General features: G+C 41.9%; 2 protein-coding genes across 6 annotated transcripts; both read left to right on the forward strand.

Moving 5' to 3' along the window:
• Positions 1-13,254: 13,254 nt before the first annotated feature.
• On the forward strand, positions 13,255-78,540 carry BAZ1A (bromodomain adjacent to zinc finger domain 1A). 5 transcript variants are annotated; one of them, XM_082318494.1, is made up of 28 exons: positions 13,255-13,415; positions 14,110-14,264; positions 21,585-21,863; positions 33,676-33,819; positions 40,008-40,109; positions 41,357-41,444; positions 43,347-43,481; positions 44,155-44,257; positions 46,960-47,126; positions 47,954-48,049; positions 49,932-50,070; positions 50,526-50,672; positions 53,601-53,696; positions 53,825-54,049; positions 54,699-54,864; positions 55,132-55,245; positions 56,433-56,557; positions 57,026-57,634; positions 60,413-60,576; positions 60,755-60,909; positions 63,088-63,236; positions 68,476-68,556; positions 71,230-71,477; positions 71,591-71,817; positions 73,079-73,563; positions 74,654-74,799; positions 76,869-76,956; positions 77,509-78,540. In XM_082318494.1, the coding sequence occupies exons 2-28, from the start codon at positions 14,152-14,154 to the stop codon at positions 77,697-77,699; spliced, it is 4,782 nt and encodes a 1,593-aa protein (XP_082174620.1). In that variant the 5' UTR covers positions 13,255-13,415; positions 14,110-14,151; the 3' UTR covers positions 77,700-78,540. The 5 variants fall into 5 exon arrangements, with proteins under 5 accessions (XP_082174620.1, XP_082174622.1, XP_082174623.1 ...); XM_082318495.1 differs by lacking the exon at positions 13,255-13,415 and adding an exon at positions 13,670-13,695; XM_082318496.1 differs by lacking the exon at positions 68,476-68,556.
• A 13,719-nt stretch (positions 78,541-92,259) lies between these two features.
• CFL2 (cofilin 2) lies at positions 92,260-95,702 on the forward strand. Its single transcript, XM_082316742.1, has 4 exons — positions 92,260-92,367; positions 93,872-94,179; positions 94,293-94,369; positions 94,461-95,702. Exons 1-4 carry the CDS (start codon positions 92,365-92,367, stop codon positions 94,571-94,573), a joined length of 501 nt encoding a protein of 166 aa, XP_082172868.1. The 5' UTR covers positions 92,260-92,364; the 3' UTR covers positions 94,574-95,702.
• Positions 95,703-118,967: the final 23,265 nt, after the last annotated feature.

The following is a 118,967-nucleotide window of genomic DNA, read 5'->3' on the forward strand; positions in this document are numbered from 1 at the left end:
GATGTACGCTACTGCTGTAAAACCGGGTATGACAGTCCAACGCTGAGCTGTGTTTCTGATTGATAAGGATGCACTTAAAGCAATACTAGCAATTTATTTTTCCTAATGATCTAAATTATTCTGGAACTAGAAATTCTAGGAAACTGTAAGATGTTCAAAGATATAAAAAAAAAAACCAACCCAACAAGCTGAAAAGGGCATCATTAACAGAAATGTTATAAATCTAGTATTTTTTAAATAGGGCGGTGAAAAGCAACGTGAAATTCACCTTGTACAAATAACATTTCTGTACCACTTTCCTTGCAGAGTGTCAGAATAGGGAGTCTGCTGAATCATTTCGTGTATAATCTTTTTCATATCTTTTCATGAGGCAAAGTTCACACAAAGCGATAAGGAGATGGAGCAAATTAGGAGAAGGTGAGTGCTGAAATGATGAAGAGTACTTTCAAACAGGTGTCTGTGTTGCCTTTTAATTTTTTGGCTGTCACGTTTTCATCGCTGTTGCTGCCTGACCTTCCAAAATACGGTACTGACAAAAATCCTTCTGTGAAACAGGGTTTCATGCACCTGCGGAAACAGAGGACAGGATGTGATAATCACTTGTGCCAGTGGAGCAGCTTTAAACCTGCTGAAATCAGCATCTCTTTCAGGTGTCCCTGTTCTGTTCCCTTCTCAGTCAAACCTGGAACAGACGAGCCTGCATTTGGAGAACCTTAGCCGTCAGTTCATTTTGCTAAGCAAGCCCTGCAAGTTTATGGTGTCTCTAGATAAGGTTTTTTATGTGTCACTTACAACACTTTAAATGACTATGAACCTATCTCTGCACCATTTAGGCTGCTTACTGTACTGGCAACCAAACTAGTTTAGTTTGAGGGTGTGAAGTCCTCTTTTCCTTATAACTGGCATCACCTATCTCGTAGAGGCACATTGAGTGTTCCTCCCACTAAACATCTGATTGTCATAAAAGGGGAAAATAACATTTTCTTCCTGGCTTTAGAAGTTATTATTAGAGTCTTTGAATTAGCGTGTCTATCAGGAAGACAAAGGGGTAGTACCAGCTCTAGCCCTTCCTCTAAAGTCTTTGTAAATAAACAGACAGTAAGCAATTTCTTGTTCCCAAACCCTGTGCTTGGCCCTCAGGCCCATTCAAAGCCCCGAAGGGCTCTTTCTCTCTCTTTTCTTTCTTGTTCCTTCTCACACAGGGTAATACCCAGTCAGCCCCAGGATTTGTAGCTAGTTGTAAAAGGGCAAAGGTTTTACATGACTCTAGGCAACAGGAACACAAAAACGAAATTTCCGTCCCCTTGCTCTAGGCAACTGCTAGACAGAGGGTTGGGGTTTTGTTTTGGGGTTGGGCTTTTTTTTTTTTTTGCTCCTGGAGGCAGTGCTGTTGCTTTTAATTCATTCACGTCAACCTGGGAAAATCGCATGTACTGCGTGGACTACTTCTTGCTCAGGCCTTCAGATTCAACCCATTGCTTTGGATAGCTGCTACCTCAGTATTTCCAGTGTTATCACTGCACAAAGACACATATCTCGGAGCACCCTCCAGTTAGCCTGAAAGAAGAACCAGTAGGGCAGCCAGCTGTATAAATCAAGTATATGACTGTCAACAGGTTAAAGCCTTTTGATGTTGATTATTAACAGTTTTCAACATTGTAAAATGTTGACTCTTTTTTATTACTCCACAAATTCTCATTACTTCCTCACCAGACAGAAGCTTGAGAGTGTGCTTGTATAAAACAAGCAACAGGAACTCTACAATGGTATCTGGGCTGATTCACTAGAGACCAAGGAAAAGCAAAGATGCCCAAACCCTATCAGTTGACATTAAAAAAATAATAGTTTCTCAATGCTGATGCTATCCTATCTCCAAAGATGAACTAAAAAAAAAAAAAAAAAAAAAAGGAAAAAAAGGAAAAGTACAGTGAACATTTTGTTTAACTGTCTTGGTGTTTGTTTTGTTGTTTAAAGAATTAATGATCTGCTCCTAGCCCAGGGGGAGCGTTCTTGAGACAGAGAGGCACTGCGGCGCGGGTACATGCTGCCCATGCCACTTGTTTCTTTGCCTGTGTTCTAGGAGCCTGAGTTCAGAAGCAGGGAAGTGTAGGCTGTCTCAGTGGGGCTATGCCCTGCAGAGCTGTTCCTGGAGAAGTGAAAATAGTTACGGCCGGGGCAGTTAAGCTGGCTCTAGACCTGTTTTGAACTTTTGGAGTAGTGCCAAGGACCTGGCTCAACTGATAGATTTTGTTTTCAAGTTGCGTAAGCGCAAGTAACCTGCAAGGCTTGATTACTTTTTTAGTACAATGGTTAAGTTCAGATAGGATTATTTAAATAGCAGCTACAATAGGACCCATGTAAGCATTTTTCACTTTAATTGCCCTCCCAGGTGCTGCATCCTTGCTTGTAGGCCTTTGGGTTCTGATCTTACAGCTGCTCAAGTGTTTTGACAGACGGAACACCACTGAATCATTAAAGATCCTGCCCACAATGGGTTTGTGTGTGTGTGTGTGTTCACCTACTCCTTCAGAAAAACTGCAGATCATATCAATCCATATTATTTTTATTAGGGAAAAATAATCAGGTTTCATAGTGAACTAAAGAGTAATTTTAGTATGATTGAACTTACGGGGGTAATGTTCCCTCCTTCTGGGTACTTTTTCATCTTACTGCTCAGTCTACCTTTAACATCATTAGAAGTTCAATTACACTAATGAGCTTTTCCTCTCATAGATCTTTTGCAAAGGGCTTGGAACATACTCGTATGGGGAAAATACTTATGTCGTGAAATACATGACTGTCACTATCTAAAAGGAATTAATAAATTACATTTAAGTATAAAGAAAATAGCGTGTAAGTCAGCTGATAGGGCCAGATTTTCAGCTTTACTAATACTATAGGAGAAAAGCATATTATATCACATATTTCAGACACTTCAAGGCAAATCTCCCGTTGGTGGGACAAGCATATACTTACACCAATCATCTGATACAGAATTAGGCAAAGTTCCTACGCAGGCAAACTCCAGACAAAAGGAACTTAATTCCAAATAATGCTAAAACTAGTCTATGCATAAAGCTTGCGCTGGCTCATCTAGATCACTTTTTATGCCTACTTAGCTAAATACCTTTAAAACCCTGTGTTAATGTGCTAATACAATGTTTACACCTTGTTTCTCAGTGTGTCCACCTGACGGTTCCCACCACAGCAGCTAAACCGATGCCAAAATAACTCTAGTTAAACTAGTTCACGGTCTGGTCTGCATGCAAAGCTCACGATACATCTAAGAGTAGGATTTAGGAGTAGACTGTGTTACAAAAGAGAATCAGGAAAGTTCCCTCCTGCATTCCCTAACACTGTGAAACCGTAACAATTTACAGGGGCTTTTATCCTTCCCTAAATCCTTATGAATCGATAGGTTATAAAATAAAGGGACAGGGAGACAGACTTAATTTTACAAAAAAGGATGGTCACATGCACATGGTCTATACACCGTGGAAACATGAAAGAGTAGTTATATAGATTAATTCTGGTTTAACTGAAGAAACAAAGTCCAAATTATTCCCAGCAGCATTTTGTTGTTTGACTCCCACTGGAACTGGTTACATTTTATGACACTCAGCAGAAGGACCTCTTAATTTCTGAGAGGTTTTATCTACATCGCGCATCAGTGCTGAGTGCTGGACGTGATCTGGCTGGTGTACGGTGAACAGCACAGCTCACGGCGCCGAACCGAGTGCTGCTTCTTCACCGTCGGCTAACGGGGCGGCCAAAGCCGGCGGCCGTAACCCACCTGCTTCAAAGCTTCCACATGGCTTGGAGCCAAAAGACGCTTCTTACCCAATTTGGGCAAAGGCCTAAAAGGTCAACAGGGACGTGGGCCTCGTCGGGCAGGGGGCGGCCTGCTTCACAGCGGGCCGCTGTGCTCGGCTGTTGCCCAGCCCGCCATGTGAGGGAGGTGACAGTGCCCCTGCACTCGGCACTGGTGAGGCCGCACCTCCAGTACTGTGTTCAGTTTTGGGCCCCTCACTACAAGAAGGACATCGAGGTGCTGGAGCGTGTCCAGAGGAGGGCAATGAAATTGGTGAAGGGTCTGGAGCACAAGTCTCATGAGGAGCGGCTGAGGGAGCTGGGGTTGTTTAGTCTGGAGAAGAGGAGGCTGAGGGGAGACCTTATTGCTCTCCACAACTACCTGAAAGGAGGTTGTAGTGAGGTGGGGGTTGGTCTCTTCTCCCTAGTAACAAGTGATAGAATGAGAGGAAATGGCCTCAAGCTGCGCCAGGGGAGGTTTAGGTTGGATAGTAGGAAAAACTTCTTCACCGAGAGGGTGGTCAAGCATTGGAACAGGCTGCCCAGGGAAGTGGTTGAGTCTCCATCCCTGGAGGTATTTAAAGAACGGATAGATAAGGTGCTTGAAGACATGGTATAGATGGACTTGGCATTGCTAGGTTGACGGTTGGACTTGATCTTAAGGGTCTTTTCCAACCTTGACGATTCTATGATTCTGTGTGGAGACGCGTGCCGGCCGTGCGGAGGAGGTCGAGGTGACGGACTCTGCGGCCTTGCCGCGGCAGCCGCAGCCCTGAGCCTTCCTCCTCGGGCAGCCCGCCTAGGGAGCCGCGACTTCCAGCCTCCCGCGCAGCCCCTGGGAGACGGGTCGGACGAACCGCCAGGGCTTCCCCTAAAACACCCCCTCCCGCCGACGCTCGCCTCCTCGGCCTGCTCGGGTTAAGCTTTAACCAGCCGCCTTATCTACAGGTGAGCGCGCAGGCGCTCCGCCGCCCTGAGGCTGCCCCAGACGAGCGGCTTGCGAGGGGCTTCGTGGCAGGGCCGCCATCGCCCACGCAGAGACCCCGCAGCGCGGCGCCCGCCGCCCGGGACCCCCGCCCGCCACCGCCGCCGCCAGGGGGCGCCTGCCTCCGGTCGCGGCCCCGGCCCCGGCCCCGGCGCCGGCGCCAGGCCCGGGCCGCGGCCTGCAGCGCCCGTGGGCGGGTCGCTGACACGGCTGGCGCCCGGGGGACGAAGAGCCTCCGGCAGCGGCCTGCCCCGGCAGCCTGGCCTCCTCCCTGCCGCCTGCCGCCCGGACACGCGCGGCACTGGCGGCTTGCGGGGCTCGAGGCCCTGTGGCGGGTGGATGTCCCTGTCCTGACACCAGCGCCGAACCGCTGGTGGCTTAGGCAGGCGTGAAGCGGTGAGGAGGGGCAGGAGAACAGCCAGATGTCCAGCCCTTCCTCAGGGAAGCCGGGAGCCGCACGTGGAAGCTCCCTCCGTCACGTGGGCACTGCGGCGGTGCCCTGGCTGTTAAAAACCGGCTGGCGTAGAAGCGGCTCTGGCCTCCTCCACACTCATCAGAAAACGTGTGGTTCTCAAAAGTGGTTTTTTTTCCAGATCCCACAGTTAGCGCCAAACTCTGTCCAAATCCCACTGACGGGCCAACCTGCGGAGCTGGTGCCCGCCGGGGTGGCAGTGTCGGCCTAACGCTATGGTACAAATTGACGGCAGCGAATAAAAATTCTCTGGCAGCATTTACTCACTAACACAGTCGGACCGAGCTTTACCCGCCGGCACATCGCTGCTTCTGTTTGCTTCTGCAAAGTCATTTGGAAAGTCACAACTTTTTGCAACCAGGTTTTAGGTGAACGTTAGGCAGAATCGGTATGCGTTGGCCTCAGAGATGGGCTGTAGTCACAGGCTGTTGTGGAACTCATCGAGAATCTGACCATCGGCGCAGACCCGAGCTGTGTCTCCGGGCTTACCTTTCCCTTTCCTCCTCCTGATTTTTACGACAAATTGTCCTCCTGCCAGGAGATTCCTTTAGACTGTGTGAATGAAGTATTATTTGGGGGGGGAAAGTGTTTTATTTCAACTTATGTCAGCTGTGAAACATTTTTATCCAAGCATGTGCGCATGCAATATGCACAAGTATTAGATAATGCTGAGGTTGTAACTCCTTTTGCTGCTAAACACTCAGTTGCACAACAGGCAAGAAATGGAGAATTGAGGTCATGCATATGCCTTGCACAGTTAAAAAACAATCAATGAAGCAGGAAATTCTCTCACTGAACTTTAGTTTTGCCACAGAGGCACAACACACCCACTCACAGACATAAGAAAACAAAAATCAAGGTAGTTCAGGGAAGTGATGGGAAGGCATGGGCATTTTTAAACCGGATCTGACCTTTTAAACCTTTCTGCTTGGTACTGACTTTAGTGGGGGTACTTACTGAGGTAAGGTATAAAAGAACAGTCTTGCACACTCTCTCCTTTTTCTCATTATTAGCTGCATTTCTGTCACTGGACCTCAGATGAGTCAGTGGCACTGAGTGTAACTGAAAGCTTTTTTTAAAGGAGGGGTCTAACCCGCTGTATCCATTAGGGACTAGGCAGAGCTGTAGGCGACCTTTTGTTTTGCCCTAATGGAGGCTTGCAGTTAAAAGTAACTTTCTGACTTCTGGGCAGCAACGGGATGGTCAGTATGCTGTGGGTGTTACTATCTCTGTAAACCTGGATTTACATATAATTTTTTATGACACTGTTATTATGATAACTAGGGTGCAAACTTTTTTTAAAAGTATTTTAGCCTGAGATATTTATACCAATTCAACCTTAGACATAGGTACATTTAGAGATGCATAACGATAAATTGCATCACTAGAAAGTGTTCCTATAGAACAATAAATTGTGGATATATGCGTTTTTACAACATTATATCTATGTCCACACTGTGGGGTTGTACTGAATGAGGTCTCAGGTACTATAATTTCCATCTGTGAAGGTGGTTTTAGGATTGTAAAGTCTCGCCTTTGCTTTTTGTTTAGGAACTTCTTGGATGACTGGAAATTACAATGGAAATGATTTTCAGTTCTTTATTCACACGTTACTGAATCTTTAACAATTTCATTCTATCAACTGTTGCGCTAAATTGGTACCAGTAACAAAAAGGTTTACATTTTCTTCCTTGTTCTGAATGCTTAGCAACTGTATGGTAACAATCCTACTAACTTGCCAGCTGTCCTAAGTCTTCCAAAGCCAGCAAGACCAAAGCACGCACTGGATTTATCACCTTTTAAGTTGTTTTTCCTTTAGTTCTGCTCTACATGCATGCTTTCTATAAACCAAACACATTTACGAGTGGCTGACTTTTCAGAAATGTAGATGTTCCATCAGTACCTCACTTTCTCTTGGGTGTGAGGCCCCAACATGGGCATCACGGGAGAGCGGTGTCCACCTCATACATGCCTGTCCCTGGATCTGTGGGAGGAAGGAGAGTGATCGCGTAGGCTGTGCCTCAGGAGCTCTCCTTTCAGAGGATCTCCCTTGAGTATAGCATTCCCCTAAGGAATATATTCTGTGGCCGTGATGTGGCATGGTGGGCTCCCCGCCGGCTTTAGGACTCGGCACACCAGGCTTGGATCACTCTGCCAGCACCCTGTTGATATAAGCAGCTATGGAAAAGCAGTGTCCTGCAAAAGCATGAAATCAAAACGGCAGCTTATTTTGCACCCAGGGCAAGCTACCACTTTACTCCAGCCCTCGTCTACCTGGGCTGAAGTGGTGGCCAGGGCCTGAGCACGTGCAGGAGCATCATGGTGGGGGTGTTCCACCTGCACACACCATGACTCACCCACGTGTTGTCAAGTGGGGAGACATCCAGAGTCCCTGTCGAGCCAGCTGCTGGCTTCTTCAACTCTGCTCTTATTTGGCATCTACCGTTGGAATAGTGCCTAGGTAATTAATCTCTTTGCCTTATCCTTCCTAAAACCCTCTATGAAAGATGAGTAGCAGGACAGAAGAAAATAAGGTGGGGCCCAAAGGCATCTTATATTAAATGGATAAGTAAGAATACTAGTCACAGTTGTCAGTCATCACATTTGTTGAATGAACGGCTCTATGAAAATCCAACATGGTCTGTATTGCAGCAGAATTCTATGTCTCAGGTTGGCTCATCACTGTAATCTTTGACTAAATAACCCAGATCAGCCACTGGGCCAACTTCTCTTCATGTGCTCCTCAACAGAAACTGCACTGCATGGGATCTCTTTCAATGTACAAGCGGGTTTGTCTAATCCCAGTATTACTGGGAAAAAAAAAAAAAAAAAAAGAGTTGGGACTGTATAGTCATATAACAAAATCATAAACTAACATCCTTGAAATTATTGGTTCTAGTCATCAACTGGACAGAGAGGTGTTCAATAGAAGTAATTCAAATAAGAGGAATGTAAACTTAGTAAATGGTATGTTACTATTATGCAGTTTGAGACTTCTCAATCTTAAATTTGACTGCATAAAGAATATCTTACCGATTCAGATCCAGGTTTCAAGCAGGCTGATGCGGGATATTTAAATCTATTGTAAAACACCATACATCACTCCAGTAGTGACAACGTGCATATGTAGCAAAAGATAGCAAATTCACCCATCATTCATTCAAAATCATTCATCAGTCATCACTCACTCTAAATATTGGTTAGCAATGAGAAATTCAGCATATTTTAGTGTCAGAAAATTACAGTAGTGTCAACACTCTGTATCCTGTGCACTGCAACTGTAAGAAAGAAAATGCAGTACCAATCCTCTCAGAATTGAAGCTGGTTTCAGAGACACTATTAGGAAATGAATAGTGGTTTCACAACATCATTTTATCGTTTTGTAATCAGGTTACAGGCCAATCATACATGGTCATCACTGCAAAGTAGATGAGGTCAGAGTTCCTCCCCACTAGTATAAGGTTATCAGCGTAAATACCTTTAACAGCCTTTTCTGAGAGGGAAAACATAGGATATGATTAAAGTAAACTTTGAAGGAACATATCTCTTTATTTCTGGAGTTGCATGGAAATTAAACACGCAATATCCATTAAAAGCAGTGAGAACTGTATGTCTAAATCCTATTAAACTGTGAAAAAAACGAAGATGGAGGAATGCCTTTCTGTAGAATAACTCTGATGACACAAGAAACACCTCGGTGCTCCACGAGGGCTTTGTTGAGGGATAGGCCCTGCTGTACTGGCTGTTACTTAACCTTAGCAATAAGCGAAGCAGGCTCCGGCTGTGACTTGCTGCCCTCTACGATAGCCACAGACCCAGAGGTGCTGCCTGCATTTGCCACTGTGCAATGCCTGGGTTAAGGCTATTAAGAAACTACCAAAAAATGTGACTATACCAAAAATTCACTGACCACAAGGATTGGTTCTTTACCTTTATTTGTGACTCGTGTGAAAGCAACAAGTGTTGAACACGTCCAGCAGCTGCAGAATAAGGAACCTCCTATCCTTGTGATTACAGAACTGCTTTAAAACCGTGTTGAAATACAACTGAGCTAGAATGAAAGAAAAATGAAATGTGTTGTGAAAAATCATCTGCGTATCTCTTCCTTTTTTTTTTTTTTGGACTGAAGTATGTTATTTATAAGTGAGCATGTTATTAAAAACTGAGCATAGCGCTTTACAGCCAGTAAAAGACAATAGACCAAATGTTGCTGTTACCCACAGCTGGAGTGGATTGATAAAACCAGCACATTGTCTTTGCTCACATAGTTTAAAGTCTAAATAAAGATATATGATCAAAAGAGTGAATTGGCTCAGCAAGGTGGCAGAGAAAGGGCAAAAGGTTAAAAAAAGCTATTTTGGTAAGTTATAAAATGCATAATCGGATAAATAAGGTGTTTTTGCTGGGTGCTGTAAGCTTTAAAAAAGTGATCTATGGTTTGTTTTCTTTACGGAAATGAAGGATTTTCAAAACAGCATTTGGAAAGTAAAAGGGGTGATACTATCCCTCAAAAATCTACTCAGTGCATTAAAGAAAGTCGATGCTTACATACATACTTCTCCTTTTTTACATGCTCCAGTCAACTGAGAAAATGGTAGATTATTGATATTATATCCTTGGACTGAACAACTCGCTAGCAATCTGTCACTTACACAAATAAGTGCATTTTTCACATTCGTCTTTTCAACCATATGTTTTTTACAAAAATTAGAGTTGAGAACCTAGCATGCATTCAAAGTCCAGGGAAGTTCTTTATGAAGAAATCCAATGATTTTTTTTTTTTTTCTCTGACTTCAGCCAAACCCTGAGAGAAATAAGTGGCAACTTTGGGGGGAAAATAAAAAGAACAAAAAACCAAGCGAGCAAATGGCTAAACATAGTCTACAGAAAAAACTCTCCCGATTGCATGATAATACAGGTAAAACTGAGTAAAATTTTTGCTTTTGCATGGTTCCAAGTATAAGATTTGGCTAAGGCTAAACATTAGTTATTCCAATAGAAAGTAAGTTAGGTGTGAATTTAAAGTGGCAGTGCTCTAATAAAATAATTCCATGTGCTCTACTTGTTCCAGAATAACAATAGTCACGTGTTGAATTATTTGGTAATGGATACAGCTGAATAGATATTTTGGAATATCTGAATAGATATTTCGGAGTATCTTTGTGTAAAGCAGTTCTTGGTGGTTTAAAGAAGAAATAGGATAGGACAAGGAAAGAAATCTGTGATAAAGCCGGGAGCAAATGAAAAGGAATAAAAAATTTACAAATCGTGGGGAGCTTTGAAGGAGCAGCTGGGGGGCTGCCCCGAGCCTGGGCCGACACTGTCCCTAGGAAATTGTTCTACCCTTGTAAAGCATGGAGACCAAGTGTTTTACAAGATTTTATGTTCCCAATGCATCCCAAAGTTCTGTGAATGAGAACTGCAACCTCCCTGGCTAGGGAACTCCATTTAGTATGGCTCTTAGTGTATAAGTCATCTTTTAAAAAGAAAGCATCTTCTTTTTTGCCGCTTTGTGGCAAAATCCACATCAACAACCCCACTGAATGTCATCAATAATCCCATTCTTGTATCTTGAATGAAACCTATACTTTCAGTGATGTGTTAAAAAACCCAAATATTATTGCAAAAATTAAACACAGTGTAAAAATGCAATAAATATTCCCATGGAAGGAAAGCAACCGTTTTCTGATTTCTCAGAATTAACTTCCATTGAATTCTCAATGCCCACTTAGTAGACATTAGCTGGTAGCATAAAAAATCTTTCTAGTTCCTGCTGAGCTTATTGGGAGCAGAATCAGAGCCTGGGTTCGTGGATTTTAAAGAACAGAGCTGGATTCAGAGGTGAAAACTAAATGAACTGCTCCTCTGTATCCTAAGAACATGAAAACACGGTGCAACCCTATTACTCAGTGAGGATCTGTTCACTGGAAAATCACCGAGGGAATAATGAGGGGGGAAGAACAAGAGGAGGAGGAAAAGGTGAGAAGAAAAGAGAAAGAGGGCAAGAGAGAGCAAAAAGGAAAAGGGAATGTGCTTTTGATGTCACAGTTCTATCAACTCATGCATTTTTCATGGGTACCAACTAGTGCTAAAATAATGCTGTGCTGACAATCCGAGCATGAAAAAAATCAGCCAAGTTCCCAAACGTCATGATACTGGCTTAAAATTAATGAGATTCACAAAAATTTGAAACTCCAAGCTTTTCTTTCCCTTCTAATTTATAAGCCTTTTGGGTTTGCATATCCAAGCTTTTCTCTCAAACTCGAGGTTTAGAAATGTACTTATTTTTAAGGAGACCTGAGGTTCCAGTTCAATCACATCTGCTGAAGAGCCAGAGCTTAAAACAAAGCTAAGTGTTGCAAAATCTCACTGTAATCATCAGAGCTGGCAACACTAAATGTCATACCCACGGCATACTGTACAGTTTTGATGCAAAATGAACTAAAAATTACCGGATGTTAGATACAAGTGCATTAACTCAAGTTGCGTTTGTGCCCTTTGCTAGAAAGTCATTAAAAACTGGAAGTGAAGCCAGCTGGCAAATGAAAATAAACTGGTAGGACTCAGGAGTTGACCTGTTTTGTAGCTCAAGCTTCATATTTTGTAAACTTAACTGGAAGAAGCGAGCGTCAACATTTCTCAGTGCTTTTGCTTAAAACCTGATCACTTTTTAAACAAAGTAATTCATGGACTGGATGTTAACATTCTTTTAGGTTTTAGTTGCCTTTACTTCCAGAGGCGAAGAAAACAACCTATGTGCAGGTGCAGGAGACAGCACGGGACCTTTATTTGCAGGAACAGCATATTTTAAGTAGTAAACTTAAAACTATTTAGATATCAGCCTTCAGGTATTATTCACCTCGGCAGTTCTATGGAGTTTCTACAATTATTCTGTAGATTTTTCATGTAAGCGCTGGACCTTGCGATGATGAACTACCGTGGCTGTGGACTTTCTGTGTTTTTATGTATTCAAACTGGCTAGCACTCTTAAAAACACAAATGAACACCCCGGATTTAATTACCAAGGGCACTGTAAATGCACGAGTGTAAAAAAAAAAAAAGTGGTGAAAAATTAATACACTGGTAAAACCATGTAGTGACATTTTCGGTAAACTGGAAAAAAATGAGGCAATGTAAAGGGGCAACACGTACAACTCTTACGCTCATCTTAATTATATATAATCTCACTTTCAGCAAAATACACGCGTACGCCGCTGTGCGCTCTGACAGCAGTGCGCTCCTTGGCTTTGGGGCTGTAACTGGGAGAGAAACGGCGGCGGAATTGCACTGTCAAACGCCGAAACCGCCGTGGATCAGCCGGGGGGACAGCGCTGCGGGGGCCGGGGGGACAGCCCTGCGGGGGCCGGGGGGACAGCGCTGCGGGAGCACAGGGGACAGCGCTGCGGGGGCCGGGAGGGATAGCCCTGCGGGGGCGGGGGGACAGCCCTCGGGGGGCCGGGGGGGACAGCGCTGCGGGAGCGGAGGGGACGGCGCTGCGGGAGACGCGCCTACTCCCGCTCGCAGGGCAGGTACTGAGGACAGTGGATCGCTCCGGCACCGGGCGGCTGGTGGTCTGCGGTCTCCCGGGGGCTGGTGGTCTCCTGCCGGGGGCTGGTGGTCTCCCAGCTGCCCGGCGGCTCCGCGGCGCCGGTTTCGGAAGCGCTGGTAATGCGGGTGGCAGGAGGCGCGGGCGGGCAGCGCCGCACGCCGCAGGCTCGGCCGCCCCTCCGTACCGTGCCGTGCCGTGCCGTGCCGTGCCGCCCGCTGCCCGGCCCGGCCCGGCCGGCAGCACCGCAGGGAAAGAGCCGCCTTCCCCCCCGCCGCCAGCCGGCCTGGGCCCACCCCCCCGCACCGGAGATCTCCGGCTGATAATTCAAAAATGGAGGATGCGCCCTCTGAGCCATTAATTAATAATGTAGCTCGCTGTCTTCCTGTGTGACACACGCTGGAAGGCACCGAGCGGCCAATAAAGATGTAGGGGAGAGCAGGGGAAGGCTCCTCCCCGCAGCTCTTCCTGATTGAGGGCTTGAAGAAGTAGATCAAAAACTTCCCAGGAGCCGGGGGGGGCAGAGGAAAGGGGAGAAACGCGGCGAGGGGGACCGCGCTCCGCACCGGCCGAGCAGCGAGGGCAGCCTGCGGCCGCACCAGGTGGGCGGGAGGGGAGGGAGCCCCCCGCAGCCGCAGGCCGGAGGGCGGGCAGCCCCCCGTGCCGCGGCCGCGCCGTCCCGCGGCGGCGGAGCCCGGCCGGGCCGGGCCGGGCCGGGGGGAGGCGCGGGGCCGGGAGGGCGAGGACCCCCCTTAGGCAGCGTCCCGGCAGGGAGGGAAGGAGGGAGATAAGCGGCCGGCGCTGCCCCTCCTGGGTGTTTGGGTTGCGGGGAGGAGGCGGCGGCGGGGGAGTGGAAGTTGGTGTCCGGCCCGGCGTGTGTGGGTCAGAGGCGGGGAAGGGGGTGACCCGGGGGCAGGGGAGCCGGAGGAGACAAAGCGCGGCGGCGGCGGCGGCCGGGGTATCCCCGAGCCGAGCACGTTGCGCGGCCGGGGCGGGGGGCGCCGCCTCCGCCCGCCGCTCGGCGTCATGGCCCCATTGTGAGGCGGAGGGAGGCGGAGGCGGGAGGAAGGATCCGCCGCTCGCTCCCCGCGCAGTCCCAGGCAGGCAGCGGCGTGTCAGGCACACAAAAGGCCGCCGCGCCGCCGCCGGCGCCTTCTCCCGCTCCTTCTCCGGCTCCCCCGGGGGGAGGGACACGCCGGGCCCGCTCCCTCCTCCCCGGGCCGGGGGGCGCCGCTGCCCGCACTCGCTCACCCCCTCCGTATTTGTCTCCCCCCCCCTTCTTCCCTCCCCTCGAAGCGGGTCCCGGGGCAGGAAGAGAGCGCGGAGCGGAGCGGGGCGATGCCGCTGCTGCACCGAAAGCCCTTCGTGAGGGAGAAGCCCCCCGCCGACCTTCGGCCGGACGAGCGCGTTTTCTACTGCAGGGTCACTAACGAGATCTTCAGGGACTACGAGTAAGAGACACCCCCGTGTCTGTGTCCGTCCGTGTGTCCGTCCGTCCTGCCCCCTCCCCCCCGGCGGCCGCGGGCCGGGAGCGGTTTAACCCCCGAACGGCTGACACCTGGGCGGGCGGGGAGGGGAGGGGATTCCCCGGCAGCGCCGCGGGGAGCCCTGCCGGGGGGGGGGGGGGCGGGCGAGGGGGGGCGCGGCTGGCGCCGAGCCCCTGCCCTCCCGAGGGGTGGGGGGAGAGGGCGGATCTCCCGCCCGGGGCAGGGGAATCCCTGCCCCTCCTCGGCGGGGTATCCCGCGGCCCCCTCCCCTCGCGAGGAAGGGGGGGAGCCGGCGCCTTCCTCACCCCCCGCCCCGCTCCTTCCGCGGTGTGGCCCCGGCCCCGGCCCCCGCCGGGGAAGTGAAAGTTCAGCGTGTGGGAGGCGGCGGGCGGTAACGAGCGTCTGCCGGGCCCGGGCTCCCCCCCTCCCCTCCGCCCCCGCCGGCAGCCGCGTGTCGGCGGCGGACGGCGCTAGGCCGCCCCGCGGAAGGGGCCGCGCCGGGCGCGGGTTCGGCCGGGGCAGCGGGGCCGGCCGCCCTATTGTTGTGGTAGCGGGCGGCCGGGGGGGCGCCGCCTGCGGAGCCCGCTGGGCTCGGCCCGGGCTGGGCTCCCCGGCCGGCTCCCGCCGCGGTTAACCCCTCGTCGTTGCCGGCCCTCCGCCGGGCCGGGGTGCCGGAGCCGCCGCGCCGCCCGGGGCCGCGCTCGCCCCGCCTCCGCGGGGAGCCGCCGGCTGACCCGGTTGGAAATGGCTGGCGGGCCCTGCCGCCCGGCGGCCCGGCCGCGGGGCCGCTGCACCTGTCCGGTGGGCGCCGGTCCCGCCGCCGCAGCCCTCCCTCCCGGCCGGGGGCTGAGCCCGGCCTGAAAGCGAGCGGGCGCAACTGTCCCCTCGGGATCGCCCCTCGCGCGAGGGTGTTCTCCCTCCTTCCTCCCTTCCCTTTTTCTTTCTGTTTTTCCCCTCTCCGCGTGTAAAAAGACGGATGGAAATTGTGCAATTGTCGCTGGCCGTCGAAGGTGCATTGCACGGATGGTCCCGAGCTTGCTGCCGCTTACTTTACCGCTTGTAAGAACAATGGCCAGAAAGTATTTAGCGAGACGGTTTTCAAAAGCTGATAAACGTATGTGTTTTCACCCCCCCGTCTGATCCAGCGCCCTCCCCGCCTACAAAAAGGCCCCCGCATCCAAACTCTTCATTTTTTTTTTTTTTTGAAGACGTGCAGACTAATGAGATTAAATCTGAAATACTTTTCGTTTGCAGCATATGAAATTAGAGCACACCTAAATCTTTTTCATGTTTAGACTTGTTTTTCTTACTCAAATACACTTCACCTAATAAAATTTTAAAGAAGTTGGATTAGGTAACTTTGGAGGGTAATGCCTTGCTGTTTCTTGGACCGTGTACTCGGGGTGGGAAAGGGGGATGTTGAATATTTTGTTGGAAGTTTTGTAAGGAGTGTTTTCATTATAGGGCGTATAAGAACCTGATAAGCAAGAGCTGACATCTTCTAGTTCTGTAGGAGTTAAGTCCCCCTCCCCCAGCTTCCAATATTTTGAAAGCTGCTTTTCTGGTTACAATTATTATTATCACATAATTAGATGACTGTCATGTATTTGTTGACACTGGACTGAAATATGTTTCAGGTGCGTGTAGTTTTGCTAAAATTTCAGCATGAAAAGTATCCTTTTAAAACATCTTTCTGCTCTCAGAGGGCTTGGGGAATATTTTAAGTACTCTGACAGGCTTATTTACACTGCAAGGATGTTGTCACTAAGAAAAAGTACGAAAGACCAAATTCTGTATTTAACCAAAGCTCACGAATTAAGGGATAAATTTAGACTTGTGATAAATTTAGACACAGGTGATCCCTAGAAATGTCAAGGGGTGGTTAGCTCAGAGGTCAGGGCTTAGAATATGGTATTCGGGAAAACTGCAGAAAACTCTGCTATGCTTGTTTTTTGTGTATCTGGGGTGGGGTTTTTTTGGTTTGGTGGTTTGTTTTTTGTGTTTTTTTGTTTTTTGGTTGGTTTTTTTTTTTTTTTTTTAAATTCTCTTCTGGCTTTTTTGTTAGGTTGGGTAAAATTGGTGCTTTGGATTGAAAAGTTTAGTATTTTCTACTTAGCCAAGTGTCCTGGCACAGATGAGTAAGTTTAGATTAATGTTAGTTGTTTGTGGCATAATCTACAGGAGAACATAGGGTCATCTTTCAGCAAGTTTTAAAGATGCTGATCCTTGGCTCTTCTGGTTGCAGAGTGGTGCTTCAAATAGCTAATGTCTTCTGAAAACAACATTTCCCATTTCTTTGCCTAAGCAAAGGCAATTAGATTAGTAGGGAAAGGGAGGGCCCACTTTTTAAAAACTGTATTAGCTTTTTCATGAAAGAAGACCATTGTCTAAATCAGGCTTCTCTGAATCCACTTTTGCAATAGCAACTTGAATTTTTTGAGGGGAGAATTTAAAAATTACAGAGTTTGACTAGATGAAGCAGGCTGTATAGATACGTATGGTAACCTGAATTCACCCCCTTCATCAACTGTATGAACACTTTTAATTACTACAAAAGGTTAAGACTTATTTTCTTGTTTGTTTTTTGTTGTGTGGTTCGTTGGTTTTTTTGTTGGTGGTGTTTTTGTTGGTTTTTTTTTTTTTTTTACAGAGCACAAACTTAGTGTTGAAAAGCTTCTTTCATGCCCATGGCAGCTTTAGTAGAGATGAATACAAATCATACATTGGTATTACTCTTCTCTATATAAGAAATCATTATGCTACTACAAGGAGAATTTGGCAAGACTGGTATTTTGTGAAATGACTTTCCCGTTAAGAATGTATTTCCTTTTTCATGTGAAATACCATCGCATAATTTTGTAATCCTTTAAAAGGGGGTGCAGTGAGGTGGCAGTGTTTGATTGTATTTATCAGGAGTAACAGGAACTGGTGGAACTGATGGTCTTCAGGCTTGGTTGTCATCCTGGTTAGAGGGACAGACCAACAAAAGAGTCTCTGAAGCCATAGTAGTAGCTGGAAAAGCAAGTAGGGGGATGCATGAGAAACACATTAAACCAGTGGGATGTTACCACCAGTCTTTGATACCTTGTCTGTGAAAGTTAATAGCTGATATAGATGTGCGGTGAAAGCTACTATTAAAGTATGGGAAGTCTTGCTTGTGAAGACAACCTGAAAGAGAAAATGGTGAGTAGTATAGATACAGTGGTAGGAATGTTCCTCTTTCTAAAACACGGAGGGGAAAGAGCAGTTTTGCATCTTCAAAACTTGCTGAAACTTCTTATAGATTGGCCCGTGGAATTCTTGGTTACAGTCAAAAAGAGATCTGTTCAAAAGGCTTTTTTAAAGTGTCCTTAGTTAAATTAGGTGGATTTTTCTGGTCTGTTGAAGAGAAACTCGTAACTTGAAATATATTCCTTAATGCGTAATTAACCTGTAAATATTAAGGAATAAATGTCTCTCGGGTTTTTTTTTTGTGTGTTTCTTTTGTGCATTATTTTTTAATATGTATTATTGACCACTTACGCAGACAAGGCAGAGCAAAAGAACGCTTTTGTGATCCAGAATGGCAGAGTTGGTCTTCTGTGATTACCCTCCTACCATAGACTAAATAGATTATATATTAGAGGCTCATAGGGGCTTTGGGATTAAAAATAACAACTATTACAAATTAGCCACTCCGTAGATTTATTTTTTTTTCCTCGCTCTTAAATGTCACTTATTTAACATGACTTTCTTATATTTTACATTCTCCGATACATAATTCTTATGTTTAAAAAAAGAACACCTGCTCCTCCAACTTGTTTTTAATACATGCTAAGAAAATGAAAGAAAGTAAATGGTTTGAAACAAGCAGGTTCTTGAAACACACTGAAAATACAGTAGATCTTGGACTCAATGGGAATACTTGGTTAGTTCAAACAAAAGGCATCTGTCATTTCTAGGCTGGATTTTTATATCCATTGCAAGTGCAGTCAGCACCGAGATTGCAAGTAATTTATTTCTAGCTTCTGTTAATGAACTGCCTCCTATCAAATACCTACCAAGTAGCAGTATTAAACTACTTCTCAATGATTTGCTGATAATTTTGCTGTTTACCTTGCCTTGCATGGAAAACTAGCTGTATAATGTAAATGAAAAAAGACATCCAGCTGAGAAGTCAGCATTAATTACTACTACAAAGACAACTGAGCTTTTAGTCCCTGCTCCTCGAATAGCTGAGCTGACGTGGACACCTTCACCAGGGTGCTGCAGTCCCGTCTGACTTTGCAGGCAGATGGGACCATGCAAGTGAGCTTTGTGGACAGGCTTTGTATGAACTTCCTTCTCCATCTTGTCAAGAGTTACAGAGATCTTGAACCACTGAGGAAGCCCCAAAGACGGTAATACCCTAGATGAAGATGTAGATAAGGCTTCAGATGTGACATAGCAGCAGATGCACTCGCTGTTGTGAATTTAAGTCGAATGTAGAATATGATCAAGTGCATTATTACCCTTTACTTAAAGAGAAAGGGTATCACTGCTGCTGCTACCATTCTCGTGGTCCGGTAGCTGTTGTGTCTGCTCTTTGTAAGTCTTTTTGTGATAACTGCCGTGCACCAGAGAGAGAGAGACAGGGACAGAAAGAGTACTACAAATAACATCTACTGCTATACTGTTGGGGTTTTGTTTTCTCCTCTCTCTCAAACCGAGTTAAAGTGAGATCATTAAAACATTGCAATAAAACTGTGTTAACAGACTAAGCCACAGATGGTTTTGATGTGCTATAGGTAATGACTAGCTAAAGACAAACAATGCTTTAAAATCTGACTGTAATTTTTTTTCACATAATTTTTTTTTCTTCCCCGTAAGTTCATGGGGGAAAAATCCACACAAAACAAAAGAGGAAATGAGGGAGAATGAAACTAGATACACAAACTACTCTTGTATGCAAATGGAAAAATGTTTTCCTCAAATATGTTTCAGTTAAAGTAATCTTAGCATTTTGCACTTGTAATAATCATGGATTAAAAATATTTAGAGAGGGAGTTGTTGGTTGGGTTTTTTTTTTAGTCGTTCCCCCCCCCCCCCCCCGTTAAGTTCAATGCTGTTGCTTTAAATAGCACGACTGCCCGGTGTCCCCTCACAAAGAATAACAGCAGCTCTTAAAGGGACATTGTCAGCGTCACCCTCAGTCTCTCCCTCCATCTCTGCTCTCTTTCTCTCCCCCTTCCCTTTTACTTTCCTAATTTTTGAAAATTCTGGTACATTTTTTAGTAACTCTTAGGGTAGTTTTCTCTTTCCTGGCTAAAGATAATTATCAAGAACTTCTTTGGTGAGTGAGACACAAAAATATGTGTAGATACACACAGCTGCATGAAGATTTGAGTAAATGTTTCTTTATCCATTGAAGTCAGTAAGAGTACTAAAAATTATTGTGAATCTAATACACAAGTATTGAAATGTAGGGCAGAAAGAGACCTGAAGAGATCATGTTTTATCTATTCCATCACCTTAAAAAAAAAAAAAGTCTAACCTGTTCTTTAAAATGTTTAAGTAACTATTCTATGCCTTAAAGATACTGATTCACCATGGTTGACAGCAAAAAAAGAATATTCTGTCCTTTGCACAGAGAATGACTGACAGCCATCCATTCTTCATATATCAAAGAATAATTTCTTCCATTCTCTTTCCTTTGTTCTTCTCCTTTTCTTGTTTTAGAGTAAGCAAACCCAAATTACTCCTTATTACTTACTAGTGTTAGACCCATGTACCGTCAAATATATTAAGTAGATGGAGGTGATATAAAAATCTGAAATTTTGTAGCCATTAAATATTATTCAGATAATGTATCTCTTCCTTTTCTGTCCTTTTCCCCTTCTCGCAGCTGATGTTCTTCCTAAAGCATCTTTCTCTCGCTCAGAGGAATCCTGTGCTCATACAGAAAGGATTATCTAAGCCAGGGCCCTCCATTGTCCTCAATCTGGAATTTCCATTTTCATTTACAAAATGTTATGGTTCATCTGTCCATCTGCAGTGAGCATCGTCATCTGCATCAGTCTAACTGATGCATGTTTGCCAGCTTGAGTTTGCAGGGAGCACGCAAGAAAAAAGTCAAAGTGTGAACTGTCCAATTCTCTAACCCCATTGCTAGAAATTATTTGAACAGTTCTCCCCTTTTAACAATGGGAACACTGCGCAGCATAATTTTTATTTTTTTTTTTTTTAAGGAATGAAACTTCAGTATAGGTATCTTGTGTAGCATGCAGTGTTCTGAAAGTACCGTGAGTCTGCCTTGAAATAGCTACGTTGAACTGATACAAGGCAAAACAAAATTCAGTTTGTCATGTTGTGTGTTGCATACTTATCAATACTAGTCTGTTAAGATATTTAGAGGAAGGCAAATAAAAATCATTGTCTGAACTGGGGCATGTTGAAAGATTGCTCTGCTGTCCAATCACTAATCCATAATATATGGTATGTTTTAACATGGTTTTATGAATAGCTACATCATCTACTTCATCTAGAAAGTGTTTTAACAAACTGCTGTTTTTCTGATACCTGTCAAAAATTGACATATACTGACTAATGAAAGCTCTTCTTTCTTGATTCTGATATAATAACTAGTAAGCAAGCAATAACAACAGCAATGTAATTTTAGCATTAATTGGAAATACAGGGAAGGAGGAGAATCAGCATTTGTTAATGGAACAAGGGAGGAGAAGAATCTGTAGGAAAAAATAGTTCAATGCTTTTTCTAAGAGCAATGCAAACAGTGAAGGAATAAAAACTATTTAGAGAACTACTTGACATTAATTTTTTACCTCTCCCATCTTTTCATTTGTGAGCTAGGGCACTCAAAATCTGAAACTTATTCAAGTTTCAACATGTTTCTGTGATCTTAAGGTTATTTTATGTTTGTACAGTTTTAGACCCTCCTCTTGCAAATATGTGTGGAAATGTGGGGGATGTGAGGAGGATATGACACCTATTAAACTCAGTGTGATTATTTTTATGCATAGGACTTCTTATACCTGAATATTTGTTTGCAGCACTTCTAGGTCTTGATGGTGTTACTGTAGTCTGTAGTGAGAGGAGACTTTGATTTCACAATAGCAATTTACCATGCCATGGCTAAAAAGTGGTAAATAACCCTTGATTATCTACAACCTGTACCAGGAGTAGAGCTGCCTTTGCATTTCAGGCTTGTAAAAGAAATTAGCTGTTGTATTAATAGTGAGCCAGTTGAAAATGTTAGTCAGAACTTAACCGTTTTCTTTCTCTCTCCCCCACCCTCTGTCTTTTCAGTGATTTTTTTGAACGCACCATTCTGTGCAACAGCCTTGTGTGGAGCTGTGCTGTCACAGGTAAACCAGGACTCACATATCAGGAAGCACTGGAATCGGAGAAGAAAGCCAGACATAATCTTCAAAGTTTTCCAGAGGCACTCATCATTCCAGTTCTCTACTTGGCCACCCTTACCCATCGCTCCCGACTTCATGAGATCTGCGATGAAATCTTTGCTTATGTCAAGGATCGGTATTTTGTTGGTGAAACAGTGGAAGTAGTTAGAAACAATGGTGCAAGGTAAGTATATTTAAAAATAAGTACGCGTTTCTTTTTGTTTGGTATGGGTGGTTTTTGTGTGCGCTTTTTTTAAAGCCAAAAATAAGGATAATAAACTCCATCGAGCACACCTGAAGTGAGGTGTGATTGTTTAAGCTAGTGATACTGTCACAGCTCCTTCCTACTTTAATTAAGAGTACGATTGTATTGCTGGGCTTGGTATCTCTTTCCTTAGCTTAGAAGGAGGCAGGACAGCTCTCTCAGGTCTTGACACTGCAGTTGTTTGGTCCCCGTGGTGGATTTGCAAAGGACTGTCAGTCCCCTGGTGTGAGAAAGGTGGGTTTTTTGTAGAATGAGATTTAATGAGAAACTAGGGGAAGCTATGACTTAAAAATCATGAAAGTTTGGATGAAATCATCCAGAACATAATTAATCATGTGATGTTTTGTGTACTCAGAATGGCAGAACTATTGAAAGCTTAAACAATTGATGAAAGTTGGATTTTTGCTTTTTAGTTAGTGGCGAAAATTGCGATTGCGTTCTCAGAGAAGTTGGGAATTAATCATAAAATGTTTGTAATAGGTGGTTATCTGGGATTTAGTGCAATGGGTTTTTTCCCCACTCAGTGTTACGTTTACTCTTTTACTGATGTATATATTGCAAGCGTTTTTATTGTTGTCTTAGACTGATTAAAAACTTGGAATAATTTTGAGCTTCAGATGCTTTCTTTCTCATATAATTGGTACATATGCCCTGTAGTATAAATCAGTTGTTTTACAACATGTAGCTAGCTTGAGTCTTTAAAGAAGCTTCTGGGAGAGGACTAGAAAAGGTCCAAGTTCTGTCTAAATGAGTTTGCAGTTTCACCTAACTGAGGTTCAAAATGAGAAAGACTTAAAGCATGCTCAGCTTGGAAACCCTTTATGGGTTCAGCTGTTGCTGGGTTTTTTTGCTGTTTGTTTGTGGGGTTGTTTTGTTCTGCTTTTTTCAGGAGGAAGGTGCCAGCTTACACTGCAGAGTAGACAAGGCACAACCTATTGGCTTTTGTGGGTAGCCTGACGTCTCAGCACGTAATCTGACATATACTGGGTGGTAGGAACGGGCTGGTTCAAAATGGTCATTGGAGAACATAATTATTCTCTATGAGCTTTTTAGTGACTGATCCAGATCTTATTTAAGGCAAACTTTGTACTACACCAGGAAGAAAAATCTGTTCATGTGCTGCAGGAGATCAGTTGTAAGGAAATTTGTATGGGTGTGTACATAAGGTCAGTGTTTAATAGCAAAGCTTTCCATCTCTTCCCTGCTCTATTCCTTTGAACCAGTGAAGTCTCGGTCTGAAAAGCCTGGACAAGAACTTCAGTAGCATTGCTGCTTTCTGTACAGAAAACCTATATCCAAAGTTTGTTTTTCTTTCTCTTCTTTATATTTGTCTAATGACTAGACCCAGATTACCACTAGTATTACAGTCATTTTGCTTGGAGAATAAGGTTTTTTCTTCTTTTTTTTTAACTAGAAACCTGAATATTATGAACTGTCAGTGTAGTTCCGCTGTTGGTTTTCATTTGCTCAATGAAATGCCTTTGTTTTCAATCTTTGACGATGCTGTCAATTTCCAAATTAATAGCAAAAGGAATGCTTTAGAAGAACAAACTTTTTTCCCCAAGAACAACCCTCCTGTCTTCCTCTTACTTTTGTAAACTCTTCACTAAAATATTTATGCATGTGCGTCTTAGCTTTTCAAAGCTTAAATGAAAAGTAGGCTTATATGCAATATATACAAGTCTGTCTTGTTTCTTTATCTTTTGACATTCAGAATCATTTTCACATTTCTTCTTAGACCATCATAAATCAGTTTTTAAGTTTGCCCTAACAAAATTGTTTCTACTTACCATGTAAGCTGAATTCTGTTCAGATAAAGTTGTGATATGGTTCTATCTCATAAAGATAGCACTATCATTTTTTTTTTACCAGCCTTTAATTCAGTCTTCTCGGTTATTCAAAATTGTGTTGAGATACATATCTAACAATTTTGTGTTTATGTTCCACTTTCACAGATCAATGTATTAATAGGATATAAGCTAAATTTCTTAAGCCTTTCGGGTGGACTAGATAGCATTCAAAATACTGAAGATTGAGATAAAATCTATTTCCATTGAAAATTAACCTGCTAGAGATTTTATGTTTTAAAACTACATAAGTATAAATTTGTGTCTGGTGAAATGAAGCATGAAAAATTCGCCTTAGCTGATTGCATGCCACTGATATTCTACACAAATGTACAGCAGAGAGCTAGTTCAGACCTTTAATACTAAATCCAGGAAACAGTGCAAATAACATGGTAATGCAGAGGGATTTTTATGCTTAGAGATACGTAATTAAAGAATACAAAGTGGGAGGAGGTGAGGTATAGTTATTCTTCTGCCCAATTAACAGTTGACTTTGACCTATATTCTGAAGTACTACATTGGGAATTAAGTATACCAGCTCACGTTATTTACAAGTAACAGGGCTGTTCAACAGAGCAGTTTGCGTGTGTTTGTCCTGTGCAGCTACGTCTTTGTGATCTTTTCTAGCAAAAATGGTCAGAGTCCATCTATAGTGTAATAGCATCCTGTGAGACCACCAGAATTTGGCAGATTGTGAAAACCCAGTTGTGTTGTGGTGTTGTAAACTCTTCCGTTGCAATTATGTATGACGTTTTTTGTAGTGTCAGCAGGATCATTTGTTACCTGAGCTCCATGCATCATTTAATGTGAAGCCTACAACATAGCGCATGTGTAACCAGGGGTTGCTCAAGCAATTTAAGTATTGATATTTTATAGCTCCTAACTTTGCACATGTAATGTTCTTGTAGGATAGATTGCTTTGATGCAGCTTTCTAGATTTTGAAGAAAGTAAATGGGAGGGAACCCAAACACTAGAAGGGTTAGCATTTTGGCTTAATGCAAATATTTTTATCTTGAGCATATTAAGTAGTTTATAGTACTGTAAGCAATGGACAGGTGATCTGGAAATAGTAAGAGGACAAGTGCTTTGTGCGGAGGCTAGGCAGAAGATTTTTGGGGTTTTTTTGTTTGTTTTTTTTTTTGGTTTGTTTTTTTGTGTGGTTTTTTTTTTTTTTGAGACTGATGATCCTTATATCCAGCCTGTGTGTTCTGGTTGTTGCAGAATCTGATGCCCCATTGCTTTTTCTGATCTTATGTCCTTACCAGGCTGTTCTGGTTTCTAGCCTTTTGTTGTGCTGCTCAGTTTTGAATTGGCTGCTTCCGCCTTGTTGCTGAGGTCTGGTAGGAGGAACTTGGAGAGTTTGGGAGATATTCTGTCTTCCTGTTGTTTTGGTGTGTCTGGTGTTTTAACAGCCCTTATCAACCAGAAAGAAATTGCAGAGAAAGCCCCCCGGTCCTGTGATGTGGCTTGTTCAGGCAGTCTCTGAAAATGACGCGTGCAATTTGGTAATCTAGTAGAAGCAACAAGGAGATGATTCTGCTTGTTCTTTAACTCCTTCAGATGATGTATTGATTAAAAACAGCCAGCTTTTTCGGTTTGTATGTGTCCAGCTTTTCTGGCTAAACTGGGGCTGACTTTTCTCCAAAGTGGCAGCTGTGCTATGCTTTAAAACATGAGGTGACTGGGTTCCCGGTTAAAGAACCGTAGGAGTTGTGTAACAACGTGTTCCTAGTACTGCCTTCATAAAAGACAAAATTATTATTTGAAACGTCAGTCAGAAACATCATATAATATAGACAAAAAACTTAATCTCAAATTAAGTTTAAGTTTGTCTGAGCTGCCAAGGAATTGAAAACAGCTAACACTAAGTACTGTTATTTAGAATGTCAAATTGCTGTTTATGGAAAGTAATTTATTGAAACAGGCATGGAAATTATTCAAGATTTTGTTGGGGGGAGGGAAATTAGAGCAATATTTCATGTTAACCATGGTCAGTTAAGATGTAAAAAAAGCACTAATGTTTTAGCTCACACTTTATTGAAGCAGAGGAAAAATGTTGACCCCATCACTGTAATTGCTTCCTATATTTGCCTTTGAGAACTGAAGGTTTAAGACCCATATGACACTAGTTGGCCTTTTGTTTTTCCACAAGGAATGGCATCTCTTGCAGTAATCTGTCCATTTGTTGCTGTCGTAGTACCATGTTGCATTATTGGTACCTAAAACTTGTGAAATTGATTTTCAGTATCTTGGCATCTGAAGCCAGTTACCTGGAAGTTGGAACTATGTGGTGTGGAAGGCCTACCTGAAATAACCTCAGTGAATGCCTCAGCCACACCAAATGAAACCTACAACTGTGTAACTCACTCAGCTGTAGGACCTCTTCCTTTCTCCTTGAGGTCAGCAGTGTGCTTTTCTTTATTATTTTGATTTGTCAGAGGAGAAACTAGATTTAAAGCGTGTGGAAACAACCAGTTGTGATTTCTCATCAATTTTCTGAGACTGGACACTATCACAAGAAATAATGGCTGTCTTTATTAGGGTATACAAGTTACCAGGGCGATAATTAGTTAATTAATCTGTAAGCTTGCAGTCTGACTTGAGCAGTGAAGAGATCTGAGGTTTTAGGTTGGACAACTGTACTAGCTCTTCAGCTCCCCCCTCCCCCACCCTTAAAAATAGCTTATGTGACGATGCCTTCCCTTCCCCACGGAGGGTGGAGGACAACCAGTTGTTGTCCAACAATTAGTACGGAACTTAATTAAAAAGTCAACTACCTGCAGACTAAAATAGATTGCTTAAAGGTAGTGTATAGGAAGGAAGAAATCATACAGAACATGGCAGTTATAAAAAAGGAATGTCTTTTTTTCATTGAGTTTGACCACTAGATGACACCACTGCAAAAGAATACTCGCCTGATGTCTGTGAGCAGGCAACACCAGAATGCTTTAAGAAAACGTAGTGTTTTTAAAACGAATCTATTTACAGAAGTAGTAGATGAAGTTCCCTGTTAGGAAGATTGCTGCATCTGATCGTCCGTTAGGTAGAGGTTAACATCCTTTCTCTGCTCTGAATGATCTGATGTTGACCATTGCCAAGCTGTAGGAAACGCAGATAATCATGGAGCAACCTTGTCTGTAAGTGAAACTTCTTTTTTTAACTCATCAATTGTTTGGCTGGTGTCCCAGTGCTTTAGGACTGTTCATAGTGGATTAACCACTGCATTAGGCCAATTAAAAGATTTGCATACTGTTGTCATCTCTGTAAGTCTTAAAGTCTTAACTGGGGCACAGGAAGCATATTGCTGGACATGACTATGCCTAGCTGATATGGAGTTGGGATGGTAGAAGATAATCCTTGTAAGAGATAAGATTATAGCTAATTTTCCAACTTTTTCATTCAAACTGGCAACAATGTATTACTCGGTTATGTATACATAGTTGTCTTCTGAAAATTAGGATAAGTTAATATAAGACCACTAGGTAGTAAAAGGCAAAGTGTCTTCCATGTTTAGACTTTAATGAGTTACAGTGAATTTAAATTATTTTCTAGTCCACCAACAAATTTTCCCTCTTGATGTCTAGGCTTCAAAGCTGTCTAGATGCAGAGGCACTGGAGCTAATGTCTACAGAATCAGAAAGTTACAGTGTGTTTTTGTAGTGGTAAGGCATAAATAAAGCATAAATTCTTGCATGCAAAGGAAGTTTCCTACTTTATTTTGAACGGTGAATTTGAATTCCAGTAGCAAAGTTAGTGTGGTGCTCATGAAACAGCATAGCTGACAGTGCTGGGGAGCAGCTTACCTGTTCACAGAGCAAGTACAGTTTGCATTCTTCCAGCACTGCTGTTTAAGGATCAGTCAACTCCTGGCCTGGAAAAAACACATTTAAGGAATTCACTTTCCACTGCCCTTAAGTTCTTTAGGATATATTTGTATTTGTTGACTAATAAATATATTTGTATTTGACTAAGAGAAGCTATGAGATGATGACATCTGGGAGAGAACCTGCAACTCCTTTCTTATAGATTGTTGAACAGCCGTTAGAACTATTTTTGGGCACTGCCAGTCTCTGTTAGCTCTCATTTCTGTGCACACTCTCTACTTTTATAACTATAAATTTAAAGGTACGGGGTTTGGTTTGTTTTATGATTTTTGTTGGGTTTTGTTTTTTTTTTTTAATCAGTACAATACTAGGAACAGAAGGCTGGGCAGTCAAAACAATGCATATACTAGTGTTACTGTTAGTTAGTGCTGTCCTAATTCCACAGGAGACAACCGATGCAGCTACTATGTATATGGGATTCTCTTGTCCTAAGCAAAAACATGATTCTTACTGGTTTCTTTGAAGCATAGAATCCTAGCTATAACTTGACAGACAAATGAAGAATGCTAAAACTCAAAATCAGCAGCTCTTACTGTACTTCAGGAAGCCATTATGTGCATAAAACTTGTCTCCTTGTTGTGTGCTTTTGTTTTGTGTGTGCATTAAACTGTACCAGTTAGCTTAGTAAAAGATGTCGCTTATTCCTTCAGATCTTGTCTCGCTTTTATCTCTGTAACTACTTTCAAGTATATGAGAACTGTTAGGACAAAGGTATGAGTTACTGCACTTATCTGACATTTACTTCTTAAAAACTTACTAAAAGCTGACAAAACAGAATGAGGCTATACCTTTTTGGTACTTCTTGGTACTTGCTACTATAGCTTCTTGTATTACTCTTTTGGGGTTTTCTGTATTCAACTAACTTTACATACTATTAGAAAAGGTATGCTTTTTTAATTTTGGCATCTGAAAAACTGCTTTCATTTGGTTGTCTGTTTTAAGAAGTGAATTTCCTTTTGCTTCTGACTCAGTGATCATGGTTTTCTTTATGCTAAAAGTTGGCCTCAAAGTATTGCAATATTCCCCCATCGCCCCATTTGAAACAGCCTTCTACATCCAAGGGATGTTTTTTGTCTGCTTATTGTAAAGCATACGAGAAAGCACATTTATGACTCCCTGGGTCTTCAAGGGATCTTGTTTTTTGACTTGAGATGAGGACGTAGCAGAGTGCCAGGCTATTATTTCTATCACAGTAGTTAGCGCGAGCCAGATCAAAAGCTGTTGCGCAGAATGCTCAATTGACAGGCAATGAGAAGTGGTCTCTCACAGCTTTTAACTCCAGCCTCGGTTGGATGTACAGGCCTACTTAGCACTGGGGAAGAACTTCTCTGAGTAAGTGAAAGTGCAGATAATGGCAGGGTCAAGGTTTCTGCCTGACATCCTGTGATGGCTGGTTTTGGCCCGTTACATAGTGGAGTGCAGCTTCTCTTTCGCTTCTTCAAGTTGTCCTGCTGCTTCAGCAGAGGTAGATGGAGATACCTGCTTGTCCTGCAACTCATGATAGCTTGTGTACATGTCTTTGAGTTGCTGAGCTGAATGAAAGAGAAATTTGGCAAGTAAGTTATATTTACCCTTTATTCTGGGTGTTCCTGAATCACTCTCATCTTGGACTACTTGTGAATTTGAAGCACGTACCATGTCTTGCCCAACTACCTTATCAGGCGTGTGGTTTCCCTGGAACAGATTTTCCTACTATCCCAGTGTTTGCTTGCCTAGATGTCACTTTTCAGTTAGGAAGGATAAACTGAAATCACTGAGCTCTTCAAGAAATTACAGTGTCTCAGGGCCTCTAAATGAGGGAGGTCTTACTACTACTTCTTCCTCTGCTTTTGTCTGTGGCCAGTATTTGCCTCTTGCACATGCTCTAGTTCTCATCAGATCCTTCAGTGAGCTGCCTGAAGTAGCTGATAACGACACAAACTCGCCGAGCTCTTCACGTTGGGTTAGGTGTTTGGGGTTTTTTGGTTTAGTTTTTTTTGTTTGTTTGGTTGGTTGGTTTTTTTTGGTCAGGTAATTGGATTCAATTTACTAGCAAGCAATAAATGATACTAAGTGCTAGAGCTACAAAAAGTAAGCACCGCACCAAGTATGTGGCTGGAAGGAGGAATGGCAAGGGAAGATTTCCCCCTTTGGCGGTGTTGAACTGTTAAGGCATCTCTGCATCTCGTGGAGCAGCAGCCTGAGGCTTTTGTTTGCTTTTGTACACCTTCAGCCTGCCACTTCCTTACCGTTCTTCTGGGAGTGACAAGGTTCAGTCTGACCTTAAAGTTTTCTGCCAGTTGTGTTAAGCTGCTCTTCAAAGCACAGCCCAGAATCGTTCTTCTAAAGAGTCTGATGGAATTGGGTTTCTGGAGAAACGATGTCCTGCGCCAGTCTCCAGTCAGTGTCTCTTGCCCTTAGACTGCTGGAGTCAGTTATGTTCTTTCACCTGTGCAGCTGACCAGCCCTACCCAGAATTCATGGAAATCCGTGGAAGGTCACAGGTTTTTTCATTTGAGAGGGAAGGAGATGTGCATTGGTATCTTAAAAAAAAAAAAAAAAAAAAAAAAAAATTACATTGGTGATATCTTCTCTGGCTTTGTGTTTAAAACTTTTGGGCTCCTGTGTTGTTCTCTTTCTTCAAAAAAACCCCATGTTTAATCATAGAGGCCAAACACTTCTTGGAACCTTTCCCGTAACATAAGAGACCTGAAAGAGCTTGGTTTCTGAGTGTAGCAAAAAATAAAGCTGTGAGCATAAAGGCCGTGCTTGGGACAGGTCAGAGGACCTGTACCCTGTTGTTGATAGCAGCCTGTAGCGCAGAAAGAGCTATGCAGAACTGTTTGAGTGTAGGGCAATCCTTTTGCAGGTTTACTCTTCTAGCTTTTGGCTGTCAGTGTCTGAGCTAGAGTTGCTGGGACTATTGGGTGAAAGTTCATGATGGCGCTATTCTCAATTTTTCTGATTCTTTTCTGAATACCTTTGGGATTTACTTAGTGTGGCTGTAAGCCTTCTCACAATACTTACTGCTATTTGAGGAAAGTGCTTTCTGACTGAGGGGGATATTAGGGTACGTATTTATTTATCTACTTTAATGCTGCCGTCTTTTTAGATTGAGGTGCCCCCAGTTCTTATTTTATGGGAAGTAGTGAGTGAGTGTGGTTTGACTTGAACATAAGCTCTGTAAAGATCATAAGATCTCCTTTTCAGAAAGTATTTCAAGTAGTATGCTTCATTTGAGTGTCTTGCTTCAGCTTTCAGCTCTGCTGTTTTATGTGCCTTATGATATAACATAAGAGTTGTAACAAGTGAACTCAGGGATTGATTCGGTTATTGAGAAGAGCAGACCTTCGTTCGCACTGGAAGCAGAGGGTATTTGTCTCTCTTAGCCCAGGGAATTGACTGCTACTAGCCATGACTTGACTGTAGCAAGGCTAAAAAAAGTCTTAATTCGTAGATTATTATTTCTTTAATGCGAGAAGGAATGGTTGCATCTCTTTCTTTAATCTCCTGTCTATCGGTAACCATTAAATTTCATTGGATTATGCTTTTATTGAGCCAGGTAATGTGTGTTTCGCTTGATTCCTTCCCCAAAGATTTCTGGTAATGGTTTGAATGAAGGTGCAGAGGATGGAGAATCACGTGCTTTCTGTGATAGCTTACTCCATTAGTCATTCTCCCTGTTTAATAATAAAAAGGGGGGGGGGGGGGGGGAGGCAGCTGCATTGGGGATTTTGCTACTTACTGAATCAAGTGTATAGAATATATAATTTCCATTCTTACAGAAGAAGATATGATGCCCTGTAAATGACAGGGCTATCTGATGGATAAGCAGGTAAATTGTTGGTAAAATACTCGGTGACTAAATATTCAGGTCTTCTTCTCCAGGAGGATTGATTCGTGTGTGTGTGTTTTAGCCTCTTTGTCCTTTCATGGCATCGAGTAGCGTAGGTTGCGATTTAGCTTTCATGTGGCTGTTTTCCTGTGACTGCAAATTTAGTGTATATGCGCTCCCTCTAGTGGTCTTCAAATAATAAACAAATTAGAAAAAGTGTCCGTAGCCTTAAGCAATGGTGCTTTTGATTATTTTCCATTAGAAATTCATTTAAAAGAGTTTTTTAATTGAATTGAACTCTCTAGTTCACTTTCTAGGAAATGTATTTTATAATCTGCAACAAAAATGATTCTACTAAGAAGTCTTTTTTAGCAGGTTATCTTTGTTGGATTTAAAAACCCAGCCTAGTAATACGCATTCTGCCATGCAGTCAGCTCCATATTATTTAGCATGAAGGGGAGGCTGTGATGTTCTGAGTATTGGAAAACCAAGATACTGTAATGATAGACTTTTCTCTTAGGACTCAGCTGGAGTCTGGTGCTGGGCCAGACCTTAATAAGCCTCATTGGACTTGGACTTACTTTGTGAACAGCCACTGGGCTCTGTCTCCATTACATACTTTGGTGCTCTTGGTTCTTTACACGGAGTCTATTTAGATTTGCACAGTTAATTAGCTCGGGCTCCACTCGCCAGGGAAACATGTCTTCCAGCCCCAGAGCAGCCAGCTTGGGAAATGGGACCGGCTGCATTCCAACGGCAGCGTGCCTGCGGTCAGTGAGTCCAGCGGACTCAGGCTGCCTCTGCATGCAGGCAGCTCTGGTGTCCCCGTGGATAATTAAGCATTGGTCATATTGTTGTCTTTAGGAATATATAAGGATGTTAATAGGTTGGGGTTTTTTTAAATTATTTTTTTTAAATAACACATCCCGTTGGAGCATCCTGGAGTTTTTTCCCTGTTGGAGAGAGGCTTGGGGAGGACACATACAGGCACTGTGTTACTGGTCCTAGCTAAATTCACAAGTGAATATGATCTAGGATATTTTCATATTTTCAACTTTTCTCCCTTTTCCCCCGTTTTTTTCCCCCCTCAGTGTGTGCAGACTTTGGATAGTACTGTCTGCTTGCAGAAAGAGGTGTTTAAGAAATATTTTGACATTGTCTCCTTTTTGCCAGTGTTCAGCTCAGATAGAAGAACACTTAGAATTTCTGTCATAGATTTGTTGGTGTTTTTTTGTTTGTTTGTCACTTAGGCATGATGCCACGCTAATTCAAGCCCTGTGCTTTATGTATTCTCCATTTTATTCATTTCAAGAGATGGTGTTTGGTGCCCAGAGAAGAGAAGTATTATGTGTTCTTTCTCCCCCCACCCTTTGAGCTTTTAGTGGTAGTATGTGACAGCGTCCGTTGACTGCAGTAGTTAATTTTCATGAAGCAGACAAGGCTTTAGGAGATTAAACTAAAAAATATGAACCATGGAATTCCAGAAAGGGGTGAAAGTTAGTGGTTAAGAACCAGCTATAATACAGTTACCCAGCATGAAGTGTTGATTAATTATACTTTTAATATGTAGTTAATTCTGCCTTTTATAACTAGCATTCAGGATGGCGAAGGGATAGACTTGTTTTGTCAGTTGTGTGCATGCCAGATGGAGTCTTAATATGTGTCAGCAGATAAATGGGCCATTATTAAGATTAGATGCATAATGATCATTTCAGCCTTGTTTATTTAGGTCATCGACAGCAGCAGCAGATGATCTCTTATAAGTAAAAATACTTCGCGATCTGAAAATCTTTTCCTTTTCTTAGACTGCTATAAAAATAAATGTAAAAGGTTTGGTGTCTAGTTTTAAAGCAATACATGAAGTTTAACTTTTAGTTTACTTAAGTGAGAACTGAAAAAAAAAATTCACAACCCCAAATAATTCTACCAGTGACTTGGTTTGATATCCTGAGTAGTGAAGCTGATAGCTGTGTAAGCAGATGAATTTGTTCATTTATTAGATGGAACGCATGAAATTAATATTTTACCTAGTATTTCAGTGCAGTGCTCTTAGGCATTTACTTTTTTAGTAGACAATACAATGTTCAGTCATATATGTGTTCTTAAAATAACATCTGCTACAACTTTAGACTCCTTGCAGTAGTGAAAGACTTTGACGGTAATGAATGTCTGTTTTTTATTTCAGGTTGCAGTGTAAGATTTTGGAAGTCATAGCTCCAGCCCATCACAATGGAATGGCGAACGGCCACGCCAGCAGCACTGATGGAGACACAATTGTCATCAGCGACAGTGATGACTCAGAAACGCACAATAGCTCTGCACAAAATGGGTAAATGATACTTTTACTGTATAAAGCATTTGGGCTGGGTAGCAGACATGGCAGGGTCTGACCGAATATTCACAGGTGCCAGTTATGCTATGTGTAGTCAGTCCATCAGAGAACGGGTGCGTTATGAGAAATGGAGTACTTACAGAATAATCATTGTTAATCTGTTTGGAATGACAGTGTTTCTGATGAGAGATGGTGGAAGAGCCAGGTATGCCTATCACTAGTCCTCTCTGTGCTGCAGAACCTGTGCTGCTATAGCTTGGAAAATGCCGTCATGTTCTGCATTTCTACAGTCTGGTACTACTTAGCATGATGTATTATTTCACTTCCATCGTGGGGTTCAGAGTTGAGATTGCTTTATAATAAGAGGACGTGCTCTTACTGGAACTCTCTGAGTCTTTCCAGAGACTTAATGTGTTTGTGTCCAAAATATAAAAATGTACAAAGCTTTCTTCATCGTGCATGTGTCCATATAAATATACACCATTGCATTTCATGGGTTTGATTATGATTTTAGGTGCAGTGAAACAGTGTGTATCTTGTCTTAAGGAACTGCCTATAGGCTGGAGTAGCTTAATAACATGGAATAAGAGCTTCTTGGCTATAATTGTGGTGTTTAATTTGGAGTATCCCTTTACTGACCAGTAATTGAGCTGATATATGCAGCTTATCCTAGCAGTATAATGAGAAGAAAGATTTCTGTGCTTCACAAGCACAATGTTGATGAAAGAAGAGGGTTTGAAGTGGGCCCCAATCTTGTATCTAGCAACATGCAGGCTTTGCATGAACTGTCATTGACTTTGAGATGTCACGTGGATGCAGAAGTTATTCTCACTGATTGCTGCATGAGGACTTCCATGTCCTGACATGCCTTGAATATGTAGGGTGGGGCTCCTCACTTGGCTAAGAGAACAATATGGGATAAATAATTTTTAAAATTCTCTGCTGTCTCTTGAAGGCAGTGTCCAAGTTGTTCATGAAGTGGTCCTACATCTTTGAGAAAATAAATGCATTTTCTGTGTTCCACAAGGCATATGGCATTTGAAAGGAGGTATTCTTGGAATAATGCAAGCGTGCACAGAGCTGACTGTGGGATTGATCCCTTTATATTGCTGTCACTTCCATGCATGCAGAGCTGGTAGTAAGACTGAGTCTTACACACTCAGTCAGTCTGTGGTTCTCCCCAGCTGATTACTTACTTTGACAATGCAGAGAAGGGAGGGAAAATAATTTCTTTCTCTTAGAAAGAGAAATCTTGTGAGAATATACAAATTTTTGAAGCACTGTTCTGTGGCATACCTAACTAATGTTTATGCTACGAGCTTAAATTGCATACCTCTTACAGTTTTAAAATTCTTACTAGAAGTTTTAAGTGAGTCTTTTTGTAACGAATGCAAGAGTGTAGTAACACTCCAATTAGTTTCCGGATATATTCCGGGTATATGCAAACTTGGGAAGTATTATTTGCTGTACCTGTAAAACCTATCTGAAAGTAGACCATTGTTGTCAATTTTTGTATACTGACATCTAAGATTTTTTTATACCCTTATTTATAACAATAAGAAATCCCACTGAACTGCATGACATCGTTTTGCAGCCCTGATCATTCAGGGACTATATTTTGCTGTTTTTGGAGAAACTTGGATGTGGAGAATATGGATGTTGTTTGCCTTGGGACCAGTGTCAAGTCAACCACAGTTCTGCCTCCGTCTGCACACAAATCTCCAGGTTTTGAGACCCAGCCTTCGTGCAAAGCTGCAGTGCCATTAAACAATGGTACAGCAGATGCTTGGTGTGTTTGTGAGAGAGGGGGAGGGGAGCACAGCACAGATTGATGGGCCATCTGCAAATATTTTTCCTAAAGAATCTGTAAGGCTAGAGAATCTTAACTGAAAATAGATGTCATTAGAGATCCCAACCTTTTTCTGACCCCACTTCTGTCTGCGTGGGGCAGAAATAGCCACGCGTTCTGTACAAGTGTTCCTGCTGACCTTTTTTATTGTGTTCTGCAGTAAAAGCTGAGGTTGTACAGGGAGAAAGAGGCCAGGATGCTCTCACTCCTGCACTCCCTCAGAAAAACAGGCTGCCTTGTAAGGCCTGGGTTGCAAAGCAAAAGGTAGCAATCTCCTTAGATCTTAAACTGTTGATGCTATGCCCTGGGACTCTGGTACTGTAGGATAGGGGTCATCACGGAATAGGAGTGTTCATGCTAGATTCAGGGGTAAGGTTGAACTCTTGCATTCGCTTTAGCACTCAGCAGCAGACTGGAGATTTAGGGGCTTGTACTGCCAAATATATACAATACTAGCTGCAACTTAATTCATGGCATTCCTCCTGCCAGGACTATGATTAATGTGAAACATCAACCACACCAGAAATACTAGAAGAAAAATTTCTTCTTGGCTTGCTGGCTGGTTTGTGGCAGTAAACTTGGGTGTTCATTCAATTTGAAGTGAAGCATCATCTTTATTTTGGGGAAGGGTTAATTGTTTCTGCAAATTTTGTGATGCAAGCAGAGGTAACAAAGGTTTTGGAAATAATGCAAGTGGGACCTTACCATGCAGATTTTTTTATCACCTTCAGCCTAGTTTTCTGCCTCTGATTGGAGAAGAAATTATGAACAGGATATTTCAGAAAGTGCGATCATAGGTTGTCATTAAAGCTATACAATGTCTTCAGTAGAACAAATCTTTCCTCATCTTTAATTCTTATCTTTCCTCTTTCCTTTCTTTGTCTTTCATCCCTCCATCCCCTGAATCTAAGAATAATGATGGTAGGTCTTAGTCCACTTTGTATTGTAAGGAAAGACCAAAGTACTGGATCAAAGGCAGCTTAAAATCTTCATCAAAAGGTTCAAAATGAGGATTTTGTTGCAAAGTGCTGTTGTCTTGTCCTTAGGGTGGTATAACCAGCATGCTGTTATCAGTCTTCAGGTTGCTGTATTTCCATGTTGAAGTTTTAGTGAGATTCCAGAAAATATTTGCAGTTCCAAATGGGCAGTTGTAATTGTTTGGTATAAAGTAGCTTGGCAACTGCAACCTTCAAAGGTGCGCAGAGGCCAGCTTTTCTATCGGGGTCGGTACACTGACAGATGACCTCTATGTAAGGCTTGCACTGGAGCATAAGGAGACCATAAATGATTGTGTTATTTAGCAAGCATTCTTCAAGGGAGCTTTTCACATTCCCAAACGTAGTCAGAGAAGAAAAGCCACTGCCTCTTTTTGGAAAAGGAGGACAGCATTCATTTTAGATGCATCCCTGATCCTGTAACCCTCAGTATTTTTCTGTGCAATCTTTCTGGTTCTGTTAATACCGCAAGATATAGGTAGCTCCAGCAAGACTCAGACCAGATAATATAGATAGTCATATCCCGGACAAGGTCTCAGAAATTTCTTGGTAAAGCTACCTTAAGACCATGCTGTCTGAATATAATACAGCAGGACTGTAAGCAGCAATTTATATCTAGGTCATGTGGTCACCGTGCCAAAGCAATTGAAGAGCTGATGAGATGATTATATGTCGGTGGTTCAGAGTAACCTCGTTCAAAAAACGCAAGACTCTGCCAGGTGCTAGGCACGTTTACTTGAGTGCAGTAGAAACTAATATAATATGGGTGAGTCAGTTCCAATTTTCACCTAGTAAGTTACAGTATGTTCTGATATTCTTTCCTCTGGATCGGGAGGTCTGTCAGAGCTGTCCTGTGAAGACTTGCTGTAGGGGATCTCTGCTGCGAAATGGGTCTAACCTTTGCTAACTCTTATGTGTTTTATATAACGCTTTATAAAGTAAAATACAACAAAAAATAATATTATGACTTTTATGCCAAAGTGACTAGATTACCTATGTAATTTTAAAACTTTCTACATGTACTGAATGACCTTTTCCTTCCTCTTACTGCACTGAGCGAAATTTTGACTTTAAGTTTGGATTTATGGAGGAGGATTTCAGGAATATGTTAACTTCTTAGGGTAATCATTGGAAACTCAGAAGCTAAGCAGAAAAAACTTAGTGTGTTCAGAAATTAGGTTGGAGCTATTATATATGATGCACTGAAGGTGAGAGAAGGATTTACTCAAACTAAAAAGTAAAAGTTAACGATACAAGAGTTAACCATTCGATTACTCTTTGGCCCGTGCTTTTGATTACAGACAGTATCAGAGCTGAGAATCTATTCAAAATGTATAAATAAGTTAATATACTTTTGGTATAACATTGGCACTCCGATGCTTTTTATTTTGTATCTGAACATTATCTGTTTGGGTCCTTCTTTAGCTTGTTAGACTAAAGGGCTGGAAACACAGGGGTGTATGGTGAGGGAACAAGTTTGTATTTGATACTATCCAGAAATTCCTAAAATTCCTGGCAACAGCCTTCATTACTTTAGCTTTCCTGTCTTGAGACTGAAGATGATCATGGAAGACCAAGTCACGGTATGACCAAAATATGAAGCCTCTTTAAACAAACTTAAGATTACAGGCAGAGATGTTAAAATCTTGCCAGTGGGTATAATGAATTACTTTGTTTATACAGTTTATCTCTGTTTTGCTAATACGAATAGGTGGGTGTTTTTTTTAATTATCTTTCTTAAATTGGAGTTGGTCTGAGTGACTCACCTTGAGACTTTAACTTGGATAGCATCGTGCAAGGCAGACAGTGTGTATCATAGTGCTTATCTGTAGGTCCAATAGATGTGTTGCTGTTTCTAAGTCTAAATCTTCTTTTCTGTCCCTTAATTTGTTTTTAACTACGTTGATCATTTAATCATCGTAAACTATTTTTCTTCAGAAATTTGCAAATGATTCTCATCTAAAACGGCACTAACTGTGGATAAGTACTGTTTCTTTTACACTTCATTTGTATGAATTAATGTATTTATTATTAGGCATCTGAATGTTGCATTTTTTTGGACTTCTGTTGCACAGAGTTAGTGGGGAAAAAATAAGGATTGGAGCAAATTTCATATTCAACAACCTTGCAAAGTACAGTTCACTACATCTTGTGTGTATTCTTCATAGGGGTAAAGAATAGCAAGTGATATATTGATTTATTTTGTTTTGTCACAGACTCCACCTTCAAGCATTTTGTAAATGCCAGAAGGACCGACAATGATGATGAAATGCATAGCTGTAAATCTTCTAGTTCATCCACATAACTTCTTCACCTTTCCTTACTGATGAAATAAGATGATGGTTGAATTCTTCCTGATAAAGCAATACGACTTTTGATTACAAATTATCACCCTAGGAGGAGTTAGTTCTGTTGTTTAATAGCAAAATGTAATATTGTTTAAAGAAAATTTCAGTAGTTTAACTCTGTTCATGAAGTCTGTCCATAAATACACCACACTATGTAAAGTATATTGTCTATGGAAAAACCTTCTCTTTTTTTTTTAAAGGAGTGAATTTTGTTTTGGTTGCACACCAGACCTGGGTCGTTATTCTCCTAGGAAGAGGTGTAAAGAAACAGTTACTGTTATGTTAAAACTGAAGAAATATTTTCCCTGGGGGAAAAAAAAAAATCTAGTTCTCTGTAGCTTATAGCTGTAAAAGCGAAGTACATTGGGGAGAGGGGGGGGAAACATGTAACTCAATAAGCATTTATTTTAAAGCGTAGATGCATTGCCTTATGATTCCTGTTATTTTCAGAATGTTGTTGGTGAGGGTGGTTTTTTCTAAATTGGTATTTCAGAAAAATATTCTGCCTGGTTTTTATTCATTTTAAGATGTGATCTGTAGCTCTATGGATACTATTTTTATTCATTTTATTTAACTCTTTCTTTTGAACTCCTTCATCATATTTTTCTCTTTTTTTCCTGCCTTCCTGTTGCCATCGCGAGTACCGAGAGTATTAAGGAGACGACTTTCTGAGGGATAGGGATGTATCGTTACTTGTCTCCCCCTTTGTTCTTCCTTCCCTTCTCATGTCCCAGATGGGACATTTCTGCTAAGAAAACCAACATTCCTGATCCCTTCTCCTGTTCCTTGCAGGATCTGGCTTTGATGCAGATCTAAACCTAGTGGCAGAAAAGTTGGCAGAAGTGACTAGGTCCTCTTTGGTACCAGTGAATGTGGCTGGGTATTTTCAAGAGGTCCACTGTGTATGCATATAGATATATTAGTTGTGTACGATATAAGACTGATGTTTTGTGATTGTAGTTAACTTTTAATTTTTTTTTTTTTTTTTTTTAGGGAGAAGAGAGCCATAATTGATCCTTCTTTGTTCAAATACAAAGTCCAACCTATTAAAAAAGAACTATATGAAGCTGTTATCGTTAAAGCATCTCAACTAAGGTAAAAATTAGTATATGGAAGTTAAAATTGTACTTTATAACCATCTGAGTTGTGTAAGTCACTGTAAGATGTTCTTGATATAAAATGGCATTTTAAAATAATATGTTAGAACTACTAATTAGAGGCACTGGAACAAAACACTGTGTTTCACAGGCTTTCTGTAGGAAGGGTTCCAAGCTTTACTAGTATTAACACAGATACCAACTCCTTACAAGTCTCTGTGCTTTTGTTGGCACACAGACGAGACCTGCTGTTGCTTCCGATACATGTGCCTACTGCTGTGACTGATGGAGTAGGTGGAAAAAAAAGTTTGAGAACCCTGTGCTATAATATTGATGGACTATTGGCATTGTGAGCGCTCTCTCTACGTTGGTAGCATTACTGATTTGAAATGTTGGAGCGGACATTGGCAGTCAGACTACCTTACTGCTTTAAAATAAAAGCTGCAAAGAGGTTTTTGCTTCTTAAATAACATAACTTTGTCTTGAATTTAGTTAGAACATTTTTTTAGAGTAGATTGTGCATCAAAACTTGAGAAACTGGATACTTTGGAAAAAAAACTTCAGTGGTTTCAAGTCATTTAGTCCAGCATGAATCGAGATTAGTTGTTTCATTACCTACTCTTGTGTAGTTGGTTTTCTCCTTCCCACGAAGTACTGTGGGTTCCCTGGGATGCCAAGAAGCATTTAGGGCGCACACTGTCCTGTAGTGAGGAGTGCCACAGCCTGACCAAGCAGTGCCCAAATTCACCCCTCTCACTTGTTGGCTTGAGACTTCTGTCTTACCTCCCCGTTTGAGAGATGTGAATGCTCTTTCCTGCTGTCCTTGTTTGCTTGTTTGTTTTCATCCCCTTCTGAAACAATTGGACTTTAGTTTTATTTGGGGAAAAGCTACTGTGATAGAAAGGAATGTTTGGAGGATCTAGTGGGGATGAATAGGCTGTGGAGTTTGTACATCTGTATAAAAGAGGACATACCAGGATCTTCAAAACAAAAATTAGAGATGCATAAAGCAACTGTTTAAGTATTACTTGAGTTTTGTTTTGTTCATAAGGAAATTTTTAATTGAATTGGGGTTGCAAAGAACAACTGTTAGTTGCAATAGTAAGGGTGCAATTTATAACTAAGAAAATGAGAAAAAGGTCAATTATATGATCTGTTACATGTGTTCTTGCACATATTGTCAGCTGTACTTCAACAATAATTAAAGATATTAGTTGATAATGCTACCTTTCTTTCCTAATACAGCCGGAGGAAACATCTCTTTTCTCGTGACAGACTTAAACTTTTTCTGAAACAACACTGTGAACCACATGACGGAGTCATTAAAATGAAGGTAAATAAGAAGGAATAATTTGTGGGATAGATTATTGACCTTACTTAGTCTTTTTTTTTTTTTTTTTTTTGCTCTTCCCTATTAGCTGTTCAGAGCTTCTTTTTTAAACTACATCAAGTTTAGCTTTTTGAAAGTACAATATATTGAGTTAGTATTTGACTTTTCCAAAATAAAAAGATGAATACTGCAACTTTTTCTGTAAAAACAGGTTTTTGTTAACTTTTGCTTGTGAACAAGATGGTAGTTTTTCTGCACATGAAGCAGAATTTAATTCTCTAATTTCTTCTTTAGCTACCAGTTTAGAAAAGTCCCCAAAATAAAAATGGGAGGTTTTACCTAGAAAAATGTTATTTATTAAAACATACTATATTTTTGCTTGGTCTAACACATGAGTTGTTTTCATTCTTCAAGGTAGGCAGCTGGTATTTCTAAGTCAAATAAAAATTAACTATTTCTGTTTTGGTACAGTAAGCTAATACTATTCTATTGTAATGCTTTTAGCTGGAAAATATTTTATTGTAGATTGAATTCGATCTCCAGTTCTTCGGTGAGACAGAAGTACCAAAGAGTTCAGGTGGCTGGAATGGGCTTTTGATGAGGCCTTGGATGTTGAAGGTGTTAAGATGCATATTTTTGTCATCTTGTGTGGAGATACATGGTGATACCTAGTACAAGTTCAGACTGAAGTTCACACCTTAGTCTGTGCAGGATGACTCTGAGAACTTCTGTTTCCTTGTGCTGAAGGAATTGAGCAGCTTTTCCCACACTTAGCAAATTCCAATTGTGATTGCAGCAATTTCCCTTGCCTTGCTTGCTGTGCGGCAGGAGATCCTGGACTCTTTCACTGTGTATTGCAGCCTTCACCCTGAAATCCTTATGTTCATCTTGTTTTTAGAAAGTAGCATGTTTGTTTATTCTGTCTTGTATTTTGTGTGTGTGTTTAAGAGGAATGCTCCTACAGCTGTAGGAGCTGTAGCAGCTACATGCTGTATAACTGCTTGTTCTGCACAGGAAAGCTCTAGGATGAGAGCATCAATGAGAATCTTGCCTCTGAAAGTTGTGGAAAATAACAAAAGCAACTAATTTCTAAATAAGTTTGTAACTTTAAAGTCTGTCTCTTTTAAAGAAATGGAAATAGAAGAAAATAGAGCTGAAAGGGATAAATCGCCCCCTTCTTTGGGCTTGTTAGTGATCATGTTGTCCTTGATGTGATACGGTGTGCTGGGTCTAGTGATCTATTAGCGATGCTTTCTGGTGCCTCAGGAGAATTGTTATATTCTGTGTATGTGTGCATTTCTTATCTTCTTTTTGTTTGGGCTTTTTGTGGAGTGTCTCCTTGTTCCCTTGCTGATTGCCTTGCATTTCAGCAGTTATGTGAACGTGTCCTATTTGGAGTGTCTCCTTTGTATCCTCATCCATATCACTTGATAAGGGCAGACTTCCTGAAGTCACCAGGTTGAGAAAGCAGACTTGAAAGAAACTTTGACAATTCAGAATGAGAGACTTTCGCCTCCTTCAGGAATATTTAAGTACGATGGAGAATTATGTGATTCTTCAGTAAATTAATTTTCTGGCTTTTTCTGTCAAAAGTCATTCTCAACACATTTCGCTAATTTGCTAGGAAGACTGTGTCCAGCTGTGTTTGCTAAAAGGCATCTAAAGAAATAAAATCTTACCAAGTGAGGCCAAATTGTATTTTCAAATGTGTGCTGCTTACATTATTATCCCCTTAGTGGATTAACTCTACAGTTATCCTATTTCAGAGTTTTATTTCTTATCCTAAGCTGACCAGTTGTGAATCTAGTTACTTTTATTGTCTTTTTTGTGAATTAATGATTCAATAATTCATTATGAAAAGGTAAGAATTTCACAATGATATCTGTTTTCATCTTTCTTACTAAGGCAACATCAATTGCAAAATATAAACTAGCAGAACAAAATTTCTCCTACTTCTTTCCTGATGCCCCACCCACATTTATCTTCAGTCCAGCAAGCAGACGACGAGGTAGACCTCCAAAGAGGGCATCTACTAGTCTTGTAAGTAATAACATTTTTAATTCCAGATGAAGACATATCAGCGTTGTCTTTAAGTTCTTCCATTTTCTCTGACCTTTCAGAACAGTTGGAATGCAAGGTTGACGTTGGGCTTTTTTTCTTTGAGGATGAATTGGGATATATTACATAAGCAGTCTACTTTAATAGCAATTTATAGTTAAGCTGGTAAAAGGGACCGTACTTGATATGTTATCTTCTTATTTTTATCGTTATTATTTCTGTGATCCCACCACGAAACTAGCTTTTCAGTGTGTTGTAAAGGTGCACAGAATACTTGTCCCTTCTGGGAATGATTAATAAATAATTTGCTCAAAAACCTTAATTTGTACTCTTAGATACAATTATGTCACTTGCCCTCAGATACAGTTATGTCACTTGCCTGTATTTAAACACAGTGAAGCCTAGTGCTCTAAACTACTTTATTTAAAAAGAAAGCTGGAAGAAAAAGGTTTGGGTTCCCCCTCCATCTGCCCCCTCCCCCCTTAACTATTAGGCAAGATCTCCGAGTACTTACTATGTTTGTGGGAACCTCTTACAGCCTGTTTTTATTCTTGTTTTAGAGAACTGTTGAAAAATTGGGAGTATCTGTTACTGGTCATTTCACTGTAGATATTATGTTCTTTTTTTTCCACTCCCCCTCCAAATTCTCTATCAGGAGGACAAGATTACTGCTAAACAAAATACCCAAGGAAACAAGAGTAAAGTAGCAAGGGAAAAGACAAGGTTCCAGAAGCAAAAAGAAGATATGCAGGCCATGGGTAAGTTGAGGTTTAGTCCTATGACTAGTAGAACCAGTTTTTGCAGGTCTGAGAGCAGGCCATAATTAGAGTATTTTGGGGGTTGTACCTTTCAAAAGGGAAATGTAATAAGAGTGCACTGCCACAGCACTGTTGCAAAGTGCTCCTTTCAGGGGTTAGAATGGTTGTTTCCCAAATTATTTATTTATTTGTTAATTTTACTAAACTGGGGAAATGTAGGAAGCTTGCGGTCCAGCTGTGTTGATTTCTAGCTCAGATAAACAGAGCAAAATAAATTTTTGCAGAAGTTTGGATTCTGAACCCATGTATAAATTTTACCAGCTGAAGGTATATCAAAACATGAACATTGAACACAAATCAATCTATTGTATGAGGAAAATCTGTAAATGGAAAAACTACCTCAAAATTTAAAAGAACTGCAATGCTTTTTAAACCTGTAATAATCCTTAAGGAAATCTTTAATGTTTCTGAAGATGTCTGTGCATAGATATTTAAGGTATGTCTAAATGTTTTGCAAGATTACTTACAGTATGCTTACAAATTTTTCTAATTAAAAAAGCACAAATCGCTTAAGAAATTTTTATTTCTGACTGATTTGAATTGTTTTGGCTTCGTTTTGACCTGTTTCTGGTCTATTTAAACTTGATTTCAAAGGAAGTTAGAGAACCCACATACCTTTTGTATGGGTTTAACTAGGTAAACTGGTGTGGCTTCTTGAGGAGACAAAGCTCAGACAAGGAGATGTTCTCCTGGATTGTAAGCACTGTTGTCCTTCCTAAGGAAAGGCTTTCGTCTGTGGAAATATTTCAGTGAACGTCTGGTTTCTGCCTCTCATTTCCATTATCATAGAATGTTTTAGGATGGCAGGGACATCTGGAAATTATCTAGTCCAACATCTGCTTAAATAACTGCAAAGTTGTCTGAGGCTGCTCAGGGCCTTTTCTTCATGGGAGATGGGGACACTAGGGTTTAATGAGCTCCACTAAACTTATGTGTCCACTTTTCTGCACAACTAGCATCTATTTGTTTATGTGCTGGAAATAACAGCACAGAAAAAGGTAATACCTGATCAGCATCAAAGCTGCTTCCTTTCTTGTGTGGCATTAACTACAGCTGCTAGAAGGCCAGTTGAGACACATTCTGGCTTAATTTTATCTTTGTGTTATCCTATTGCACCCCAAAACGCAATGCCCTTGAAACATATTGTTTCAAACAATGAAAGAGCAATCAGCCTTGAAATAAGTTGTATAACATGGAGATCCATATGTATTCTTTGTATTTTTTGCCACCTCACTGGAAAGCTGTTACAGCATGTTGATATTCAGACTTCGTAAATGCTTTCTGTTCTTTGTTGAGGACACAAAATGATAATAAATGCATCAAATAAGTAATAATAATAATAATGAAAAAAAACCTGTGGTGTCACACTTGTTCTGTGTGTTCATTTTTGGCCCAAAGTTGGCCTATGATTATAAACTTTTTTTTTAAAGATGCAGTTCTTTAATTTGAAACTGGCAACACGTTATATTGGTTGTTTGAAAAGTATGATCCCATCCATACAATAAGCTCAAAAGTACACTTTCAAATATACTATATTAATGTAATTGAATATTAATCTAAACATTTTACCTGTAAATAATGTTTAATTGGAATGGCAATTACTGACATTCTTGAAGTCTCTTACAAAGAGCTGCTATAGTACTTTACTGATGATGTGAAAAGGTAGAAAATACCAAGTACCTTGAAAAATTGACCACCTCAGTATGTAGAAGACTATGGGGGATCAGCTTCACTGCTTTTGTTTGCGTTGTGAAAGCCATTGCTGATATGTGTAGTAGCTATCTCTAAAAGCAATCTAGCCCACTTTCAGAATTTTATAGGAAAATGTAATCAAAATCTTTTTTTGAGTGCCAGCCGCTTGGTAATAGAAGTAAGGATCTTTTTTCACTTTCTTCACTTGTGATTCCAGCTTTCTTGTTTATTCAATTAAAATGGTAAGCCCCCTGACCCCCTTCTATTTGTTAGCCTGTGCGTGGGTTGACAGACGTTGTCTGTCCAGAGAAAGTGGAAATTTGTATCCTGCTGTTCTTCTGCAGGCAACTACAAAGAAATCTGGATCTCCTCAGGCAATAACTTTTATTGCCAATGGAAGTTCAGCTTAAACTGTATAACAGAAGTAAAGCTTGTACAAAAACCGATGAAATACTAAGCAGGTTTCAAATATATTGACTTTTCAGTAATTCAGTAATAATTAAGTATTTAAAGATCACTTATTTAGAGGTTTTTACAGTCACAAATATTTCATGGTTATATGCCACACCTAGTTGTGACATGCTTTTATTAAGCAGTCATTACTAAATATGTTGCTGTAATTATATGCAGTTGGAATCAGTTCTCATCTTTATGTCACTTGATAGAAACCAATAAACTTCTGTATACTCATAAAAACAGAGAAATCTGACTTTATTACAGTGATGACAACCTTGTAAAACATGTATAATACTTAGGCTTAAAATTCTGATTCTCTAAAGAACTTTCAAGTGATTGAATTTCTGGTTGGCATAGAAACAATTCAGTCTTCATAACAATATCTTTTTCATATGGTAATTATTATAAGATCAGTCTATTTAGCAGTGTTAAGTAAAATTAACATTTTATAAAAGAAGAAACAACTTTTGGTTTGGTTTTTTTTTTCTTTATAGCTTTTGAAAAAGCTAAATTAAAACGAGAGAAGGCAAATGCTATAGAAGCTAAGAAAAAGGAGAAAGAAGATAAGGAAAAGAAGAGAGAAGAATTAAAGAAGATTGTGGAAGAAGAAAGGATGAAGAAGAAAGAAGAGAAAGAGAGACTTAAAATAGAAAAGGAAAAAGTAATGCATTTGCAGTATATGTGTTTCATATAGGAACAGTATTATGGCTTTCTAGTTTCCTTGTTTCTTAGTTGCTATCTGCTTCAAGTTACTTTCTATTAACTTTTCAGTTCATAGAAATGCACTTTAGAAGAATAGGCAGTTATATGGTATCATTATGGATTTGTATTTCTGGATAACATTCTCCTATATTATGATTTCAGTTGTCAAAAAGTTCACTTTGAACTTACTTCTGAAGAAATGTGGTGGGAGGTTTTTTTGCCAACAATGCGTGACAGTATTTGATTTGATGGTTGTCTTGTCCTTAAGTGTTAACGACACTGTACTGCATCAGATTCACAGCATATTAAATGGTTGTGGGTTTCCTTGTGTCTTCTCTTTGGATGGAAATTGCTAAATAACTTTTTGTCACTTTGAATATGAAGAAAGTATTTATTCCACTATATTTTACCACAGCCACATCCACGATCTATTTCAATGGTCTTTTTTTGTGGCAACTTTCATAAATACTCTTTAGTTATTTTTTCCTCAGCCACTTCCATTTAAAAACAAAACCAGCCAAACATCACCCCCCCGCCCCCCAACAAAACCCCATGTCTAATCTGACAAAGTATCACCACAGTTTACTTCTAAATGTTTTTGCCAATATCTTCTTATACAAAATAAAAATTATTAGATTATTTCATTCTAAATAAATAAATGTTTTAGTTTTATTTTTCAGTGTGATTGAAATAGTAAGTGGTGCAGTTCTAGAACATATAATAGGATGATCTGACCATATCTTATATATAATTGTGACTTTTTTTTTTTTTTTTTTTTTTTTTTAGGAAAGAGAGAAGCTGCGTGAAGAAAAAAGAAAATACGTGGAATACCTGAAACAGTGGAGTAAGCCTAGAGAAGATATGGAGTGTGATGATCTTAAGGTATGATTTGAATTTGGAATAGCTCAAGTTCGTACTTGACAGGGTCCCCAAGCTAGATTTCCCTAATGCAGAGGCAGACCTAGATCTGATATGAATGCTAGGGGTTGTGAATCACTTGCAGTCATGTAATATTTCCCAGTGGTGATGCTAATAAGATTGTCTGCATCTGCATTTTCACCCTCCAGAAAAGCTTTACAGGCTGTTCTCAGTCTTAACATGGAACAGATGTACTTTTCAAGCGCTGGTCTTACTGAGTGGAGGGTATTGAGAATGCCTGACTTCTCTGTTAAATATGCAACATGAGCTCACCTAGAATAAACCTGAGTTACTTAGAAGATTTGAGTAATGAAGAAAACAAATTTTTAGCTGCAAAAGGTAGAAAGGACATTAGCTTGTTACTCCCTGTGGCATTCTTTTGATTTAAACTCTAGCAGTATCCTTGCTTAATGAGCATTTTTCTGGATGATCCTGGAAACCTATGGAAAGTAACAAGAATTTACCTCCCAAAGAACTTAATGTTCTAAACAAGAATATAGTGTGGCCGTACGTAATGGAAGATTGTCTAGTGTTACGCATTTATGTACACTTTAATATGATTAATTTTGGCAGGGGATAGCAAAAGGAGACAAAATTGTCAGAAACACAAGGACAGGGGTTTACTTGAGATGCACAGGGAAACATGATAGAAGTGCAAAGAGGACAAGTGGGAACAGAGGAGAGGTTTAAATGAATTTAAATGATAGCACCGGTTGGGAGGAATATGAGAATTGAATATATTTGCAAGGAAAGCTGTATAGGCCCTTGAAGATGAGAGTGAAAACTCTTAGCTGTGTATAGAAAGGGAGAAGAAACTGAAGAAAGGGAAAAGCAAAACAGTGCTGCTATGTTTCAGTTGGAAAAGAAAAAGGGAGGGGTGGGAAAGTAGTATCATCACTACAGTGAAAATTGGCAAGAATATGAATAAAGACGAGTTTACGTGAGGAAGCAAGAAGAAAGATCCACCCATAGACTGCTTTTCAAAAAATTCCTTTCTCAGAAAATGCATGAAATACCTTACTGTGTTCTTCTGAAAGCATAGTATTTAGCATTCTTCTCATTAATGTTTATGAACTACCACCTTTGTGGAAGGGAGCCATCCTTCTGGAAATTGTTTGACTCTGCTAGGAAACATTAAGTGAAGACAACTCTTGAAGAGTTACATCAAGATATTAATTTGAAAGTCGAACTTAGTGTTAGACACTGTCCTCTGTGATTTGGAGGTGGTGTCTCTGTTAAGTGGTCTTGCTACATGGCTACATCAGCTCCCTTAAAATGTTTTCAGCTATCATAACTGCCTTACCACTGCAAAATCCCAAATACCAGAACACTAAGTCATTAGACATGATCTTGCATATCCTAGTATTAGATGGGTGTGTTTTTATGTGAATGTGTTGGGGTTTTGTTTGCTTGTCTTTGCAAGCAATAATGAGTAACTTTAAGAATATGTTTATTTTTGCTTGTCTGGACAGTTCCAGCAAACTTAAATTCAAAACTCTTGTGAAATAATACAGGATTAAAGGAAAAATTTTGACAGCCAGTATTCTTAACTTGTAGTGGATTTGAGTTCCTTTAAACAAAGATACAAAATCAGTCAACTTCATGAACATGAATAAACTTTTATCTCAAAAAATTGACGTCCGAGTTGCATGCTTTTCGGTTTTTACAGTTAGTACCTCTACAGATGTTACCATGATAATTGACTACGTGTCTTGCAGAACTATTTTCAGTAAAATGTAAAGAAATCCAACAGATACACTCCTTAGAATCATACTGTTTGATTTTAATCACTTGTGTACTCTGCAGAAACCAAATACAATATTAAGTTGTCCCATTTGGATTGCAGGAACTTCCTGTTCCAGTGCCGGTGAAGACGAGACTTCCTCCTGAGATCTTTGGTGATGCTCTGATGGTTTTGGAGTTTTTATATGCTTTTGGGGAACTTTTTGATCTTCAAGATGAATTTCCTGAAGGAGTGACTTTAGGCAAGTTGTCGTTTATGTGGCAAGGTGCCCCAATTTTGTGGTGTCCCTTCTCCTACCAAACAACCAAACATCTTAAGCGCACCCAAGTACCAGCGCTACAGAATTTTCTGTGCAGCTTTAATATGTCAGTGCTTACACGTGCTTATCAATCCTGTTTTCTCTTCACAGTCAACTTCTGCAGTGTTTATAAAACCAAAATTAATTTCAATGTAGAAGCTGTTAATCTACTTATTAAAATGTCTACTTGTACTTTACTCTTACAGTTATATATTAAGAAAATAATGTTGTTTTGTCAGCACTCTTTCTGACACCATCACTTAGGAATATTTGCAGTAAATTATGGAAAAGTAACTTGATTATCATACCTGAAGGAAAAAAAAATGTTTTAATTCTTCAGTACATAATAGTTTTCCAACTTTGCGGCAAAAGTGACGCTTCTTAAACTTTATTCACAGAAGTTTTAGAGGAAGCTCTTGTAGGAAATGACACTGAAGGCCCACTATGTGAATTGCTGTTTTTCTTCCTGACTGCCATCTTTCAGGCAATGGCCGAAGAGGAAGAGGAAGTGGCCAAAGATCAAATAGCTGATGCTGAGACCAAAGGTCAGATCCTTAATTTTACTGCTGAAAAACTGAAATTCTACTGGAATTAACTTTAAACTGCATGATTTATGGCATTCCTTTGTTTAACCGCGTCTTATTATGCATGGATATTGTGTGTAAATGAACTTGTTTTTTCTCTTTTATCTGAAATTAAAGCTTTAAACTGGGCACAGAGGGTAGGGCCTTGGGGGGGAATAGAGAAAAAGCAAGCTCATTGTTACTACGATTGTATCCAGCAAAGCATAATAAGCTTTTAACAGCACTGCTTATGTTTTGGAGGTGGGGGAAACTTATCTTCACCTTCCTCCTCTTCCTTCAGCACTGTTAGATTTTTCTCCTGAGGGTCAGGAAACAAGGCATTTACCTAAATCTTCTCAAAGGTCTTTATCTGTAGCTATGAAAAAGGAAAATCTGAACCTAACTAGATTAAAAACTAAAACTCCCCAGCACAACTATAATGGAGAACTCAATATTCATTGTCCTTTGGTACTTAGAAGTATGCATCCACAACTCCGAGATACTACCATGTCTGTATTTTTCCAGCAAAGGATCTCGCAGTCACTCTGCCTTTGGTCTTCACTCTAAGGCTGAAGTTGCCTACGTTTTTCAGAGGCGTTTGGTATACCCTAACCACTGATCAGGACTGCAGGCTTTGTTCCAAATTTATGTGGTCAGGGACGTTATATATGTTTTTTGTCTGTAGCAAACTGTTCTGTGTTCAGGCAGCTCAGTGATTTTGTCCACGGTCTGTGAATGCTTTAAGTCTCATTCTGCAGAGCAGTCTACCTGTAAGATCTTATTGATGCTATGCAAAGTGCTTTGCAAAGGGTTTATCAATAACACAAACTTAAAGTATTCTCTCCATCCCTTTTGCACAAATTTGGGTTTTAATGCCTTTGCAAGGTGGTTCGCCCTTATTTTTTCCAGCTCAGCTATTTACAAAGCCTTGCTGTGGATCAGGGACCTGATCCAACTACTTTGCTATGCTCATCAAGTATCTAGTGCTAGTCTCTCAAAACAGCGTGTTGGTAGAAAAAAGCATCAGACCAGGAGCCTTGAAAAATATTTTAAGATGTTAACTGTTGCATGTACCTTCTGTGTTTTGAATCTGACGTCTAAGACTTCTCCCAGTTCTTTTGCCTTCTGCAGTGCTTGGTGGGAAGGGAAGGCAACTGTTGCCACACTGCTGTTTTCCAGTATGTCCTGTGTTTATGGACTGCCAAATTTGCTGAGTAGTTAAAGGAGAAGCTTTGACCCTTCCTGCTAGTCTCTATTTCATTAGAGGTAGATAGGAATATAAGAGCACTCCCTGTTTGAGATTAAGTGAATCCTCTGGTTCACCCCATAAGACAGATGCACGAGGTACAGGAATTTAATTCCTCCCTTGAAGACTATGGACATAAATCTTAAGCATGAGAATACACAATCTAGAAAATGTCTTTATATAAAACATGGGCACTGTCTTCAGCAATAGAGGCTGCTCTTGTTAATTGAATAAAGTTACAGATTTGATACGGTGTTAACAAATTTAGACTGTGTTTTAATTACTGTTGAATTTAGCAATTAAACTGTATCTCTTTAACTACTGAGAGCATTGCTTGGGCAATATAAGCAAGGATTCCATTATCAGGTAATCACACAATAGTTGATTAGATTCTTTATTATTTATAGGACTGATCAGAAAAAATGTAATGTAACTTGCATATTTTAATTTGACTCTATGGGGCTGGCAGTTGCAAAAATCTGCTGTTTCACTTCTAGTTTAGCAGAGCTGTGGGCAGGGCACTTTATTATCTTTACTTGCCTTTGAACTTCCATTTCTTGTCACTCTTGTTTAGACATCTTCTTTCCCGTAAAAGAATTACATGTTCTCAGCTTTGTAATCCTGACTAACCAAACTAGTAGTAGTCAGCATGTTTGCTCACTTGAATTCTGTACAGGCAGTGTTTCTGCAACAGAAAACACCATGGGGGTGGGGTTTTGGTGTGTACAGTACTTTCTCAAACCCTGTTATACAGATACAGCCAGAGGGGAGACCCAGAGGTTAATTTTGCAATGTCTGGGTAACAGGTTTCAAACAACATCAGTCATCATACAAGACTCTGTTGTGGATTTGCTTTTTATATAGTCTTAGTTTGGATTTGTGGCTCTTTATTGACTTGATAACTGCTTAATGATTTGGACTTGAATAAAGTGAAATTGTTGAAACAGCATACAAAGCCGAAAAAATTCTGCTAACCCTCTGGAGAAATGCCTGTAAGTGCTAAGGAAACTTCTGTCTAAGAAACAGGAATTTTGCTGTTTCTCCCTTTCACTGCCCTGCTTTCCTGGTCAGTTTGCTGATGTGCGATGCTCCTCACTAAGTGCAGATGCTTGTTTTGGTGAAATAGGGTTTCTTTGTAATGCCTTAGTAATTGTATTTGTGCTGAACAGTAAGACTATATCTAAGTTACAGATTAAAAGTATACAGTGAATGGTGATAACCAATATCAAAGTGTGTGATTGGTTTGGATGGTCTTTCCTAAAAACAAAATGATGATAGGAAATAACAGTTCATTTGAGGGAATGAAATACAGGTGTTCTTGCATTGTTATTTGGTTTTGCTTTCAAGTGTGTTTACAGATTTGGTTTTGCTGCCTTTTATGTTGCCGTTGTGCATGTTTTGTGCATTGTGGTTGCTTTCAGAGCTTATAGGGAGAACAGCATATAGCATGTGGTGCATGTCCTTAGCTTGTAGTTGGCTTTTTAGTTGCATTTAAAGATATGTAAATTTTAATTTGGATGTTGAATTGAGTTTTGAATACATTGATGCTTTTGTAAATATTGGCCCTCTTTTTGCTTTGCAACTTTTAAAAAATGGCTTGCTTTCCTCCCCTCCACAGTACAAGTTTTAATTTGCACTAGAATAAAGTGTTTATTTCCTTAAAGATTTAACAGAGGCTTTGGATGAAGATGCAGACCCCACAAAATCTGCACTGTCTGCAGTTGCAACTTTGGCAGCTGCATGGCCCCAGTTACATCAGGGTATGTGTGGGTTTCACTTCTTGTTTTGTTACTGTTCTTATTTTGCTCTGTATTTTAAAGCACATTTTTTATATTTACATACATGTAAATGTTTATATAAAATAACTGTTCGTTCTTCTCAACTGTAGGCTGCAATTTGAAAAACTTGGATCTTGATAGCTGCACTCTTTCTGAGATTCTTAGACTTCACATTCTAGCATCAGGCGCTGATGTAACATCAGCCAATGCAAAATACCGCTACCAGAAACGAGGAGGGTTTGATGCTACTGATGATGCTTGCATGGAGCTGAGATTAAGTAATCCTGGTCTCTTGAAGAAACTTTCAAGTACCTCAGTATATGATTTGTTGCCAGGTAATAAAAGAGAATAAATATTAGAGATTATTAGATTGCTTATCAAGTGATCGGTTTTGTAACTGCTAATGGTCAAAATTTACTGTATCCTAGAATAATTTAGGCTGGAAAGGACCTCTGGAGGTCACCTAGACCAACACCCACCCCCTATGCTCCAGCCCCCACAAGCAGGTCCCGCCAGATCAGAGATTGCAGAGCTAGGCAGTGTCATTACTTCTAAGTATTTTTTTTAAATCTCATTAAAAAAATGTTAGTTTTCCTTGCAGAAGGGGATCTCTCTGGGAGAAGCATCTGAGTGTTTGACTCAGCCCCTGCTTTTAATTGCTGGTTTGGGTCTTTTGTTTGTTATTTGGAAATGGAGGAAAAAAAAAAAAAAAGACTATACTGTTCCTTTATCTCCATTTTGAAGATAATACTGCATTTTAGTTCTTCTTTTGGTGCTAGAAGTTAATAAATTAAAGGCTCGCCATCTCTGACCAAAGCAGATATTTCAGGAAATGCCTCTTTGCAAGTGCGGCTGGTCCACTACAACTGTTTGACTGTTCAATTTTTCTTGAGTAAGAACCAATCTTCAGTATGGAGTGTGTAAGAGTAAGGCTTATTTATCAGTTCTATAATGAAATATAAACATTGGTCTGAATTTTATTAGGAGAAAAGATGAAGATCCTTCATGCCCTCTGTGGGAAACTTCTGACTCTCGTCTCCACTCGAGATTTCATTGAGGACTCTGTTGATGTGTTACGACAAGCAAAACAGGAGTTCAGAGAATTAAAGGCAGAACAGCATCGCAAAGAACGAGAGGCGGCAGCAGCAAGGTAGAACTAGGATATAGAAAACTAAATTTTGTTGTTACAAATTAGATTAATGCCTCGATTGCAAAAGGCATGTGAGAAACAATAGTAGTGTTTGTGTTTTATGCTGGTTTCTTGAGACCCTAGAGAGGAGTGAAACTATTGTGCTAAGCGTTGTGCTTTCCCATGTTACTGTTATTTTTAGATGATGCTGTAGTATAAAGGAAAAAAGATGTGGCCAGATCAGATACTAGATTCATTGCAACTGGTTTTCTATATCCTTACTATTAGGATACGTAAGAGGAAAGAAGAAAGGTTAAAAGAACAAGAGTTAAAAATGAAAGAGAAACAAGAAAAGCTGAAGGAAGAGGAGCAAAGAAATCCTGCTGCAGAAGTATCTATTGGGTATGATATGTGGTATTACTGTGATACATATGATATAGCACTTTTCAGTTATATGGCCAGACTTTACCTATGTAGTTTTCATTGACTTGGTCATATACAAAGGTATATTTTAATTTAAGTATATAGACCTTAATGTTGATTTTATTTTTCTTCTAGTGTTCTAGAATTGCTTTATGAAAGTGGTTTTATTTTTAAAATCAACTTTTATTATACTCATAATTCTATTGAAAGCTTGACAGTTTTACCTACTGACAAAAGAAACTTGCAAAATCTAGTTTGGCTTTTTTTGCATTACTTTGTCTTGCATTGATTTCATGTCTATGAATATCTTCATAATAGACCATTCTAGTTTGTTTTCTAATTTGAGGAATTGGTCTGATCTGAGCTAGATAATACTGACCTCACATAACAGTTTATGAATCAAATTTAATAGCACTTTTTAAAAAATGCTGTGCTATCCCAGGTGATTTCCATAAAACCAAGGTTTTTTGTTCTATTAATAAAACTGTATGGTTTCAGGTGGTAAGATTCATGCACATGCAGCTGTATATGATTCCAGAAAAAAAAGCAAAGTGTATATACAACACTATATCTTTACCTGCTTGAGGAAGGGAGTTAGTTAAATAAATCTGCTTGCAAAAGGTGAGCATGGGCCAAAGACAGATTTGTGCTATGTTTTTGAAACTATAATTGAGGGGAAAAAAAAAAAAGTTACCCTATAATGCTTGCGTGTAGTTCTGTAGGTTTTTAATTACATTTGCTAGATGAGGGAAAAATGTGTAATAAGCATTTTATAAAACTGTATATGTTTTGATGACGAAACACATTTCAGTCATGAAAAAAAAATTCAGGTCAGTAGAACTACACTAAGATGTCTCCAAAAAGGATCTGTTTATAATAACGCTCTTCAAATGGAAGAGTGAATATCAAAGAGCAGGTTTTAGTCTTTAATATGGAACTTTCCATTTACAGTTCAGTGGGTTTCTTCTGGATTTTAATATATTCTATGACTTAAAGTTTATTTTTAAAAAGCACTGTAGGTCTTTTACTGGCTTAAGTACTTCTGAGAGGAAAATACTGTTTGTGTTGAAGATGCCATATTCTGTTGTGGTGGGTTTTTTCATTCTTTTCAGCTTTTAATATATGGTTGGTCAGTTAGTCACCTCTTGTTTATTTTATTGTGTCAGGGAGGAGGAACGAGAAGACCTTGATACTAGTACAGAGAGCAAAGAAATTGAACGTAAAGAGCAAGACATGGACACAGTGACAGAGGATGAAGAAGAGCTGGGACCAAGCAAAAAACGAGGAAGAGGTAACGCTATACTGTATTTGTTAGGGATTCTGGTTTTGCTTGAGGTCTTTGGGGGGTTTAAGTTGCTCATTTTGAGTATGATAAATTAAGTTCAGAACATAGTTTGTACTCAATAATGAAATTGCTAGAATTTTACTTTATCATAAGATACTTCTAAGTTCTTAAAATTTTGGTTCTCTTTTTATTGTGTTAAAAATGACAATGTCAGTAAATGAGACTTGGTCTAATTTCTGCAAAATGAAAGTACATTAAAGATGACTTTCTGTCTATCAAGGGAAGGGGTTTAATCACTTGAAATTTTCTGTAGTAAAACTAGTATTGTTTCTTGTCTGAGCTGATCGTCCTTGAAAGTGCTAAGTTTAGATAATCAGAAAGGGACAGGACCAAAACCTGTCCTTCACTTGAGTTTTTGGTTAAAGAAAGAATTTATAAGTGTCTTGCTGTCATTCTTCTTCCTTTAACTTTTAGGAAGGAGAGGGCAAAATGGATATAAGGAATTTACAAGACCAGAAGAGACCACTTGTGAGAAGAGTGAACCTCTTACTGCTGAAGACGAAGAAGCTTTAAAACAGGAGCAACAAAAGAAAGAGAAGGAACTGTTAGAAAAGATTCAGAATGCAACAGCCTGCACAAATATCACCCCATTAGGTCGTGACCGTCTGTACCGACGCTACTGGATTTTCCCCTCTGTTCCTGGATTGTTTATAGAAGAGGACTATTCTGGTCTCACAGAAGACATGTTGTTGCCTCGAACCTCTTCCTTTCAGAATAGTGTACAGTCTTGCACAAGTGAACCTCAGGTATTCAGTAAAACTGGAGAGTCTTTGAAATCCTCTGAATCTACCTCCAATATTGACCAAGATTCACACACCAGTGTTGTCGTAGAGGTGCCAAGGCCAGTATATAAACCAAACCGTTGGTGCTTTTACAATTCTCGGGAACAACTGGACCAACTCCTAGAGGCTCTCAATTCCCGAGGACATAGGGAGAGTGCCTTAAAAGAAACTCTTTTGCAAGAGAAAAGTAGAATATATGAACAACTAAGCAGTTTTCCTGTGGAAAAATTCCATATTCCAGGTAAATGAAAGGTTCCTGATCTTAATTTGCTTCCACAGCTGTAATTTCTGTAAAATATTCTAGAAACCTCTAGTTCTCATTTAATTGTAATTTCTTAGGAATAAGAATTATTCTTAAGCATTGTTACACTCTATAGAAAACAGGTTTGGTTTTTTCCTTCCCCCCTCCCTTCCCCCCCCCGCCCCGGGATCTTTGTGGTGGTTTTCTGGTGTTTTATGCTAAAAAAAGCAATAATTTTTCTATTATCTCACTACTTATAAAACAGGATTGGCTTTTAAATGAACATCTTTAGGATGTAATTTGAGCTTTGGGAAAAGATTAACTGGGGAATAAAGATTAATATCTGCTAAAGGTAGATCATAGTATTGATCATCTGATGTCCTCATTTCCAGTATGATCAAAGGAGACACAAGATATGGCACTGGAGACAGAAACCCTGGGAGAGACAGAAACACAAAGGGAGGCAATTACTATTACCTTGACTTGTTGAGTAGGACGTGTTCTTTTGTAACATCATAATGCATTAAATTATTCAAAAGCCTTTACTGGCCTATTGTGAACAAGGGAATGATAGCATATTGCAGGGTCATACTAAAACCTTTGGGAGGAAAAAAATAGTGTAGCTGTGTTGGTTGTCATGTGGCTTAACATCAGTGCAGTGGATTCTGTGATATTCTTTTCTATTTTTTTCCTTTTCTTTCTGCAGACACTTGTTATAGGAGGAGATGTCTGCAGAGCAGTATTGGTTTTTATGGGTTTCAAAGTGTAGGAGTGTACTTAAAACCATTCTAGAAAAAGGATTTAGGTTTTTTCCCTTTCCCCCAGCCAAGTATTTTGCCATTTATTGGCAAGGCATTACCTCCAATCACTGATAAAATTGTGCACGCAAGCTTGCAGCTTGCTTGTTTGTGGAGGGTTGGTGGGGAGAGGATGTTACCAAAATGAAACTCGCTAGGGTAATGTTTAAGAAATTCCATTTTGTTTTGAATTATGCCAAATTACTGTGAGGATTTTAGTGTATCTGTATTGGGGCAGGGGAGAATTATTCAGAACAGAGCTGAGTTCTGTTTTACTGGAGTGTGTGTATCCCAGGACATGCCGTGAACGCGTCAGATACTACTAAATCCATAACTGATCTGCTGTTTCTTTTGGTGGAAACTAGCACAGGACAGAGTTCTGCATCGTAATTAAGCTCTATTTGGAGGCCTTATGGCTATCTTTGTGTTTTTTGGTGAGAAAATCTCTTATCATTTTCTGATATATTTCGGTGTGTGGTTCCTTATTTTCCTAGTTGCTGCACCTTTATCTGTATTTTGTGTGTTGCTTTCTGCCCTGAAGGAACTTGATTTCCACAATCACAGACTTTTCTTCTCTTTCTATGTTAGAAAAAAAAGAGGCAGCTTTAAACTTTGTTTTAATAGAGATCAAGACAATTCAAATGCAGTGGTCCAATACCAATGCCGTCTCCTCTGTGTGATAAGCAGTGATAAGTGGTCACGTGTAACTCACTTTGGAGGGAGCTTTACTGCAGTGGACTCCTGCTGCTGCCCTATTGCCTTCGCTCAAATGACTTGCAGGACAAATGAGAACTACTCCAGGATTCTCATGTGCTGTAGACTGCCCTTCTCCCTTTTCCAGTTCCCACTCAAAAGAGCATGGAGATAAAACTAACTTTTCCTCATGAATTATTTGCAAGCCAATTGCTGCTGTTTCAGTTCTGCTCAAGAAAAAAACATTACATTTCATTTGTTTTAAACCAAAAAGGATGTTTCCCACATCCAGACATCAGGGTATGCTAGTACACATTTTAAGAGTATTTGCATAATTATTTTCAGTTACAGGGAATTGTTTCTGCAATTGAAAGCATCTTAGAAATTCATCCTGTACTTCCTTAACAGCAGCTTTATGGTAATCTGTGATTAAATACCTCTTAAGTTCTTGCATATACCTCCTCATCACTGAACTCATAGGATTTAAGGTAGATCCTGTGAACAGAAACATTTGCCACCTATGCAGATTTGCAAGCACTAATTTAGGATCTGGGCATACTTTCAGCTCTTTCCTGTGGCTTTTGAGCTTTTGCATGAATTTTCAGTTCTCTTATGAAGAGGTTTTTGCTTGACAGCCCATCATCAGCTCTTCCCTTCTTTTTCATAACTTACCTTGTGTCTTGTTCCTTTTTTTCCCCACCTTTAATTAGAGGACATAGTCTAGTCTGTGCCTGTGTCATCTTACCTTTATCTGTTTGTTTGGTTTTAAAGTTAGGTTTTTAAAAGGGATTATATCTTGTTCTGTTAGTTTTTGTGATTGCCAGTTGCACATGCTTGTTTTAAATGTTGCCATGATAAAGATCCATGCAGGAAAGAAAACTGAATAGTTCTCCTGTAAAGCAAGGGCCATCAAATGTGAAAAATACTAGAAATGTGACTTTATTCTCTTGGTGTTTTTTTTTCTCCTATAGCAGAGGGTTATTGTTCATTATCTAGTACTTTAGAAAGCATTTTAAGACAAAAGATTGACTTTTAAATTGACAAGGATTTCTTATCCTGTGTATTGGGATGAGCAGATGCTAATCTATAGGTCTTCCCTTAAAAGTGTACTCTGCTTGGTCGGATCGGATGCCTTAGCTGTCACGGAGATGTTGGTGTTGGCAACTGTTGCTGCAGGAAGGCGGTTTTGAACCTGTTTGTTCTGCCCTGTACTACTTTTGTTCCCTCTGCCAGCAGCTACTTTAAGGAACAAAGTCCCCTAACATGAAGTTACTTGGTGTTTTTGCAGACAAACCTCAAAGTGACATCAGACCACCTTCAGGACGGGGAAGGATGCAGAATGCCCATGATGGATCTCATGTATCTGCAGAGAAGCAGCTTGAACTGCGACTTAGAGACTTTCTTTTGGACATTGAAGACAGGATCTACCAAGGAACATTGGGGGCTATTAAGGTATTTGTGAATTGTAGAATACCTAGGAGCACAGTGGTGCCGTTGAGTCTGCAGCTTGGTTTTTACTGAAACTGCTATGGGTTTTACTGAAAGCATAATTAAGTGTAGACAGTAATTGGCACTAAACGTTTGTGGCCATTGACTCTTTAGAAACTTCAAGTTTGTGTGTTTGCTTCAGGTTACAGACAGACAGTCTTGGAGAGCAGCCTTAGAACATGGGCGGTATGAGTTTCTGAATGATGAAAACAAAGAAAATGGTATAATTAAAACTGTGAATGAAGAATCTGAAGAAATGGAAACTGATGATCAAGATAAGTTTATTGTGAAAGACAGGTAAGAGCTATGGTTTAAATAATGGCTCTTCCCTGTGAGTTTTATAGCAGTGCTCTGTTTTTTTTAACCTTCAAATTGTTTTTACTCTCAAATTCTTTGGAATGGTATTTTTTAGGAATTGAGGTGTGTAAAAAAACCCAAAAACAAAAAAACACCGAAAAAACAAACAAACAAACAAAACCCAAAAACAAAAAACCAAAACCCAACACTTTGTGGAAAGAGTAGGAGTGTTTAAAAGGGAAAATGATAATAGTAACAAATTGCTAGTTGAACTGGCCAGTGTACCTCTTCATGAGTCACAGTAAGACCCATCAGTGCAACAGGCCATGGTCTGGATTAACCTTTAGCACTGCAGCAAACCAGAGATATAATCTTGTAACTTTATGAATGATGATCCTTCTGTAGAGCAAGCTGCAACATAGTAAAAGAGAGGAAACCTCAAATCATACAGTGTTGCAACTGTAAAGGTGTTTTGTTGTTTTTTGTTTGTTAAACAAACTTTTGAGACAGATGTGAGACCCTATGCTGATATGGGTGTTTGTTGTAAATCAAACTATAGAAACTAGAAACTGTGAAGGTTTCTAAATATTTAATTCTCAGAAGTTACATAATTTTCAGAAATAAAGATCTACCTTAATTTACTTAATACATATAAAATTGTATGTCTTGCTAGGATGTGAATGTTGAAATATTGCAGGAAAAAAGATTCATTGGAGGCGATCATTGTACTAATACACTGTTTGCTTATGTATTCTGTGAGGTTTTCTGCAATTAGACTTTTATAAAAGCTTTATTTCTGGGTGGACTCTTGAATGCTGTGTTGGATGTAGGAATTTAAAGTTCTTTCAGGTTTTTCCCTTTTTGTTTGTTTGCTGTATTAGTATTTTCATGTAAGACTGCCCTTTGGATCTGAGTTCTCTAGTTGTGTGCAAAATGGATAGGGTCATTCTTCTTTATATTAATGACACAATTGACAGATGCTTGCTTCCTGAAAACCGCAACATAGAAATATTCCACTGTTTTAATTAAGAAGCTAAAATTTATCTGTCTCCAGTTACCTTGGGCACTTGCTCCATTGCCAACTCTCAATTCAACTGCAGAAGCTTGTTGCTTCACTTTTTTTTCCGTTTGATACTGACTCCATCACACTTTCTGAATAAAGTCTACTCTAATATAAAGTCTTGCATATTAAAACAGAGACTATGGGATTCTGAAATCATGTGACAGATTGCTTTTGATGCTGGGCTTTTTATCCACCTCAGAGCGAGTGCCATCTCATTAAGACCTTGGAGTTTGACTAGTGAAATGTAAATAACTATGCAGCTTTTTTTCTGTTTGCTTTCAGGCTCTCGAAATGTGTGTGACTGCAAAATATAATGAACAGCTTTTAAGTGTGAAAAAAGATCAGGGACAACCAAAGGCATTGCTCATTCACCAGAATAAAGCAGAATCCAGACAGTCTTAATTAGTTATTTTTTTTGTAAACCTCAAGTAGAAATTGAATTTTATTTTCATTAGTGTGAGTTGCTCTCCTACACTGTACTTAATATTTGTGGTTCAGGAAGATTAACTGCACTTTGAAATGATTACTTAGTCTTTGGTGAAAGAAGGCTGTTTTATTGGAAACCTACCACCCCCCCCCTGCCCCCCGCCAAGAGTTAGTATTTTAGAAAAATCCTCTAAGGATGAGAACATATAAGTTAACAATTCTTGATTTAACATTCTAAAATTACTTTCTGGTTTTATTTAATGTATTTTCTTTTCAAATATCTTATTAGTTTTGTGGATATATGTAGTTGAACTTCTGCAGGTGGAAGTATTCTAAAAGGCTACATCTCACCACTCTTCACAGGAATCTCATAAACTAGCTGATGGATGTTGCATCAAATCTTCTGGAAATCTTAATAATTGTATTGAAATTTGTCATCTTCATTTCTTGAAATTTAGATAATTTTGTTACCTAAAGATGACTGAGCTAGATTAACTAGACTAATTAAGCAAACTCAAGAACTGGGATAGCTAATCACACCTGTGCAGTATCTGTTCACATCCATAGTCCATGCATGTAAATGAAATGAAAATAAAAATCTACTGTGGATACAGACCTGTAAAAATATCTATGGTGTTCAATTCAAAGTATGTTAAAAAAAAAGATAACTTAATACATTTCTATTCTAGACTCGTTGGGTTAAAAACTGAAGCTCCAAGTGCTGCGTCAACAAGTACAAGTACTCCTCAGCCAGTTAATAATGTGGTCCACTACTTGGCATCTGCACTGCTTCAGATAGAACAAGGAATTGAGCGCAGGTTTCTCAAAGCACCTCTTGGTAAGCTTTCAGAATTGAAACCGTATGTCTCTAATTTTGTGTAAGATTTTGTAACAAACAAACAAAAAACTCCCCCAAAAATGCAAAAAAACCCCCACCCCAAACCCACTTGCTTCTTTTGTAAGACCGGGTGCTTTAGAGGGGCACGGTGGGGAAAAGAACAAATAACTAACGTATTGCTATATACCATTGTAAAATTAAAAAACACTAGATTGTCAGTTTACAAGGCCATAGATCATGAGGAACTATTAATATTTTTCTTATTATTCTGCATGTCCTGAATTACATGTATTAAGTGACAGCATATTTCACTGCCTATTTAACCTGGATCATTTCAGTGATCTTGTGGCCCTACAATTATACTGATGCACTGGGAGACAAATTGTACCCTTAGGCAGAAATGAGTGAGTGTTCCGGGGGAATACTTCGTAATTCAGCATTACTGTTGAGGTCAGTGTATCATGCAACTATACCACAAGTTTCTTCTGTGTGTTTTTTAGGTTGTAAAAATGTATACTCCTTTTTATACTGTTTCTGTGAAAGCAATATAGGCCTGGTGTATCTGGATCACCTTGTTCAGCAATAACGGAATATTTGCAGTAAAACGTAGTAATGACTTGCATTGCAAACTTTCAGATCCTCAGGTTTTGTGTTTATGCTGTAAAACTTGGAAAGAAAAGGTTGCAAGAAAAATTTAAACCAAAGCATGATTATAGGTTGACTCTAACATGTATTCCTTCAATTCCTCTGACATGCTGTAGGGGTGAGAGAGGGGATCCAAAGTGCATAACGTCACTTTGTTTTCCAGTAATCCCTTAGGATCCTTTTGCAGTTCAAAACTGGGGTTTTGTCTTGGAGAAGCATGTGAAGGTGGTTCATCCTTCCCGGGGCAGCTATCTCAGCCAGGCTTCCCTTCCGGAGGCTGCGCTGAGGACGAGCTGTGCTCTGCGCTCAGCTGGACTGCTTTGCTTCTCCCCTGCGAGAGTGCAGCGTGGCTTACCAGCATGGCATGTACCGGGGTCCTCCAGAGCACAAACTGCTTCACATCCTATTAAATTCATAATGACTGCATACAAAATCCTTAGGCTCCAGCAGACTTTGCTGCATAACTTAAGATGAAAATGCAGGTTTTGGTGTATTCACACTAGAAGTTAGTGCCCCATGGCACAGTTGACCTAAAACTGTTTCTGGATCTCAGCTGCTCCTGCATGGAGTCTGGATATCAGTTGCCACTGAAGATGAGTTTGAGCTAGATTTGTGCCAGAGACTCTGACATGCAGGCATGGGTTCCCTTCCACGAGCTTTCGTTATCAGTGTGATGACCTCTAGAAGGGGGAAATGCAGCAAATGATTGAGACGAAAGGGGAGAGCATATGAGTAGTTTAAACCACAGCTGTTTAAAAGCTTTACTTGGCTAAGTGTTTGGTCAACTCAAGTATGCCTGCCCTTTCCAAGCCAGGCATGATACGGCTTATTTCCTGCTGTATGATTAGATTTACAACATGGGCGTGGGACAGTTAATTGACAGTACATCTATCTAGTGTTTGTCATATTTACTCTGCATGTGCAGGTTGTAGATACATTGTGCAGTATACACCTCCATTTCCAAACTCTCTCCGGGAGTATTTTGGCAACAGCATCTTGCTGACAGCTCTAAGTTTACCATAGCGTGCCCTTAAGGGGAAAAACATGGCTATTAGTAGGTTATGGCCATAGAGCGGGCATCCTGAATTAGAGGAAAAGGACTAAAAGAAGAAAAGTGTCCCTGAAGTATTGGAGAGGAAGGTTTTTTAGCAATCCTCCTGCGTCTTTTTTTCAGTGGTCCCAACTCTGCCATAATCTAGTGATGGTTCATGTTTTTGCCTGACCTTTTGATGATGGGTTTCCCATTTGTTTTTAACTTGGGAATCCTGTTTTCCTTTAGATGCTTTATACTGTGTGACAAAGACAGTATATAGGGAAATCAATCTTACGTGATTTGTGTGTCTTCTTAAATCTCATATGTTCGTTTACCATACTGTGCCTGTGCACCTCTTCTGCTCTGAAAAACGCTACCGCTGTAAAATTACTGTAATGTATAGAATAACCTACATAGCTGAGGGAGCAGGAAGGATCCCAGGTCTCCTCTGCTCTGGCTTACTGCCCTAACCATTAAGCGACAGTGTCAGGTTCCCTCTTCCTTGCTTTACCTTTGGTGCCAAGCGTCTCATGTTTTCGATTGCGTAATGGGCCGCTTTTAGCAGGAGACGAGTCTGAATGAAGGCAAGATTTTAGTTTTGTCACTAGAGAGCTCTTGGAGGAGCCGTGGCTTTGAGTGGCTCGGTAGTAAAGAAAGCTTAAAACACACACCTATTCGCTGGTGATTTTTCTGACCGCTAGGCAGTTAGTTACACGAAAGGTGCCCTGACTGGGGAGCTTCTGGACATGATCAGAAGGCGCAACTGCAAAGTGTCAAGGAAACCTCTCTGTTTGAGAGGCATCTGGCAAACTTAGGCACTTTAGAGGTCAAGCAGCAGTTCTGGATGCAGTCCTTTCTGGGTATCTCTCTTCAGTGTTTCAGACATGCTTAAAAAACCAAGAGTGTAAAATTTGCATAATGTTATATTCAGCTTATGCTCCCTGGTTGGAAACAATGTCTTTGCATGCTACCACAGCAAGTTCTGTTTCTTAGTTTGCAACTTGCATACGTATAACAGGCAAAGAGAAGTTCTCTACTTAGCTTGACGAGGAGGTGTTAGTAGTGTTACTAAACCTTTTAATAAAAAGTGGGCACTGCTTCTTGCTCAGGGAGTGCCTTGTGCTTGGGACCGTGGTGCCCTCTTTCACTGACCCCTCTAGGAACTGGCTAACAGTACTCTGATGATAGAAATTAGCTTTTAGTTTGTAACCACTGGGTTTTGGTTTGTGGGTATTTTGGTTTTGTTTGCCTGTTCTTATATTGTATCTGTACACTCTTTTTTTTTTTTTTTTTCCCCTCCTTCTTTCCTTCTAACAGGAGTTTTTTTTATAGTTGTTCCAACTATTTAATGGAACTGTCCCCTAGACAAAATGCCTGCATATCTGTTTCTAATGTTAAACCTGACAAACCCAACTCTTTAGGCTGATTTAATTACCACTGAAGTAAAAGCATTGGAAGTCAAGCAAGTGCTAGGAGTTCTGTTTCGGTAGCAGTACGGGGGAACACTTTCCGTAGAAAGGGTACCCCTGCATTTCTGCTTTAAACCAAACTGAACGTGCTTTGTCTTTGTCATTATTTCAGTTGTTGCCTTCACTGCGGAGTTTCTTTTCCTTCTCTCTCTCCCCCCCCCCCCCCCCCCCCCTTCACTGTGCTCTGGCCCTATTAGGGAATGGAGCCATACTTCACAATTTTTAGTTTTCACTCTATTTACAGCTTCTAGTACTAAAGACAGCGCAGTGAAATTCACTGCAGTCACTGGCAGGTTTATCCCGGTGGCCTCCAGGGTGCAGAGCAGACAAAGGGACCCAGCACAGCAATAAAAGGACCAGCTGCTCCTCTCTGCTCCGTTTTTGTTCTGAGGCTCTGTCAGCCTGCCAAGAGCCTCGCTGGTGATTCTGATAAGTTTAGAGTTGAGGTGCATACCAAATATTCAAGTGGAAGAGCGAGAAAAGACTGACACAGAAGATAGCAATGCAAAAGGAGATCTAGAAACCCCAGAAACAGCACCCTCTGCCTTGCAGAGCTGCTAGATGGCCGCTAATCTTCTGTTGTCTGGGGATTAAATGTAACACAACTTGAATTATATGCATTTCTTAATTATTAATTGTGTTTTAGAAATCCTTTCATTACACATTAGCTATGAAAATTTGGGTTTTCCTCCTTCAGTCCAGCCCAAGGTAATGTTTGGGGAGGATCACAAAAAGGGGGTGCAGCTTGCAGTACATGTTTTTCCTGCAAAAATTCTGAGTTAACATGTGAAAAGCCCCCCCCTTCTTTTTTTAATAGCTGTTTGATGGAAACTCTGAAGCACTACTTCTCAGATAAAAAATATGTTTGACGGGGAAGAAATACAAGCAATTTTTATTGTTGATTTTGCCCCTTTTTTAGTATAAATTACTTTTCCTTTACATTTCAAAATACTTTGCAGTGGAGAAGTAGGTCTCATCGTTCCTATTACATAGATGTGAAAATTGACGTATAAAATGATGAAGTGATTTGGTTGCCCTGGAGTTCAGTGAGGCAGCCACTAAAAAAACCCTGCCTTCTGCACTAGTGCAGGACTTCAGTCATTAAGCATCCTTCAGATTTCCATACGAAAGGTTGGATTCTAATTCATGGGAGCACCTTTGTGGCTGATGTTGGGAACCATTTACCTCCTTTTTAACTTGTGCCATGCGCTTCTTGCGGGACAAAAAAAAAAAATACAGCTTTTTTGCTCCTCTTTGCTTGTCTTTGTTCCATTCCTTTCTTTCTAGATTTTGATTATTTTTGTTTCCTCTACTCCCAAAGTTGTTTCCTTTCTGTTTATAATTGTCCTCCTCATAATAGCATCAGACATCTTCCAGCAGTGAACTGGGATAGGATTAGTATATATGCATGCTTTGTTCTCGTGCTTTTGTTACTTCCCTGTGGAGTTTCATGAGCAGAGGCAGCAAAGGTGGAAGTGGGCTTTTTTTTTTCTGATGAAGAATTTTTGTTTTCAGAGAAGGCAGTCAAAGAAGGTACCTTGCATTTGGAGCAGGTGAAGTTTACTATGGCTCTTACTTTCTGGGAGAGTAGTTTCATCATTTTAATACTCAAGAACACTCCTGCACAAAAATATCTTATGTATGTCATTTCACATGGACAGACAAGCTAGTTCTCTTGGTCCTTGAGGACTCTGCCCATCAACTGGCTATATTTTTTGAGATGTTAGGAGGTTCGTGGTAGCATAGACCAGACAAGTTGTTTGCTGAGAGAGAAACCTGTGGTCAGTAAGGTGCTCCTATAGCCACATGTACCAGAGATGAACAGAAAGGTAAGGGAGGGTACGTTTAAGAACTTTCAGTTTAAACCTTCTGTTTGTAGTGGGAGTCAAAGTAAATCCTGGGATGTGCAATTCCTCCATGCACATTATCCTCTTACCCTTCCCTGTCTACCTTTTTCCACATGCACATGTTTGGAACCACTGTTCTAGTTACATTTTTAGACCACACAAGTATGGATTATAAAAACTAATTAAAAAATAATCCGCCACGCTTTAAAAAGGTATTTGAAATAACTTTATGAATTTAATGTTAGGTAATGCAGAAGATGATGAAAGGAACCACTGGGGGGATAAAAAGAGGAAGAGAGTGGAAGACAAGACTAGTCAGAGAGATGGTAAATTTTAAATGTTACTTGTATTGCTAACAATTAGAAAATATTGAATATTTTACCAGGTTTTCTTTTTTTGTTTGGTTGGGTTTTTTTAACTTCAATAATTTTGTAGCCAGTTCCTTACATTGAAGGAATTGAGGTATTGAAGCCAAAGGTTTGAACATGGGTAGTAAAACAAATACAGCTCAAAGATTTAAAAAAAAATTTTTTTTTTAAGTTTTCTGCAACCAGAGATAAAGAACTGTAATTTCTTTTTATCACTTTGGGACAAAAATCTGCATGTTCACATAATCCTTCCCCCTCGCCCTTCCTTTTAATGCCCCTGGTGTTTTTTTTTTTAAACTTTGCAGCATTGTGCAACTGCATATCCTTTCTAGAAATACTAAAATGGAAAACCCTTCCCTGAACTCAATTAGCTATTGATGGATGAGTGCATAGATCTGTCAAACAACTTCATTTGCATTGTAGCAAGGCTTGGAGGGCTTAGCTGACAGAGGGGTATCCCACTGCGCAATGTAGAGCTGCTCAAACACAAAGGAAGAGGCCGTTTCTCCCTCCAAGTTAACAATATAAATGAGAAAGATGATGGATGGAAGAAAAAAGTGTTATTCTTATTTTACAAATTGGGATCTGAGACAGCGGGTGTCGTTTGGCGTGTTTCTTTCAGCAGCAGGACATGCTGAAGCAGGTCGTGGTCAGTAATTTCTCTCTCTGTATTGCAACTGCCATTTTGCAGTGCAAGTATTTGTTGTGTTTTGTGATGAACTATATTGCTGAACCAACCCAGGCTAGAAATAACCACCAAAAAAAAGTAATAATGCTCGAGCTGCCATTGTCAGCAAAATAAATGCTTGCCAAACTATATATATGCTTAAGATAAAGTGTCTTTACCAGAGTTATAGTAGAAATCTGCAGCAGAACTGAGTCAGAACTGAAGTGGGTCTCATGTTAGGTTCTAGTGTCCTGACAAGCAGTTTTAATTTTCTTCTTGCTGAATTTTAAAAAAATACACTGAGAGATATAGTGCAGTGCTGTGAAAAGGACCTTGTCCGCTATCCTTAGTAAGACTGAACTTGAGACAGGAGACCTAAGGATGAAGAAATAGGAAATTTTAGGAAATCTGGATTTGTATTTGCAGTTCAGGAGTGGCTGTATTTTATTTATGAAGCTGTGTTGCCTGTTTATCCTCTGCCTTCTCCCATCGCTTCTCTTGTGCTGCTTGCTGCTAATGCAAATGTATGCAAGATTAGGCAAATCCTGGCAGCCAGTTGATGAGAAGGCAGAAGGGCCTTGCCAGGCGAGCAATTAGTCTCATTTTTGTTCTTTCATTTTATTTGCTATTGGATATTTTCTCTTCCTGTTCCTGAGGAGAAATCATTTGGCAGACAGGTGGATCGTAGGCCATTCCTGTGCCCACTGTGACTAGTGCAGCAGGCAAGGTGGCATTTTATACTGGAGCACATCATTAATCAGCTAGAGATCACACAGTAATAACTGGACTATCACTTTTAGAAGGGAGATCTGTGGACATTTCTATAACCAAAGGTATTGCTGTATTGTCCTTTCCTTTCTTTAAACCTTCTTGCTTTAAAATGCAAGAACTAGCTTTCAGCGTCCACAAAGAAATTCCCTTTCTGCTCAGCAGCAGCAATGCAGGGTGTAATTTACACCTTCTTCTTTCTCTAGCTCCTCAAACAGCCCATTTGCTTCTGTAATTCCCAGCTGCTCATTCCCGTTCGGTACTGCCCCCCTCGCTATTCTGCGTGTGCATTTGTGTGGCCACTTGAGTGGCCTGGATTGCAAGCCAAACCCGTTTGAAAATCCAACATAATTTCTTACCCCTGCCCTCCCATCCCCCATTTATTTCTAACTTAATTAGAATCCCAGGTTTTACTTGGTTTGCCAGTAGGTGTGTACCATGGATTCATGTGTGCTACGTTGCTTATAAAGTATCAAGGAGACGGTTATATTTCGACCAGACCAGTCACCCAGTCTGGTTAACCACACAGATGTGCAGGTTCTTGTGAAGGCGGAGTGCAGAGCAGGAATAGAGGCATTGACCCGTGGGGAGAGGGCTGAAAAATGTCTCCTAGACTATACCGGGGCAGGGGCAAGTGTGGGTGAGAAGAGCCCTTTAAGCTGTTTTTTGCCAGTGAAGTCTCTGTTTAATGCCAGCTACTTTCTTTAAATGTAAATATTTGGGATTTCAAAATGTACATACAAGGGAAAGTAAATTGGGAGTGTGGGGTTTTTTGTTGGTTGGTTTGTTGTTGTTTCTTTTTAATCTTAAGTAATCTTCATTTATACTTCATAAATTGAATCAAATTGTTAGGTTTCCAGGTTGACATCTGAGTAAGACTTCTATGTCTTACTCATGTCCTATGTATGTGCAAGTTCTAAGTTGAGTTGGTATTGAAGAGTAAAATCTTATGGCTTCAGCAGCCTGGAAACTAAGGAGGAAATATTCAAGTATTGAAGAGATAAGACAAAGATTATAATTATTATCCTGGTTTACTACTGCTATCTGTTTGAAAGTCAGAGCCTTACCTAGAATAACCTGGATGTTTGAAAAAGAAGTTTGATCATTCTGCTTTTTCTTTTCTCTGCCTTTCTTCTTTTTTTTTTTTTTTTTTTTTTTTTTTTTTTTTTTTTTTAAATCCCCTTCTTTAATGGAAGATGCCAGTGATGGTGGACGATCCTATAAAACAGTTCTGGATCGCTGGAGAGAGTCACTTCTTTCTTCTACCAGCTTGTCCCAAGTCTTCCTTCATCTGTCTACATTGGATCGAAGTGTCATCTGGTCAAAGTCCATCCTCAATGCTCGCTGTAAAGTGTGTCGAAAGAAAGGTGATGCAGAAAGCATGGTGCTGTGTGATGGCTGCGATCGAGGCTATCATACTTACTGTATCAGGCCCAAGCTCAAGGTACCTGAGGAAAAAGAAGTGCTTCCTATTTGCACAAAACTTGACTAGTTCTTACAACTAAATTGCGTATCACTAATGCTTTTTCTTCTTTTTTCTTTTTCTTCTGTTTCTAGGTCATTCCTGAAGGAGACTGGTTTTGTCCAGAGTGCCGACCAAAACAGCGCTCTAGACGCCTCTCCTCCAGACAGAGACCCTCTGTGGAAAGTGATGAAGAGACTGCTGAACGACTAGGAGAAGGGGAGGAAGAGGCAAACTATGATGAAATGGGACAAAGTGAGGAGGAGCATTACGAAGAAGAGCAAGACGAGGAGGATGAATCTCAAGAGGAAGAAGAGATAAGGTAAATAGACATCTGTTAAAGTAGTTTCCTACTGAAATATCATCTTGATTATTAGGTGGAATAACTGTTCACATAAGCACGTATCTTAAATCCAGTCTGAAAAAAATGTTTATTTTTAAAAATCGCAGCTTGTTATGAATTTGGCTCTTACTGATGAATTTAATATTAACAAAAGTTAGGTCTACTGGACTTAGGCTCACTTTTCAGGATGAAAATTCCAGCCTTAACATCCAGGCGGGTGAGAGATGGCCCTCAAAGTTGCAGTTCTGTACAGCTACTGTTTGAATCTGAAACTCTCTCCACTTTAAACAGTAAAGATTTTCTGGAGAAAACCTGGAGTTGTCTTTGTCCAGTTTTGAATTTTGGGGGACTAGATGCATACAGTAAGTATTGGAACATTAGGGAAGGCAAGGTCATCTGTCAAAGGCTATGTAACATTGGGAGGACTTGAGGACTTCTGCAGTAGCTGTTTAAAAAAAACAAAACCAAAAACAAACACAACCCCCCCACCCCCCCAAAAAACATACCAAACACCCACCCACCCACCCCCCAACCAACCAAAAAAACCCCAAACCAAATTACTGAAATTATCACATTGGATTATTTAGTTAAGTATATGGATTTGATACACATGCCAGGAGTGTAAAAGTTGTAGGAAACTTTCCTGATCTTGGAGTATTTTTCTTCTTTTTGGTACAGTCTTTTGAATTGACTGAAGCAAGATTATTTGCAGCTCTGACAGTTGGGCTTCAGTAGTTGGACAGAACTTGCATCTCCTTGAGAAGTGAATTTATCTCTGGGATCTTCTTTCTCTCCTGTAATGGAAGGAGAGTCTTGAGTATGTTATAAACCCTGACTAGAGCATAACTTTTACACTTAGTGTTTTAGAACTGCAGTTTATTTATGTAGCTGACAATATTGTTCAAAAATCCTAGTAGTTACAGTTGCTGTGAGAAATAAGTCATTTAAAGAAATTGATAGCTGGTGCTCCAGTTAATGCATTCGTGTTGCATAAGCTGCAAGGGTGATCAGAATTCTGAGCATTTCTTTTAAAGCATGTGCTCCACGTGCTATTTAATTAAGAGACTTCAGAGCAGTATTTAAGATAATGGTAATTGGATGACTGCATCAGGTTGAAAGCCAGCTGCTTACCAGCCCAACCTTGAATGGTTGGGTTTTTTAAATGCTGAATTAGAAAACTGAGGGAAAAGAGAGGAATGGAATTTTGGGATAAATAAACATAATTGTTCACTTTTTGTAGCCCATCAAAGCAAGGAAGACCCCAGGTCAAGTTTCCATTAAAAATGAGAGCAGCCAAACTCAACAATCCGTTCTCAAGTCGGAACAGCCAGCGTCAGGCAAGATATGCTTCTCGGAGTCAGCAAAACACACCTAAGCAAACTGAACCTTTATCTAAAGTTACCAGAAGGGGTATAAGAAAGGTAAAATCGGCCCCTCCATCAGTGACAAAGCCTTGTTTAAGACTTAATAGCCGGACCACTCGTCAGAGCCAAAGTTCATTACAAGCAGACGTATTCGTGGAATTACTTGGTCCTCGAAGAAGACGAAGAGGAAGAAAGAATGCTGATGACACACTGGAAAACAGCCCTTCCAATTCTCTCGGATTTAGAATTGTTGATACCGCAGACTCGAACGAACGGCTTAGGAAGTACCCAGTTTCTGCCTCAAAGCTTTCTCTTCCTGTTACTGAACCCAAGAGAAGAGGCAGGAAACGACAATCCACAGGTTAGAGAAATGTGTCTGTCCAGAACGACAACCACGTTCTGTTCTTTGCTAAAATATTTGTGTGATAGAGCAAGGAGACGAGACATGGTGGTTGAAGGCATTTTTACCACTTCCAACAAGAGAGTTCCCTTCTTTTGCAGTGAGAGGAGTGAACCTTAAAAAAAAATTCAGTCATCTGAAGAACAAATACTTGATTTGCCAAGGAGATTTATCATATCCATATTTGAAATTTCATATTTGCACACAATATGGAGCAATTGCTAATAAGCGGTTAGAAAATGTGAAAGTGATATTTATGCCCTAACCCATGCAAACGCAAATATTTACTTACAGCTTTTATGGTTTGGTTTTGTTAAAGAGTAAAGAACACGAATATAGGCAAGGTAGTGCAATTGGGAATATACACGTACAAGAAACTGCTACCAGAAGAAAAATGTCATCTATCTGGTATAGGGCTAACAGTGTCCTTGCTTGTTAAGCTAATATGAAGTATTTGATGGTAGGGAAATACTTGGAAAGCTACAATAACCTTTTAAAAACAAAAAGGACCCAGTGTGAGACTGAAGAGTGTAAAAGAGCTTGCAGTCCAGTGTGGCAGCCTTGTATTCTGCACCATTCCTGTCCTTCACTATTCGGAGTTTCTGGGCTTATCCTCGAACCACCCTGCTGACTACTCTTGAAAGCAGATAAAACCACTCTGAATAGAGGTTTTGTGGAAGTAAAAGTTATGAGCAGGCAGCTTATTCTGTTTTTCTCTAATAGAGCTTTTCTTTAAGTGTTTAACAAATTGTTTTAAAATTGAAATAAGTGAAAAAATCCTTTCCAAAATTAATGCGATGAAAGAGAATGGAGGAGGAACCCAGTTAAGTCCTGGTACTTAGCATTTTGTATGGCAAGAGAGACATTTAGTGGTTAATAACAAGGCTGTAGCATAGTTAATACCTGAAGCCAAACTACATGAGTTGTGCCCTGAAACTACAGTTTTAGTACCCAAGAATAATGGTGTTTCACTTTTAATTTTTTTTTTTTTTTTTTATTTTACTCATCAGGTTTGTATTTTTATCTGGTGGGGTGTTGTTTTTTTTTCCAGAATCATCTCCTCAAACCTCATTGAACAGGAGAAGTTCAGGACGTCAAGGGGGAGTCCATGAACTCTCAGCTTTTGAACAACTTGTAGTGGAACTGGTACGACATGATGACAGCTGGCCTTTCATGAAACTGGTTTCCAAAATCCAGGTAAGTGACAGAACTGTAGAGGGAACGATAATGGTTGAGAAGCCTGTTTGCTGCCAGTAAAAGTTGGGATTTTGTAGCATTGCCCAAACGGGGGGATAGAGCTAAGCAATGGGATTCAGGAAAACTCTCGCATTTCAGCTCAAATATTTGGTGCCAGAAATAACTTTTCCAATTGACATGTTATTGGGAAAATTTTAAATAAGCTTGCCATCAATCATTTGAAAATGTGAAATGCTTTGATTTGGAGAAAAAAAAAAATAGAGCACAGGACAGCTAAAGGTAAGCTTATGGCTATTGATTAATTAGTTGAATTAATCTTCAATTTATGCAAAGGTATTTTGAAAACAGACCTGCAATAAAATAACAAGGTAGGAACAACTTCACTCTGATGTTAACTATAATGCAGTAAAAAGATGATTTCTTAGCTTAGTTCTTAATTTAATTTCCGTCTTGTTTAGATTTTAAAATACTTGATGGTAAAGTAGGTACCCAAAGTAAGCGCTGCTTTAGGGGTTTGTATTACAATAGAAGTTCCCAAAGCACGTCTGCTTTTCGGCAGGCTGCACTGGCTTGTCAGTTGTAGGGCACTGCTGGAACTCTCCTGCTCTAACAAAGTGCCTGTCCTCTCCAAGCCCTCTGGAGCAACTCCGCACAGATGTTCTTGCAGGATCTAGAGCTTGGTGTTTAATTGCCCTATTAAAATTAACAGTGATAGCTGTTAAATGAAGACTTGAAACTCTGAATTCAGTGTTACAGATAGCCGGAAGGATTAATGTATCTGGACAAAAAGAATGCTATACAAATGTGAATGAAAGGTGTAAGTGCAGAGGAGTAGGAGAGGAATTTTGAATGAAGTAGAGACTACTGTCTGCGTACTAGCGTACAGGAATTACACTGGGAAGTGCAAGAATCTGGTGAATGCAAGGAAGCTTCTTAAGGAGGGATGGAGAATTCAACTTAATTTTGACCCTGAAAAGAAACTGCTAGAATTCAGTGCGTGCTGGTTTGCCTGAATCAGTCACTAAGGAATAGTCTCTCTATAGTTCGGAAAGAAAAATCCATACCTGAGTGACCCAAATTTTCTTCATCATGACAGAAATTTTGGTTTAAACTTTTTGCTGCCTTTAAGACAATGTAAAGAATACATTGAATGATCAGTGCACAGCAAGCCAGAAAGAGAAAATTGCCTTTCTTTGTAGTACTTATGTCAACAGCACTCCTAAACGGAAAGGAATGAAAAATGTGTCAATCTAATTCTGTTTCTCTACTAATGCTTTCTCTAGGCTCATTTGCAGGTTGCAATTGATGAAGTTACAGGCCATAACCAAGAATTTAGTTTTAAAACGTACATGATGGTGCATGTGGGTATCTTGTCTTGTAAAAAAAAAGGTCAAAGTTGGATCAGAGATCTTTTTTTCTTTTGTGTCCCCCCCTGCTTTGTGAGTGAGAGAGAGTCACCCTAAGCTTGCTGCTTACCTGGAATTGAAAATCTATAATCCAAATGATCAGTACCCTTAAGGGTTAAGCAATCCTTTTCCTCCCCTGGCTTTTATCACATAAACACTGTTCCGAGTGGCTGTTTATCTCTGGTACTTGCATGCTGTGTCCTGCTTGCTCTAGAAACGTTCACTGCCTTCTCTTCGACACAACTAAATGGAATCTCAGGATTTCATTTCTCTTGCAAGACTACAAGATGATGAACGGTAGTGGAGTAAAAATGGCCATTACTCATGATTAAGGAGCTTTTAATATTGTAGTATGTTACAGTAAAATGAAAAGTTTTTAAATCTAGGAAATAATTTTTGCGCTTGACAGATGGGAATAGCTGGGACACTGTAATTCTTATCTGCTCATGCAATTTTCTTGCAGTTGTTCACAGGGTATTTAGGATTAGATTTATTCATTGAATTGCTGGCTAATGTTTGTTGTGGTCTGCTACTTCAATGATATAAAATATGGAAAAGCAATACCTGAAAACTAATATTCAGTTCAGGAAATAGAGGCGGTTGCTTGGGACTCCTCTGTTGTCTATGAATCATTCTTGTTTGTTTGTTTGTTTGTTTTTAAAGGTACCAGACTACTATGATATCATCAAAAAACCTATTGCCTTAAATATAATCCGTGAAAAAGTGAATAAATGTGAATATAAGTTAGCATGTAAGTATTATTTATTGAAAGAGGTAATAGACCCTGTTCTCTCTCTTTAAAATAAAGTGTTGTCCTAAAATAGAGCTGTGTCAGAGGATTAGAAAGCTGAAATTGTGTTTGGCTTGGGGTTTTGTGGTGTTTGGTTTTTTTTTTTTAAGAGCATTTACTAATATTTTTAAAATATGATTTGTTGAACATAATTTTTTTACTACCAAAATACATGGTGTACAGATAGATAAGAAATGAGCAGCTGAGAAACTGCTGGTAATTTCTCAAGCCTTTGATGTCAGTGAGTGACACGGATGAAATATTTGGAAAAGGTACTACTGTTACTGCTTGATTTGTGTTTCCTTTATTGATAATCAGAGAAATTTAAGAATGTTTACATGGCACTTCACTAATATAACGATAGGAACTTGACACACACATAAAGACACTTTTTGTGTTGCAGCTCTGTGTAGGATCGCTGTTCCAATTCAGTGGTGTCATACTGCTTTATCGTACTGCGCTCTGATGACTTGAGACACACTACGCTAATTTATTTACTTTTTTATTTACTAGCGGAATTCATTGAAGACATTGAGCTGATGTTTTCGAACTGCTTTGAATACAACCCTCGTAACACAAGTGAAGCAAAAGCTGGAACTAGACTTCAAGCTTTCTTCCACATTCAGGCTCAAAAGCTTGGACTTCCGATCACATCTGGTAATGTGGACCACGCCGCTCCTGCGGCAAAGAAGTCGCGAATCTAACCTCTGCCTTCCAAAGGATTTTTTGAGGGAATCTGTTATGTTCATTAAAATGAAATGTTAAATCACACAGTCGTCATACCTGTATAAAGCAATAACAACTGTTTAACCACCTTGAAGTGTGGCCTGCACTATATTCTCAATGTAATATTAAGCACTCAGGAGAACGTAGGAAAGATTACCTTTGCTACAGTTTTATTCAGTGTCTAATAATTTTGATAGATGTACTGGATACAGTACTGGTTTACAGAGGTTTTGTACATTTTTAATACATTCATGTGTCCAAATATCTTCCAGAAGTACATTGTTTTTTCCTGCACCAAATGACCTTGTTTCATCCTCTAGATTTTGTAGGAGCTGTGGTATTGAGGGCTTTATCAACTCAGATAAAATCTTCTGCTGTAGCACAGTTGAAGAAACTGTGTGTATGTTTAAAACTTGTTTGAGCATATCTTCTCAACACTACACATGAATGAGTACAATTGCATATCTTTTAAGTACTGTACCAGTGCTGGCTGGAGGTATTCAGTCTGAGTTTATTAAGTAGATATTTATTTAGCATTCAAAGTAATTTGTGAATTTGTTTTGTATTTATAAAATTTGTACTTGGGGATTAAAAACAAAAAAAAAAAAAAAAAAGGGAGAGTTCCATAACTTTTTAAATTTTTTTCCGGTCTGGATTTTTTTTGTTGTTTATTCCCCTCTAACTTGATGATCAATCAATAAATACCTTCCCCTGTCCCTGGCAGTTCTTCTAGCAATGAGTAAATTTACAGGACTGTACTATAAGTTTCTACGTACAACTTTGGAAGTGTACAAATAAAATGACACATTTTTCAAAGTATTTTGAGCTTCTGGCATTTCCTTTTGAGTTATACTGCTACACCATCTTCCCCATTCATTTACTATGACAAGTTGCTGGAGAGAAGGCAGCAGAATTTGGTGTCAATGCGAGTACCCCGACCAGCATTTTCGGCAGCTGCATCCAGTGTGATGCCTGGTGTCTGAGCGATGCAAATGTTCATCAGTATGTAAGGAGTCATGTAAGAAGTATGTGTATAAGTTGTTTGGTTCTTTAATTAGGATCTTTATTCTATCAGTGTAAAACCTCATAGCTTTGTTTAACTGACCAGCAGCTTCTTTAAACTGTCCTTACTATCCTTGATGGTTTTACTTTCAGTATTTATTAATTTGAAGTTATTAAACTGAGTTTGAGTCAATAGCTTTAAAACCCTTTTAAAACCAGTTTTGCCCACCTGGAGGTATGCCATATTCTGAGAAAACAGCATGGAGCAGAAGCTTGGGGGTAGGAAAAACTGAAACACAAGATCTGCTGCCGCTGTTTGTGCTAGCTTATGTTGTAGCATTAAGACCTGCATATGCTACAGACCTGAACAGTTACTTGCTCTGGAGTTGTGGGTTTTCTTTGCTGCTGTGGTGCTCAGCTTGCCTTGGAGGTGGCAAGAATGGGCATTCCCTTGAGCCTAGGGAATGGATGGTGATAGGTAGGAGACTGATCAGTTTGAAGTGTTGCATTTTTGGGGTCTTTTTAAAAAAAAAAAAAAAAAAAAAAAAGAATGAGAATGGGGGGGATATGGTTTAGATGTGTCTGTTAATACCTAAGTGTTTCTGTGCGAGCTTTTCCTTGTTCAGAGCTGACATCTCTCTCCTGTCAAGATCAAGGACGCCTTTCTTGTTCCCACCACAGAATGCTAAATCACGTAAGGCATGTGAGCAGCAGCAGGCTGCTTTGCAGGGTGTAGGTTGTACTTGAGATCCCTGCATCTGTCTAGTCCCAAGAGGACGTGAACATCCCGACTAGCAGGTTGCACACACAGTTGTGCAAGTTCTTGTTCACATGAATAGTCCCCATTGACTTAAATGTGAATACTTTCGGGGGGGCACAGTGAGCTGAACACGTCCATCTGTGGCAGATGCAATTTAAATTTTTCCTGTCCCCAACCTACTCCCAGCTGTTCATTCCTATCACTCTTTCTCCAAGGTTATTTCCTTCGATAGCTTCCCCTCAGCAATGCAACTGTACTTCGGAGTTGGGGTAGAGCAGGTGGGAACAGTTTAACCCAAATCTCTGCTTGTGACGGTGGTGTTTGGGTGCTTGTGCTGGGAGTTACCAATTTGTCATTAAGTTTGCAAGCCTAAGGCCTCAGCTGAACATGGTGAAGGTGTGAAATACAGAAAAGTGCCCACTTCTCCTTTGGGCAGCTGTGCTTAAAATATTCATGTATGCTGCATGTGAATGCAGATCTGACTGTCCTGGCCTTTACTGCTGCTCACCGGGCATGAACCAAGCCCTCTGTTCCTGGCAGTCGACTGCCTGAGTCGCTGCTTTCATTGCAGCTTTTTCAAACTTTTTCTATGCTTTTTCTGAGTTCTGTCAAGATGTCTTTTTATGGCTGTTTATTTCCCCTACACATACCCCTTTGGAAAAAGGGGAATTGCTTCCTATCTCCTTCCTTGTGTCAGGGGCTGAGATGCTCATGCTCCTTGTCCACCTTTCCCCCAAGACAAAGCCGTGCCTTCCCGTGATCAGCCACCCCATCTGCTGTTACCACCAGGGTGAGGGATGTGCAGCATCTGCAGGGGCCTCCAAGCCAAAGTTTCACAAAGGTGCAGAAATGGATAAGCTCAACGGCTTCACCTCGGATTCAGAGGCCCTGACTAATCAGGCTCTACCAGACTCTTCAGGAAAACGGGCAGCGGGCTGCCTTGAGCTCCAAGTCCAGTGACTGTCCTCCCAGCAGCGTTTTGGCAAGATCCAATTGTGAAAGTCTTTCCCTTCTTGGTAGCTCCAATATATCTTAGCCCTGGCAGGTATCCAGAGACTGCTACACCAGCTGTTTTTCCCGCTGTGCAAATTCTGCCCCTTTCATTCAGGAATTACTGAGTAACCACCCTAGGCAATTTTTTCTGATGTTTTTTGTACGTAACTCTCTCACAACTGTGGGGCCAGCTCCTTTGGAGGAATCAGGCTGCAACCCAAAGGACTCCTCTCTCTTCCAGCAAATCTCGGTGTTTCCCCAAGGACAACTTGCTCTGTTCCTGGCCACCGCAGACTGTCAAAGATTCAGAAGACCAATCCCTTCAGCGGCTGCCGTTACTGGAAGCTGCCCTTCCTCCCAGGCAGGACGAGGTCAGAAGGAGGCGGCCTGTTCACGTGCAGAATGCAGCCTTGTGTGGCGGTTGCAGTCGAGCTGATAGGGGCTGTTCAGGCTTCGGTGTCAGCTAGCAGCACCAGTGTAGCGAACCTGTTGTGCCAGGTCCCTTCACCTGTATTAGGAGGCAGGTGATCACCTTGACTGGCATATCCAGTGTCAGATTCACCTGCTGGAAGTTGAACTTCTGGAAACCTTTAACGATGCTGGGCAGCTTGAGCTGCTTTGGTCTGGCAGACTGTGTGACAGATGTGAGCTGGCACTCTTCGTTGTGAAGGGTTTGGGCTGGGGCCGCCACCCCCTGCACCCAGTGCTGGATGGCTCTCGTGTGGAGGGTGAAGTTTTAAGTGTCATAGCAGAGAGCACATAAATCTTAGTACTCATAGTAAAGGAAGATGACCTTAGTTAGCATAATCTTAGCAAATATGAGCATTAGAAACCAGTAAGAAGCAGCTGAAAACCAGGCTTAACTTGCATGTATAATTATAGGGAGGCAGAGATGGCCGGACCCTGAACAGCCCAGCTTGATGCAGCCACCAGCTGCCATCTGCCCCCCAGCCAGCCATCTCTGACACCATCGTCGTCCAGAAGTGGGGATTCTGCTATGGCTGTGTGCAGGGAGCAGCTCCCTGGGGACGCCAGACCGTGCCGGAGTCCTGCCCAACATCGTGTTGCTGCTGGACTGGTAATCTACCACTTTAGGAGATTACTTGTGTGCTTTATGATTTTTGAATTATTGATGTAATCACTGAATTAACCCTTATCCTGCAACAATCCTGTATCTTCTATCTGTTTGTATTCCAATAAATAATACCTAATGCTGATCACGTTGCGTCTAGTGTGGATCATTATCATAACTGATTGCAACAATTTCAGCTAACACTTCTTGAGGCTACCAAGCACTATTTCTACTCTGCAAGAGCCTTCTCACTCTCAAAAAATTGCCAGGGTCCAGATGACGTGCAGGCAGTTTTCTGTGCGGCGTTCGGCTCAGTTGCTGTAACTCCAGATCTCTCCCCCGCGCTGCTAAATTGCGACCTTGAGCTTCACGACAGTGACGACTTGGTCTGGTTCTGCAGAGGCGCTCCTTGTGCTTCACCCAGCTGGCTGCAAGGGGGTATTCTGAGATTTCTCAGCCTGCTCCCATCGGACCAACTGATGTCTTCTTCCTCCCGCTCTTCATCAGCAACCTATTTCCCTTAATTTGGTGCTTCTTTAAACAGCGCTCTCTTAAAACTTTGCCTTTAAGTGCTCAATCGTATATATGTCCAGTATCGGGTCTGTATAACAACCCCTCTTGGAGAGTCTCCAGTTACCACCGGTACGAAAGTTTCCCATTTTGGGGCACTCAGGTTTGAAGATGTTTGGATTAAGTCAAATGCAAAAGGTAAAATGACTGTGCTACAAAACACAAAGATTATAAAGATGGATAAGGAAAGCCATCGCCTTGTTTCCCATCTGTTTCCTAATAGGGATGCTGAAGTAGCACCATCCCTAAAACGTGTCTGCGTATTTGTGGATGTGTGTATACTTGTGCAAGGTTTTATATTTTTAACTGCTGTAAGCCACCGACTATTAAAATGAATGTTATAATTCACGAATGTTGTGCTTCTGTGTCTTTAAAAGGTACATCTCCAGTACCTGGGACAGTGCTGGCAAAACTGTGATTTACTCAGAGCAGGAGCGGTGCTGGAGCAAAGCCCCGCGTCCTCCTGCCTGCCCCCGCTCCCGGCAGCGTCCCCTCGGCCGAGCGTCAGTGGCAACGTGCGGCCGGGTCTGCGTTTCAACTTGGGTTTGCTTTTTAAGTAACCAAATGAATCTGATCTGCTGCTGGTGAAACACTCTACCCTCGGCCGCGCACCCGCAGCGGCATTCTGGCAAAGCGGTAACTTTTCCAAACCAATGCTTTTTAATATTTGGAGTGCATTAAAATGCTTAAACACCAATATGAGCTCCACCTGAAATGCTGTCAGTGGCAGAAGGCCACAGGCTGCATATGTTTTCCAAAAAAGTGCACTGAGGCTGACTTTGGGTTTGTTTCTCTGCCGTAATGTATCAGTTTCCTGGGTTTGTAGGGCTGCTTTTCTGGAAGATTGCTGAAACTCATTCTAAATTAATTTTTGTAAGATGCAGCTCCATCTTTAAAATTTTTTAGGTATGAAAGATGAAGGAAAAAAACTGTTTTCTGGGCCTGCAAACGCAGGAGCGCATCAGCCGTCGCCTTGCGAGCGGCTCTGGGCACGGCAGGAGGCCGGCCGGGGTGGGGGTGCTCGGCCCCCCGCCAGAGTCCCTCACCCTTTGCCAGAGGGGAGGAAGGCAGCAAGCACCGGCGCCCTGCCCGCGCCCTCCCGCTGCTCACGGAGTGTATCCAGCTGTTCAGGTCACTCGCTTTTGATGATAGAAATGTTTGATTGGGCCAAGTTTCCTACAAGGATGTTACATGACAGCATACTCTCCAAAGCGCTGGCCGCTGCCCACGGGAGATCAGCTTTCACTTATTCTTCTCCACAGTCGTTCGCCCTTCCTTTCTCAGATTTGTTCCACAGAACCACGAAAGAAAGGGTCTTTATTCTCGTACCAGAGTGTCACTGCGCTAGCATCGTGTCGCGGCGCAGAGTTATTCTGGCGCTGTGGACAGCCTGACTTAACAGGGCCGTGGGGAGGAACTGGAAACGGCACGCTTGCACTGTAATGTGCCTTGCAACAAAGCTGTCTCGTAGAGGACATTCCTGCTCTGCTAGGGTAACACACAGGCCAACCTGAGTTTTGTCGATTTGCTATTCTTAGTTATCAATTTATTTAGGCTTTATATTGCTATTTCCTAGATTAACACCCCTATAAGAACATATATAATAATCTATGTGCTTTCCTATTTTTCTTCTCCAAGCGCCTTACAGATGAAATTAGTTTGTGGAGGGAAGGACTTCGAAGCGACGGGTTGTGCTGTGGCTTGGCTGCTGTGAATCACGCGTTTGCAATGGCAGAAATGCAAGCCAGGATGCTGAAGCATTTGGGTTTTGGATGGCAGTTCTGCATTTGATTCTGGGCAGCGTGGGGATTTGCCTGCGGGATCAGGGCTTCATAGCTGCCTTTCGCGAGCATTCCCGTGCAGATCCCACCGTCGGAGTCACATGCTGGGCTCTGCGGTCCTGGCATCACTCGAGAGCGCTGCTGTCACCGGAGGACGCTTTCGCACTGACCGACAGGCCCCGCGATCCAGCAACGGTTATAAATATTCCTGGGGCCCTGGCATCCTAAAGCGCATCCTCAACCACCAGAAAGTGACCTCAACTCATGTATTTAGCATGTTAGGCTTAGCTAATGTCTTATTTTTAGATTGCTATCTGAAAAAGAAAAACTTAGCGGTTTTAAAAGGCAAGATCAACTTTTTAAGCAACATACTTTGTGAGGGGGCTCTGCAATGCTTGAGAAGGTTTCATTTGTGCATCTTTTGTTTCCATAGCTGTCCATCTTTGAGAGGTTTCTTGGAACCAGTCCTCGGGTTCAACCTTCATCAAACAGCATTTCCTTCCATTCAGATGCAATGCTGCAAACTGAGTCCTAGGTCTGTCTGGAGCAATTGTAATGGTAGTATAACTTCAGAGCCAAAAGCGTCCATCCTCCTTTTTGTCTGGCCTTTGTGACTTCCAATCTAAACAGGCCGTCTGAATTAATCTCCCCTGTCTTGGCACTTTTGTGATGGCTCCCTCCATCTCCTGGGCAGGATTTGATCCTTTCCTGGTGACTATTTTTTGTATTACAAAGATGTCTTCTTAAACCAGACCTACAGTGTCATAGAAGTGCTGATCGTGATTAGAAACATTCCATTTTCCAAGGACCTTATTCCAACGCGATGACATAACCCCAGCAGGAGGGGAAGCACGGAGCGATGAAGCTTAGTAGCAGAATCAGGCCAAGGCTGCAAGACTTGGGATTAGTGCCCGAAATCTGTGTGCAATCTGTGTACAGCGTTGCTTTGCACTTGTCCAGCCACCGGAAAACACGGATTCCTTGTCCCACCAGGAACCCTGGCTGTCTCAGGGGGCCCACTTTTGGGGGGCTCTTCTGTAAAGAAGAGTGTAACAAAGTTGAATCATTACATTCCTTACGTGCCAGCCAGCCCCAGCGTCTTGAAGGTCCGCATGCATCTAACCAGAAGGGAAAGAGCTTTCTGAAATCATTGCCACCTTTTCCTGGAGGTGCACCAGTTTAAATTGTGTCATCTGCTGAGACGGCTGACTGCATCCTGACTTTTGGCAGCCGTCCTCCTGCGAACCAGGCTGAAGCCGTTCAAGAAATTACCCCTTCCAGCTGTCCCGCTCCTCCGCTGAGTCGCTGCTCTGTGGCTGAGCAAGTGTTCAGAAACGTAAACAAGACGAAACCACTGCTAGGAAAGTTGTAGATGGGGACTTTATTTTGGTGACACTACTGTTGTCCTTAATCCTTCTCTGTGTAAGTTTTATTATATTTATGTACTAAGTTTCGCATACTGCGAGCAAGCGAAGAACCAACTGTTGAGCCACAGCACAGAGTAAGAAAACAGACCACATTTTTATCTCCATTCTGACTTGAGAAAGAAACAAAAAATTCTGCTTCTGTGCTGTGGCAAGTCTATAGAAATCCTAGCGTAAGAGGCAGCAGAATTTGACTTCCTAAGCTTGGAGGGAGAAACTTGGAGGCTGCCAGCATAAGGACTATCACGCAGTTTGTAAGACATGGGAGAAAGAGCAAAAATTGCTGAATGCTGCTGAGGCACGTGCATAGCAAAAGGGCGTTGCAGCGGTGAGACACATGGCTCGAGCGAGACGTATGACAGTGCTGAACGCCCACCGGAACAGCAGACAACTTTCTCCTGGTGGCAAAGGCAAGGGGGTTTTTGCCATAAACTTGAAGAGGTTAGCGAAGGGTGAAACTGCTATTGAAGAAGCACCGCCGGGGACCACTGCATTGACTAACATCCCCTCTAACCTTAGGCATCCCAGTTTTACAGCTCTGCTAGAAGTTCCTGGCAGAAACCAGCAAAACTATTAACGGCATCTCCTCTGCGTTACTCATATGCGTGTCCTTGAATAGTGCCGGGAAGGAGTGTGAGGCTGTTGGATTTGTCTGCAGCTGCGAGCGGATGCCGTGGGCTGAGGGAAAGGCACTTAAATAGGAGCTCCCAGGCGCGACTTCCCATGCGTTACCCTCCTCTCCGCAGCGGCTCCTCTGCTGCAGACACAGATAGCGAGAATAACGTATTTCAAACTAAAAGCCGTGAACTTCAGCTGAAAACAAGCTGGCAGCACCAGAAAGTGTTTTGGGTTCTCTTCACGCTGGTTTCACAGCTGGCATGCTTTTAGTGTGAGCAATTTCCACTTTCAGGGGACCTTGCCATTAGCTCATTTTATAGGAAAAAGTTACGCATACGAAAGAAGAACACAAAGGGAACGGATTATCCAGAGGAGGTTTTTCCAGGTGACCGGTACATCTAGCAAATTACGCCATTGCTTTTTGACCACTTGAAGAACATTTCTGGACTTTTATTTTGAATATATATAATTGAATTTTGAATATATATATATATATTATAATATATAATATATATAATATATAATATATATAATATATAATATAATAATATATATAATATAATATATATAATATATATAATATATAATATATATATATATATAATTGAATTTTGAATATATATAATTGAATAATAAAATCTGTATCTTGTTTAGTGTTACAGCTTCTTCTTCCAAAGCACTCTGGCAGCTCTTCCCCTAATCCACTTACCCAGCGTATAGGTCAGCTATACACGCCTGGTTTTCTAAAGGTCACTTTGGCTCCCTTCTTGCCGTTTCACTGTAATAAGCATTTTCTGTGATGCACAGCAACTACCGCGCTCCCAGAAAATGATGCTGCTTTTTACGTTTCCTCTCTTTAGACAGGATTTACCATATTGCATCCATGTCTGCTATATAGCCGGGGTTCTGCTTCACTGTATGTACAGGCCATCGATAGCTGGAGATAACAGCCAACATCAAACTCCTCGAACGCAGTGTTGTCAGAGGATGCTTACTGAGAAGGAAAGCCTGACTTTGCTGTTTGCTTGAAACAGAAGTATCAAGAAAATGATCGTTCTGCCTGACCTACATTTCCATCCTTAGGAGGAGGGATGCTCTGGGCTTTAAAGCAGGGACGGGGATCCCAGGGTCCCTGCCCTGCACCTCGGCTTGCCATGGCCTTCCTGGGTGACCCTGGGCAACCCATCCAACAGGATAAATAATACTCATCAGGCAGGGGTACTTCATTAATAATTTTAATAAAGAGCTCTGAGACCTTGGAATAAAAATGCTATAAGTAGAAGTGAAAAAAAAAACCCCTGTCTTTACCATGGAAGTGGAAGTTGTCTGGGGAAAAAAGTGAATAAATTGAATAATTGATACAGTCAGTGGCTGATCTTATAAATGCTTCCTTACCTGAGGTTATGCTGTAAATTTATCTCAGCTGTGAACAGGAGGCAGCGAGAAGAGGGACTTGGGAAGAAACTGCTCCTGGGGAAGAGGCCTTTTGCTGGGCATGCAGGAGTTTACGCAGCCTAGCAGGGTAAATAGTAGTTACTTTTTCTAGTTCTATAAATGTGCAATCCTTTGTGAATGTCGAGTATGTGCTAATTACTTAAAAGTAATTATCTTCTGTTGTTATTAAGAAGGCTGGGCACAGCTTCGCTGTATTTTAGACTTCAGGGGAATTTTTTGGTTCTGTTTAGGCATTTTTCTGCCATTAGTTTCCACGCTTCTCTCACAGGAGGAATTTTTATTTCCTTTTTTGTCACGGTTAAACACCGCCCCTGAGATGATGTCATTACAAGACATAACATGGTAATAAAACCCCCCTTTGCTGCCGGCGGCTGTTGCGCCACGCGTGGCGGACCGGCGGGGCGCCGGGGGGACCCCCGCTCCTCAGCACCCGCCGGGGCCGGGCCCGGGCCCGGCCGCCGCTGCCTCCCGCCGCCCTCCGCCTGCGGCCCCAAGGCGAACCCGGCCAGGGAGGGCGGAGGTTGGAGGGCTTTCCACGGGGGGCGGGGGGGAACCCAAAAAACCCCACCAAAAAGGCCCGGGGCTTCCCCTCAGGCCCCGCGCTGCGCGGCCAGGCCAGCGGCGCCGCTGGGCGGGGCGGGGGCTGCGCTCCCCCGCCCAGGTCCCCCCCGCTCCAGCCGCCGCTCGGCGAACTCCTACCGCTCCCCGCCGCTGCGCCGAGCGGGCCGGAGGGGAGGGCGGCCGGAGCCCCGGGCGGCGGGGAGGCAGGCAGCAGCCCCGGGGCCGCCCAGCGCGGCGGCAGCCCCGGCCGCGACTCAGCGGAGGAAGGGCCCGGCGGGGGTGACGCGAGGGGCCCGGCCCGGCTCCTCGGGGAGCGGCGGCCAGCGCCTCCCGCGCCCGGGCCGTGAAGAAGCTGACTGATGGCTCGGAGCCCCAGGGGGACGCGGGGACCGCAGCGGTGGCAGAGGCCGCTTCAGCCAGCAGCAGCGACCCCGCCGAGGAGCCTGGAGCGGGGGCCGGCCCGAGGGGGGAGGCAGCCCCTGGTCCGGCAGCCCGGGCAGCGGGGGCAGCCGTGCTCCGGGCCCGGGGCGGGGGGGGGACGGGGACAGCCGTGCTCCGCGCCCCCCGGCCGCGGGCTCTCGGCATCGGCGCTGGTGGGCGGCGCTGCGGGTGCCGCTGACCTGCAGCGACATCGCGCTGGGATCCGCCACTTACAGGCACCTGTGTGGACCCTGTAATTTTTTAAAAGGAATGTATCCACAGCGTAAGGAAAGATGTAAACACTCAGTGTTTGCCCTTCACTGGGGTCTTCTCTAATACTCTCTTACATTACAAGAAGTTAGGTTTTATCCGGCATTCTTTGCACTCCCACTGAAAACAGGGAGTTGCTGGAGGGAAACTGGACGCTTTCCGGAGGTTCGCAGGAGAGCAGAGGGAAGTGCCCTGCGCAACAGATCGCATCAAATGCGGTTTCCGAGGGATTTCTCTCTCTTGACCGATTGATTTTTTTTTTTTTTTTTTAAACTGAACAGTATTAAGACTTTCTGTTATTTCAGTGTACGCCTCTGCAAGTTCCTCTGCTTTCTCTTTGTAGTCCTCTTCCTGAAGGTAATCTGGCTATACCGTAAGAGATTTGATGTCTCCTAGCAGAAACGAACAAGTTCCTGAGCTGAACTGGTAGACACACAGCCCCACTTTCTTCTATATCTCGAATGAATTATTTTATGAAACTTAATTACTTAATTAAGGATCTTAATTACTTTTGTGACCTCTATCCTTCTGCCAGATTTACCTCAAATAAGCTACAAGTTAAAAAGTCACCGGGACGAGATTTAGCCCAAGTGGGAAAGGAGATGCCCGAGGAGGCCAAGGAGAGGCCTTGCTTCCAAGCGAAACAAGGCTGAAACAGTAACGTTGAGTTTAGTGATGTTGACAGAGAAGCAAGGAGGATGTACAGGATACAAAAAGAAAGGACTATGATTTCAGAGAGCTTCAATGCATAAGGCAACGTAGTCCATTATAATCACTTTGCACTAATGAGCATCCAGGAGTTGAATCCAAACAAACAGTGCCTTCTGCTTCACAGTGAGTCATTCCTTCCATCCGTGGAGGGTGAGGGGAGGCTTGGAGGGCTTCCTCAGAAGCATGTGGTCCACACAGGGTATCATTCACAAAGCTTTTAGTGCTGCTGCTGCTGGGCTCTCTGAATCATAGGGCTATTTCGGTGGTGCCTGGTGGGATGCAGGTCTTGTGGCACAAGGGTAGTGAAACTCGATGCTTCCTGAGCGCAGCGAGATGCCAAGGTGGGGAACCGGCTTTGTCTGAGTGTGCTCCAGCAATAAGATTTGCTTGGTCATTATTGCTGTTGGCTGGATCCTGGCCATTTCTGTGGCCTCCAAGGGCACCACTGGGCTCTATCACAAGTTCCTTCTCTGATCGCTGCAGTCAGCGGGAGCCCGTTGTTCATTTTCTTGAAAAGGAGAAGCCCCTTTCTGTTTACCTGTGACTTTTCACCCCTGAGAAATGCTCGCCGATTCTGGTAAACTCATTTCTTTCTCAGAGATTTCTCTAAAGTCATAAAATACTCCCCCTTCAGCCCTTGCTTCCTCTGTACTCTGACGACTGCCAGGGACCGGTCAGCGATGTGCAGCAGCAGCCCTGCGTGCCTGGGTGCCTCAGGTATGCACCTTGCAAGGTGACGAGAATAACAAGCACTTCTGATTCATTATTCAGTTTCCATGGTAGTAAAGATGGAGGGTGAGTCATGCACAGTTTTGGAGTTGTCATCCCCGGAGCACCTACCCGGCCGTGCGACTCTGGCGCTGGCAACTCTTTCTCCACCTTCGGTTTTACGAGCCTGGGATGTGGGGCGCAGAGGCCGTGCTTCAGTGGCTGAGGGTGCCCTGCAAGGGCACGAGGTCAGGGCGCTCACGCACAGCAGCTTCATGGCATCGCACAAGCGTTAGAAGCAGCCCGCTGAGCCCACAGCAGTGACTGTGGCCGCTGCCACGGGGGGATACGCTGCACACCTGCACGGCTACGGCTGCTGACAAAGGCGAAGGATCCCCCATGCCGCTCTGTGCCACGGTGGCCTCCCGACATTGCGTATGGCCGCAAGGACGCGGCCCGCCGTTTGGGACGCTGAGAAGGGCATGTGTCACACACAGCGTGCCGTGACACGCTGCAGTGTAACGAAGGCTGTTTTGAGGTACATTAAACCATCCTGACGATGAGGATCTGAAACCACTGAAGTCCGCCCCAGTCCCCCAAGAGCAGCAGATGCCCAGAAACGAGGCTGTCGACATTCGCGTGGGCTTGTGTTGGTTTAGGCCGGCCACTAAACTGTGTCTTGAGAGTTAGCCACTTTAGGATTTGTGCTATTAATTCCCATAACACATTTTTACCTATCCTACCTAATTACTTGCTTGATCAAAAAGCAGCATGTACTGTATTTGAAAACTGAATTAGGTAATGGCTGACTCTTTAAATGCAATGGTGCAATGAAGGTGCTCCTTCCTGGATCCCACATCGCTGGCACTGAACAGGCAGTAAGAGTAAACGAGTGGCCACCAGCTGGAAAAAAGTTGAGGCTAATAGACTTGCTGTTTTAGCTGAGTGGTGGGGGAGATTCCTGAATGTGTGGATGTAAGGAGCTGAGGGGTAAGGTAGCTGCAGGTCAGCGACTTCCAAGGCTGATGGGCCAAATTTTGAATCTTCACGAGTGCAATTCAGTCTTGAATTCTGCATGCCGAGAGGGCAGGATGTAACTCAACACAGAGACTGGAAACATAGTGACTCATATGGGCAGCATGGTGGTATATAGTAACGGAGAAAGGGGAAAAAGTCCCGCACGCCCCAGGCAGTGCAGTATGAATGTATATTCAGAGTACTGACAATCCTCTTCTCCGCTTGGATGGGCTAGAGAGAAAATGCTCCTTGTTTAGTGTCCTGCGCCTGAAGCCCCGTCCAGCTCCGTGTCAACAAGCGGAACGCTTTCGGGAGGGTTATCCTTCCTTGTTTTCCTGTAAGCCATCTTCCTATCTTTTAACCCTGCTCCTTCCGCCTTAGGCGTTGTGCCCCGACCTGCCCCCTCGTCTGAGCAGCTCTTGCACCGCAGCAGGTGCCGTCGCGGTGCCCGGCACCCCGGCCTGTCCCTACGGAGGCGGCCGGCAGCCGTGGCAGAGCACCACTCCTGTCCGAGGGGGGACAGGGGGTCACGGCACAGCGCAGCAACGACATGCCCCCCCGTGCCGGCCTGTCAGGCCTGGGCAGACGGACAGACAGCGCCGGGCCGTTACGGCTGAGCACGGGTGCGATGCCAAAACCGTGACTGCAGAGCAGTAGGAAGCGCCCTGGCGAGGGGAGCAGCCCTGGGCAGGGGGTGCGGGGCCGCGCCCCGGGCAGTCGTGGCTGGCTCCCGGCTCCGGAAGGAGCCGTGCCGCCATCGTGCCCCCCCCGCCCCGAGGCGACACCCGGCTGCCTGCGCTCCGCGCCAGGCTGAGGGGCCGCATCGCCCTCTCAACAGCCAGCGGCCCGCCGGGGGAGGCCTGCGGCCGGCCAGGGCGGGGACGCCGGCGGCTGCGAGGCCGAGGCGGCCGCCCGGGCGCTGCCAGCCGCACCCGCGGGGCAGCGGCGGCGCCTCACCGCGCCGGCCGGCGGGAGGGCGGCGGGCTCCGCCGCCTGCAGCCCCGGCGCGGCCCTGCCCGGCCCCGCCGCCTGCAGCCCCGGCGCGGCGCGGCCCTGCCCGGCCCCGCGGGGGGCGGCCCGGCGCGGCGCGGCGCGGCGCGGCCCGGCGGCACGTGGTGGCGGCGCGGCCCATGTGACCGGCCCGCCCCGGCCGCCGCGGCTCAGCCCCCGCCCGGCCCGAGTCCCCGCCCGCCTCGCCCCCAGCGCAGCGCAGCGCAGCGCTCTCCTGCGTGCAGCAGCCCCGCACCGCAGGCAGCCGCCGCCGCCCCGGGACCCGGCGCCATGGTAAGGGCGGCGCGGCGCGGCCGAGCGGGGAGGGCGGCGGGGGAGGCCCGCGGCGGCGGGGGCAGGGGCAGCGCGGCCCGGCGGGGCGCGGGGCCGGGCTGAGCTGAGCAGGCCCGGCGCGGCCCGGCCCGGCCCCGCGGCCTCTGGCGGCCATTTTAGTCTAATTTTAGCCGGGTGCGGGGGGAAGGGGCGGTGGGAGCGGCCGCGGGGCAGGAGCGGGCGGCGGGGCGGGCCGCGGCGGCCGCGGCGGGGCCGGGGGCCGGCGGTCGGGGCCGGGCGGCGCGGCGCAGCGCTCCCTGCGGCATCGCCCGGCCGCGCGAGGGAGGGGCGGGGGCCGGCGGGCGCGGGGAGAGGGGGCTCCAGGCGGGACCCCCGGGGCAGCCGCTGCTCCGGGGCAGCCGCTGCCGCGGCCCGCCCGGGCCCGAGGGGCGTCCCCCGGCCGGCGGGGGAGCGGGGCGGCCGGCAGCGATCGCCTGGAAGCGCCGGTGGCGCGGGGGCCGCAGCGAGGGGGGCCCGGCGCGGGGCTGGAGGGCGCGGGGCGGCGGGGGTCCGTTCCCCGGGGGCGAAGGCCGTCGCCGCCAGCAGAGCGGGGAGCGGGGCAGGCGGGCTCCCCGGGGACAAAGCCGGCGGCTCCCGGCGAGCCGTGCACCTGCCTCCCCGGGCAGCAGCGCCCGCCCTCCGGGGGCAGCTGTCGGGCCGAGAGCAGGGGCGCTGCGGATGGGCTTCGCTCGCCGCGGGCTTTGCTGAACTCCCCGCTTTTTGCCGTGAGCTCCCCGTGTGCCCTGTCAGCGTTTTGGTTTCTTGCTGTTTTAGGCTCGGGTCTCGCAGGGCTTGCGAGCCTTATGGGGAGCGGTACGCGTTGTAGCCGGTATTTTTCTGTGAGGGAAGGGCAGTCAAATAATACCCGTGCAGCAGTACAAAGCAAAATTCGGGAGTTTTTAAAGCGCAGTGTCGAAGCTGACACAATGCAGAAAACATTTCTGCTGCTTGTAGAGCCTTACATCACCCAGCAAGATGAGAGTCATGACAGTGCTGGATGTGAGCTGCTGCTGTAGCATTTGTTCCGCTTAAAAAAAAAAAAAAAAAAAGAAGAAAAATCCCACCCCCCATCCCAGCCCACGGCTACAAACTCCTCTCCTGTGTTCAGTTCCCCCCTGCCTCCCCCCTGCTCTCCTCCTCCCCCCAAATAAGCCAAATGCACGATAAGGTAATGGAAAACTGTGTGAGTAGTACAGTTGTATGCCTAGTTGTATAAAACTGCTATCCAGAATCACAGCTGAAGATGCTGAGATCTGCAACATGAGTGCAGAATTTACACCTCCTTTGTATCTTCAGCTCCAATCCTGCGAAGCTCGCTAAATTCATAGCGTGTTCAGGTTGAGTATAGTATTTTTATTCTTACGGGGGCAGGCAGACTTCTTTATCTAGCACTGTGGGCTATCATTTTTTTCTAGCGAGTGTTAATTTTTGCTGGTTAAATTATTCCTTTGATCTCATTTTACAGGCTTCTGGAGTAACAGTGAATGATGAAGTCATAAAGGTTTTTAATGACATGAAAGTAAGGAAATCTTCAACCCCAGAAGAGATTAAAAAAAGAAAGAAAGCTGTTCTCTTCTGCTTAAGTGATGACAAAAAACAAATAATTGTAGAGGAGTCAAAGCAGATATTGGTTGGTGACATTGGAGATACTGTAGAGGACCCCTATACAGCCTTTGTGAAGTTGCTACCTTTGAACGATTGCCGATACGCTTTGTATGATGCCACATATGAGACAAAGGAATCTAAGAAAGAAGACCTGGTATTTATATTCTGGTGTGTAAAAGCAAAGCTTGCTGTTAAAATTGAATATTCTGGAGTTAACGCTGGGTGACTGAGTAACTGTTTTGTTGTGTTGTTTTTTTTTTTTTTTTTCCTTTCCTTTAAAGGGCTCCTGAAAGCGCACCTTTAAAAAGCAAGATGATCTACGCAAGCTCTAAAGATGCCATTAAAAAGAAATTTACAGGTACAGACCGAAAAATGTTTCTCTCATTAATTGTAATGCCATCTAGATGTTGAGGTTCTCACGAGTACATTGTTGTCCGTCTGTCTTTCAGGTATTAAACATGAGTGGCAAGTAAATGGTTTGGATGATATTAAGGACCGTTCAACACTTGGAGAGAAATTGGGAGGCAACGTGGTAGTTTCACTTGAAGGAAAACCCTTATAAAAAGACAGACAAGTGCCATCTGGATCTAAGGAGCTTCCATTTCTGCAGCTCGTTCAATTGGAATAGTATTAGTCTCCCCGTCCCCTTCCCTCCTCAAAAAATAAGTCCCTTCCCTAATGCCCCTGAAGGAGATGTCATTGTTAAGCAGTCTACCAGTGATTGCCATTAGACTGTTTAATCCTGGTAGTTTTATGTAGGAGCCAAGGAATGCTTTCACGTCATACTCTTAGCCAAAACTGACGTTGCAGGCATTCCTTGCAACATGTACAATGAATGTGATAGTTAATGTGAATAGCCTAGCAGACAGCAAAGGGTAAGCTAATCGAATGCCTTGAAAGTATTGTCCACTGGTCGGATGGTAGACTCTATACAGTATTACTTACAGTTGCACTTGATTGCAGTTCCATGAGGCTCTTGTGCATTCATACACCTCACCTGCCTTGACAAGCCTATTTTTGTGACATGGCAGCACACAACACTATGCATTTAAAGCACTTTTTTTGTAATATGTTTGACCCGCCCCCCCCCCCCCCGAGGAATGCCAATTAAGTTGCTGTAACTGTGTCATCAAATTATTGTAGTACCTCAGTTTCATTCCTGTTACATGCATATCTTTATAAATGAAGTAGCTGTTACGATGCCTTTTGTTTTCCATTGAATGTACACTACTGAACAGGAGTAGAAGTTATCTGTTTACCATGTGAGTCTTGAAACACTAAAAGTTTTGTAAAACATCAGTCATGGTGGCAATTTCTGTATTAAAAAGAGCCTTAAATGGAACATTGTTTTTTGAGATCAAAAACTGGCCACGTTGCAATAAAACTTGTGGCTTATTACAGAACGTTGCCTTGTTTTCATTGGAAAATATAGTTTTTAAGTATGTTTAATTTAAGCATATTTCAAATAACTTCTGTGGAAAGTATTGTAAAGATAAACAATCATTAATCTCATCTTAAATAATGCAAGTTTTTCATTCCTAATCATGATTTAGGCACTGCTTTACAATACTTTGTGGCTATGTTCTGATCATCCGATAAAGGACCTGATCCTAGTTTACCGTTAAAGTAAAGAAGCTACCACTACTAGAGACCATTAGTTCCATGAAACACTTGTGTCAGAAACGTAAAAATACCAAGTAATTAACCACGCAGTGTGTTTCGTACCTGAATGTTCTTAAAGTTCTACATGTCAGAGTAAAACCTTGCACGAAATCTTACAGCTCGCCGTCTTTCTCGGTAAGATGATGTGTAATGACAGTTACATGATATGCAAATATGAATCCGGTAAATAATTTTTGTTTCTGGAGTATTGCAGTTAAGACGGACTTGGTAGAAGAAATAGCCTAAATGAACCATTCTACTTGTTAGCGTCTATGTAAATAGAACTGGAAAGTGTTTGCCACTACCGAGGCTTGCATCGGGGACATGTTTTGGCTGGGAGCCAAATAATGCTCTCCTTATAGAGAATTTGATCTGCTCTGTGTGAGCAATCCTCCGTTAGCCAGAGCTATTTATGGCAAACACATGCTTTTGTATCTTGTCATCATTATCCACAAATGGCAAAACTGGACATGATTCTCCTGGTATGCATAAAGGCGCGCTGCTAGGCAGCCGCTCGCAGCTGAACTGTACACGCTGCTAGAAGGAATGCTCTTTGTCGTTACCTTAGTTTAAAAAGTTGGTAGAGTAGAACTGTGGAGCTTTTGAACGTGGGCCCTTTCCGTTCAGTCCATAGCCCTTTTTCAACAAGGAAGCAGATAATCATCAAAATCTTTTTTTTTTTTTCCTTTCCTTTTTTTTTTTTTTTTTTTTTTAAATAGTTTAAATAACCTAGTGGTACTGTGTTGAGGCTCTCTTGTCCTGTAGAACTTTAAGACTTTGTTTCAGGCTTCTGGCTATCCCTATGACTTGCACACCTCATTGTGTTAGCTGTTCTATGTAGACTAAACTTTACTAGAATTTAACTAAAAAGGCATGATGACCACTGACTTACTAAGTGTATTAATGAGTCTTGGTTTTGTTCTACAAAACTCTCCTTTCAGGTACCTTTTAAAGTTGAGAAGTAACTGATGGTATGCATGTTGTCTAGATAAAAAAAATCTTTTTATTCCTCAAAATAGTCTCTTTATTTCTGATTATTCACGTTGTGTGCAAAGCCCAGTTTAACGTAAAGATTTACTTTGTGCTTTATGTTTGACTTGAGTTCAGTACAGTATAATGAAATGATCTTTTAACTGATTTTCACAAGGTATAAATGGTTTCTTTAGAAAAAGCCAAAAATGAAAATGTTAAATTTTAATAAACCATTTGAGTTTCATTTTAGACAGTAAACTTTTTTAAGCAGTACTGTGTTTAAATATATTGTTTGTCTGCTGCAGTCTGGAAAGATGTCTGTGGCTTCTAAGGTTACTTTTTTTTTTTTTTTTTTTTTTAAACTAGCTTAGGTGTATATTCACTCAGTCCAAGTAGATATAAAATTGAAGCACAAACTCTATTTATGTAAGATTCCTACCAAAACAAGTTTTGGATCCAAAAGGATCAGCCTGCCTTCAGTTTGTTCTTGAAATGACTGACTGACTGACGCGAGGTCCAATTCAGGTGGCTTGCTTTTTAAAAAAAAAAAAAAAACAACCAAACAAAACAACAAAAACCCAATCCCAATAAAGTGCTACAAAACTGTTACTGTTTGAATTATAAAACAAATGAGAGACAGCTGGCATCTGTTCCAAAATGGTTTGTCAGCTGTTGTTTTCTGTCATTATGCAAAATGGTGAGGGCCTCATTGTGATCGCAAAGTGGAGGCAAATCCTCTCAAGTTGAATATCTTCTGTGTATCTCCGTGTAGACGTGACTTTTGGGTATCTTGGCTTCAGTTATTTTATTGATAAAGAAATGTTAAATAAAATTTTCATGAGAGTAGCTTGTGCAGAAATCGCATTTTTCTTCTAAAAAAAAAAAGATTTCAAAACCAGCAGTTGTTTTGTTTGATTTGGTAAATCCTGGAAGAGGTATAGACACATGGGCTTGATTTCCCTGAAAAGGGAAATCGGTCCAAGACTAGCGTGAGTAGGTGAGGTTTATGCTTGTGGCGATTTTAGAAAGGCAAAGCTTAAATTTATATGGACTTGAGTGTAAGAATCGCTCCTAGTCAGATCATGAAATGGATTTTGAGTATGTTCAGTTAAAACCCAAAGTGTTTCTCTAAGTGGAATAGTCTTTTTCTGCTGTACCATTCCCTCAGAAAGCATGATGGAATACAGCAATTGCCACGATTTGATAATAAGCTTTACTCTCTTATGCCAATTCCAGTATAAACCAAATTTTCTTGTCTGCCTATTTTTTATAAACTTCTGTAAGTTCCCCTTAGTTTGTGGTGGCGCGTTAATGACTGTAGAGTGAAAACACGGCACTAATGGTGGATGAAAGATCATCAATGTAGCACCTGTCTATAAGTATTGAATTTCTTTGAAATATTTCTGATTTTGAAAACCTGGTATAAATAAAATTAATTTAAATGTCTTCAGATGTTGAGTATGTTTGTGTGTTAGGCAGCACCTACACTAATCACTTCGCTGTTGTCTTTGGATCGGGAGCAGCCCAGACACTATGAAAGGAGAAATCATGGAGTAAATGTGTGGGATATGTGCGTTTTTGTAATGGGTTTCACCTACAGCCCATTCAGTTCAATACCCAGCTGTAGCAAAAGCCGGCACCGGTGGCTCTGGGGATAGGTATAAAGAAGCTTTTAGTGGGTTGGTGCTGGATACCCTTTTTCTTGTGTTGGGTCCCAGCTCATATGTTCAGAAAATTAGATGTTTTTTTTAAAAAGGTAGCAAAAAGTATGTTTACACTGACAAGTCATTTTTAATACTCGGAAGAAAGTGAGCTGATGCAGTGTGAAAAAGGTGACTCCATGAAGAATCAAAAGATGATCCTTTTGGTATCAGTGGTGTCTCTCCTGTTAATGTAAAATTTCTTGGATCTAGGAATAGCTTAACTGGAAGAGAGTTAATTTTGTGAACAAAGCTGTCAAGAAACAGCTTCACTGAGTTGTCTGGAGAAGACAGGCTTTCACACTGTAGATGAACGATCTTTTTAAGTGTTTACCTAACATAAGCTTTCTGTGTGGCTGTAGGGGATGTATATGAGAATACGCATTAAAAATGAGTGAAAGGTCTCTATGAAATCAAGTAGCTTTGTACAAATCACTGCTTAGTTAAAAAATGTTCTATTTGTACTATATTCATATCCAGGGCCTGATGCCCTACTGAATTTGGGCATTTCCCTGCCTCACTCCCCATGATGTTCAATCTACAATAACCCCCATGCATCTTAGCTATTCATTGCATTGCTTATCTCAGCCATCTCCTAATAATACCTGAAAAAGATACAGAAGCGAAAAATTAAAGCCTTTCATAGGAAATTCAAACAGGTAACATAACTTATGTTGTTTATTCAATGATACGATAAAATTTTCTTTTTATATTGCAAGGCTTATAGCACAAATGTGTGCTATTTGGAGGCACTGAAAGTAATTTTGTCATTGTCTTTTTAATATATCATTTTAGGTTAATATTTCTGTTGTCAGCTTTACTTCGTAGTTACTTAGAAAACTAATGATTGGAAGAGAAAGTTGAAGGTGCTGCTGATTATTTTAAGAAGTTTCTAAAAGTCAATTCAGATGATAAAAAAAATATACCAACTTCAGTTTCCCGCTGTTAGCTTAATTTTTATTCTTGTGTGAACAGGCTTAGGATACTGTGTGTAGCTGTAATCATGCCTTCTCCTCTTCCACCTCTTTATTTTTAAAAACAGCTGTGTCACTGCAAATCCCTACCATCTGCCCACCATCTTCCGCAAAGCTTTACGGACAATCTCCACTTGGACCTTTTAGTATCTATTTTTCCCCTCTCTTGTTTGTGATTGTAGGGATTTGATTTAGAAAAAACTAAACGCTGTAATATTATGCTCCTCAAAAGCTTTTCTATTATGCAGAAAGTTAAAAGCATCAGTTACTCTCTGGTGAGCACAGCTGCAGGGTATACATTGGCTTGAAAAAAGAGATGGGATTTTGAGAACCCGTTTAGAGAGCCTTATTTGTGTCTGCTTCCTCTTAGTGGCAGCACTGCTTTCATCTGTGACCTTCTATTAAGGCTAATGTGAGAGCTAAGCTTTTCTTCCATTTTAGCTGTTTCAACAGAAAATTGAATGTGCATGTAGCAAACAAGGTGCAGAGAAGCAGAGGAAGATTTAGAAGAAGCAGTTTTTTTCAGAGAGACCTGTACATCGAGGGCGGGAAGAGGGTTACAGCAGAGGATTTGTTTCCTTTTAATTTCAGCACGAGCTTGCAACTGTAAAGACTGAGCTTATGTTATCTTTCGCTCTGCCTGAACACACGGATTCCATAGTCTCAACTGTCTCGATGCTTTTTAAGCAATGAAATGTGAACATACAGCTCTGCATCAGTGGAATTTGTTTTACTCCTATAAATATGAAGCCATGCTATAATGGGGCTTTTGGTTAGCAATATCATACAGGTGGTGCACCTAAGCTGCATTTGAACAACCCTGAAAAAATGTGTATTTTTTGGTTATGCTGAATACAATAATTAAGTTATTATACTGGGAGTGAGGATGATCCGGTGTAGTTCTTAATTAGGTGACTGCAAGTGACAAATACAATTTATGGTCATCTTTTAGAGTCTTAGCCCTGTTATTTAAGCGTGACTTAGAGATGAAACACTTCCTGGTCCACAGAACTCATTGCCTGCATAAATTCTTCTAAGAAGCAGTAGCGTAATTTTAGCTCTTCGTTGACTGTACTGATGCAGAATCTGTCACCTGAAGGCTTTTATTCTTCTGCGTTGGTGAATTCCCTTTGTAGTGCTGCATTAGTTCCCTGCATCCACACTTCAAAATCAGTTCCCAGAACTCTCCTTCCAAGTAACCAGAATTCCTAAACAATATTTATTCTGTGTGACTAAAGTAGAAAGGCATCTTGTAGAATGCCCATAGGAAACAAACGCATGGCATTAGCCTACATGGCCACCGAACGTGTTTGGCCCCGTGCGCATCTCTGACTGTTGGGTTATTCTGAGGAGAACGTCAGCCCCTTCAGGTTTGTGTGCAACAGCCCAACCCAGAAAATTTGTGGAAACGGAAAAGCATGTCTTATTTTTTCTCAGATAAAGACTTTACAAGCTGGCTGAATGCCTTGCTCACTGGTAAGGCTGAGTGAAACAGCTATCAGGGTCTCAGTGAGAACCGCTTTTTTTAACAAATTTTTTTACCTGTTCTGACAAAACCACCTGGCTTTTATAGTTTTATAGATTTATTTCAACAGGTGCAATGGTTGGAAGTATCTTCAGGACAAGCTATATTTAGATATATAACCTTTCGACAATTCTGGTAGATGCTTTGCTCTCATTATTATTTTAATTCAGCCACTTCAACACCATTACAATTTTAACTGCCTGGAGTTCATCACTGCCAATATAATGCTCACAACACAGAATAAACAACAGTTAAAAGTCATCATCGTCAAAATTAGTAATAATTTAAATCCATTTTATTTCTATAGCCTGGTCTCAGTTTTGCAAGGAGGATGACAACTCTCTTGGAAGTCAAGTGGTCTTCCAGTGAGCTCCTGACTGAACACCTGCCATAGATCTTCATGAGAGGGTTGAAGAAGTGTTGGAGCATTCGCATAGACCAGTTTGCTTTGCTTTCTTGCATAGCCAGATAAATTTCCTGTCCTGGGCTATGTTGAGGTTACTGTGGCATCAATGTCTAAAGCAGTTCACCTCCTTTTTCATTCTGAATAGAACGGACAGACTGCAATTATAGCTTTTTCTTATGGTAATACAGTCAACCATCTCAGCATGAATTTTATTTTTTCCTGATTACCAGAAGGGAGAAAAGAACGCTTCTCATAGCGCTGTGTGGCATCAGGCCAAAATACAGCACCGGAATGACATGCGGGCATCATAACTGTTCTCAGCTATTGTGGCTGTTGTAGCAGGTACGAAACGTGATCTTGTCAAACTTGAGTTGTGCACGTGTCTTGGTAGGCTCCAGGAAAGAGCTGTGGTGAGAGTCGGGGTATCTGGCACTCTAGCTCTGTCCCTGCAACATCTCTGTAACATCACGAGGCTATGCCTACTCCAGAATTTCTCCTTCAGCAATCGTACATTGCTGCGCTACCCTGCTTCAGAAGGCAGAGTGACTGATAGCTCAAGGCATCTTCAGGAACACTAGGGCTGCTCTTGCTCTAATAGTGAAATACAAAGCCAAGATATTGCCAGTAATAGCTTTGTGCACACCAGATTCAAGCAGCACGTGGCTCTGTTTATCTGCAGTTATCCCGTGCACAAAGTAATAATACATAAAAATATATTTAACACCAACAGCAATTCAGAATCTTAATTTAATTTAACAGCTGTTTTCTTTGGAAAATAGTGAAGATAAGATTTTTCCAAAGGTTTACTAATTAATATCTAGAAAATGGAATAATATATTTTCATGTTTGTGCTTTAAATATTATTTGTGCAGATATTTAAGGAACCTGGAATTTCCTGCTTTTACCTTTTTTTTTTTTAGAAATGGTGTTAATAACCAGTCTTCCTGCTGTAATAGCAAACTGTGGGAAGATGAGAAGAGTTATTTCTCTTTGCATCAGCATCTTACATTCTGTGCAAATACAGATCCTCTCAGTTTCTTAAAATAAATAGTGTTTGGATCACATTCAGTGGTTAGCGGACAAGAACACAGGGTTTTCGTAAGTCACATTTTACAGTATTAGTATGAACATGCACATGTTGTCAAGCACTGGCACGGGCTGCCCAGGGAAGTGGTTGAATCCCCATCCCTGGAGGTATTTAAAAGATGTGTAGACGTGGTGCTTAGGGACATGGTTTAGGGGTGGACTTGGCAGTGCTAGGTTAACGGTTGGACTCGATGATCTTAAAGGCCTTTTCCAACCTAAACGATTCTATGATTCTATGTTTTTGAGATATGAGATTAAAACTTTTAATTGCCAAGGGACATATTTGGGGAAAAAAATGAGTAACTTTTCAAAGCTTATATTTTTCTCTGCTAACAAGTTTTTTATACTGTAAGTTGCCCATGAAGTTCTGTTCTTTCTGTTTTGCTAGTTACTTGGTTTTGGCGTTCTCACTTTCCCCACACTGCATCGTGTTTCAGTCTAATATGGACTGGATTAAATTGTTATCAAAGGAAGGAGGTATTATGTATATAAAATATACAGTTACTGTAGGAAAGAGTAAACTGTTTGCTTGACCCAGTTTTATGGAGCCATTTCTTTTTACAGGGGTGGGATCACAGTTAAGGAAAAAAGGGAGAAATGGGTTTGCTGAGAGTATTTAGGAGCACTTAGTGGGAATGAGATTATTATTGTAGTGCTTAATCCTGAAATAATCATAGACTGTCTCATCAACCTTGCACTAGCATTTGAGAGAGATGAATATTCTAGCTACTTTATGATATTAGTCTGAGATCATTTTCCATTGTTATAAACTTGGAGCTCTCCAGATAAATATAGAATATTTATACTTGTGATGAATGTTTTCATGTTTTCACATATGTCACGTTTTTAAAAAGATGATTCATAACTAGTGGAAATGTAGTTCTTCAATGTCTTTTATGGGGCTGAAAATTAAAATGAAGGTTACAGAAGCAACCAGTTCACTTAATCTATTTTGGGGAATTGTTATAATGTTATCAGGCTTGCTTTTCCATCTGTTGGGCACAGTGTGAAAGAGCGCATAGAAAGGGTGTTGTGGTGACATAGTCTCTGTTATCACTGATGTTAAATGCATTTAATGGTAGTGAAGTTACAAGTCATGCTGTGTGCAAAAGGAATAAAAAATATTCTCGGATCAGAATTTTTCATTTTCATAGACAGTAACATTTTGTTCCCTTTGAACGGGTATAAGTGTCCCGCTGTGTCTTTGTTTCCTTAAAGAGGAAAATGACAAAACTGAGCCTTTCCCCTCCCTTTGACTTGCTTTCTGTGTCCCTTCTCCGAAGCATTTCCCCCACCCTGGCCTACATGCAGAAATTGCTCACCTGCTCCCTCTAATCCTCCCATTTAGCTCAGTTACCTCAGTTTCACCTCCTCTCCTCACCACCCTTTTCGCTCCTTGCTAGCTCCGGTTCTCCTCCGACCCTTTTCCCTCTATGAGCAGTGTGCTTTAGTCTTTATGATAAACATAGAGCAAACAAGAAAAAAAACCCAACACAACCACTTTTGATCCATTTACTGGTTTCTCTTGTTAAAAATATGTAAACTTATGAAGAAATTGTTCAAAGGGTAAACTTCCCTGCAGTTTACCAAAGTGGCAAACAGTTTGAAATAATCTCTCGAGATGTTTGAACAGTTCCATTCTGTTCATGGGATTTAACTCTGAAATCCAGACTCCACCATTTAGCTGGGGAATTACCGTATTGGGTTATTTTATACTTTCCTCAGTGCCAGAAGCCTGAACTGTCCTTTTTCGCAATCATTGAAGCATCTGGTTTCAGCTGTTAACTTCCACAAAAGTGGTAAGTACTTGCAGTGTGGGGAGATGCTACAGATGCAGGAATTTATGGTATAGTGAGAACTGAAGCTGTACAAATAATGTGAGATAAACCGTGTATCAACATAGAAACCTGAAAGTTAATTGCATGGCTCATTGGTTCATAGTCAAATGCACTGCTTTGTAGTCAAATCAAGAAAATCTCCGTATTATAAAATGTATAGAAAACTGCTACGAGGATTAAAGGACGTATTACAACCATGCATTCAAAAAATAAAAAAAGGTTCAATAAATCATGAAGTAGCCTTTCATATAATCAGAAGTTATATTAATACAATATCTTTTAAGAGTTTTCATCTGCTTCCTTTTCCAAAACCTTGTATTATGCTTATTCATCTCCTTGGGCTTTTCTCTGCAGTCACAAGCTCTAGAAACCGACAGCATTGCAGTGAGGATTTAGTTCCTTTTCCTGATCTTAAAAAGAACAGAAAAAAAGTCTGATGAAGAGATATATGAAGCAGGGCCATCTGAGGGTGCTGTTTGACAACATAGTGAAGGCAATCTAATGACACGTGTGGGATGTGAGGGGGATTCCTGCAGAAGCTGGGCCGAATGTTCCCCCTCTTTCCTGCTGGTGCTCATACCTGCCTGACCAGGCAGTGCATTTAGGAATCTACACTGCTCACTTATTTGGAAAGGGTTTTTTTTCGCCTGTTTAGGAAGGCACAGTGCCTGAAATGTTTCGGATGTTTCTGAGAATTGCCTCAGTATATGGTATGCAGGGTGTCTGTGGAGGAGCTAAACTTTGTGTTCATGACGGCCACCGTGCTCCTGCGTGGTGCTCTGTGCGTTTCCATATTGTATTACGCACATCTTGTACAGTTAAGTCCAGCTCTTCCAGGAAGAACTGGACATTCTCTGTCCGTATATTACACAGCAGGTATCTACACTCACAATATGTTTAACATAGATCAGAAGCATCGGAAGTTTGGGTCTCTGGTGGGTAGTGAATGATTCTGACAGAGTCATACGTGTCTCTGCTGGCAACGCTCAGGCAAAAATCTGGAAAGCCCAATGATCACTTGCATCTCAGCTTCTTGTCATGTACGTACTTTAAACTGCATATTCTTCAGTACTCTGGCTCCTGTACATATATACAGCAGTGGTGACATTCACTCCATCAACTCTCAGCTGCTGATAATGCTGCACAAGACACGTAAAGGCATTTTAATGTTTAACTTAAGGCGAAACTTGGAGTTACCCTACGTCAGACATGCGTGCCTGACTCCAGCTCTTGCTTCCTCTCTTTGCTCCTTTTAACGGTGTTCTGGCCACCCTGCCCCCACGAAGATCCGTGATATGAATTAGCTGAATTCCTCAGATTCTGAAGTCCTGACTACAAGCTTTTCAGAGACTGGGAGTCCTGCCATGCCATAGTATTCCTAAGGGTGTAGGCAAGCATGCTCCATGGACAGCACGTCGCAGAGCTGTGAATATCCAAGGGCCAGCACTTCTGGAGAGTTTGGGTTTTGCTTTGTTCACTTAGTCAGGGAGACAAACTTTGTTTGCTCAACTCAGCCTTCTGTTAGCATTCCAGGTGAATTGTATCCAGTGGTGTTTTGAGTGGAAAAGTAAATTATGAATTTACTACAGACTAGTTAGAAAACAAGAGTAAAATAGCTCACCTGATGTGTATTTGGAATTCAACTGGCACATGCATGTGCTAAGCACATATGAAGCCGGGTTTTTTTGCCAGGATCGATGTAATCCGGGCATAATCAGAGGTAGCTCCATGAAAATCAGTGGAAGTTAGAAATGCTTACTACAAGTTCACAAGTGTCTGGAATCATTAGAACAGCATGGTGTGACGTTAATGGCAGCAGGGGAATGCTCTGGGTTTACGGTAGATGAAGACAAATATTTTACCAGCATTATGCGTATTTCAGAGCATGCATCACAGACTTGCAGCTTTAGACAACAAAGATAATATCGTCCAGACTGAAATGTGATGGGTCTCAATATATAGAAGAAATGTAGCCATGATTCTTTTAATCAAAAGGTTATTTTAAATGTGCGTTGTTAATGTAATGTAATAGCGCTCACTTTTTAAATGCATGAAATGCAATGATAAATGCTGTTGTTTTGGCATGTGGCCATTTATATTTATTATGACCTTTTTGGATCAGTGCTCGTGTACTGTCTCCTTGTGTTCTGTATGTGCACAGAAGCGCACCTCATTTTTGTGAATTTAAGTTCAGAAAACAGCCTTGACACCCAGGCCCATTTGTACGGCAGAAGCTGGGCTCTCCTGCCTCAGTCTCCCCGGTGGCCCAGCGTAGTGAGGGTACTTCAAATGTGACTAGCATACGCTGACAGCACTGGATTCAGTACAGACATTGCACAGCCCAGTCTTATTGCCATACTGATTAGAAAATGGGTAAGTCCCCTCCATTTTTTATACAAAACCATAAGAAAAAACATTAGAAAATCCACCCATTATGGAAGAAGCCTGAATTCACCTCTCTCTTGACTAGTTATGGTTCTAATTCACACGTTAGTGCCCTAACCAGGTCTGTGGACTCCAGTCTCTTTACATCTCATTACATACTCCAGAACTTTACATCTTGAAGGACACTGGTTACTGGTTAGGGTCTCGTTTGCCCGGTTTCTGCCTCCAGAAGTGTACAAATGTTTCATATAAAGAAGTCACTAGTTAGTGCTTAGGGAGGAGGCATCTAGAAGTCAGACATGGTGATGTCCGTATCATCGTGGTGATGATGTACCATCACATCCAGCTCACTTTGCACTTTGTAGATTCAGCTCTTAGAGATTATAACATGAACATCTCCACATCTAACACATGCGTTACTCATGTTATTTGTCTGTTTAGTACTTCTCTTTAATAAGCCTGGTGGGTTTTTTTGAAGAATCAGATTCAGTTGTCAGAAGAATTCTTTATTTATTTTTATGGCATAACATTACTGTGTGTTTAATTTCCTTCCTCCAGGAATCATCTCTCGATCACTGTCTTTGATCAGAAGTCAGTGTGTTTTTCTCAGCCTAAGCTCCAATGATGAGATGCCAAGAAATATTTCCACACACTCACAGTCTGGGAAGGGAGAGAGGCGTCCCCATAAGCTACTTCTATAAAAATCAATTCCTGCTGCAAATACAGCCAGGGCTTGCGGAGTGGACTCATTGAACAGGTCAAAGCTATTTTGTTCACTTCTTCCCACGTGGGAATTGTTTGGCCTTGTCCATTGCTGAAGCATAGGGCTGCCACAGCCGAAGGAACACAGGCTTCCCCTACCCATCTTCTGGCCATTTGATGTTCCACAGTGCCTGAAATGTCTGCGAATCTGATCACAGAGCTCCGAACCTGCAGTAAGCCGATGTGGTACAGGTCAGGACTCCATGCTGTGCATGTGAAAGTTTGCACAGCATTTTTCTATGCAAATCCGGCTGACAGGGGATGAAGAACCTGATGCCACCCAATGGGCCTTTCATTCCAACCACTTGCTATTGCCAGTTATCAAGCCATATAGCATCCCTCCCCCCTTTTCTTCCCCCCAATTTAGCAAGTTCACCTTAAAATTAGTTAATTTTTTTCTTTCTACTACTATGATGGAGATGATGTTCCAGAATTCTGCTTTGGTGTTTTGAAGCCTTATTTTAATTCCAGCCTAAATATATTCTTGGGCATTTTATTTTGTATGTGTATTGTTCTTTACTTTGAATAGCCTTCCCTTTCCCTTTTCTTATCCCCTGATGTTATATTCTCCTCTTTTATTTGTTCACACCAAGAAATTTCTGGTAAGAGAGCCTTCTTCATCCCCTTAATTGTCCTAGCAGCACCTCTCGGCACCTGGTCCAGTTTGAATCTCTCTTTCCTGAACGTGTTTGACCAGGCCTTATCACTACCTGCTATGAAGATATTAATGCATTCCTTTTCCTGCATCGCAGGATCCTATGCCATCTTCCATTAAAGTCTGATATATATCATATGGCTGACATGTCTATTTCTTTCTCCTCTTCTGCTCTTTTCTCATGCTTATAGAAATTTCTTTTGGCCCCTAAGATCATCACTTTGCATTATTCACTATGAAATTCCATCCTATTTCTGTTACTGCAGTCCTCAAGGTCATGAAGGTCTTCCTGCATGATACTCCAGTCCTCTTCTGTATCAGTAGTACCTTCCCGTTTTGTGTTGTCAGCAGATTTCATTAGCTCATTTACTTCCTATTTTTTGTGCCAAGGTCATTAATGAGAAGATTAAATAAGATTGTTCCCAGAGCGAATCTAGGAAACTCCATTAATAATTCTCCTTTCTCCTGACAGAAGACTCCTCTTCAGTCAGTTTCTTATATGCTTTACAGTTCATATGTTAGTCTTGATTTTCATCTTAATTAATGTTATACAAAAGACATTCAGGAGTCCAGTAAGATTAGGTCTAGTGTCTATCTCTGTAAAGAACAGGCAATCATTTTATCAAATAAATATATCAAACAAGTCTAGAATAATTTATCAATGATAAGTGGGTATTTTTATCCCACTTCCATATCCCTCTTTATCTTTTATTACGTTTCCCTTTCAAATGTGTCATAAAATCCTGATCATTATTCAGCTCAGACATATATGCTCTGGCAGCTGCCTACTTCACTTATTCCCTTTCTTGAATAGATCTAAGAATTAATATTAAGAGATCGGTATCTCACTTTCATTGTTAATAAATTAAGCCCCAAATATTTGGTACTTCATTCAAAATGAAAAGGCTAAGAATTAGAACAAATTAAGTGATTTTCTAGTATTCTATAAATAATTATAAAACAGTGTCCCAGAAATGTACAAAAGAGGGGAAATACGAAAATAATGAAACAGCCATAAACTTTATTGTGGGTGACATTCACAAATGCTGTAAGTGTCATTTAGCCAACTTTCAACTCTGGGGCATGCTGTTATCTTACTGTGGAGCCCTACATGATAGCCTTGTTGCCCGATACGAATCAATAGCTGGCAGCACTTCAGACTAAGCTGTGACGTTGCACAGCCTTAAAATAAATTTCAGCATCGATGTGTTTCAGATTCAGAACCAGATGTGAACCGCAGGTGGCCCAAAGTGGAGGGGGTTACAAGCATTGCTAGAATGCTAGGAGGGGACTTGAGCCGAAAATGTGTAGATTTAACAAAAAGAGCCTTCCTGAACCCGACTGAACCTTACTTGCTCTTGTTATTTGCTTTAGCTCATCACAAAGATTATGCACGCCACACACAATCACATCTCAAGCAGCCAAAACATTTTATGATTCACGTGGAAGTCAAAGCCTTGTTTACCTTAGGGCATTGGTTCAGAACCGTTGCAGAGGGAAGAGCATCACCTCATGAATCACCAGTATGACACTTCTTGCTGTCCTTTCCCGTAAGTTTGTCCCACAGGTACCAACTTGGTGTAACTCAATTCTGTTGTGCTTGCAGGATTTGCTACAGTATTGTACCACTACAGCACACTGGGGTGTTTTATGGAGCAGAAATTAATGTACGTTCTAAGATAAAGTAGTCATGATTAAACAAAAGTCTTAGCTGTTGGTGGCTCAGAGCTGATTTTGTGACTGTATGACTGGGAGACGGGATGACATGAAGTCCAGAGCTAAGAAAGGTCAGCGCAGGCGGGAGGGGGAATCCATTGCCAGGATGTATTACTGGAACTCCTCAGTCTTCAGTGCTACAGTTGGGTGATTGTATGGAGATATAAAATAAGAAACACAGCAAAGAAACTCTTTTTCTATGAGATGTGAAAGGCAAAATTTAACCTATAACTTTTATTTGGTGCATTTGCAATTGGGCTTTACCCTGGTGCCTACCTTTGTCCTAAAGCGCTGATTCTCTGGGTGGGGAGACTTCAAAGTGCAAATTCCAAGAATAGCAGTGCCTTAAATGGTGGGAAATGAGCTGCATTGCAGGTTTGGTAAATCTGAAGGTTTTGTTCAGCCACTTAGTCATAGCTGCCCCCTCAAGTGAGAAATAGCAAAAGGAATTTTTTTGAGAAGGTGGGACTAGAGAAAAATATAATTATCTGAAACTGTATAGGTCCTTTGTGTTTTATAAAAGAAGCAGAGGTAAAAGATTTCCCATTGTAGAGTATTATCAAATGACTAGAGCCAATAAATTGTACATAATGATCTTGACTTCATGTAATCAGCAAAGCTCCATTGACTTTAATGGAAAAACATTGATTTGCACTAGCAGAAGAGCTGAGCGGAAGGAGGTACATTCCTGACTGTTTTGCTCATGTGGGTAATCTCCCCGAAATAATTCTCAAAAATAAAGATTATTAAGGGTCTGCATTTCTTTTGTAGCTCCATTCTTCAGGTCCTTATACTTTCAGTGGCAAAGCTGTCTTTAACAGCCCTAGTGCACAAAGTGCAAGGAACCCACTCCAGAGGAGGGTCTGGATTTATTCCCTTTTTTGCCCTGGCCTGGATGAGGATGCCTCACCAATCCTGAGGCACAGCTCCCTGCTCCACTCCTGGTATGTATTTCTTTGTGAACTTGTACAGGGGCAGAGAGCTAACAAGGAGGCCTGGGAACTCAGCAGCAATGAACAGGACACCGAGCCCCCTGCCTTTTGCATAGACTCAATTCTGCCCTGATACAGAAGAATTTTTGGTGCCTGTGTTATTCCAGGTATCAGCAGGATTTGGCCCTACAGGTCACAGTTGCCGTGATAATTATGGACAGATCTGAACACAGCAGTTATGATAACACAGCTGACCTTCCCAAACACAAACTAATGTTCTGGATTTGTTTTTGTACCTTGGGAAGGCGAGTGCTTGATCCCAGCAGGAGGACTGGAAGCATTTCCTAGGCTGGTTCCCATTGCTCAGTTCCCATTCGCAGAGCCACCCACGTGGCCCAGTATTCCCTTTGGCCACGTGCAAAATTCTCAGTGAGGCTGGTTCACCTGTTCACCATCAGATCCACCCACTTGGATGCAAAAATCCGTAACTCAAAGGGCACAGGTGTGGAAAAAGAAAAAACAAAGTCAAAGCACCAGTGCTTTCCTTTCTTCCCTCCACCGTACATTGACCAGCTGGGACAAAAAGCATCTGTAATGCTGCTCGGTTCTTCTCTGAAGACCTGAGCCTGTAACAGTGCTCAGGTCTTCTCTGAAGAGCTGAGCCTGTAACAGTGCTCAGGTCTTCTCTGAAGAGCTGATTCTGGACCTGCTCATCTCTCTTTCTGACCACATGCAGTACAGGTCAGTGTCTCAAATACTCAACGCTTCAGTTCACCACATTGCAACACAAGACTTGTTTGCTCTCAAATACAGAATTACAGCTCTAATTTCTGCCTACAAAGATACAACCTCTCATAGTATCGTATTATCTTTGCCTTGACCGCAGAACTATTGCAACTCAATAAAGTGCTAATGGAGATCCAAATGCTATTCCATTGGCCTTCATTCCAGATTACAGCCTGTCCTGGTCAACATCATACAGTTGTGCTGGCTAGAGGCTGATGGACAAGTGCTTTTGTTATCTGTAGCCACACATGCGTTGTGCAGACCTCCGTGGTGATGCAAGCTATCCCGGCTGAATTTGCACTGAGACAGGCTCAGTGCATTTGCCTGATGGCATGTCCTGTCCATCACTGAAAACCACCACACTACTTTAAGACACCATAGCAGGAGCCACATGAATTTTTCCTGGTGTGCCCACTGGGTTTTCACAGCAGGGTGCTTTATTGTAATGTACCTGTGGGCTCATCTTCGCTGAAGTGCAGGTTGATATAATCCATTAGTAATGCCACAAGAGGTTTCCTGATTGGTTTAAGCCAATCTAAAACTGCACTGCTGCTGAAAAGCGGGGTGCTACCCTTCATACTCTCCCTATGTTTGCATTGCGCTGGCTCAAGTGAGCCAGCTGGAAACAGATCCTGCAAGAAAAGCAGGTAAACTGGGTCAGCTCCCTCATCTGCCTGCCCTGGGGCTGCACTGAGGGAGCGCTGGGACAGCAGAGGCAGTAGGGGCACAGGGGGAGGCGTGACTTCCCCGCCAGCAGCAGCGTGGCCTTTGATGGGCTTAATCCAAACTGCGCTCTATGGTCGTTTCACGTTCAGCATCTCCAGATCCAGAGAGACGGTGTGGTGAACCAGACAGAACCGGCCTGTCACGGGCTGCAGCTCAAGCGCTGGCGGTCACGCTGTGGGAATCAGTTATTCAGTGCAGCTATTGCGATCACCCTGCACATCCTGGCTGGTTTGCAGTGAGCACCATCAGTCAAGTCAAGCTGTCTCAGGAGATGTTAACTCAAAAGCAGACAGCTGGAAGTAAAACTGCAGCGAAGCCTAACGGTGAGTGCTCTGTGTGGCTGCATCTTAACCCATGCCTCTTATTGCAACTCGCTGTCCAACACAATTTAAAAATAACAAGCATCAGCATCTCCATAGCTGTTAAGTCAGGAAAAGAGAACCAAGATGGTGATATGCTTGGCCAGCCAATGTCTACATGGCCTGTTTTTTCTTTTTTTTCCTGACTGTCCCTCAAGTCAGTCCTAAGGCCTCTGGCTCTGAAGATACTATATCGAAAGGAACACATTTGGATGCAGCATAGAATTTTTTTTTTTTTTTTTTTTTTTTGCTGGACCACTGGGCAAGCAAGTATTTGAGACTGTGAATGAAACATAGGATGTGTCTTAGGGTGGCTGCTCCCATGCAGCTACGCTGTAATATGAGTGTCACAACAGATTCACCTGGCGATAGAAGCAGCTTTGGTTCTGAGTCAGACATCATCATGTTTGAAGAGCTGCCCCTGGCCATTAAATAATGCCTCAGCTGACTGTTGTTTTAATGCTGGCTGATGGCATCTATCAAACTCAGCTGTTTCTCTGGTAAACATATATCAGAAATAATGTGTTGGTTTTTTTTCTTGGCTTATCTTTGATCATTTTGAATGAGACCCCTTTGGTCAGAAAGCCTTTAGGATGCTGGTCAGGTAAGGCTCACCTGATATGTGTAGGAAGACAAAGGACACCTGGTTATTGTTTGCTTGTGAATGTTGCCTCAAGCAGACCAGGTTAGTGGTCATCACATTCTCTCATGCTGCAAGTGATGCTCTAATGCTACTGGCATTCATGGGACGTGCTAGGAGACATCCAAGGTTTTCAGGGGAGAACTCAGAAGAGTGTGGCTACCTGCCAGGTATGAAAGAGGGCAACAATGAAATTTAACTGAGCAAGAAGCCAGTGAGGAGGAGCACATTAGGAGAACAGAAGACTGAATGTAAGACTGAGAGTAAGAAGAGACAAAAATAGAATGAGCTGGGACCGATTACAGAAAGGACCTGAAGGCTTGGGAGTGAGGGGAGAGGTGTCATTTTGCGATAAGCTGGAGAGAACAGACAGTTGCCCTCAGGCAAGACCAAAGGAAATCGGGGCACGGAACAGGATGGTCTAACAAAGAGATAGGAAGAGACAGGTTGGAAGGGGAATGAGAGATTAGGAAGGAAAAATGCTCAATATTAAAGAAGAGGGGAAAATAATTGAAAAGCAAACAAAAAAGTATGAGGAGAAAAGGAAATAAGGTAACAGGGAGCAAACGACAAAGAATAACGACTAATAGTCCCCAACAATAGGTATCTACTGAATTAGGCAGAAAGTGTCATTCAGTCTGTTCTGGCACAAGCAGCAGCATTGTGCAGCCCCTCCTGATACCCGTTATTGTACCAGTGACAAGGCACGACAAGGGCTGCTTTGTCTGCCCCGCCTGGTGCTGCCCTGCTGGGGCAGAGCTGGCCTTTGAGGAATGACGCGTATGAGGTCAGTGTTAGCAAATCTGCTTTTTATCTTTCTTGGTCACACTTTCATCAACAAGGCCTTATTTATACTGGGTTTTTTTTTCTGAATCTATTTTACTATTCCCTAGCCCTGACACGAATCATCAGTGCTAGCCCTGATGAAAGCACTACTGTAAATGGCCTTCTGGTATTTTTACCTCAGACTTGTCAACATCTGACGTGAAAAGAGTAATAAGACTGCTTCGGAGAAGTCCCCCATAATGCTCCTACCATTGCAGTTACTGATTGATAGAGTTAAGACTCTACTGTGAGGCTGGTATCCCAAAGCATTCCTATTGCCCTCCACAACCCAGGGATTAAACCAGGCAGCTCTAAAATTAAAAACTTGAGAAGCAATGTGGGAAAAGAATCTCCCTGGTTTCCGCTGTGATGTCAACAAACAGGTTTTTCTGTTTCTGTTATAATACTAAATTCTGTTATAATAATTTAAAGAATTTTGTGCCATACTTGGTGCGAGTAAAACCCTTACTCTGGAGCAAAGTTGAGGCCAGAAATTCTGTCTTTCTCTTAAAGAAAGACATATTAAGAATTGGGAAGAGTGATTAAAAAAACGATTCTCTCAGAATATTCTCTGAAGTGCTCCATGTTTCAGCTGGTTTATAAAGGAGAAGGGACTGGGGTTTAGGAAAAGAGATGAGTTCAATGGCTTTAAATCCAGAGTAGGCAGCTGAAATGCTGATCAGTCCGTCATTTTATTTATAAACATTTCCATGCATCCCTGTCTACCAGGGAAGGAGAGAGTTTCTTTATAGGCTCTTTCCTAGACAATCCTGTAGGAGCTACGGGAGATGCAGTCTCCTTGTGCACCCAGTTGCGATGAAATACTTGTGTAAAGCAATGATTGCCTACAATCTGTTACAGAAATATGACGATTAGGTTAATAACAGTATGCAATCCAAAGAAGAAAAAAACCTTCAAAAGGTTCAGAGCTCAGAATAAATGATTTTTACCTGTGTTTACTGGATAATATATCCTTCTCCTTACAGCTTCCTGGCATTAGTTCATGGCACTGGTGAAAAATGAGGCTTTAGATAGTTCAACTTTCTGCATCAGCGTAGCTGCATACGGGCATTAAGTCATTCATGGCAGACAAAGACAGAATGTGTCTATAATGCCATGTAAATGAATTTTAAAAAGGCAAAAAGAAAAAAAAATCTGATTCTTTCCTAGGGAAGAAGTGTGCTGAATGCATTACAATGTATATGCATACATATAGTCAGCATCTGGCACAAGGAGGACAGGATTTTTAAAACTGCAGAGTGAGCCTTTTCAGGGTCCCTGCAGTCTGAATAGAAACCCACACATCCTTATTATTTGCATATGGCCTCATTATGCTTTGGAATTCACAGAAGTCTATTCCACACTGAGAAACAGATTTTTTTTTTTTTTCTGATGGAAATTATTGTTCTTCAGAGTGGCTAGAAGTTACGAGGCACATACTGTACTAAGCTATATTTTGCTTTCTTCTCTAGAATAGTACACATTTTTTCCCCTCTCTGTTCTTTTAATCCTACAGCTCACATGCTCTTTGTGTTCCTAAAGGAATATGATCAGTTTGATAGTCATTTTTTGCTGTAAAGTGATCTGTCTCCATAACAGGTAAAAAGCCTCTATTGCTAACAGCTTTTCAGACTGGTTTTATAATAAGATTTTGGAGCCTTTTTCTCCTTCAGCCTTAATCTTCTGAAAACATTACACTTAAAAGCTCTAGTTTTCCACAGAAATAAAAGGTAAATATTGATTCATCTTTTTAAAATGTAATTATCTGCCACAAAAAAGCCTTGCAGTATAGCTTTAATGGTACGGTTCCTTAATACAGTTTCAGTTAGTGGCAGTAGAGAAAATTTACATGAAGTACGTAAGGGAATAAAATATTTTCATCTCAAAGATGAAATTAAAGGAGGAATCAATCTGGCACTGAGATACTGGAAAGCTGGTCCTGATGACCACCGTTTGTCCACAAGATTTCGTATTTGAGCTCCACATGAACAATACACGAGGTTGTTTGAAGGAAACTGAGAGGGATAGAGAGGGAAGTCGAGGCACTTCTCAAAAGAGAAAAGTGCACGAAGAATAGTTCCTCACACTTTTTAAAAATATATATCAGCTAATGAAATATCTGAACAACAGCACTTGCATACATCAAACGCTTGCATTCATTGAATCACTCCATGGTTAGTCATACAGTACAGGTAGTACTGTATGACATGACGCCATGGAGTGGAAAGCCTTTAGATCTCTGCAGTGATTCCCTGCTAAAAGCCAAATATTTCTTAAATTGTGTGGCTTCTAGGTTTCCAGGGCCATCACGCTCAAAGACAAAGGAAATGTTATTGGTTGGGTACACCTCGGCCGAAAAGCATTCCTAAAAATATGTGTATAGCACCATCTACTGACATCATGAGTCTTTGCAGGGAAATGTTTTTAAAAAATGTGAAGACCTGTGGGTTACAGTAGTGCAGCAGTTTTCCCGTGATTGGTGCAGGATCGGTCCCTCTTTCTACTTATGGCTCTGTAAACTCAGAATAATGATGATCCTTGCGTCAAGAGTTTAGCAGCTAAAAATGAGACAAAACAAAACATAGCAGCCGAAAAGAAAAAATGAGGAAAAAAGGGAGGGAAAATGAGACAAAAAATGAGCAGCTGAGTGAGTCAGAGCGTGTCCTGAAGCAACAGTGAGATGTTGGTAAAGGGAATAATTTCTGAAGATGTCATTTGAGAGCTCCAAGACTCTTCTTTCTTCTAGCTTCAAACTCCTGCATCGTCCTCTGGGCCATCCATACAGCTTATCAGGGTCAATGCAACTCACCCGTCAAAACAGTTTTCCCTTCCTTTAATCCCGCGTAATTTTTCTGCTGGTGAGACAGGCTGACTGGAGTCAGGGCCTGCTGAAGACTAGAGTTGGTGTAAAGTAGACAGCCAGGTGTGTGGAGGAGGAGGGGAGGAATGTGATGGTACTAAAGGGCTGTCAGATTGCCTCAGTTACAAGGTGTAATCTCATTCTTGCTGGGTTATATTTAGTTCATTGACCTGGTTTATTATTGTTATGTAGACAGAGAGGAGACTCTGCAAACAGCCAGGGTAGAAACTCCTTAGGTGGGGTGAGCTCAGCTGTCAAAGGAAACTGAACGTGATCCTGCAGCCTCAGAGCAGGCTGATTGACCCGAGTCTTGACAGAAGAGCACCGAGAAGGGGTAGTGCTCTTCTCCCACCTATTAGCTGGGACGTCCCCGTGGCACATATGATCAACCTCAGCCGCTGAAGCAGAAACAGCGTGCAGTAAGCATTGCTCTGCCAGCGGGCAGGAGCATGGGGACAAAAACAGGGCAAGACATGGAGCTGGGATAAGTTGATCAGGGCAGGATGAAAGATTAGCATTGTGGATTGTATTGCTGCATAGCAGTTGTGGTATCATTTGGTGCAGAGCACCTTTAGAGCCACAGTACTACCGTTGTTTTGGAATATATTCCTCATGAGCCTCCGTGCCATCCAAAACGACTGAACTGCTCCCAGAGCCACACTGGAAAGCCATATAACCTTATTTTTTGTAGATGCACCTGAGGTGGTCATCCTGCCGGATTCATGCCAGTCAGCTGGACTTACTTAGCTGTCCCCTGGAAGAGGGAATTGTCTCTTTGTTACTTGTGAAGCCTTTTCTCAACACTTTTTGACTTGGGTTCTTTGGTCCTACAAAAATGTATTAACAATAAATAATAAACATTAAAAAAAAAAGCTCATTCTGTCACTGATTTTAGTTTTTCCAGAAAAATAGATGTTTGCTAGGTGGAGTGGTAGTGTGGTACTGAGCCCAGAATGTGCACAGAACAGGATGCTAACGCCTGCAGGTGAACCCCCAGAAATCAGGTTCCTGTGTGACTGTGTCTTTACCCCTTCAGCATGACAAGGTTGGTGTTCAAACAGAGATCACATACTCTTTCTCAGTATCTTGTAAAATATTTTTAGTTCTCTTGACCTGAGTAGTAAGTCAGTGCTTTGGACGATATTGCATCTGTCTGTATCAAGACAGAAACAGGCTGCGTACGCGAAAATTGTTTAAAGAACAGCTTTTTTAATTATTTACAAAATGTATATTCAACGGCCTCTTTCCGCAGCCATACCAAGAAAAATTTCCTAGGGAACATTTCCATTTCTGAATTCCAAAGCACACTTGTAAGCAGCGCAGAGCTCAGAAAGCTTTCTCTTCGCTTCTCTTGAGGCTGCATGAGTAGCGTTTCTCAAGGTGTAGTTTCCTGATCAGCTTACTCCCGTCTAAATCCACGGCGCTACTGTGGCAAGCGGTAGTCCTGTCCCACTCGTGCTTGTGTAACGAACTATGGGCTTGGCTGGATTACGGAGCCGACTCGGATGGAAGCTCATCATTTGTTGCAGGATTAAACTGCAGCTGGATCAGCGCCCTCCTCTGTCAGACTGTACGCCCATGGGAGTGCTGATGTCCACACCTGCCACCATCTCGCCGCAACAGCACAAACTTAGGCCGGTTTATGCCGATCACGAAACCCCACCCTGAGGCCATTTCTTGGCTGTTCTAGCTCTGATTCACACAAAAATGCAGTCTCAGGCATGGACTCCCTACTCTCCACGCTGAGGTTTGGTTTAGTCTGCCAACCAGTGCTGATGTTTTCCACTGTCACTAGACAAAGAGGCATTTAATGGCTCCGTTTCTTAGTCTGAATGAAAGGCAGTCATCAATCTTAGTCACGTAACTGCCCATAAATCAAAGACATGTTGTAAACCACTTAATTTCTAGCCCTGTGTAACTGCATAGCCTGTTTCACACACACGCGCTTGTAAAAATGCACGCGGTGAAGGGCTGGTGCTGCGAAGCCCATCTCGCGCAGAGATGACGGAAAGAAGAGCAGGACAGCATGAAAGCAGGCACGAGTAAAGGTCAGGGATGGCAGCAGAGCTCTGCCCCTTACGGACGTGCTGAGAGGCTTTGCACGCTTGCTCTCAGTGTGCCAAGCACGCGAGTTCTGCACGCGTGAA

This window comes from Platalea leucorodia (assembly GCF_965183815.1).
Source record: "Platalea leucorodia genome assembly, chromosome: 7".
Taxonomy (NCBI): Eukaryota; Metazoa; Chordata; class Aves; order Pelecaniformes; family Threskiornithidae; genus Platalea; species Platalea leucorodia.

Bases quoted from the DNA above. Each gene is read 5' to 3' on its own strand.
- BAZ1A (XM_082318494.1), top strand. From the start codon at position 14,152: ATGCCGCTGCTGCACCGAAAGCCCTTCGTGAGGGAGAAGCCCCCCGCC. The intron at 40,110-41,356 runs GTAAAAATTAGT...TTCCTAATACAG, and splicing joins GTTAAAGCATCTCAACTAAG to CCGGAGGAAACATCTCTTTT. The intron at 50,071-50,525 runs GCAAGTTGTCGT...CTTTATTCACAG, and splicing joins TCCTGAAGGAGTGACTTTAG to AAGTTTTAGAGGAAGCTCTT.
- CFL2 (XM_082316742.1), top strand. The intron at 94,180-94,292 runs GTGTGTAAAAGC...TTTCCTTTAAAG, and splicing joins GACCTGGTATTTATATTCTG to GGCTCCTGAAAGCGCACCTT. The intron at 94,370-94,460 runs GTACAGACCGAA...TCTGTCTTTCAG, and splicing joins CATTAAAAAGAAATTTACAG to GTATTAAACATGAGTGGCAA.